Source organism: Ranitomeya imitator, chromosome 2 (assembly GCF_032444005.1).
Source record: "Ranitomeya imitator isolate aRanImi1 chromosome 2, aRanImi1.pri, whole genome shotgun sequence".
In the NCBI taxonomy this organism is placed as follows: domain Eukaryota; kingdom Metazoa; phylum Chordata; class Amphibia; order Anura; family Dendrobatidae; genus Ranitomeya; species Ranitomeya imitator.
Genome location: NC_091283.1, coordinates 146,472,344 through 146,588,078, shown reverse-complemented (window position 1 = coordinate 146,588,078; position 115,735 = coordinate 146,472,344). Strand labels below are relative to the sequence as shown.

The following is a 115,735-nucleotide window of genomic DNA, read 5'->3' as shown; positions in this document are numbered from 1 at the left end:
GGTTGGGGCGGCCAGGTACTCGGAAGATATTACCAAGGACAGTGGAATTCGGAAGAGAGCAACAATTCTTCAAACCACAGAGAGCTACAGGCGGTTTGGAAGGTTCTGTGGGCAGCCCGGTCCCTATTAAAGAATAAGCATCTGAAGATCTTATCGGACAACACGACGGCGGTAGCTTTTCTTCGCCATCAAGAGGGCCCGAGACATCCGAAACTGCAACGTCTGTCGGATCAGATCTTCGAATGGGCAGAAAGTTCGGTACTTTCAATTTCAGCAGTCCACTTAGAAGGCTCAAAGAACCAGGTTGCGGATTTTCTGAGCAGAGAAAAACTATCACCCATAGAGTGGGAACTAAACAGCGGGATCTTCAATACCCTGTGTCAGCGTTGGGGAACCCCGTCCGTGGATCTTTTCGCGACAAGAAGAAATACAAAGATAAAGACCTTCTCCCTAAATCCTCAAGAGAATCCAGCAGGGGTAGATGCCCTTTCTCAATCGTGGAGCTCGGGTCTGCTATACGCCTTTCCTCCTCTGGCATTAGTACCAAGGGTACTCAGGAAGATCTGCGAGGACAGAGCTCGGGTGATCCTGGTGGTCCCTTTCTGGGCCGGAAGGAGCTGGTTCCCCCTACTAAAGAAGCTGGCAGTGGACAGTCCTTACCATCTTCCAGTCAGGGGGGACTTACTTTCTCAGGGTCCGATCCTCCATCAGAACCCAGGAAAGTTGCAGTTAACAGCTTGGAGCGGCAGATCCTAAGGTCAAGAGGCCTTTCAGAAGGAGTGATTTCGATTCTACAAGCAAGTAGGAAACCGGTGACTTCAACAATATATCTCAGAACCTGGAGAAAATTCTGCAGTTTTTGTGGAGACACAACAATCGATGTTGATCACCCTAACATACCCAGAATTCTTGATTTCCTACAGCAGGGATTTAAGAACGGGCTCAAACCAAGTACTTTGAGGGTTCAAATTGCAGCCCTCAGTGTATTTTATGACTCTTCCCTGGCCTCCCACCCTTGGATCGCTCGGTTCTCTGGAGCGGTCTCGAGGCTGAAACCTCCAATCAGGAAGTCTGTGCCTCCCTGGGACCTTAATTTAGTCCTTAATGTTTTATGCAAAGAGCCCTTTGATATAAACAGGGATATAAATATCGCTAATCTTTCCCTAAAAGCAGTTTTTTTAGTAGCCATTACATCAGCCAAAAGATTAGGGGAACTTCAGGCCCTTTCCATCCAGAACCCTTATCTACAAATATTTGATGATAGGTTGGTTTTGAGGCTTGACCCAGGATTTCTTCCCAAGGTAGCCTCTGTATCAAATATTAACCAAGAGGTCGTTCTTCCATCTTTTTGCCAATCTCCTAAAAATCAAAAAGAAGCCTTTTTCCATAACTTAGATGTTAGGGAGACGGTGCTGAAATACTTGGACATGACTAGGGCCTGGAGACAGGATAGTAATCTCTTTGTCCTGCATGGGGGTCCTAATAAGGGAAAGAAGGCATCAAAATCCACTATTGCCAGGTGGATTAGATCCACTATTACCACGGCCTATCAGTTACAGGGAAAAGATCCTCCAGATAGCCTTAAAGCTCATTCATCCAGGGCTATGGCCACGTCTTGGGCCGAAAAAGGTGGGGCCTCAGTAGATCAGATTTGTAATGCAGCATCCTGGTCTAACATTAGCACTTTTTCAAAACACTACAAATTAGACGTAGTTTCTTCTCAGTTAGCCTTTGGCAGGAAAGTGCTTCAAGCGGTAGTCCCACCCTAGAACTAGGAAGTTTCCTTTGGTACTTCTCCATGGTGCTGTCAGGTGGTGACCTGGAAAACGGTAATTAATCTTACCGATAATTGTATTTCCAGGAATCCATCCTGACAGCACGGATAGTTCCCTCCCTATGGCAAATGTGTTGTACTTATGTGAAGTAACATTTGTATTAATCTTGTTATGTTCAAAATAAATTTTCTGTTTGCATCCATCCAGATGTGTTACTTTGGAAAAGCACTGAAGGGTGGAAGGGGGAGGGTCCTTTTAAACTCTCGTGTTTCCTGTCCCACTGTGTATAAGAAGGACGTCCTCCATGGTGCTGTCAGGATGGATTCCTGGAAATACAATTATTACGGGGGGAGCGCCGCCGATCGCGGCCGGGTGTCAGCTGCTTATCGCAGCTGACATCCGGCACTATGTGCCAGGAGTGGTTACGGACCGCCCCCGGCACATTAACCCCCGGCACACCGCGATCAAAGATGATCGCGATGTGCCGGCGGTACAGGGAAGCACCGCGCAGGGAGGGGGCTCCCTGCGTGCTTCCCTGAGCCCCCCGCAGCAAGCGATGTGATCGCGTTGCTGCGAGGGTCTTATCTCCCTCCCTCCCTGCTCCAGGCCCGGATCCAAGATGGCCGCGGATCCGGGTCCTGCAGGGAGGGAGGTGGCTTCACAGAGCCTGCTCAGAGCAGGCACTGTGAAGGCTGCAGCGCTGCATGTCAGATCAGTGATCTGACAGAGTGCTGTGCAAACTGTCAGATCACTGATCTGTGATGTCCCCCCCTGGGACAAAGTAAAAAAGTTAAAAAAAAAATTTCCAAATGTGTAAAAAAAAAAAAAAAAAAAAAAAAAAAATATTATTCCCATAAATACATTTCTTCATCTAAATAAAAAAAAAACAATAAAAGTACACATATTTAGTATCGCCGCGTCCGTAACGACCCAACCTATAAAACTGTCCCACTAGTTAACCCCTTCAGTAAACACCGTAAGAAAAAAAAAAAAAAACGAGGCAAAAAACAACGCTTTATTATCATACTGCCGAACAAAAAGTGGAATAACACGCGATCAAAAAGACAGATATAACTAACCATGGTACCGCTGAAAGCGTCATCTTGTCCCGCAAAAAACGAGCCGCCATACAGCATCATCAGCAAAAAAATAAAAAAGTTATAGTCCTCAGAATAAAGCGATGCAAAAATAATTATTTTTTCTGTAAAATAGTTTTTATCGTATAAAAGCGCCAAAACATAAAAAAATGATATAAATGAGGTGTCGCTGTAATCGTACTGACCCGAAGAATAAAACTGCTTTATCAATTTTACCAAACGCGGAACGGCATAAACGCCTTCCCCAAAAGAAATTCATGAATAGCTGGTTTTTGGTCATTCTTCCTCACAAAAAGTGGAATAAAAAGCGATCAAAAAATGTCACGTGCCCGAAAATGTTACCAATAAAAACGTCAACTCGTCCCGCAAAAAAACAAGACCTCACATGACTCTGTGGACCAAAATATGGAAAAATTATAGCTCTCAAAATGTGGTAACGCAAAAAATATTTTTTGCAATAAAAAGCGTCTTTCAGTGTGTGACAGCTGCCAATCATAAAAATCCGCTAAAAAACTCGCTATAAAAGTAAATCAAACCCCTCTTCATCACCCCCTTAGTTATGGAAAAATAAAAAAAATGTATTTATTTCCATTTTCCCATTAGGGCTAGGGTTAGGATTAGGGCTAGGGTTAGGGCTAGGGTTAGGGTTGGGGCTACAGTTAGGGTTGGGGCTAAAGTTAGGGTTAGGGTTTAGATTACATTTACAGTTGGGAATAGGGTTAGGGCTAGGGTTAGGGTTCAGATTACATTTACAGTTGGGAATAGGGTTGGGATTAGGGTTAGGGGTGTGTCAGGGTTAGAGGTGTGGTTAGGGTTACCGTTGGAATTAGGGTTAGGGGTGTGTTTGGATTAGGGTTTCAGTTATAATTGGGGGGTTTCCAAACACGACATGGCGTCCGATCTCAATTCCAGCCAATTCTGCGTTGAAAAAGTAAAACAGTGCTCCTTCCCTTCCGAGCTCTCCCGTGTGCCCAAACAGGGGTTTACCCCAACATATGGAGTATCAGCGTACTCAGGACAAATAGGACAACAACTTTTGTGGTCCAATTTCTCCTGTTACCCTTGGGAAAATACAAAACTGGGGGCTAAAAAATAATTTTTGTGGGAAAACAAAAATTTTTTTATTTTCACGGCTCTGCGTTATAAACTGTAGTGACACACTTGGGGGTTCAAAGTTCTCACAACACATCTAGATAAGTTCATTGAGAGGTCTAGTTTCCAATATGGGGTCACTTGTGGGGGGTTTCTACTGTTTAGGTACATTAGGGGCTCTGCAAACGCAATGTGACGCCTGCAGACCAATCCATCTAAGTCTGCATTCCAAATGATACTCCTTCCCTTCCGAGCCCTCCCATGCGCCCAAACGGTGGTTCCCCCCCACATATCGGGTATCGGCGTACTCAGGACAAATTGGACAACAACATTTAGGGTCCAATTTCTCCTGCTACCCTTGGAAAAATACAAAACTGGGGGCTAAAAAATAATTTTTGTGGGAAAAAACTTTTGTTTTATTTTTATGGCTCTGCATTATAAACTTCTGTGAAGCCCTTGGTGGGTCAAAGTGCTCACCACACATCCAGATAAGTTCCTTAGGGGGTCTACTTTCCAAAATGGTGTCACTTGTGGGGGGTTTCAATGTTTAGGCACATCAGTGGCTCTCCAAATGCAACATGGCGTCCCATCTCAATTCCTGTCAATTTTGGCATGAAAAGTCAAACGGTGCTCCTTCCCTTCCGAGCTCTACCATGTGCCCAAACAGTGGTTTACCCCCACATATGGGGTATCGGCGTACTCAGGACAAATTGCACAACAACTTTTGAGGTCCAATTTCTCCTCTTACCCTTAGAAAAATAAAAAATTGGGGGCAAAAATATAATTTTTGTGAAAAAATATGATTTTTTATTTTTACGGTTCTGCATTATAAACTTCTGTGAAGCACTTGGTGGGTCAAAGTGCTCACCACACCTCTAGATAAGTTCCTTAGGGGGTCTACTTTCCAAAAAGGTGTCACTTGTGGGGGGTTTCAATGTTTAGGCACATCAGTGGCTCTCCAAACGCAACATGGCGTCCCATCTCAATTCCTGTCAATTTTGCATTGAAAAGTCAAACGGCGCTCCTTCCCTTCCGAGCTCTCCCATACCCCATATGTGACAGTAAACCACTGTTTGGGCGCATCAGCGTACTCAGGACAAATTGGACAACAACTTTTGGGGTCCATTTTCTCCTGTTACCCCTGGTAAAATAAAACAAATTGGAGCTGAAGTAAATTTTTTGTGAAAAAAAGTTAAATGTTCATTTTTATTTAAACATTCCAAAAATTCCTATTAAACACCTGAAGGGTTAATAAACTTCTTGAATGTGGTTTTGAGCACCTTGAGGGGTGCAGTTTTTAGAATGGTGTCACACTTGGGTATTTTCTATCATTTAGACCCCTCAAAATGACTTCAAATGAGATGTGGTCCCTAAAAAAGAAATGGTGTTGTAAAAATGAGAAATTGCTGGTCAACTTTTAACCCTTATAACTCCCTAACAAAAAAAAAAATTTGGTTCCAAAATTATGCTGATGTAAAGTAGACATGTGGGAAATGTTACTTATTAAGTATTTTGTGTGACATATCTCTGTGATTTAATTGCATAAAAATTCAAAGTTTGAAAATTGCGAAATTTTCATAATTTTTGCCAAATTTCCATTTTTTTCACAAATAAACGCAGGTACTATCAAATAAATTTTACCACTATCATGAAGTACAATATGTCACGAGAAAACAGTGTCAGAATCACCAGGATCCGTTGAAGCGTTCCAGAGTTATAACCTCATAAAGGGACAGTGGTCAGAATTGTAAAAATTGGCCTGGTCATTGACGTACAAACCACCCTTGGGGGTAAAGGGGTTAAATTTATGGCAGCATTTTTTGGTATTAGACAATCAGCATGGAACATCTCAAATTGGAAATCATTGCCACCTGAAGGGTTTTCTTTTTGCTAAATTGAGTAATATTTAGAACTGTACATAATTCCCTCCACCTTGACTAAAGTCCCAGTTCCAGCTGCCAAAAACAGCCCCAAAGCATAATGCTGCCTCCAACATGCTTTACTGTGGATATGGCTGTCTTTTGGTGACGGGTAGTGTTGACCTTGCACCAAACATACCTTTTCTCTTCGCCACGACAGCACCCACTGAGAGGGGATCCGCCCCTAGGAACAGGAAACCCTACGGGGAGATAAAAGGGGTGGTCCCCCTCGCTCCCACAGTTTGGTTTCCTGTTCCTACGGGCGATGCCCAGCCTGGATGCCGCTTGCGCAGTTTACCTTTCAGGACGGCAAGGGCTCCAGAGCTGGAAGCAGCGTCGGGGGTCCTGGCTCAGTTTCCCCCCTCTGCTGGCAGATGCCGTGAGGCCAGGACGGGCTCACGAGGATCCATCCGGGTCGTCTGCGGGGAGCAAGCGCTGCGGTATGGAGCGTCTCGCCGTCCTCGGCGGACGCTCAGGCAGCGTGGAGCCCCAGTGTGTTCCCCCGGAAGTGCAGGTGAGCTTCCGGGGTGATGGAGGAGGGAGACGGCATCTGCGCTGATGCCAGTGGCAGCGCAGGCGCATAGAGTATGGCCGCGACCCGGAGGTGGTTAGCACTTCCGGGTTCAGCAGGAAGAAGATGGCGGCCCCCATGTGAAAAGGATGCCGGCGCTGACACTCCGGCGTCCGATGTGGATTCTGCACAGGACCCTGCGATGTCTTCCGTGGAAGTCACCGCAACCACTCCACACAGCCATGCCAGCAGCATTCGCTCTAAACAGAGCGGATCTTCTAGGAAGAGCAAGTCGGATCGAGCTATTCCTCTGCTTGCGCCTCAGTCTCCTCCTCATCAGCCGGTACCTTGACAGACAGCTTCACTGGGTGAGTGTGCATCTACCCCACTAAGCTGATTATTGTTCCCTCTCCCTCTATACACCCTAGGCAAAAAGAACTGAAAAAACGAAACACAAACAGTGTGCGTTATGTCTCCAGCCCCTTCCGGATAGTCACACTAAGAGAATTTGTAAACCATGCATTGATACTACCTTACGGGAGGAAGCCTCAGTTAAATCAGAAGACATTAGAGTCATGATTAGGGAAGAATTACGAGCCCTGCATAGTTCTGACAAGGAGCCACGTACTAAGGAAAAAAGGGGATACGTTTCCCCTATATCTGACCAGTCTTCTGATATAGAGAATGCAGACTCTGATAATTCCCAGGAATATGTTTCCTCAGACGAGGATCAAGATACATGCTTTCCCACCGATAGTATTGACAACCTTGTGAAATCTTTGTAACACCTTGGGCATCGAGGATTCTAAGGTCCCTAGAACACAGCAAGACATAATGTTTGCTGGTCTATCCGAAAGGAAAAGACCCTCCTTTCCGGTAATAGCAGCAGTGAAAAATTTAGTCAAAAAAGAGTGGGAAAGCCAGGGGCAAAGGGGATTACCACCATCTTCAAAAAGGCGTTATCCCTTCAATGATGAAGAGTTTTCTACATGGTCAAAAGCCCCGAAGGTAGACGCGGCAGTGGCGTCCACATTGAAAAAATCCTTGCTGCCTGTGGAGGATTTGGGCTCATTACAAGATCCACTGGACCGTAAAGCCGACTCTCTTTTAAAAAGAGCCTGGGAGTCTTCTACGGGGGCTTTTAGACCGGCTATATCGGCTACATGCACCGCTAGGTCCATGCTAGTCTGGCTAAATGACTTGGAGGAAGGGCTGAAAGGTAGTCTCTTGAGAGAAAAATTGTTATCCTCTATAGGGTGCTATAGCTTTCCTGGCGGACTCATCTGCTGACTCCATACGCCTGGCAGCCAAGTCGGCAGGACTGACGAATGCAGCACGTAGGGCCCTGTGGCTTAAGGGCTGGAAGGGTGATCCCCAAACAAAATCCAAATTGTGTGGCCTCCCATGTCAGGGTGAGTACCTGTTTGGTACTAAACTGGACGAGATCCTAACCAAAGCGGGAGAGAGAAAAAAGGGCTTCCCTAATAATAATAATTACCTTCCATTCTATAGGAGAGCATTCCGAAAGCCCGCGTTTAATAAATGGAAGGATTTTAAGAACCAAGACCGCTGGGCCACAAGAGACACCAAACAAAGAGGTGCATTCTTTGGGAAGCGCCCTTTCAAAGTTGAAGACAAACCCCGTTAGAGCAGATCTACCTGTGGGAGGTAGATTGTCCTCCTTCTCAAATCAGTGGCGAGCAATAACGTCAAATGTTTGGGCAAATAGCCTCATCACCTCTGGCTTAAGATTAAAATTTTCCCGAGTCCCTCCGGACTCATTTCTATTGACTTCTTTAAAGTCTCAGTTGCAACAGGAGGCATTGGAGCAGGAAGTAATGAATCTTCTATCCAAGGGAGTTTTGGTGGAAGTTCCATTCCTTCAGGAGGGAAAGGGATTCTATTCGCCTTTATTTTTGATTCCAAAACAGGATGGATCATTCAGAACCATTATAAACCTTAAAAAGTTGAACATCTTCTTAGAAAATCAAACCTTTAAAATGGAGTCTATCCGGTCCACCATAAAACTCCTGTTTCCCCATTGCTTTATGACGGTACTTGACCTTAAAGATGCGTATTACCATCTACCAATCTTTATAGAACATCAACAATATCTCCGCGTGGCGATTGTATTGAATGGGTGTATACGGCACTTTCAGTATGCCACAATGCCCTTTGGACTATCAATAGCTCCAAGAGTGTTCACTAAATTAATGTCGGAGGTGATGTCATACCTAAGGTTAAAAGACACCCTCATAATTCCATACCTAGACAACCTTTTGGTAGTAGGAAATTCCCCTTCACAATGTCAGCAACGATTGTGTGATATGATTTCATCTCTACAGGGGTTAGGGTGGTTAATAAACTGGGAAAAATCTAGGCTATTCCCAACAACTCGGCAAATTTTTCTGGGGATTATATTAGATTCTATAAGCCAGAGATGTTTCCTCCCGGAAACTAAACAAATAACAGTTAGAAATAAGGTTCACTCTGTAATAGATAAACCTCTAATTTCTTTGAGAGAAGGCATGTCCCTTCTTGGCTCCTTCACATCTTGTATCCCAGCTGTTCCATGGGCTCATTTCCATGCAAGGCGTTTACAGTATGCAATTTTACATGAAGAGGTAAAATCACAAGGTCGTTTAGACGGTAAAATTTCCCTTTCTGGTGAGGTAATCCAATCTCTGAACTGGTGGCTAGAACCAAAACACTTGGTTAGTGGGGTCCCCTGGGTAGTTAAACCCTCAAACACAATATATATGGATGCCAGTCCTAGTGGTTGGGGAGCACATTTAGGAGACCACCTAGTCCAAGGACTATGGTCAGTTACGGAGTCAGACGACTATTCTAATATAAGAGAGCTAAAAGCTATCTATCATGCTCTGTGAATTCCTTCCGCAGCTACACGGAACACATACCAGAATTCTGTCAGACGACATGACATCAGTGGCTTATATCCATCATCAAGGAGGAACAAAATCAGGAACTCTCATGTCTATAGCCGAAGAACATCTTCTGTCCCTGTCAGCGCTACATGTCAGAGGAGTGGACAACTCAAAAGCAGACTTCCTCAGTCATCATACCCTCCACCAAGGGGAGTGGGTTCTAAATCATCGAATTTTCAAAATGATAACTGTGAAATGGGGTATACCCGATATAGATCTCTTCGCTACAAGAGACAACAGGCAGTTAAAAAGATTCGCTTCAGTGTTCCGGACCGACAATCCCGATATTCTCGATGCCCTTCAGGTTCCATGGACATTTCAGAAAGCATATGCTTTTCCTCCATTGATTCTTCTTCCAACAGTAATCAGGAAGATAAGGGAGGACAGAGCGAATATAATCCTGATTGCACCATTTTGGCCAAAGAGACCATGGTTTTCCCTGCTCAGAGCCATGTCCATCTCAGATCCATAGATTCTTCCAGAGGATCAGGATCTTCTCTTCCAGGGGCCCTTCAACCACCCTCATGTGAAGGGTCTACGGCTGACAGCCTGGAATTTGAGAGGCAGCTGTTAAAACTAAGAGGCTTCTCTGATAAAGCAATTAATACCTTATTGTATGCCGGATGGCATACACCCACGAGTACTAAGAGAACTAAGTAATGTAATAGATAAACCATTATTTCTTATTTTTAGTGACTCTATAGCGACAGGGTCTGTTCCGCAGGACTGGCGCATAGCAAATGTGGTGCCAATATTCAAAAAGGGTTCTAAAAGTGAACCTGGAAATTATAGGCCAGTAAGTCTAACCTCTATTGTTGGTAAAATATTTGAAGGGTTTCTGAGGGATGTTATTCTGGATTATCTCAATGAGAATAACTGTTTAACTCCATATCAGCATGGGTTTATGAGAAATCGCTCCTGTCAAACCAATCTAATCAGTTTTTATGAAGAGGTAAGCTATAGGCTGGACCACGGTGAGTCATTGGACGTGGTATATCTCGATTTTTCCAAAGCGTTTGATACCGTGCCGCACAAGAGGTTGGTACACAAAATGAGAATGCTTGGTCTGGGGGAACATGTGTGTAAATGGGTTAGTAACTGGCTTAGTGATAGAAAGCAGAGGGTGGTTATAAATGGTATAATAATAATAATAATAATTTTATTTATATAGCGCCAACATATTCCGCAGCGCTTTACAAATGATAGAGGGGACTTGTACAGACAATAGACATTACAGCATAACAGAAATACAGTTCAAAACAGATACCAGGAGGAGTGAGGGCCCTGCTCGCAAGCTTACAAACTATGGGGAAAAGGGGAGACACGAGAGGTGGATGGTAACAATTGCTTTAGTTATTCGGACCAGCTATAGTGTAAGGCTCAGGTGTTCATGTAAAGCTGCATGAACCAGTTACCTGCCTAAGTATGTAGCAGTACAGACACAGAGGGCTAATACTGCATAAAGTGTATGAGAACATGATGCGAGGAACCTTTTTTTTTTTTTTTTTTTTTTTTAATTATAAATAGGCCACACAGGGATCGTTAGGTTAATGCATTGAGACGGTAGGCCAGTCTGAACAAATGAGTTTTTAGGGCACGCTTAAAACTGTGGGGATTGGGGATTAATCGTATTAACCTAGGTAGTGCATTCCAAAGAATCGGCGCAGCACGTGTAAAGTCTTGGAGACGGGAGTATAGTCTCTAACTGGGTCGCTGTGACCAGTGGGGTACCGCAGGGGTCAGTATTGGGACCTGTTCTCTTCAACATATTCATTAATGATCTGGTAAAAGGTTTACACAGTAAAATATCGATATTTGCAGATGATACAAAACTATGTAAAGCAGTTAATACAAGAGAAGATAGTATTCTGCTACAGATGGATCTGGATAAGTTGGAAACTTGGGCTGAAAGGTGGCAGATGAGGTTTAACAATGATAAATGTAAGGTTATACACATGGGAAGAGGGAATCAATATCACCATTACACACTGAACGGGAAACCACTGGGTAAATCTGACAGGGAGAAGGACTTGGGGATCCTAGTTAATGATAAACTTACCTGGAGCAGCCAGTGCCAGGCAGCAGCTGCCAAGGCAAACAGGATCATGGGGTGCATTAAAAGAGGTCTGGATACACATGATGAGAGCATTATACTGCCTCTGTACAAATCCCTAGTTAGACCGCACATGGAGTACTGTGTCCAGTTTTGGGCACCGGTGCTCAGGAAGGATATAATGGAACTAGAGAGAGTACAAAGGAGGGCAACAAAATTAATAAAGGGGATGGGAGAACTACAATACCCAGATAGATTAGCGAAATTAGGATTATTTAGTCTAGAAAAAAGACGACTGAGGGGCGATCTAATAACCATGTATAAGTATATAAGGGGACAATACAAATATCTCGCTGAGGATCTGTTTATACCAAGGAAGGTGACGGGCACAAGGGGGCATTCTTTGCGTCTGGAGGAGAGAAGGTTTTTCCACCAACATAGAAGAGGATTCTTTACTGTTAGGGCAGTGAGAATCTGGAATTGCTTGCCTGAGGAGGTGGTGATGGCGAACTCAGTCGAGGGGTTCAAGAGAGGCCTGGATGTCTTCCTGGAGCAGAACAATATTGTATCATACAATTATTAGGTTCTGTAGAAGGACGTAGATCTGGGTATTTATTATGATGGAATATAGGCTGAACTGGATGGACAAATGTCTTTTTTCGGCCTTACTAACTATGTTACTATGTTACTATGTCAAGTAGGAAAAAATCCACTACATCCATATATGTGAGTGTAGAAGAAATGTATAAGTCTCTATCCATTGGCCTTGTCGAATGAAATTCCCGTCTCTATTATTCTAGAATTTCTTCAGAAAGGACGTGATTTAGGCCTTTCAGTTAGTACTCTAAAAGTACAAGTTTCTGCTCTAGGGGCCTTGTATAGTCACAATGTTGCGGGTGATAGGTGGATAGCCAGATGTATTTCAGCCTGCCAGAGATCAGAACCAGTTCAGATTCCCCAGATACCTCCTTGGGATATTAATTTAGTCCTGGAAGCCTTGACAGGTCACCCGTTTGAGCCTCTACACTCAGCTCACATTAAATATATTTCCCTCAAGACTGCTCTTGTCGCTTTGGTGTCGGCAAGAAGGGTAAGTGACATACAGGCACTATCAGTAGATCCTCCCTTTATGTCAATATTTCCAGATAGAATTGTCCTGAAAACAGACCCTTCCTACCTACCTAAAATGTGTACTAAATTTCATAGGTCTCAAGAAATCCTTCTTTCTATAATAACCCTACAAATCAGGAGGAGGAAAAGTACCATACTTTAGATGTGAGAAGGGCTATAATAGCTTATCTTGACAGGACTAGCGCCTGGAGGAAGAGCAGGGCTCTCTTTGTTTCCTTCCAGGGTCAAAGGAAAGGATCTGGTGTTACAAAAGGCACATTATCCCGATGGATTCGGGAGGCGACATACCTGGCCTATTCGTCTAAAGAGGAGAATCCACCTGAGGCTGTGAAGGCACATTCCACCTGGGCGATAGCATCATCCTGGGCTGAGCGAGCAGAGGTTCCTATAGAACTCATATGTAAGGCCGCAACCTGGTCTTCTCCTACTACCTTCTATAGTCACTATAGATTAGATCTATCTGCCTCCACTGACTTGTGTTTCGGTAGATCAGTTCTTAATACGATCCCCCCCAAATAACTATCTCTGAAAGTCTCTCAGTGGGTGCTGTCGTGGCGAAGAGAAAACACCGGATTACGTACCGGTAATGCTCTTTTATAGAGCCACAACAGCACCCCTTCACTTCCCTCCCATTTACATATATTAGTTTGCATATGAGCACTGTTAAGGGTAGTTGATTCTTGTAATTATACGTAATTAAGTTAAGATAAATGATGATCTAGAATTACCTACTAAAACTGGTGGGCGGTTCCTCGCAATCTCTGTAACCCAAACTGTGGGAGCGAGGGGGACCGCCCCTTTTATCTCTCCGTAGGGTTTCCTGTTCCTAGAGGCGGATCCCCTCTCAGTGGGTGCTGTCGTGGCTCTATAAAAGAGCATTACCGGTACGTAATCCGGTGTTTTGCAATTTTTATCAAAAAGTCACCCTTGGTCTCATTAGACCTTAACATGATTTGGCAAAATATAGCTGGGCTTGCATGCTTTTTCTTTGTAAGAAAAACATTCTTTCTTGCCACCATACTCCACAGGCCAGACTAATGAAGAATACAGGAGATTGTTGTTACATGCAGTATACAAACAGAACTTGCCAGAAATTCCAGCAACTCTTTCAATTTTACCATGGGCCTATTGGTAGCCTACCAGACCAATTTTCTGCTGGTAATGTCCATTTTGTGCCAAATTTAAGTCACATCTTAATGACACTCTCCACAGTTTTCCATGGTATATCTAATGCCTTGGAAATTATTTTTAGCCTTCTCACCATTAAAATAATAAAATAACTAGACAAGTTTGGTATGGGCAGAATTGTACTGATGAACAGAATCATATTTCCAGGTCATTTTTGACCACACAATGTACACTGCAAAAACAATTGCCCAAAAAACAATCTCAGAATTTGATTTTTTTTTTTTTTTTGCAATTTCACCACACTTGTAATTTTTCTTCCCATTTTTCAGCACACTATGCAGGAAAATGAATAGTGTCATTCAAAAGTGCAACTCGTCCCACAAAAATACCGTAAGTCCTCCTACAGTTATATGAACTGAATAGAAAAAAAAAGTTACACTCTTGGGAAAAAAAAGTCCATATGGAAGGGGTTAAAAGTGGAAAAAAGTTCTAAAATGATTAATCTTAGAATGATTTTTTTACATAACCACCTGGAATTTTAAGAGGGTGTTGCGGAGTTTTATATCTATTGTAATATGCTGCTCTCAAAAGCAGTTGGGTAGTGTGGAGGGCAAAGAAAGTACGTTGCCCCCCCCCCAAATCGGGAACCATTACCACTCCCAGAGTCCCTCCTACCTGTCTTACATTGAAACCCTTATTCCCAAAACACATCTACGGTAATTTGAGGAATATACTGATACAATTTGACTTCCTAATTTTTTTCTGCTTTTTTGCTCAAATAAACACAAAGTGTTAAAAATATAATGTTATATGTTCATTTTTAATTAACTTTACTATTTAATCTTCTTTGGTAACAATTTTATTACACTGGCCATATATGTAGAAATAACCCTAACCCTAAGCAAACCCCAGTCCTGAGCCTAAGCCTCGCCATAAGACTAGCTAGGATTAGGAAATGTGTAAGGACGCTAAATCAGCTCTCAGTAATGAATGATTCAGTACGGTCTTCATTCATTAGCTACTAATCTTCTGTCCTCTCCGTCTCTCCTTGTGCAGAGTGCAGCAGTCAAGATGAGTTTACTGGAAGCTGCTGCACTCTGCAGAGGTAGCAACCAAACTCCTCTCACCTGCTGCACTCTGCATAAGCACTCACTGCAACACTCCAGAAAGAAGCATTGACACTTATTTGAAGGGGGGGAGGCATGGTGGGGAGGGGTACATTTTGAACCCCCATAGACGTTAGTTATGCCCTTTTTCCAAATATTTTATTTTATGATATTTATTGAATAGCGTCTTATTGAATTTTACGAACAATTCTTTTCTGCTGCGTTTTCAACTACAAGCCATTGTTATTGGCCGGACAAGGGGGAAGTATGCCTTCATACACGGACAGCGAGGTAGGTCTGCATGGCTCATAGATGTTACTGGGTTTTGTTTCAGAAGTACATGATTGGCATCCATTGTCCTCACCTTCCAAAGCCAACAAGTGATTCATCCTAAGGAAAAATAAAATAATAATGGCAAGTCACATAGTCATCAACCGAAATACTTTGATATTCTGTAAACGTTTTAAAGGGGTCAGCGTTTTATTGAAATTTAAAGTTAGTTTATATTTAATTGGAGCAGCAAAGAAAATCTATAACAATATATGGCATTGCATTTTTTTTCTCCTCCCTAAGAAAATTCATATTTTATGAAATTAAATAAGTTGTTCATTTTAATTAAAAATAACAATTTTTACCATATTACCATAATTAAAAAATTTTTAACAGTTAAAATCAGGTTTTTCTGCGTATTTGCTGCATTTTTTTGCTATGTTTTTATTGTCTATTGTGCATGCTGATAAAGTTTAATGCCCCCCCCAAAAAAAACCCATGATGTAACTTTCTTAAGGTTTTTGGACGAAAACACAGCAAAACCTGATACCTGCTTTTTTTCTGTGTTATTGCACTTACTCATTGCTTTCTATGGGTGAAAGAAGTGACATGCTGCAGTTTTCAATTCGGCCAGAAAAAATCAAGGTGTGTGCATGAGATTTTTGATTTTTTTGCTTGTACTGTAAAACGCAGCTTAAAATTTGCATTAACCCCTTTCTGACATTAGATGTACTATCCCGTCGAGGTGGGGTGGGCCCCTATGACCACCGACGGGATAGTACGTCATATGCGATCGGCAGTGCTCACGGGGGAGCGCCGCCGATTGCGGCCGGGTGTCAGCTGTTTATCACAGCTGACATCCGGCACTATGTGCCAGGAGCGGTCACGGACCGCCCCCAGCACATTAACCCCTGGCACACCGCGATCAAAGATGATCGCGATGTGCCGGCGGTATAGGGAAGCTTCCCGCAGGGAGGGGGCTCCCTGCGGGCTTCCCTGAGCCCCCCGCAGCAACGCGATGTGATCGCGTTGCTGCGAGGGTCTTACCTCCCTCCCTGCCTGCTCCAGCCCCGGATCCAAGATGGCCGCGGATCCGGGTCCTGCAGGGAGGGAGGTGGCTTCACAGAGCCTGCTCAGAGCAGGCACTGTGAAGCCTGCAGCACTGTAAGTCAGATCAGTGATCTGACAGAGTGCTATGCAAACTGTCAGATCATTGATCTGTGATGTCCCCCCCTGGGACAAAATAAAAAAGTAAAAAAAAAAAAATTCCAAATGTGTAAAAAAAAAAATAAAAAAAAATATTCCTAAATAATGAAAAAATATATATATATTATTCCCATAAATACATTTCTTCATCTAAATAAAAAATAAAAAAACAATAAAAGTACACACATTTAGTATCGCCGCGTCCGTAACAGCCCAACCCATAAAACTGGCCCACTAGTTAACCCCTTCAGTAAACACCGTAAGAAAAAAAAAAAAAAAACGAGGCAAAAAACAACGCTTTATTATCATACCGCCGAACAAAAAGTGGAATAACACGCGATCAAAAAGACAGATATAAATAACCATGGTACCGCTGAAAACGTCATCTTGTCCCGCAAAAAACGAGCCGCCATACAGCATCATCAGCAAAAAAATAAAAAAGTTATAGTCCTGAGAATAAAACGATGCAAAAATAATTATTTTTTCTGTAAAATAGTTTTTATTGTATAAAAGCGCCAAAACATAAAAAAATGATATAAATGAGGTGACGCTGTAATCGTACTGACCCGAAGAATAAAACTGCTTTATCAATTTTACCAAACGCGGAACGGTATAAACGCCTCCCCCAAAAGAAATTCATGAATAGCTGGTTTTTGGTTATTCTTCCTCACAAAAATCGGAATAAAAAGCGATAAAAAAAGTCACATGCCCGAAAATGTTACCAATAAAAACGTCAACTCGTCCCGCAAAAAACAAGACCTGACATGACTCTGTGGACCAAAATATGGAAAAATTATAGCTCTCAAAATGTGGTAACGCAAAAAATATTTTTTGCAATAAAAAGCGTCTTTCAGTGTGTGACGGCTGCCAATCATAAAAATCCGCTAAAAAACCCACTATAAAAGTAAATCAAACACCCCTTCATCACCCCCTTAGTTAGGGAAAAATTAAAAAAATGTATTTATTTCCATTTTCCCATTAGGGTTAGGGATAGGGTTGGGGCTACAGTTAGGGTTGGGGCTAAAGTTAAGGGTTTAGATTACATTTACAGTTGGGAATAGGGTTGGGATTAGGGTTAGGGGTGTGTCAGGGTTAGAGGTGTGGTTAGGGTTACTGTTGGAATTAGGGTTAGGGGTGTGTTTGGATTAGGGTTTCAGTTATAATTGGGGGGTTTCCACTGTTTAGGCACATCAGGGGCTCTCCAAACACGACATGGCGTCCGATCTCAATTCCAGCCAATTCTGCGTTGAAAAAGTAAAACAGTGCTCCTTCCCTTCCGAGCTCTCCCGTGTGCCCAAACAGGGGTTTACCCCAACATATGGGGTGTCAGCGTACTCAGGACAAATAGGACAACAACTTTTGGGGTCCAATTTCTCCTGTTACCTTTGGGAAAATACAAAACTGGGGGCTAAAAAATAATTTTTGTGGGAAAACAAAGGATTTTTTATTTTCATGGCTCTGCGTTATAAACTGTAGTGAAACACTTGGGGGTTCAAAGTTCTCACAACACATCTAGATGAGTTCCCTGGGGGGTCTAGTTTCCAATATGTGGTCACTTGTGGGGGGTTTCTACTGTTTAGGTACATTAGGGGCTCTGCAAACGCAATGTGACACCTGCAGACTATTCCATCTAAGTCTGCATTCCAAATGGTGCTCCTTCCCTTCCGAGCCCTCCCATGCGCCCAAACAGTGGTTCCCCCCTCATATGGGGTATCAGCGTACTCAGGACAAATTGGACAACAAATTTTGGGGTCCAATTTCTCCTGTTATCCTCGGGAAAATACAAAACTGGGGGCTAAAAAAATAATTTTTGTGGGAAAAAATTTTTGTTTTATTTTTACGGCTGTGCATTATAAACTTCTGTGAAGCCCTTGGTGGGTCAAAGCGCTCAAAACACATCTAGATAAGTTCCTTAGGGGGTCTACTTTCCAAAATGGTGTCACTTGTGGGGGGTTTCAATGTTTAGGCACATCAGTGGCTCTCTAAGCGCAACATGGCGTCCCATCTCAATTCCTGTCAATTTTGCATTGAAAAGTCAAACGGCGCTCCTTCCCTTCCGAGCTCTCCCATGCGCCCAAACAGTGGTTTACTCCCACATATGGGGTATCGGCGTACTCAGGACAAATTGTACAACAACTTTTGGGGTCCAATTTCTTCTCTTACCCTTGGGAAAATAAAAAATTGGGGGCAAAAAGATAATTTTTGTGAAAAAATATGATTTTTTATTTTCACGGTTCTGCATTATAAACTTCTGTGAAGCACTTGGTGGGTCAAAGTGCTCACCACACATCTAGATAAGTTCCTTAGGGGGTCTACTTTCCAAAATGGTGTCACTTGTGGGGGGTTTCAATGTTTAGGCACATCAGGGGCTCTCCAAACGCAACATGGTGTCCCATCTCGATTCCAGTCAATTTTGCATTGAAAAGTTAAATGGCACTCCTTCGCTTCCGAGCTCTGTCATGCGCCCAAACAGTGGTTTACCCCCACACATGGGGTATCAGTGTACTCAGGACAAATTTTACAACAACTTTTGGGGTCCATTTTCTCCTGTTACCCTTGGTAAAATAAAACAAATTGGAGCTGAAGTAAATTTTTTGTGAAAAAGAGTTAAATGTTCATTTTTATTTAAACATTCCAAAAATTCCTGTGAAGCACCAGAAGGGTTAATAAACTTCTTGAATATGGTTTTGAGCACCATGAGGGGTGCAGTTTTTAGAATGGTGTCACACTTGGGTATTTTCTATCATGTAGACCCCTCAAAATGACTTCAAATGAGATGTGGTCCTAAAAAAAAATGGTGTTGTAAAAATGAGAAATTGCTGGTCAACTTTTAACCCTTATAACTCCCTAACAAAAAAAATTTTGGTTCCAAAATTGTGCTGATGTAAAGTAGACATGTGGGAAATGTTACTTATTAAGTATTTTGTGTGACATATCTCTGTGATTTAATTGCATAAAAATTCAAAGTTGGAAAATTGCAAAATTTTCATAATTTTCGCCAAATTTCCGTTTTTTTCACAAATAAACGCAGGTACTATCAAAGAATTTTTACCACTATCATGAAGTACAATATGTCACGAGAAAACAGTGTCAGAATCACTGGGATCCGTTGAAGCGTTCCAGAGTTATAACCTCATAAAGGGACAGTGGTCAGAATTGTAAAAATTGGCCCGGTCATTAATGTGCAAACCACCCTTGGGGGTAAAGGGGTTAAAACAAAAAGCAGCAAAAAACGCAATGTGTGAACATAGCTTTATGCAGTCAGTATTTGCCTGTTACAGCAATGAAAAAGTGTTCAGAGGGCTGCTGTTTAACTCCTTAAATGCCGCTGTCACTTTTTGTCGAGTTGCCATGTGAGTCAAAGGGGTCTGCTGAAGCAATGAATGACTGTCATGTTGTAACTTCTGGGAAGCAAAAGCACAGTTCTATTGCATTATAGAGAACAAGCAAACATACAGGTTCAAATCCCCTATTGAGTAAAAAAAAAATAAGTGGAGAAACAAGTGTTTAAAAAACATAAAATTACAAAATAAAAATTCAAATAAACCCCATTAAAATAAAGAAATACAAAAAAATACTTTCAATTCCACCATTGCCATGAAAATTCAATTTAACAAATAAAATCATTTACAGCAAACAAAATAACATAAAAAAAGTCTTAAGAATGCAGTAAAAAGACATAAGCACACCATATGCAACCCAAAATAAAACAGGTCTCCACACAAAAAGAGACCCTCAAATGGCTCCATTGGTGAAAAAAAAAAATAAAAAAGGGGATTCAGAAAATGGCCATACAAGTAAAGTTTACATAGGAGATATATATATATATATATATATATATATATATATATATATATATATATATATATATATATATATATATATATATATATATATATATATATATATATATTCGATATAAAAAAAACCCCACTTTACTTCTTTCCTTTTGGTATTGCCATAGTAATGCTAACCCGATGAATCATTTTGCATTTTTACTCCAATAATGCTGTAACGAAGAATAAAAACCAAACATTGGTGGAATTGGATTTATTTACCGTAGTTTTTGTTGCTTCTTTCAACGCACTTGGAAGATTTTTAGATTTTTTACTGTTTATCAGCACATTGTGTGGTTAAAAAAAAAAACACAAAGCAAGAGCTAATGTGACGCTGTGAACATGAAAATGAACGTTTTTACTTTTGTAAAAATGGGAGGATACAATTGAAAATGCAAATTAAAACTTGTGTAGCATTCAGATGGGGTGAACAATGGGAGTTGTTGTAACACACAACTGAGATTTATCCAAACAAGGTATTGTTGCATCATATTTAGAAGATACTAACATTTACGATTTATGATCCTTCTGAAATGAAGATAAAAGGTAAGTCACAGAACATAGCTTAGGTTTGTGTTACTGGTCCTTTACTATTCTGGTTACAGAAACTAGAGCTGAGCGTCTCCATCCGCAGAGGATCGAACGTGAGTTGGTTTTTCTGAATTCCACAGATCCACACAAATTCAGACAAACAACCTCTGGGTTTGATTTTTGAAAATTGACAAAAACAAAATGCCATCTCCTACGTGCGGCATACTCCGTAAATAAGCTAATGGTGTTATGAGCCTCCCATAATGCCTGACGGGAATCCAATCACATGATGTAGAAAATCTAATCAGGGAAGCATGCAGGCAGGATAAAATAAATAATGGCCGGCCAAAGAACGCCACTTTATACTCCTACTGTGTAGGGATAGGAGCTCAGAGCACACAGGATATGGATAGAAAAAGGGCGAATGCGATTGTGATGTACTATAGTGTTCATGTACCACATTGAAAATGAGAGTGCTAGTCTCAGTCTGTGAATGGAAATCCAAGATTCCTGTTGTAGGGTCACATCATCACCACTCAGTGTTTCACCATGAATTTATAAATCTGTCATGTACTGAAGCAACAGGACTTTAATTTCGGCTTTTTTGTTTGTTTTTCACACATTGACAAGGAGGGGTAGGATCAATCCACTCATTGTAGATTTTACAGATAAATTAAAATTCTGAATTCAAGGCTTGTTTTTTTTTTTTTTTTAAGAGAAATCTCCCTAATCCTGACACATATGCAAAAGTGTTTACCTGCTACAGTATACATATTGTTTTAACCCCTTAGTGACTGAGGACATTTTAACATTAAAATCTCCTATCCCAATATGTAGTAGGTGTAGTAATAATAATAATAATAATAAAAATAATAATAGCAAATACCTCCAATTAGAAATGTAGTATAGTTTTTCTGATTCGCCATGTATTTTTCCTCGTGCAGACATTGCAGGATCTTGGGTATCATGAGGCACAGGAGGAAAAATACATAGCAAATCAGAAAAACTATACTACATTTCTAATTGGAGGTTATTATTATTATTATTATTACTACACCTATTACGTATTGGGCTAGGATCTTGGAGATGTGAATAACCCTTTAAAGGGAATCTGTCATCCTAAAAATCATATATGAGCTAAAGGTACCTTCACACTCTGCAACTTTACAACGAGAACGACAACGATCCGTGACGTTTCAGCGTCCTGGATAGCGATCTCGTGTTTGACACGCAGCAGCGATCAGGATCCCGCTGTGCCATCGCTAGTCGGAGCTAGAAGGCCAGAACTTTATTTGGTTGTCAGTTCGGCGTGTATCGTCATGTTTGACAGCAAAAGCAACGATGCCAGCAATGTTTTTACATGGAGCTAACAACCAGCGAGAACGATAAGTGAGTCGCCGTTACGTCACTGGATCGCTCCTGCATCGTTCTGCTGTTGCTGTGTTTGACGTCTCTACAGCGACCTAAACAGCGACGCTGCAGCGATCGGCTCGTTGTCTATATCGCTGCAGCGTCGCTGAGTGTGACGGTACCTTAAGGCCACCGGCATCAGGGGCTTATCTACAGCATTCTGTAATGCTGTAGATAAGGCCCCGATGTATCCTGAAAGATAAAAAGAGGTTAGATTATACTCACCCAGGGCGGTCCCGCTGCGGTCCGGGTCCGATGGGTGTCGTGGTGGGTGTCTGCACCTCCTAGCTTCATAGGATGATGTCCTCTTCTTTCTGCCGTGGCTCCAGCGCAGGCGTACTTTGCCCTGTTGAGGGCAGAGCAAAGTACTGCAGTGCGCAGGCGCCGGGCCTCTCTGACCTTTCCCAATGCCTGTGCACTGCAGTACTTTGCTCTGCCCTCAACAGGGCAAAGTACGCCTGCGCTGGAGCACGGCAGGAAGAAAAGAAGAGGACGTGATCGTATGAAGATGGGAGGCCCCGGACCGCGACGCCCATCGGACCCGGACCGCAGCGGGTGAGTATAATATAACCTGTTTTTCTTACCTTTCAGGTTACATCGGGGGCTTATCTACAGCATTCCAGAATGCTGTAGATAAGCCACTGATGCTGGTGGCCTTAGCTCATATACGATTTTTTTGGGTGACAGATTCCCTTTTAATGACCAGGCCAAACTTTTAAAATCTGACAAGTGTCATTTCATGGGGTAATAACTCTGAAATGCTTCAAGATATCCCAGTGATTTGGAGAATGTTTCTTCGTGAAAGACTGTACACTACAATAGTAAATTTAGGTCACTATGTTTTGCATTTATTTGTGAAAATATTGGAATTTTTGAGAAAATGTTGAAAATATTGCATTTTTCAAAATGTCAATCTTTATATTCTTAAACCAGTTAATCATGCTGCACAAAATAATTAATAAATAGCATTTCCCATATGTCTACTTTACGTCTGCATCATTTTTCAAATTTCATTTTATTTTATGATGATGTTAGACGGGTAAAAAGTTTAGCAACAATTTCCTATTTTTCCAAGAAATTTGCAAAGCCTGTTTATTTAAAGACTTATTCAGATTTAAATGCATTTGAGGGGCCTATATATTGGAAACTCCCACAAGTGACCCCATTTTAAATACCGTACCCCTCAAATAATTAAAAACTGCTGTCACTGCATTTTTTTAACCCTTCAGGTGCAACACAGGAATTAATGCAAAGTTGAATGAAAAAAATGTTGCTTTAGCTTGAAATTTTTTCACTTTTGTAAGAGGTAACATGAAAAATAGACCACAAAGTTTGTTGCCCTCTTTCTTTTGAGCATGTTGATACCCTACATGTAGTCATAAAGTTCTGTTTCAACAAACGGCAGGGATCGGATGGGAAGGAGCGCTACTTGGCCTTTAGAATGCAGATTCCGTTTGAATAGATTCTGGGTTATGACATGTGGTACATAATATTAAAGACCCATGTCAGAGACAAGTATATCCACTATTCAATTATAAGACATGAGAAAGTGGGCAAGCAAACATATGCACCCTATCTGGCTCAATAGAAGCTACCTCAGTATGCAGCAGTATAAGGAGTAAATACGGTAATACAAATTACCAGCAGCAGAAAAGATGGTTGCCACACACCGACTACAGCGTCCCTCCTTACCCCAACACATGTTTCACATCCAGCTTCTTCCGGGGGTCATAACCCAGCGTCCCCCCTAGTTAGGGTGCTCTTGCACTTTATTGTGTTGTACATTTATTATATTTTAACTTTATTCTGGATCTCTTCGTTCGGCAACTTGTATGTAAGTTTGAGTATGTTGATTATGTGATGTGAAGTGCCAGTCACATTTGGACATTTTTGAGTTCATAGTCTTTCTCATGCAGATACCCTGAGCCCCAATCCCATGGATTTCTGGGTCAACAAATTGGATCAGTGAGAACAACTGGTTCAGTTTGCTTTGGGAGTAATGTCCTGTCCAGCTTTCATTGTCATGTCAGAGAGAGTATTCAGTGCAGCTGGTGGATTTGTCACACCAAAGTGGACCAAGTTATCTTCCATAAGTGGGAAAACCTAACATATTCTCAAAATGAATCTGTTATGGATCTGTGCAGACTTTGATGCACCAACGGCCTATGCAATGTTTAAATTGGCCCTGCTATTTGTCTGCCTGCATGACTGTTGATTGTTGTTTACACTGTTCTGCTAACTCCAGTACCAGTAGACCACATTAGGCCGGTTTCACACGTCAGTGGCTCCGGTACGTGAGGTGACAGTTTCCTCACGTACCGGAGACACTGACTCATGTAGACACATTGAAATCAATGTGTCTCTGGACATGTCAGCGTATTTTCACGGACCGTGTGTCCGTGTCCAAAACACGGAGACATGTCCGTGTTCATGGGAGTGCACGGATTACACGGACCTATTAAAGTCAATGGGTCCGTGTAAAACACGTACCACACACGGACGCTGTCCGTGTGCAGTCCGTGTGCCGTGCAGGAGACAGCGCTACAGTAAGCGCTGTCCCCCCCACGTGGTGCTGAAGCCGCCATTCATATCTTCTTTGCAGCAGCGTTTGCTGAGAAGATATGATAAATCCTTTTTTTTTTTTTGTTTCTCATGTTTAAAATAAAGATCCCTGTCCCCACTCCCCTCCCACCCCCTGTGCGCCCGCCCGCTGTTATTAAAATACCCGGCTCCCTCGCAGTGTCCTGTCCTCGCCGCACCTTCTCCTGTATGAGCGGTCACGTGGGGCCGCCCATTACAGTTATGAATATGCGGCTCATACAGGAGAAGGTGCGGCGAGGACAGGACACTGCAAGGGAGCCGGGTGAGTATTTTAATAACAGCGGGGTGGGCGCACAAGGGGTGGGAGGGGGGCTGGGACAGGGATCTTTATTTTAAAAACGAGAAACAAACAAAAAAAAAGGATTTATCATATCTTCTCAGCAAACGCTGCTGCAGAGAAGATATGAATGGCAGCTTCAGCACCAGATGCAGGGGACAGCACTTATCTCTAACACTGTCTCCTGCATGCTCCGTGTGGTACCCAGTGGGCACACGGACGGCACACGTGTGCCGCACTGATGTGCCACATAAACGCACCGACACATGGACACGGATAATTCCGGTACCGATTTTTCCGGTACCGGAATTATCTGGACGTGTGAGACTGGCCTTATGGTGGGCATCGATTTTTTGTTTGTCATGTCAGCTATACTATAATACTGCTGTTTCCGAAACTCCGAAGTACAGAATAGAAAAAAACAAAATAAAAACTTTATTAAAAAATGTATAAAAATACTCATTGGTGACATCCAAAAGCGACTAAAAAGCGGATTGGAGTATCGGATATCACCTCCTATCACCTCCTGAGAGTCTTGGGATCACCTTGGTACCATTATTTAGCTTTTGGACACTTACAAAGACCACTTTGCCTCCTGATCTGTGGCCCACAGTGGAGGGGGTGAGGCGGAGGGATACCTCACAAGAATATCTCATCCGGTGAAGCAAAAGACTCAGAATTTTTGCAAGTCCGGATCAAATTTGGAGCCCAATAGCCACAGGTATTCTTTACCTGTCTTTATTGAGGAAGCACAACACTTACATTTGGAGTTACATCCCCAGAGCTGCCATCAGCGTCGCAGAGGCGGAAGGATACCCGCTCACTACATAGTGGCATGGAGGACTAAAAAGTAGTGCAGCACTATACGGATTCCAAGAGGAAATCGGCAAGAATCCCTCTGATTAATCCCACAGCCCCAGGAGGTTGCCTTTCGTCCCTCTAGTGAGGATACGAGGAAGAAGGTGCACACTGTGCTGCATAGAACAACAACTGCTATAGAAGAGGAGAGGCGGAAGGATACACCCGGTCACCACAGGAGAACAGGTGGACTGAAAGTGTGCCGATTACTTGGCACACCAAGGTACAGCAGTTTTCTTCCCCTACCCCTGGGGGTCTATTTCGCACTGTTTCTGGGGAGGCACAGGCAAGAGATCGCTGCAATATCATAATAACAAGATCGCAGCAGCCGGCGGAGGGATCTCAATATTGGAGCCGCACAACACTATATAGTTCCGGGACTAAGGACAAATTGTGAGCCTCCTAAGGGGCACAGGGGGATCGGTACGGTGCGCATAGGGTGGAGGGACTTAAGTAATATCCCCCCCTGGTTTTAAACCCCCCTAAATAAATAAATAAGACACAAAATAGTCCCTGCTGCAGCCCAGAATTAGTGAGACACTTGAATAATCATTAAAGGTCTCTGCTGCCATCTTGTGGCGAAATCTGGAATAACACAAGACTCCTATTACTTCCATTACCTTTGGATTTTAGGATCCAGCTCACGGGGCTTGGCTCACGGCCCCCTTGAATATAGGGAACTCGGCCCGGGGTGGGCTTGCTAATGGGGTGCTAGGCTCTATGGAGTGACCACCCCACCCCCCATATCCCACCACTACCTTGGACACACAGTGCTTACTATAGACATCTATGGGAAAAACCAGAAAGATCCCTGAACAGAATACAAAATCGGTTGGGGAAATTACCTCTGAAGACATGAAACGTTATCTAAATTCAACTCCCCAGACTAGGAATACAAGGTCTGCAATGACTTCTACTACTAACCGTGATAACTCCCCGTCCGGGGATTCAGTGTGCACACGTAGCTCGTCGGCTGACGGCTTCGATGAGGACACCGCAGATTCGGAGGAAATGAGCATCGCAGAATTGAGCAAGTACATCAAAGCCCTACTTACCAAAAAAGACCTTGAAGGATTCGCCTGCAGGCTTGAAAATACATATAAGAAAGAAATCCACAACTTGCAGAAAGAATTTACCACACGAATAGAGGACGTGGAAAAAACACACGAGAATATCTTTCGAGAACTGCAGGCCCATAGGGACCTCTTAATAGATCATACTCTCAAACTAGAAGATATCTCATCTGGAATGGAGGACCTCGAAAACCGCAATAGACGGAATAACATTCGTATACGAGGCCTCCCAGAATCTGTCGGTTTTTCTGATTTGGACCGTACAGTACAAAATATCTTCTTAGACCTGCTGGACGATAAGGATGGTGGCTGTATCGAGTTCGATAGGATCCATCGCGCTTTGGGTCCTAAACCTACTTCCGATTCTCGACCACGTGATGTTATATGTAGAATCCACTACTATAGAATCAAAGAAGCCATAATGACGGCTGCCAGGAAAAAAGAAGTCATCAGATTTGAGGACCACCCAATCTTAATCCTTTCTGATCTATCTAGACGTACTTTATTACTGCGCAGAGCTCTAAAACCATTACTGGCCGAACTTAAGAGAAGAGACATCCCATATAGATGGGGGTTCCCGTTCCAATTAACGGCCTCTAAGGGGAGGCAAGTCGGCTTCTTTTCGAAGGCTTTGTGACTTAACTACTTTCCTGGGCACCTTCGAACTTCCTATGGTAAATCTTCCTGAGTGGCCCGTGAGCCCAACACTCCCTGAAGCTCCACCAAAATGGCTCAAGGTTCAACAAACCAAAAAACGAGACAACAAGCGGGTTCCATCTGACCCGCCTTGAGAACTTAGCATCCTGGTTTGGTGGTATAGAAAGGCGAGCTTGGCCTACTGATGGAGTGGGTTTCGTTTGAGGGCTTTTATAGTCTGGTTTTTCTCTTTTTTGTATTTTCGTTATGTCGGTTATGATAGTCTGGCATTTATTGCCTAGTTTTATTATGTTTGCACTTTATTCTCATGTTCTCAGTGTTTTAGGTGCAGGTGTTGCAGATTGTGAGAAGTCATAGGCCCGTAGCGGGGGCTTTCCCTCCAGACCCTTCCCTTCCCCCTCTCCTAGGTATCCCTTTCCCTTCCCTTCTTCCACCTCTCCTCCCTCCCCCCCCCCCCCCCTCACCACCCCTTTTCCCTACCTCTCCTACCCTCTCTTCCTATCCCTCCCCTCTTTCTCCTTACCTTTCTGGAGGATTCGCCTGTACAGGCAGGCCTATGCTTACATTTTCCATGATTCATATTCAGACTTGACTTCACACTTGGGTTTCTGCACTGACAATTAATTGCCTTGTTACTTTATATGACATATTTAATTTGATGTTTTGACATGTGTCCAACGGATATTTCTTATGTTTTCGTGGGTGGGTGGGTGGGTGGGGGGGTCATGGTTCCTCCTTGGGCTTCCTTCCCTTTGGTTGGGTTCTCAGGTAGTATACTACCAAAACTTGTCTTACTGTAGTTAGAGCTACAAGGCTCTGGCTTTGTAGCAATTATAGATATGTTTTGTTTTTTCTTTGTTTCTCTTCTTTTTTTCTCTACTCCCTTTCCTTTTCTTCCCCTTTCTAAATACTTCCTCTCCATGCGGGTGCTCCTTCCGGGCGGATCAATAAAAATTTGCTGCACAGTGGCGCATTCAGATTATGGGTAAATTAAAGTTTTGCTCCTTTAATGTAAAGGGGCTAAATATTCCTGAAAAAAGGAGACAGGTCCTATACACAAGTCATAAACAGCAGGTTTCGGTCCTGATGCTCCAGGAGACGCATTTTAAAACTGGGGCTGTCCCCCCCTGTGTTTCAAAATATTACCCCAAATGGTACCACAGTTCCAATCCGCATGCCAAATCTAAGGGGGTCTCGATAGCTTTTCATAAAAACTTTGTGCCGGAAGTGCTGAGTTCCTCTATAGACCCAGATGGTAGATACGTGTTTTTAAAAATTTCCTGTGATACACGTCAATTGGTCTTGGCTAATGTCTATTTTCCGAATCAAGGTCAGCAGAGCTTCAGTGCGGAGTGTGGGAGGCGCCTCGGGGAATTCGCTGGCTCCTCTCCTGTGATACTGGGGGGCGATTTCAACATTCCCATGAATCCGGCGGTAGACGTCTCTTCGGGTAAGACTTCATACTCGCTTTCTTCTATTGCTCGGATTAGGAAACAAATGCGAGACATGAGACTAGTTGACATTTGGAGGGTACTTCACCCGGGTACAAAGGACTACAGCTTTTTCTCACAAGTGCATAACACTTACAGCAGAATTGACTACTTTTTTATCTCACACAACCTGCTGGACCTCCCAGTGGAGGCAGAGGTGGGTTCGATATTGTGGTCGGACCATGCCCCGATATTTCTTTCAATTCTGTTCCATTCTAATACAAAATCGGGCTTCTCGTGGCGCCTGAATGAGAACTTGCTCCAGGATGCCCAATGCAAAACCGATGTGGAAAAGACGATATCCAATTTTGTAGCGGACCATGTGGGGGACACCACATCTTCTCCTATGAAATGGGAGGCCCTGAAAAGCGTGATACGGGGAGTTCTTATTTCACATGGCGCGCGCTTGAAGAGGGAGAGGGTCGCAGAAATAATTAAACTCTCAGACCAAATTCATAAATTAGAAACGCAACACAAAAGAGATCTCAATGAGGTTACTTTCGCACACTTGTCCACAATCAGGCAAAAGTTGCTCACCTTACTGGACCAAAAGTCACGCTACCTCAGGGAAAGGCTCCGAAATCGCTTTTACCATCATGGAAACAAAAGCGGCAAGATCTTGGCTAGATACATTAACCCACGAGGCCCAAATACATTTATTCCCTTCATTAAAAATGGGAAAGGGGAAAAGTTATATAGTACCAGAGACATCACCTCGAGCTTCAGTGATTACTACAAAGACTTATACAACATAGATGGCCACTACAAAGATCTATCCACATCCGCTCTCCATAACAAAATTAATACGTATTTACAGCAAAACAATATACCCCTTCTACCGGAGGACGAGATTCTGGGCCTAGAGGGGGAGTTTACACTGGAGGAGGTTTTGGAGACTATCAAAGGCCTGAAACAAGGGAAAAGTCCAGGTCCAGACGGGTACTCAGCCGGTTTTTATAAATCATTCTCCTCATTATTGAGCCCGATTTTTCTTGAAGTGTGTAATTCGGTCTCCTCGGGTGGTTCCTTTCCCCCTCAGGCTTTGGCCGCTCATATCACGGTCATACCAAAACCAGATAAAGACCCCTCGTTATGTAATAACTATCGTCCAAGATCTCTTATAAATTTAGACATTAAAATCTACGCGAAGATGATTGCAAATAGATTGAGCCCTCTCCTTCCAAACGTGATAAACCAAGACCAGGTTGGTTTTGTCCCAGGTAGGGAGGCGCGTGATAACACCATTAGGACCATCTCTTTGATAGACAGGGCGGGACGGGAGGGGGGTGATCCCATGTGTATCCTGTCGATCGATGCTGAGAAGGCCTTCGACAGGGTACACTGGGAGTTTTTGTTCCGGGCCCTGGCGGGGATTGGCCTGGGAGAAAATATGATGCATAGAATAAAGGCCTTATATACCTCCCCTAACGCCCAGGTGAAGGTGAATGGCACCCTTTCAGACACGTTCGAGATACGGAATGGTACGAGGCAGGGGTGCCCGCTCTCCCCTCTCCTATATATCCTGTCAATGGAATATCTGGCCACCGCCATACGCAATAACCCCTCCATAAGAGGAGTTAAATTAAGATCAGAGGAACACAAGTTGGCGCTTTTTGCCGATGATATCCTCTTATATGTTACCTCCCCCATAACTAGCATACCCAATATCATTTTAGAATTTTCGAAATTCGGTCACCTAAGCAATTTTAAAATTAATTCCCACAAATCCATGGCCTTAAACATATCCCTACCACCACCTGAGGTAAGTGGGCTGCGAGCCTCTTTCCCGTTTGGTTGGCGCTTCGATTCACTTCCATATCTGGGGATCAGAATAACAGCCAAAACATCTGGTTTGTACGATGCAAACTTTAAAAAGGCGTTGCAAAAAGCGGAGCTGGACTTAGAGAAGTGGCATAAACTTCAACTGTCTTGGTTTGGTAGAGTTAATGTAATTAAAATGGACTTATTGCCTCGCCTTTTATATTATTTCCAGACAATCCCGTTATATCTTCCCGTGTCCTTCTTCTCGCGACTCAAGAAAGCGGTCATCCGATTGGTCTGGTCTCATGCTAGATCAAGAATATCACATTTTGTATTAAGCAGGTCCAAGAGGAGGGGGGGAATTGGCCTACCAGACTTCCTAGTATATAGTCGTGCCTCATTAGGTACTTGCATTTTAGACTTATACCACAGCAGTAACAACAAGAAATCGGTGGGCCTGGAGGGTGATCTCGTTGGCGGGGATCCTCAGACGATACTATGGAACACGGGAGGGGGGGGTTGAGGTCGAACCTTCCATTCATGACTAGGAACATGCTTCTACTTGTACGACCGAGTGGCAGAAATACTATAACCTCTACAGTCCCGGGTCCACTAACCCCAATTTACGACAATCCTCACTTCCCCGCAGGTCTCCGTAGGGAAAATTTCGTGAGTAAAAACAGAGCCTCAAGACCCATTATATTTGACTTCATAAATCAGACAGGTATTAAGTCCCTACACGAAATATACCAGGGGGGGGGGAACCTCCTGAGGGCTCTTGGTTCTTTTACGAACAGCTAAAGAGCTTCATAGGCACATCATTTAAACTTAATAAGTCCATGGGGGTGTTAACCCCTTTCGAGAAAATTTGTCTCGCTGAGGAGCCCCCGTCTCGTAAAGTGTCCCTCCTATATAATCTTTTCCAGGAGAGCCAGACCCCAACACATGACTTCCCAACGTTTTTCTCAAGATGGGAGAGTGACTTGGGGATTTCATTGTCCCAGGAGGAAAGAGATAAGATTTTTCTGTTCACCTTTAGGACTTCGCTGTCGGCTGTGTCACAGGAGAGGAGTTACAAGGTTCTGTCGAGGTGGTATAGATGTCCCTGCCAGGTTCATGCTATGTTCCCGGTGATCCCGGATATTTGTTGGAGATGCACATCAGAAAAAGGGACTTATGTCCATATCTGGTGGGAATGTCCACCCATAAAGAAATTCTGGATGTTAGTTTTTGATCTCCATAACAAATTATCCTTTCGCAAAATACAACCCACAGTGGAACTAGCCCTCTTGTCTCTGTGTGACATGTCGATATCTGGTTTTTAGAGGAGTCTTCTCAGACATTTTCTCACGGCTGCCAGGAATTTGATTCCTAGATTCTGGAAGCAAGATCGTTACCCCTCAGGCTCCGATTTTGTTGCGGAGCTTAACAACATTTACAGAATGGAACAATTGATAAGTGAATCCATGGGGGATTCGACGAAATTTTTTAACACTTGGGCTTCATGGATTGTATTCAGGGAGACCCCAGAGTTGGACGTATGGTTGTCCAGGTCCTAATTCATATCTGGAGCCGATATGGGATCGTTCACGTAATGGTTGTTGCCCCTGTCCTCTGGCCTGCCGTCGTGGCTTAAAGCCAATATTGGTGACTCAATGATCTTCTCTCCACTACATGAGGCCTGGGGTCAGCCCGGAAGGAGTGCCGCATTCCTCATACCTAGTGTACCCTCTTACCTTCGCCCGCTTTCCTTTCCCCTCCCTCCCTCCCCCTCCTTTCCTCCACCCCCCCCCCCTTTTTTTTTCTCTTTCTCTTTCTTTCTTTTTCTTTTCTTTCTTTCCTTCTCTTTCCGTTTCTTTAATTCTTTCTACTTCTGCTTACTTCTTATATCTAACGACATTCTATACTAATATAAATGATTAAATATAGCTAGTAATGCTTGATTGCCTTTGATGCTGTTTATATGTTTCAACTATGAAAAATATCATTGTTAACTTGAAAGTGTTATCGTTGGCAGGGTTGTACCCCGTTGAGTTTAACAATTGTCTCACCACTGTACCATTGTTTGTATTGTTTATTTGCTTCAATAAACCTGATTTATACAAAAATACTCATTGGTGTCCTCATGTATCATAAATCACAATAATATATAGAGGGATATTATGAGCAAAAATTGGTATAAACACTCCTGCGTAGGCCTCAGGGCTAAAAGATATGACATTACAAAAATTGTAACAAAACAGCCACAAACTCAGTGTAAATATAATTGTAGAAGGCTGTGTGTAAATGCCTAAATACACTGCTCAAAAAAAATAAAGGGAACACTTAAACAACAGAATATAACTCCAAGTAAATTAAACTTCTGTGAAATCAAACTGTCCACTTAGAAAGCAACACTGTTTGACAATCAATTTCACATGCTGTTGTGCAAATGGAATAGACAACAGATGGTAATTATTGGCAATTATCATGACACACTCAATAAAGGAGTGGTTCTGCAGGTAGGGACCACAGACCACATCTCAGTACCAATGCTTACTGGCTGATGTTTTGTTCACTTTTGAATGTTGGTTGTGCTTTCACACTCGTGGAAGCATGAGACGGATTCTACAACCCACACAAGTGGCTCAGGTAGTGCAGCTCATCCAATATGGCACATCAATGCGAGCTGTGGCAAGAAGGTTTGCTGGGTCTGTCAGCGTAGTGTCCAGAGGCTGGAGGCGCTACGAGGAGACAGGCCAGTACACCAGGAGATGTGGATGGTGCTGTAGGAGGGCAACAACCCAGCAGCAGGACCGCTCCCTCCATCTTTGTGCAAGGAGGAACAGGAGTAGCACTGCCAGAGCCCTGCAAAATGACCTCCAGCAGGCCACAAATGTGCATGTCTGCACAAATGTTTAGAAACCGACTCCATAGGGATGGTCTGAAGGACCGATGTCCACAGATGGGGGCTGTGCTCACAGCCCAACACCATGCAGGACGCTTGGCATTTGCCACAGAACACCAGGATTGGCAAATTCACCACTGACACCCTGTGTTCTTCACAGATGAAAGGTTCACGCTGAGCACATGTGACAGACGTGACAGAGTCTGGAGACGCCGTGGAGAGCGATCTGCTGCCTGCAACATCCTTTAGCATGACCGGTTTGGCAGTGGGTCAGTAATGGTGTGAGGTGGCAATTCTTTGGAGGGCTGCACAGCCCTCCATGTTCTCACCAGAGGTAGCCTGACTGCCCTTAGGTACCGAGATGAGATCCTCAGACCCCTTGTGAGACCATATGCTGGTGCGGTTGGCCCTGGGTTCCTCCTAATGCAGGACAATGCCAGACCTCATGTGGCTGGAGTGTGTCAGCAGTTCCTGCAAGATGAAGGCATTGAAGCTATGGTCCGGCCTGCCCGTTCCCCAAATCCGATTGAGCACATCTGGGACACCATGTCTCGCTCCATCCACCAATGTCACGTTGCACCACAGACTGTCCAGGAGTTGGCGGATGCTTTAGTCCAGGTCTGGGAGGAGATCCCTCAGGAAACCATCCACCGCCTCATCAAGAGCATGCCCAGGCATTGTACAGTAGGGAGGACATACATGCACGTGAAGGCCACACACAATATTGAGCATCTTTTCCTTGTCATGAGGCATTTCCACTGAAGTTGGATCAGCCTGTAATTTGATTTTCCACTTTGATTTTGAGTATTATTCCAAATCCAGACATCCATGGGATATTCATTTTGATTTACATTGATAATTGTTATGTTTTTTTGTTCTGAACACATTCCACTATGCAATGAATAAAAATTTTCAACTGGAATATTTCATTCAGAGGTATCTAGGATGTGGGATTTTAGTCTTCCCTTTATTTTTTGACCAGTGCATATCCCAAAAGATTCTCTACCTGGTCGTGGAGATTGCACCCCTGCTGAACTTTGACTATCCTTACATGCCTTAATAATATCCCTATATACGTAAAAAAAAAATTAACATATCACTCCTCCAATAGAGTGTTAGATTTATAAATAATATCTTAGAAATACTAAACTCTTCTGATAGGGTATTAGATATACAAAGACATATTAATATGTGGCACCCCTAGGGGTATTTGCCACAAAAATAGTTACTGACAGTAAATACAAATACTAAAATAGCAAGACTGCACTACCACCTCCGGCCAGAAGGGGGAGCTCCAGAGACTCCCCTTGATCCATTCTGGTCTGAGAGAAGAAATGGCAGTTGGGCTAAGGAGCTGAAAGTGAGAGGTCATACAGCTGAATTTCTAACAGCCATATGACGGTTTCCAGGCCTAAATCACCGGCCTGAGGAGAAGAGGGACAGAGAAAAGGGACATTGTGAGAACCGGGTAGCATTAATCACTACCCAGAACAGGCGCAAAGACGGATACCGGATCCGTGGCTGTATTCATTATATATAATACAGCAACCGGAAAAACGTGAGGTGATATCAGCTTCACTAGGGCCGGACACAGCAACAGACACAGAGTTCAGCGGTACTCCCGGAGGGGGTAAGCTGATAAAAGGACTCGGGTTGCCCGTCGGACCAGGACCCGGAGGGGACAGATTGGGCCGGCAGCCAGTTCACATACAGCAGCAGGGCCACATAGAAATTGCGTACAATAAGAGGTGAAGACCCCGGCAGGGTCAAAGTAACTCAGAGTTCCCATACAGACTCCGGTGACAGGACTGGTTGTAAATCCCTTTATGTTAAAGTAAACTGGTTAAACGTTTCAGTGCCTCAGTCTTTCATTTGGACAATAGCCAATATCCAGGATCGGGATCATCGCCGCTGGGAGAACCTGCTGCTGATCAAGTAAGTGCCTGCTCCCTCACGATACCCCTTACACTGTGCATTGCCTGAGGCTACAGCACCGGGTCAAGCCACCCGTGACATCCCCCTTAAGAGACAGACCCCATTGGTCCGGTGCTGGGTATCCCGGTCTCCTGGGCGTCACAAATAAAATACATCTCATTCCTCTGATAGGGAATCTAAGCGGTCTCTATAGGATTCTATAAAACCCTTAATGACCAGTGGTCCCATTGGTCATATATACAGTGGGAAAAATAAGTATTTGATGCACTGCCGATTTTGCTAGTTTTCCCATCTACAAAGAATGGAGTGGTCTGTAATTTTTATTGTAGGTACACTTCAACTGTGAGGGTCAGAATCTAAAAATAAAAATCAGAAAATCACATTGCATGCTTTCTACACAATTAAATTGCATTTAATTGCATGAAATAAGTATTTGATCACCTACCAACTAGCACGTTAGTTTTTCTTTAAGAAACCCACCTACTCTGCACTCATTACTTGTTGTAATTGCACTTATTTGAACTCGTTACCTGTATAAAAGACAGCTGTTCACACACTCAATCACACTCCAACCTCTCTACCATGGCAAAGACCAAAGAGGTGTCTAAGGACACTAGGGACAAAATTGAAAACCTGCACAAGGCTGGGATTGGCTACAGCAGGCGAGCAGCTTGGTGAGAAGGTGACAACTGTTGGCACAATTTTTAGAAAATGGAAGAAACACAAGATGACTTTCAATCTTCCTCAGTCTGGGGCTCCATGCAAGATCTCGTCTTGTTGGGTAAGGATGATTTTGAGAAAGATCAGAATCAGCCCAGAAATACATGGCAAGACCTGGTCAATGACCTGAAGAGAACTGGGACCACAGTCTCACAAATTACCCTTAGTAACACTCTATGCCGTCATGGATTAAAATCCTGCAGGGCACGCAAGCACATTCCCAGGCCCATTTGAAGTTCACCAATGATGATTTGTAAGATCCAGAGGAGGCATTGGAGATGGTCATGTGGTCAGATGAGACCATTATACAGTAGAACATTTTGGTATCAACTCCACTCGCCATGTTTGGAAGCAGAAGAAGGATGAGTACAACCTCAAGAACACAGTCCCAACCATGAAGCATAGTGGGGGAAACATTGTAGTTTGGGGGTTATTGTCTGCAAAGGGGACAGGAGGACTGCACCATATTGAAGGGAGGATGGACAGGGTCATGTATAACAAGATTATGGTCAGCAACCTCCTCTCAGTAAGAGCATTGAAAATGTATCATGGCTGGGTCTTCCAGCATGACAATGACCAAAAACATACAGCCAGGGAAACTAAGGAGTTGCTCCGTAGGAAGCATTTCAAGGTTCTGGAGTGGCCTAGCCAGTCTTCAATACTGAACCCAACAGAAAATCTTTGGAGGAGCTGAAACTCAATGTTTCCCAGCAACAGCCCCGAAACCTGAATGATCTTGAGAAAATCTCTATGGAGGAGTGGGACGAAATCTTTGCTTCAGTCTGTACAAACTTGGTCAAGAACTACAGGAAACGTCTGCAAGCAAGGTTTCTGTACCAAACATTAAGTTCTGTTTTTCTATTGTATCAAATATTTATTTCATGCAACGAAGTTCAAATTAATTATGTGAGAATCACACAATGTGATTTTCTAGATTTTTTTCAAGATTTCGCCTCTCACAGTTGAAGTGTACCTACGATAAAAATTACAGACCTCTCCATACTTGGTAGGTGGGAAAACTTGCAAAAGTGGCATGTATCAAAAACTTATTTTCCCCACTGCATTCATCCATAATAGTAGGATAATGATCATCAATCCATTTTTTCAGCATGTTTCCCCTCAAAGTATATGAGGTTTATCAGGAGAAATAAGTATCAACCAGAGCTGCAAAAAGAACCCAAAACAGTCCATTCTGTGGAGGCATGACATCCATGGCATGTCATGCCCAACCCTAAACTGACAAGCATCTTCTTGTCTTCCCAATCCTAACTACTGTGCTTCTACCACAGCAACTGCACTGCCATGCCAGTCACACATTACCTGGTTGCCCTATGTATTTCACAGTGCTAGACAGCACTACTGATGCTGGGAAACATATTCTCTTGCTTTTGTACCTTCAAGAAACAGCTTTGAAAATTGGGATTTTTTTTTGCGACAATAACTCATAATTTTTCATATTCAAATCAGTGCTCCTGTTTTGACACCAGAAAGGATGGGATAATTTTTGGACAGTTTGAGAAAACTCCTTTGTAATTGCATAATCATTATGTGATTAGATAATAAGTTGTGAATCCCTAAAGAAAGATTTGTTTTTCACTTCTAACTGAGAGGTTATTTCTTCTTCACATTTAATTTAAAACTGTACAATCAACCTGTTATGTCTCCCTAATTAAAGTGTTAATTTTTGGTTGGCTTTTAAAAAATGCATTCATCGTTTAGCAAAGTGCCGTGCTCTTTATACTCCCAAACAGAGATAATTGTTGCACCCAACCATGTGGAAATGCCAAGGCTTCTTCCCTTTGCACCATCTGTCTATAACCAACAGTAATGCATGTATCTCTCCCACAAATGAAATAGATATACAATGCAAGTAGTCTAAAAAGTCTAATATTGCAGGGTGTTGTTAAATATTCTGTTGATTACTTCTGGTTGCCATCCTTTTCCCTTAGCCAGATAGGTTGAAGTAATTTAGACATTTAAAAAGCTGTTTGCATTATCGAGCTCAAAACGTGTTGAATTGACACCAAGTGGAACTAACAGTGTTCTACACGTTCATAACCCTTTTTAATTATGCAATTAATTAATTTATTTGCCACATTACAAATTTTCTGGGAAACTTTGGTGAATTGGAATTTCGAAGGATCGGCTCATCTCTAATAGAAACCTCTTTTGTTAGAAGTTGAACTTACGTGGGTACTTCATAGATGTAGTCTAAAACAAGAAAAACAGATGATTAATATCTGGACAAATGCAACAGAATTATGGACCATAATTGCTCAATGGTGTCAGTGCAAACTTATGTCAACATCAACCTTTAAAAACGTGATAAGCTTGTGTTGCACTTTACCATAATGTTCTAATAGTTTTCACAACATATAATTAAACTTTGGAATCATTTAAATGGGGAGGTCTGGATTTGAGAGTCAGTTTCTCTTAGAATCTTTTTATTGGAAATCCCTTCAATGATATTGAGTTCACAAGAAATCCTACTAAATCCCTCAGCATTTCACAGTATTTTTTTTTATCTTGAATAATCCGCTCTGAAAATTTACAGTACATTGTAAAAAAAATTATATTTAATATTCCATTTATAACAAACGTCAATTTACCTTTCTTTTTCTTCTTTTTGATGATGAGGGCAATTACTAGAGTAATGACGCTCAGAACACATAATATAAGGATTACAAGTAAGTACATTGGTATCCCAAGACCTGTAGAAAGAGAAGATGTGAGATGAAAATGCTAGTGGGAAATACAAAATATTCCATTTTTTTACCTCGTTATGTGTCTATGTTCCATTTACGTTTTAATCTTGGGAACTATTTTTAGGATGTTAGAAAACAAATATTTTAGATTTTCCACACTCCATGCTATGCAATTCCTTAAAATATTTCCTTAATTTCCTAGTATTACCAATGATGTGGCCAGTAAAACCAGAGTTTGATAACAAAGCTAAGCTTTGCTGCAGTTCAACGGTAGTTGAATAAATCTTTATGCTGTAAGTTTCTTCTAGACTATGCTGTATCGGAAAAATTGAGCTCCCACCCCTGTACAAATTCTGCAGCTTTTTATATTAATCTATATTTATATTAATTTATATTAAATAAATGTAAATTATAGTCTCAATTCCTTGCTCTAAACATGAACCCTCAAGATATAAAAACATAACTATATTGTTATAAAATAATACAATCATAGTTACTGTAGACCACTAGCAATATTAGGTATAAACTTCTTATACACTTTACCTACCATACATCCTTTGTACATGTACCGTGTAAGTCAGTAGCGGGTATATGGCGTGGGCTCACGGGGTATTACAGCCAGGACCTGCCTCTAACAACCGCGGGTGGTGTAGTATTAACAGCACACCGGCATGGAGCGTATCTACTGGCGTGCCCATGACTTGATCGGGGCTCTGATAGGTTGCTATGACAGCAGAGCGTCTGTTGAAGACCTCCTTGCTTGTCATTACAGAGCACCCTTGAAACCTTGCCTGTGCCCCGGCTTCCCAGGAGACGGTGATTTTTACATAAAAGTTCAAATCACCCTCCTTTAAAAATAAAGATAATAAAAAGAAAAAAATACACATTCAAAAAAGTTCGACCTATCAAAATCTAAAAATACCTGACCTTTTTTGTAAACAACATAAAACAGAACAAAAATACAAAAACGTCAACATTACATTTTTTTTTAGTCTCCGCAATACTACAGAAAATGCTGTAGCAAGCAACTAAAATGTCATATCTACAACAAAATGGTATAAATAAAAATGGTGGCTCGCCCCACAAAAAATAAGCTCTCACATGGCCCCATTAACTGAAAAATGAAAACGTTACAGGTTTCGAAAAATGACAACTTAATAATAATAATAATAATAATAAAAAAAATTCAATGGATATAACAGAAATGCTATCACTAGCCCAAAAATTACTCTATTAAAAAGGTAGTTCAGTGTTAGTGCCTGTTTACTACAGTTCTTCGCAAAGCAGTTGTGCCACCTTTCTAGAAGTTATTTCACTGCTGACAGGTTTTATAAAGAATGGGAAGATTTTATATATTTTATATTGTACAGTAAAATATATATACGTTACTTTCTGGTATTTTTTTTTTACAGCCTATAAATATAAACCAGTTTTCCCGTTGACAAGCAGTTTTCCAAAACATCTAGTTGTAGTTTATATACTTTTCACATTTTATAATTACCTTTCTTTTGAGCAATTGCTGCATTTGTGTAGAGTATTCCCACAGAATATAAGGTAATCCGCGTTGTGTCTTCATGAAGTTTTCCAACAGTTGTAAGTTTAGTTGTCTGCACTGGGCTGACTGTTTCAACACGTGAGATTCCTTCAACAGAACAGAATTAGTATTTGATTTCAATTAACACTTAAAAATCCATCCTTTGAAAATGTCATATTGTGTATAAATGTCTGACTCTTCAGTAGAGATGAATAGATCTTTTGAAATTTGAATTTGCTGACATTTACGTATTGAATTTCCCCCCAAAATCGATACGTAAACAAATTAATTGTCTTGTATCTCAGTACAAGAAAGCTTGGAAAATGCACGTTGGGGAGAGGAGAAGGAGAACCTTTCGGACCATAAGAGTTTAAACTTTACAGGTGAGAGAGGAACTCGCTGACCAGAAGAGCTTACACTTTGCAGACGAAAGAGACTTGCCCAGTGACTCTGGAGATGGAAAACGACTCTACCGTACAAACTGTGCTGTGCTGGGAATCGGTGATATTAGATGGCCCAGGTACTGACCACCGCTGATATTCTGTAAGATGTCCTAGCTGGAGAGCATTATTGGGAGGCCGAGCAGCAACGCAAAATGACTTTAGCCCACGCTATGATATTTCAGCAATGTGGGAAATGGTGCCAGGATATACAAGTATGTGTTTCAGCTGTCAAACAGCCACAAGACACCACGGGGCCTCAAACATATTTTTCAAGCACGCCGAAGACACTCGTTTAGCATCTGAGCATGCTCGGACAACACCTTATCCCAGCACACTCACTCATCACTAGCAGCCACTAAACAATGTTTGGAGCTACAGTTTCCCACTCTCTATATTGGCTACATCCAGCCACTGAATGGTGGGGCGCCATGTGTCAGACCAAGAAAGATCTCATATTGATTGCCTTTTCTACAATGGGTAATCTGTATGCAAATCCTAGACAATCCCTTTAGGACTGGGCAATGTTTTTTTCTCTGGCCATTTTCAGTTTCAGTAAAGGTACCTTTACACTAAACGATTTACCAACGATCATGACCAGCGATACGACCTGGCCGTGATCGTTGGTAAGTCGTTGTGTGGTCGCAGGGGAGCTGTCACACAGACAGCTCTCTCCAGCGACCAAAGATCTGGGGAACAACTTCGGCATCGTTGAAACTGTCTTCAACTATAAGTCCCCCTGCAGCACCCGGGTAACCAGGGTAAACATCGGGTTTACCCTGGTTACAAGTGAACATATCGCTGGATCGGCGTCACACACGCTGATCCAGCGATGACAGCGGGTGATCAGCGACCAAAAAATGGTCCTGATCATTCCCCAACGACAAACGATCTCCCAGCAGGGGCCTGATCGTTGGTCGCTGTCACACATAACGAGATCGTTAGCGGGATCGTTGCTACGTCACCAAAAGCGTGACGTTGCAACGATATCATTAACGATATCGTTATGTGTGACGGTACCTTAACTCCTTCAACCCTCGTCCTTTTCTCGTTTTTGTTTTTTCCACCTCTTCTGCCAAGAGCCATATCTCTTTATTTTCCCATAGACATAACCATATTTGTATTTTTTTTTTTTTCAGGTCAATTTGTGGTTTTCATTAACACCATTCATTTCACTATATAATGTACTGAAAACATGGGAAAAAAGTTCTAATGAAATTACAAAATAAAAAAAAAAACACACTTTGGGGGGTTTGTTTTTACGCTGTTCATTTTATAGTAAAAATAATGTACCAGCTTCATTCTCCAGGTCAGTATGATTATGGTGATGGCAAACATGAAGAATTTTTTTTCCTATTACATGGTGAAAAAAAATTAAAACGTTTGAAAAAAAAATAGTTTGCTTTCCCAAGTCTCGCAAACCTTTTATTTTTACTTGTATGTAGTGGTGTGAGCTTTTCAGTGTACTTTTTGTTAAGGAGGTGTGATCAATGGAAAATAAAATGCATTTTTCTTCTGTAAAAAATTTTTTTCTGTGCAACGTTTGCCAGTCGAGTAAATTAATTTTTTATTTTGACATTTATGAAAGTGATGATGCCATATATACATCATACTGTGTGTAGGGGTCTTTGGCATAATACCGTTTGGGAGCTGTGGTGGCCGTCATAATACTTTGGGGGCCAATGGAGATCATAATGTGATGGTCATCATTCTGTTTTTTGAGAGCTTTTAATGTGTATCATTATTCTATGTGTGGTATCATACTGTTAGGGGGCTGTGGGGGCTCATACTGTGTGTGGATCTGGCAATGCCTTTTATGGCTGACTCTCTACCTCTTCTAGCCAGGAAGACTGCACTGAAGATGTAGGACTATCAGTGCATTTTCTGGATTGTAAAGGTTAGCGGCTTGCAGACTAGCCAGCCTGTAATATACCCAATGCTTGACCATAGTTATTATAAGTATACAGGTAGCTTTGCAGGTAAGATGAGCGAAAAGAGTAAACAGTTTTGTGACAGACTTCCTTTAAGAAATTACTATGAACTATGTTTGAAGACAAAAATATAGTGGTGGCACTATTCGAAATTACTAGTATGTTTCTGAATAAGTAGAGAAAACACCAGGTGAATCATGGTGGTACAAGGGTGATCCAGTGAGGGACCATGAAAACAGTGAGACTTCCTAGAATGGTGAGTGAGTAGACAGACCTGGTGGTTGTACCCAGTTCTGTGAACCTTCCAACCTACTTATCAGTGCATGGAATGTCAGAGCTGTCAATGCAGGAAGAGGAAGGTGGATATTGATGCAGAACAAGTATTTTGGAAAGCGGTAATGTACTGCTTGGCAAGACCAATGGTGCACACAAGACATTTGCTGCAGAAGAGAGTAGGTGAGAAACAGTTTAACACTAAGTGATAGATAAAACATTTTATCACTTACTTGTTGTGACTTTAGGTAAAATGGTAGCATCATTTTTCCTAGTAAAAATGGTGTTTGGCATTGCTAAAATGATAAGAGATGAACACAGATGATCACATATGTAATACTGTTTCTAGTGCTAAAAGATACACACAGGGACTGCTATTTTTAGGCTGGGGGTCCCATATCCATAGCCAGTTACCAGCCTGAGAATACTAGCCCCAAGCTGTCAGATTTAGCTTGGCTGGTTGTCAAATAAGAGGGGGACCCCAAGCCATTTTTTAAAAAACTATTTATTTAAATAATTAAAAAATACACCGTAGGGGCTTCTCTGCTCTTGATAACCAGCCTTGCTGAGGGTTGCAGCCCGCCGCTGTCAGTTTTGTCTGACTGGTTATCAATAACACAGGAGAACCCCACATAATTTTTTCTTGTGGGTCTCCCATTTTAATAATCAATATAGGTACCGTATATACTCGAGTATAAGCCGACCAGAGTATAAGCCGACCCCCCTGATTTTGCCACAAAAAACTGGGAAAAGTTATTGACTTGAGTATAAGCCTATGGTAGGAAATGCAGCAGCTACCGGTGAATTTCAAAAATAAAAATAGATGCTCCATACCGTTCATTATTGCCCCATAAGATTCTCCATATAAAGCTGTGCCACATATAATGCTCCATACATTTCATTATGGCCCCATAGATGCTCCATATAAAACTGTGCCATATAGAATGCTCCATATATTTAATTATTGCCCCACAGATGCTCCACATAAAACTGTGCCATATATAATGCTCCATACTGTTCATTATGGCACATAGATGCTCTATATAAAGCTGTGCCATATAGAATGCTCCATACCGTTGATTATTGCCCCATAGATGCTCCATATAAAGCTGTGCCATATTGAATGCTCTGCACCATTCATTATGGCCCCATAGATGCTCCATATAAAGCTGTGCCATATAGAATGCTCTGCACCGTTCATTATGGCCCCATAGATGCTCCATATAAAGCTGTGCCATATATAATGCTCCATACCATTGATTATTGCCCCATAGATGCTCCATATAAAGCTATGCCATATAGAATGCTCTGCACCGTTCATTATGGCCCCATAGATGCTCCATATAAAACTGTGCCATATAGAATGCTCTGCACCGTTCATTATGGCCCCATAGATGCTCCATATAAAGCTGTGCCATATAGAATGCTCTGCACCGTTCATTATGGCCCCATAGATGCTCCATATAAAACTGTGCCATATAGAATGCTCTGCACCGTTCATTATGGCCCCATAGATGCTCCATATAAAACTGTGCCATATAGAATGCTCTGCACCGTTCATTATGGCCCCATAGATGCTCCATATAAAGCTGTGCCATATAAAATGCTCTGCACCGTTCATTATGGCCCCATAGATGCTCCATATAAAGCTGTGCCCCATATAGAATGCTCTGCACCGTTCATTATGGCCCCATAGATGCTCCATATAAAGCTGTGCAATATATAATGCTGCTGCTGCAATAAAAAAAAAGACATACTCACCTCTCTTGCTGCCCGCAGCTCCTTAACGTCCCGTCTCTCCACACTGACTGCAAGAGGACGGGAAGACGGAGCGACGCCCGGCGGGTGGAACGTGGACAGGTAAATATGTAATACTCACCTGCTCCCGGCGTCCCTGGCTCCTTATCCCGGACAGATGGTCTTCGGGTGCCGCAGCCTCTTCCTCTGTCAGCGGTCACCATTACCGCTCATTAGAGGAATGAATATGCGGCTCCACCCCTATGGGAGTGGAGTCCATATTCATAACTTTAATGAGCGGTACCACGTGACCGCTGAACAGGGGAAGCGCTGCGGCACCCGAAGACCATGGGACAGGCAGGGACAGCGCCAGGAGCGCCGGAAGCAGGTGAGTATGCGACAGACTTCTCTCCCCCTCACCCGCCGACCCTGCCACCGACCGTTACTCGAGTATAAGCCGAGAGGGGCACTTTCAGCCCAAAAATTTGGGCTGAAAATCTCGGCTTATACTCGAATATATACGTTAAGTATCCAGCTGTGAGCTGATATTAATAGCCTGAGAACCTTTATGAATATTGCCTCTTTCCCAGAATATTAACATCAGCCACCAACCGCCGGCTTTCCCTTGGCTGATTATAAAAATTACGGGGAACCCTCACACTTTTTTTTTCAACTACTTTTTTCATTGTCAACAACAACAGTAAGGTCACCTGAGTTCATAGCAGCTGTTTCTCTTGCTTTGCAAATGCAAGTGCCGGACTGATGAATGTCCGCAAGTCAGGCACTCCGGCATTCAACAGTCTGGCACTAGAGCTACCATGACATATAGTGAAAATGAGAATAAGTTACACATGTGACTTCTGTATTTCCTTTACGGTTCACAAACACTTGTTACTTTGCTTTGGCATAACACATACAATCCATATAAGATACATTTACCGTAAGTTTGTGGGTGTAATGTGGAAAATGTGGAAAGGTTCACAGCGTTTGAATGCTTTTTCAAGGCACTGTATACAACGTAACAATGAAATAAACCAGATAAGTACTCACTGGTCTTACGTTCTTGATGTGTTGTTGTCACTATATTTTCTTTAGGTTTTTCAGTTATTGGTTGCACTATAAAAAAAATAAAATAAGCAAAAGTTATTAATTGGTGGTATGCTCGTGCTCCGGGGCGGTCTGTGGGGAGGGTCTTCATGTGGTGCTCTGACTAGGTATTTATCAGTATGGCTTCTGACAGGTCACTAATCCCTCAGTGACCTGCCCCCTAGTTTTCATAATGAATAGCTGTACATACTGAAGAAAATAAAAAAAACCTTCTGCAGGCAGGTGCCGGCTGTGGCTCCTACGCGGCAGTATAATCGCATCTTTTCTGTCGTGATAATAACTGCACTTGATGTTATTCAGATAGTGCAAAAAATATATACATTTCAAAATGGCGCCTGCTGTGCCTGCACAGTTGCAGGTTTTGGTGTATATAGAGGTGATCCGATAACTGCTATTACGTGGGTGCCGGTGACGCCATCTTGCTGGGGAAGAAAAAATATTTTCCTCCTCCAAGATGGCGCCGCCCACACAGCCCCAGGCCCAGAGTGAGCGGCGAACACTATGGCCCTACTATGTCCACCGCCCATGCCATGGTTGGATTTAGTATACACTTTAGACACAAGTATAAAGTTTAATTCACTTGTTAACTTTACCAAACTATTTCAACTGCAAAAGAACATGACATGAACCAGAAATGCTTAGCATTGGCAGGGTTCATTTGATGGGCAAAAAGGTTAATGCAGTGACAGCCTTCATGTAATACAGTATGTCTTTTTGTGATTTCACCTTTTGTAACCTTTTTTATGCACTAAAGTTAATTTTGTATATTAAATCAAAAAATGTAATAAGTTTGAATGTCATTGCTCTAATGTGTCCACAATCTCAAGGAGAGAAAATAGTTTGGTTGTCTTACCTTGTTGCCAGCGTGCAAGTATTGAACCATTAATTGAGAAAGCTGGGCGTACATGTGTGTACGCCCAGTGCAGCTGTCTTTCTCACCTGGTAAAACTGGGAGTGGTGCCAGTGTAAAGTGTGGGGTGGAATTGTGAACTGTCTGCGGGTTGTGCTTAGCTCTTTGTCAGCCTTTTGTGATATGCCAGTATACAAGTGAGTGGGAAGCGGAGACCCCTTTTTCAGTAGCATCTGAGGCATGTGACAAAGTTCATAATAGGTCAATTAGAAAAAGACTGAAAAATTATTATCGTATTTTGCGCATTATAACATTCATGAGACTTTAAGACACACCCCAAATTTCGGGGTGGAAAATAGGTTTTAAAAAAATAAATAAAATGGTGATGCGTCTTATAATCCGTTTTAATGGTAGCTTACCTGGGGGGAATACCGCAGTACAGCAGGGTCACAGGAGGCAGGGTCCCTGCTTCAGGAGGCCGGTGGCAGCATGAGCGGGGTGATACTGCAGTGCCTGGGTGTTCAATAGATGTCGGTGCTGGCGAGCAGAGTCCCCTTTCCCATTCGGTTCCCTGAGGTGGGCTTTGGGAAAAAGGCAGCACATGCAGATTGATATCTTGGAAAACAATATTGCATCTGCTGTGATCTCAATCCATCTCGTTTGTCTCTGGCGCCCATTTTCCCAAAGCCCATTGCAGGGAACTGAATGTGAAAGTGGACTCCGCTCACCGGCACCGACATGTTGCACTCTTGCCACCTCCTGAAGTAGCGATCCTGCCTCCTGTGACCCTGCACCATCACTGCCGACCCCTCCCGATAAGATCACTCCGGATTTTAAGACGCACTCCCATTTTCCTTCCAAATTTGGATGAAAAAAGTGTGTCTTATAAATCAAAAAATTTGGTAATAATAATAATAATAATTTTATTTCTATAGCGCCAATATATTCCGCAGCACTTTACATTTTAGAGGGGACTTGTACAGACAATAGACATTAAGCATAACAATAAACGCATAGATCAACAGATCATAAGAGGAATGAGGGCCCTGCTCGCAAGCTTACAATCTATGAGGAAATAGGGGAGACACAAAAGGTGGATGGTAGCAATTGCTTTCGTTGTTCGGACCAGCCATAGTGTAAGAATCGGGTATTCATGTAAAGCTGCATGAACTGGTTATCAGCCAGGATACGTAAAAGTACAGACACAGATGGCTATTAAATGCATAAGGCGTACGAGAGCATGATGCAAGGAACCTGGTTATGGTAAAAATTTTGAATGAGCAACACAGGCATAGTTAGATTAACATGTTGAGGCATTAGGCCAGTCTGATGAAGTGCGTTTTTAGTACACGCTTAAAACTGAGGGTATTGGGGATTAGTCAAATTAACCTGGGTAGTGCATTCCAAAAAATTGGTGCAGCACGTGAAAAGTCTTGGGGACGGGAGTGGCAGGTTCTGATTATTGAGGATGTTAACCTCAGATCATTGTGAAGAGGTAGAAGGTTTGTGGATGTAATCCGTGCTGCCGATTAAAATGCAGGACCACATGTGGTTCTATTCCTGAGGAAGAAGTCACTTCAAAACGCGTTGAAATAAAAACCACTTCCCTTCATTTGGATATCTTTGGTCCTGCATTTGAATCGGCAGCACGGATTACATCCACAAACCTTCTACCTCTTCACATCTGATACGGTCGCCCACGGACCCGTGGATCTGCTGCAGCTGATATTCTCAAAGAGATCTATACGTCATTACATTAGATCTATCAGGATAGTGCAATTACAGTAGATCGCTTATTTAGTCCATTGGATAAGACCCTAAGTGGGCTGATTTTTTCTACAGTTACGTTCTTAACCTCAGATCATTAGCACAACGGAGGGCATGGGTAGGGTGGTAAACTGAGATGAGGGATGAGATGTAGGGTGGTGTGTTATGGACCTGGTGGTTAAGAGCACCCGGAATGACCTGATGGTTAAACTCACACAGGACAAGCTCTGGGAAGTGGGAGCTCTGCTGACCGCAGCCCCTAATCCTATCACACAACTAGAAATACTAGCCCTAGAGACAGAAAATAAAGTCTACCTTGCCTCAGAGAAATTCCCCAAAGGAAAAGGCAGCCCCCCACATATATTGACTGTGAGTTAAGATGAAAGTCACAAACACAGAAATGAAACAGGTTTCAGCAAAGGGAGGCCAGACTTACTAAACAGACTGAGGATAGGAAAGGTATCTTTGCAATCAGCACAAAAAACTACAAAAAGACCATGCAGAGTGTGCAAAAAGACCTCCGCACCGACTCATGGTGCGGAGGTGCCACTCTGCATCCCAGAGCTTCCAGCTAGCGAGACAAAATCATGATAGCAAGCTGGACAAGGAAACAATGAACAAATAATTAACTAGCAGGGACTTAGCTTCTGCTGGAGTAGACAGGTAACCAGAAAGATCCAGGAGCGAACTGAACCAGTACAAGAACATTGACAGCTGGCATGGAGTAACGATCTGAGTGGAGTTAAATAGAGCAGCCAGCCAAAGACTAAACTACGTCACCTGTGGAAGGAACCTCAGAAGCAGCAGCTCCACTCACAGCCACCAGAGGGAGTCCATGGACAAAACTCGCCGAAGTACCATTCATGACCACAGGAGGGAGTTCAATAACAGAATTCACAACAGTACCCCCCCCTTGAGGAGGGGTCACCAAACCCTCACCAGAGCCCCCAGGCCGATCAGGATGAGACAAATGAAAGGCACGAACTTGATCGGCAGCATGAACATCAGAGGCAAAAACCCAGGAATTATCTTCCTGACCATAACCCTTCCACTTGACCAGGTACTGGAGTTTCCGTCTCGAAATACGAGAATCCAAAATCTTCTCCACCACATACTCCAACTCCCCCTCGACCAACACCGGGGCAGGAGGATCAACGGGGGGAACCATAGGTGCCACGTATCTCCGCAATAACGACCTATGGAACACATTATGGATGGCAAAAGAAGCTGGAAGGGCCAAACGAAATGACCCAGGATTGAGAACTTCAGAAATCTTATACGGACCAATGAAACGAGGCTTAAACTTAGGAGAGGAAACCTTCATAGGAACATAACGAGACGACAACCAAACTAAATCCCCAACACGAAGTCGGGGACCAACACAGCGCCGGCGGTTAGCGAAACGTTGAGCCTTCTCCTGGGACAATGTCAAATTGTCCACCACATGAGTCCAAATCTGCTGCAACCTGTCCACCACAGTATCCACACCAGGACAGTCCGAAGGCTCAACCTGCCCTGAAAAGAAACGAGGATGGAAACCAGAATTACAGAAAAAAGGCGAAACCAAAGTAGCCGAGCTGGCCCGATTATTAAGGGCGAACTCAGCCAAAGGCAAGAAGGACACCCAATCATCCTGATCAGCAGAAACAAAGCATCTCAGATATGTTTCCAAAGTCTGATTAGTTCGTTCAGTTTGGCCATTTGTCTGAGGATGGAAAGCCGAAGAAAAAGACAAATCAATGCCCATCTTAGCACAAAAGGACTGCCAAAACCTCGAAACAAAGTGAGAACCTCTGTCCGAGACGACGTTCTCCGGAATGCCATGCAAATGAACCACATGCTGGAAAAACAATGGCACCAAATCAGAGGAGGAAGGCAATTTAGACAAGGGTACCAAATGGACCATCTTAGAGAAGCGATCACAAACCACCCAAATGACCGACATCCTTTGAGAGACAGGGAGATCTGAAATAAAATCCATGGAAATATGCGTCCAGGGCCTCTTCGGGACCGGCAAGGGCAAAAGCAACCCACTGGCACGAGAACAGCAGGGCTTAGCTCGAGCACAAGTCCCACAGGACTGCACAAAAGAACGCACATCCCGTGACAAAGAAGGCCACCAAAAGGATCTAGCCACCAAATCTCTGGTACCAAAGATTCCAGGATGACCAGCCAACACCGAACAATGAACCTCAGAGATAACTCTACTAGTCCATCTATCAGGGACAAACCGTTTCTCCGCTGGACAACGGTCAGGTCTATCAGCCTGAAACTTCTGCAGCACCCGCCGCAAATCAGGGGAGATGGCAGACAAAATTACCCCCTCTTTGAGAATACCCGCCGGCTCAGGAACACCCGGAGAGTCAGGCACAAAACTCCTTGACAGGGCATCAGCCTTCACATTCTTAGAGCCCGGAAGGTACGAAACCACAAAATCAAAACGGGAGAAAAATAGCGACCATCGAGCCTGTCTAGGATTCAACCGTTTAGCAGACTCGAGATAAGTCAAATTCTTGTGATCCGTCAAGACCACCACGCGATGCTTGGCTCCTTCAAGCCAATGTCGCCACTCCTTGAATGCCCACTTCATGGCCAACAACTCTCGATTGCCAACATCATAATTGCGCTCAGCAGGCGAGAATTTTCTAGAAAAGAAGGCACATGGTTTCATCACCGAGCCATCAGAACTTCTTTGTGACAAAACCGCCCCTGCTCCAATCTCAGAAGCATCAACCTCGACCTGAAACGGGAGCGAAACATCTGGCTGGCACAACACAGGGGCAGAAGAAAAACGACGCTTCAACTCCTGAAAAGCCTCTACAGCCGCAGAGGACCAATTGACCACATCAGCACCTTTCTTGGTCAAATCAGTCAACGGTTTAGCAACACTAGAAAAATTAGCGATGAAGCGACGGTAAAATTTAGCAAAGCCCAGGAACTTCTGCAGGCTCTTCACAGATGTCGGCTGAGTCCAATCATAAATGGCCTGAACTTTAACAGGGTCCATCTCGATAGTAGAAGGGGAAAAAATGAAACCCAAAATTGAAACCTTCTGAACTCCAAAGAGACATTTAGACCCCTTCACAAACAAGGAATTCGCACGAAGAACCTGGAACACCATTCTGACCTGCTTCACATGAGACTCCCAATCATCCGAAAAGACCAAAATATCATCCAAATATACAATCATGAATCTATCCAGGTACTCTCGGAAGATGTCATGCATAAAGGACTGAAACACAGATGGAGCATTAGAAAGCCCGAATGGCATAACCAGGAACTCAAAATGGCCCTCGGGCGTATTAAATGCTGTTTTCCATTCATCGCCCTGTTTAATTCGCACAAGATTATACGCCCCTCGAAGATCTATCTTGGTGAACCAACTAGCCCCCTTAATCCGAGCAAACAAATCAGACAGCAACGGCAAAGGGTACTGAAATTTGACTGTGATCTTATTAAGAAGGCGGTAATCAATACAAGGTCTCAAAGAACCATCCTTCTTGGCCACAAAAAAGATCCCTGCTCCCAACGGTGATGACGACGGGCGAATATGACCTTTCTCCAAGGATTCCTTTATATAACTCCTCATAGCGGCGTGCTCTGGCACAGATAAATTAAACAGTCGGCCCTTAGGAAACTTACTACCAGGAATCAAATTAATAGCACAATCGCAATCCCTATGAGGAGGTAGGGCACTGGATTTGGGCTCATCAAATACATCCCGGTAGTCTGACAAAAACTCAGGGACTTCAGAAGGAGTGGAAGGCGAAATTGACAGCAATGGAACATCACCATGTACCCCCTGACAACCCCAGCCGGACACAGACATAGATTTCCAATCCAATACTGGATTATGGACCTGTAGCCATGGCAACCCCAAAACGACCACATCATGCAGATTATGCAACACCAAAAAGCGAATATCCTCCTGATGTGCAGGAGCCATGCACATGGTCAATTGAGTCCAGTACTGAGGCTTATTCTTGGCCAAAGGCGTAGCATCAATTCCTCTCAATGGAATAGGATACTGCAAGGGCTCCAAGAAAAAACCACAGCGCCTGGCAAACTCCAAGTCCATCAAATTCAGGGCAGCGCCTGAATCCACAAATGCCATAACAGAATAGGACGACAAAGAGCAAATCAGAGTAACGGACAAAAGAAATTTTGACTGTACCGTACCAATGGTGGCAGACCTAGCGAACCGCTTAGTGCGCTTAGGACAATCGGAGATCGCATGAGTGGAATCACCACAGTAAAAACACAGTCCATTCCGACGTCTGTGTTCTTGCCGTTCAGCTCTGGTCAAAGTCCTATCACATTGCATAGGCTCAGGCCTATGCTCAGAGAATACCGCCAAATGGTGCACAGCTTTGCGCTCACGCAAGCGCCGATCGATCTGAATGGCCAAGGACATAGACTCATTCAGACCAGCAGGCGTGGGAAATCCCACCATGACATCCTTAAGGGCTTCAGAAAGACCCATTCTGAAAATTGCCGCCAGGGCACACTCATTCCACTTAGTAAGCACAGACCACTTTCTAAACTTCTGACAATACACCTCCGCTTCATCCTGACCCTGACTCAAAGCCAGCAAGATTTTCTCTGCCTGATCCACTGAATTAGGTTCATCATAAAGCAATCCAAGCGCCAGAAAAAACGCATCTACATCACGCAATGCAGGATCTCCTGGCGCAAGGGAAAATGCCCAGTCTTGCGTGTCACCACGCAACAAAGAAATAATGATTTTTACTTGTTGAACGGGGTCACCAGAGGAGCGGGGTTTCAAAGCTAGAAACAGTTTACAATTATTTTTGAAATTCAGGAACTTAGATCTATCCCCAGAAAACAAATCAGGAATTGAAATTCTAGGCTCTAACATCGGATTCTGAACCACAAAATCTTGTACTGATATGGACCTGGTGGTTAGGAGCACCCGGAACGACCTGATGGTTAAACTCACACAGGAAAAGCTCTGGGAAGTGGGAGCTCTGCTGACCACAACCCCTAATCCTATCACAAAACTAGAAATAGCCGTGGAGCGTACCTAACTAGGCCTAGATGCCTCTTCACAGCCTAAGAGCTAACTAGCCCTAGAGACAGAAAATAAAGCCTACCTTGCCTCAAAGGAAAAGGCAGCCCCCCACATATATTGACTGTGAGTTAAGATGAAAGTCACAAACACAGAAATGAAACAGGTTTCAGCAAAGGGAGGCCAGACTTACTAAACAGACTGATGATAGGAAAGGTATCTTTGCAATCAGCACAAAAAACTACAAAAAGACCACGCAGAGTGTGCAAAAAGACCTCCGCACCGACTCACGGTGCGGAGGTGCCACTCTGCATCCCAGAGCTTCCAGCTAGCGAGACAAAATCATGATAGCAAGCTGGATAAGGAAACAATGAACAAATAATTAACTAGCAGGGACTTAGCTTCTGCTGGAGTAGACAGGTAGCCAGAAAGATCCAGGAGCGAACTGAACCAGTACAAGAACATTGACAGCTGGCATGGAGTAACGATCTGAGTGGAGTTAAATAGAGCAGCCAGCCAAAGACTAAACTACGTCACCTGTGGAAGGAACCTCAGAAGCAGCAGCTCCACTCACAGTCACCAGAGGGAGTCCATGGACAGAACTCGCCGAAGTACCATTCATGACCACAGGAGGGAGTTCGATAACAGAATTCACAACAGTGGTGCTGAGCTGTGGAGTGCTTTGTGGGTGAGGTAATAAGTTTACACTGAATACTGGAGTGGATGGGTAACCAGTGTAATGACTGGCACAAGGAAGAGGCATCGGTGTAATGGTTGGTGAGGAATATGATCCTGGCTGCAGTATTCAAGACAGATTGGCGAGGGGAGAGTTTGGTAAGAGGGAGACCGATTAGTAGAGAATTACAATAGTCCAGATGAGAATGAATAAGAGAAACAGTAAGAGTTTTTGCAGAGTCGAAAGTAAGAAAGGGTCAAATTCTAGAAAGGTTTTTGTGGTGCAGATGACAAGAGTGATCGGATGTGGGGGGTGAATGAAAGCTCTGAATCAAGTATGACCCCAAGACAGCAGGCATGCTGCTGGAGAGTAATGGTGGAATCACACACGGAAATGGCAATGTCGGGCAAAGGTATTTTAGTAGAGGGAGAGAACACGAGGAGTTCAGTTTTTGACAGGTTCAATTTCAGATAGAGGGAGGACGTGATGTTGGAGACAGTGGTAAGACAATCACTGGTGTTTTCTAAAAAGGCAGGCGTGATGTCAGGAGATGAGGTGTATAATTGGGTGTCATCAGCATAGAGATAGTACTGGAAACAAAATCTACTGATTGTTTGTCCAATAGGGGCAGTATACAAAGAGAAGAGGAGGGGGCCTAGGACTGATCCTTGAGGAAACCCAACAGTAAGGGGAAGATGAGAGGAGGAGGAGCCAGCAAAAGATACAGTGAAGGAGCGATCAGAGAGGTAGGAGGAGAACCAGGAGAGAATGGTGTCCTTGAGGCCAATGGAGTGGATCATAATGAGGAGGAGCTGGTGATCCACAGTGTCGAATGCTGCAGAGAGATCTAGAAGAAATAGCATGGAATAATGACCATTAGATTTAGCTGTTAGTAGATTGTTATAGACTTTAGTGACGGATAGCTGATAAGACTGGAGTGGATCAGGTGTTCGAGGAGTTTAGAGATGAAGGGAAGATTAGTGAAAGGTCAATAGTTAGCAGCACAGTTTTGGTCAAGGGATGGTTTTTTACATAATGGATGTATGATGGCATGCTTAAATGAGGAGGGAAAGATCCCAGAAGAGAGAGCGAGGTTGAATATTTTTGTTAGGTGAGTGGTAACAGCAGGGGAAATGGAATGGAGGAGATGTGAGGGAATAGGGTCACTGGCGCAAGTAGTAGGGCGAGAAGATGCAAGGAGCCTGATCACTTCTTCTGTGACTGGTTCAAAATCAGAGCGTGAGCTAAATAAAAAAATAAAGTAGGGAAGGGAGGACAGTGCATGGTATGAAGGTATTGGGAGAAAATTTCCAGTCTGATATGGTCATTTTTTTCTATGGTAGGTACTTCTTTGGAAGGTTTAACTCTACTTTCTAAAAAGAATATAGTAGCATGAATAAAGTTTGAAAAGCTGCAGTGAGCAAACCACAAGATTTTTGGAACCAAGTCCTACATTCACCATTTTTGGCAGACACCAAATAGCACATCAGCACAGACACCTAATACCAACTCTCAAGCAAAGTGGTGGAGAAGTGATCATTCGGGCTTATTTTGCAGCCACAGGACTTTGCAAACATTGAGTTAATGTGTACTAAAGTATTCTAAAATTTATTGTGGGGCCATCTATGCAAAGGTTAAAACATAGCCCGAAACTGGGTCATGCAACAGGACAGTTGATCCCAAGAACACAAGCAAATTTACATCAGAATGTGATAAAAAGAAAACAATTACGTTTAATACCTCAACCCAACTGCAATGTTGTAGTGGGTCCCTAAGGAAGCCAAGCATAGACTAACATCCACAGAGAGCAATGACCTTGAGCAGCGTTGTTAAGAAGTGTGGTCAAACTTCCTCCAGAATGGTGTAAGAGAATGATGAATTCATGGCTTTTTTTGTATGAATTTAAAGGGAACCTGTCAGCAGGATTTTGCTAAGTAACCTACAGACACTGTCAGGTTGGCACTTGTTAGACTGATTAAATTGATACCTGGGGTGAAGAAATCCGTCTTGTGGTTCTTGAGTAATCAGTGTTAGAAGTTTTCAGTTAATTATATCCCCATCGATAAGAATTTTGAGGCTGTGCTTAGTTTTTCTCATGACTTTCTAGAAAGCCAATAGCACCCACTTGACAATTTTCTTCTCTCTTATAGACTTCAATGGAGTGAAAGAACTTATTTACACATTATACTTTTGCCGCATTTTCCAACATTTTTTCTATGGGTTTTTGCTGTGAAAAATGCAGCCTTTTACTATATAAGCAAAGTGAATGAGATTTCAAATTTGCAGGATGTCATTTCTTTCAGCAGTTTTGCAGCATTTTTCACCTTTTCAAATCAGTGGGAAAAAAATTCCTTTAAAAAACCACGTGAAAAGAGGCAAACAAGCAAAAGTGCATTTATTTTATGGAGCTTTGTTACTGCCAAGAGGCATGTTTTCAATGTAGAAATGTCCTCTGCGAATACTTAAGGAGTTGTCTACTATTAGAACAACCCTTTTTTGAACAAAATGTTTGGTCTTGATAAAATTAAAAAGCCTATACCCGCCTCCTGTTCCCACGGTGTCGGTACTCGCTCTCCTGTGGTTGTTGTGACACATGAACCAGCAACCAATCTGCGCTGGCTTCACTGTCCCCGCCTATACATGGATTGCACATGAAGAGGAAGTCCGGGCTGCAGCTGATCTCTGGCTTACTCTTCATGTTCTATACGTACATAGGTGGGACAGTGATGCCAGCGCTGATTGGACGAGGGGGTCACGTGTCACATCAACCGCACGAGAGGCCCTGGGAAACCGAGTGCCGACACCGCAGGAGCACGCCGGCACGGGAGGTGAGTTCAAGTTTTTTATTTTATCAGGGCCAAACATTTTGATCAGGAAGGGGTTGTCCTAGTTGTAGACAGCTTGAGCATACATACACTAAGGATATGTGCACATGTTACATTTTGTATGCATTAAAAAATGCAATAAACAAAGCAGCAAAATATATACGTATTTTATGCAACGTTTTTCCTGCTTGCCTGCAGCAAATACTTAGCGTGTGAATTTACCCTTGCAAATGTGCCTACTTCTCTGCTAGAATGGCAACTCTCATTGTTAGATTAGTAAGCCAAAGGTCAGGACAACACAGATCAGACACAAATCAGGTCGTTCTGGAAAATTTGATAAAAATGCTATAAAAGTATATGCCCCTAGATACCATTTAGGTTACGTTTTATAATATACACCTTGCTGTCTTCATGTCTAACCAACCTAAATTGAATTAGCTTGGTGTTACCAATAGTAGATGCAGTAGTGATTAGCTACTTTTACTAGTTTACAGGAAAATTTCACTTTGAGAATTTGCTAAGATTTTTTGTTATATAATGTAAAAGCTTACCTCTAAGTATTTTCAGAATAGTGATATTTTCCTTAGAGATTAAAGTCCCATCAGGTTTCTTCCAGGTGACTTTGCACTTGATATGACCTTTGTCATCTAGGCTTAGTTTCTTGATAGTCAGGGAAACATCCCCTGGAGCTCTGGATATTGCCACTCTTTCTCTGAACTTAGTAAGTGGCACATCATCTTGTGATTTAATGCGAATAATTATTACTTCAGAGTCTAAAGACCATTCAATCCTTTCCACTTCATCTTCTGAGGGAGTGTAAGTACAGGGAAGGTTCACTGAGCGACCACGTACTCCTGTCACAGTGTCCTTCATATTTAAGGTAAGGTCAGATGAAGCTGTTTGGAGACAAAATGATGAATTGCTTTTAATAAAAATTAAAGACAATTCACAGAAAAATTAATTTACGTCTCATCTGTAGTGTGATGGGCCTATATTGTTGCACACAGAACATTGTTTTTCATCTCAGCTCTTGGACCAATGTTATTCAATGGGGCAGTGGTGATGCACAATTTTTTTCACTGACAGAATCTGTCAGCGAAAAAAAATCACAGCATGCTGCAGTTTCACTTTGAAATCGGAAGACACTCATCCCTTTAAGGCTTTGGGTGCATGGAAAACATCAGGCTTCACTTGGGTGTCATCTGACTCCCACAATGGAGAAGATGGAGAAATTTAATTTTCCATCTTCTCCTCACAGTGTGCTACATCTTGAAAAATTGGAGTATACTATGGTGATATCACAATTCCTCTGCTCAGTAAATGATTGCTATGCTGTTCTATGGAAACTGTCTTGCTGGGCTTTCGGTGCCTTGATTGACAGCTTTGCTGTCCAATCTGTGACTGGGACGTGCAGGACTTTCTACAGGTGTTCAGTGTTCTGGTGATTGCCCAGCTACTTAACTGAGCTGTCTGCCCCTGATCCCTGCCAGATGTAGTTTGTGCTTCCTGATGAGTGTTAGCCTGATTCTGTTGCTCTGAGTTCTGATCTTCTGCTGCCCGACTCTTTGGATCATGTTCTGACTATCCCTATGTCTTGTCCTTCAGCTTTTGATCTGCTATCTCTCGTTATTGACCCTGAACTGTGACCTGACTTAAGCCTTTGTCTTTTCCCTTGATTATCTACATACTCTCTTGGTATTGACCTGGAACGTCGTACTCTTCTGCCTCACGGCCTGTCCGTGGGTAGTGACTAGCGTCACAGATGACACTCGGATCAGAGTTTAATCAGATTGACATTAGCACAATAGACCCGATTGTCTAGGAAGAGAGAGTCTACGGTTGTGTGACTACGGCCCAACCGACAGTTAGATCTGTTTGTAACTAGCCACAGTCTCACCCCTGTGTAGCAGTATCCCTGGTCGGGTCAGTAAAATGTCATCATTCTCATATCATATTCTTATTCAAAAACATTGCGGGAAATAATAACTGTAGAGCTATGCTGAAGGAGAAAACCTGTCTATGGGTGTTGTTATATAGGCAGAACGGGCCAGGTCGGGTAATTATAATATCTGGCACCATAATATGAAATAACAAACATTCAAGGAACTTTATATATACACTTAGGAAGATAGAAGTTAATGTTAAAAGACGCATGCGGTGTTGTTATTAGTGTTTGGCTATGGTCAGACGGCCATAGATTCTGTCATCCGAGAGAATGGGACTGATTATGCTAATGACACTCCGATCACACTCTGATTAGAGTGTCAGCTTAGTGTGATCCGATTCTCACAGATAAGAGAACTGTGAGGAGAAGACTGAGAAGAAGATTTCTCCATATTCTCCATTCTGGGAGTCCACAGAAATCGGACCGATGCCATCCGAATGCAGTCCGATGTTTTCCACACATCCATAGACTTGAATGGGTGAGTGTCTTCCGATTTCAGAGTGAAATCGCAGCATGGTGGTATTTTTTTTCATGAATAGATTCTGTCAGTCAAAAAAACTGTGCATCAGCACTGCCCCATCAAATAACATTGGTTCGATTGCTATCCGATAAAAAATCGTATAGCACTGGTCCGATGTATACGGTAACTGCAGTGTGACTGAGCCCTACAGAGGTAAATTCTGCTGACAAATTCCGTTTAAGGGCATTGTCAACTCAGCTTTATCATTGCACACATATACCTACTTAATGATTTTAGTATTGCAGTATCTAGGTTAAGTAATCAAATAATTGCAGGTTCACGTTTCCTATTGGGATTAAATAACTTAAGTAAATTACGTAAAAAAAAAGATTAAATCATACCAGTTTTCCCATTTAAAAAAATAAAGAAATAAAAAAACATATTTTGGTATCACCACATTCGTGAAAGTCCAATGTATTTCAATCTATAAAATTATTTTAAGCATACGTTAAACAGCAAACAAAAAAACGTTGAAATATCTTTTCTCCGTAGCTGCACTTCCCATAAAAATGCAATAAAAAGCTAAAAAATCATATATATATGCCAAAATGACATCAATGAAAATATAAGCTCAGCATGCAAAAATAAATCCTCATAGAGCCCTTTTGATGTAAAAAATAACGTTATGGGTCTCAGAAAATGGTAAATCTAACCAACATTTTTTAACAAAACTCAGATTTGTTTTTACTAGTAAATTAGAAAAAACCTTATAAGTTTGACATAATTGTATTTATACTGACCTGAAAGGTCATTTTTACCGCATAATTAATGCCGTTAAAACAAAACCCGAAAATCAAAGGTAAAATTGCATTTTTTCACAATTTTTACAAATGTAATTTTTTGCCATTTTTCAGTACATTACATTTTAAAGTGAATAAAGTCATTTAAAATTACAACTTACAACAAGAACTTATATGGCTCTGTTGATGGGAAAATTAAAAGGGAAGTGACTTTTGGAAGAAGGGAAGTAAAAAATAAAAACATAAAAATAGAAAGTTTCCCTGTAATGAAGGGGCATAAATAAGCATTTTGTGAGTCTTGGGATTGGGGGGAACTTTAAAGAGATCTATACAGCAATTCTGACATGGTTTTTCAGACTCCCTTTACCCAGATCTCAATTCCATTGTCCTTAAAAAGAATTCTCAAGGTCAATTTATTGCCGAATGGTGCATCATCTCCAGACTTATATTCCGTTACCTCTGTAAAGATTGACTTTACTCTGGAGATAAAAACCTTAGCTCTTTGCAGTGCTCAATGAAAATGGTCTTACAGTGATGCTTGACAGTTTGTGAACCCTTGAATATTTCATTTTTCTGCATAATTTCTACCTAAAACATCAGATGCTCACGCAAGTCCTAAAACTAGATAACAAATGAGTCAAAAATATTATTATTATTTATTTTTAGAGCACCATTGGTTCTGTGGCGCTGTGCATGAGAAGAGGTTGCATAAAAACAAACAAATATAAATTACAGAGAACAATCTACAATGACAGACTAGGCTTAAAGTGGGCTTTGTGGGCTTAAAGTATACAGGATAATGAGGAAAGAGACAGTAGGTTGGGGGATTGCGACAGTTCCGGTGGTGGTGAGGTAGCAGTGGGGTCAGTGCAGGCTGTAAGCTGTGTGTGAAGAGATGGGTTTTCAAATTCCATCAGAAAGCTGCGAATGTGGCTGCTAATTGGACGTGTTGGGGCACAGAATTCCTTAGCATAGGGGATACTAGGGAGAAGTCATGGAGGCGATTGGGTGAGGAGCTTAAAAGATGAAGTCGATCTTTAGAGAACCAGAGGTTACATGTTGAAAGATATCGGGAGATTAGTTTGGATATACGGAGAAGATAGATTATGGATGGCTTTGTAGGTCAATGCTAGTAGTGTGAACTGGACACGTTGGGGAATTGAGAGCCAAACAAGGGTTTTGCAGAGGGGAGAAGTAGAGGAGAATCAAGGAGAAAGGTGGATCAGTTGGATATCAGAGTTAAGGACAGACTGGAGAGGTGCAGGAGTGTTAGCTGGGAGGGCACAGAGGAGGATATTGCAGTAGTAGAGGCAGGAGATGAAGACACGCACCAACATTTTAGTTGATTCAAGAATGAGAAAATTAAGGATTCTGGAAATATCTTTGAGCTGGAGGTGGCCGGAGGTGGCAAGAGCTTGAATGTGCGCTTTGAAGGACAGGCCAGAGTTGAGGGTACTTCTGCCAGGCCACAAGCTTTAGTCTCACACTACAGGTCACAGACAATTTTATTCACCATCGACCTTCTTTTATCGTCTACAGTCTCACGGGAGATATTCTCATGCTCTCCTCAGCTCACACGATCCATTCCACAGAAAGCAAGAAGGAGTGAGATAGTGCCAAAGACGCAACCAAAATGAGCAGAATCTGTGCTATGTGATACCTTAACCCTTCCTGAAATTGGAGGTACTGGTTTGCCAAGGTGTTACTGCAAATGACCATACTAATATGTCCAGGTGATTGTGTGATCACAGGAGCTGGGCTCGGCACAATCAATGTAGGAGCTCTGCATAATTGTCAGCTGAGCTCCTTCACCAAAAGTGAGGATCTGTGCGAGCTTAATCCTGACTAATTAAGATAAGTGAAAGCAGTCAGAGGGGAGCACAGAGGAATCGAGCCAGGGAAGGGGAGATAAAAGGGAGTTGTTGAGCACCACCGCAGCTCCAGCTGAATACCTCCAAAGGAGGATAAGAGCATGTGTCAAACAGAAATCAGTCCCAGGAGCGCTGAAGGAAACTCAGACAACATATGTAGTTTACCACAACGCGTTTCGACGGTAAACACTGTCTTCTCCCACCTGAAGAAGACGGTGTTTACCGTCAAAACGCGTTGTGGTAAACTACATATGTTGTCTGAGTTTCCTTCAGCGCTCCTGGGACTGATTTCTGTTTGACACACATAATCCTGACTAATTAACCTACTAGATGCCATGGTCGATAGCGATCATGGCAACTAAATGGTTTTGAGAGTGATGGGGTTCTGTCTTTCACTCATTAGAACCCCTACACGCATGACTACACGAACTCGGGGGAATGATGGTTGTCATCAGGGCCGGCTCCAGGTTTTCATTGGCCCTGGGTGAAAGAGTCCCAGTGGGCCCCTTTAACACATACCACAATTCATAATGCACCGATACGGCAGAGAAATAAAGATATAGTACTATGCCAAAGATTCACTTACTTCTTACATTACATGAGTGATATCTATTGTACATTCTACATTAGCTCAGAAACCGGACAGTATAGTCCTCTATACAGAATAATGAGCCCCATATATTGCTCCAAACAGAATAATGAGCCCCATATATTGCCCCATACAGTATAATGGCCCCATATAGTGCTCCATACAGTATAATGGGCACCACAGAGTGCTCCATACAGAATGAGCTGCATATATTGCTCTATACGGAATTGACCCCATATAATGTTCCATACAGTATAGTGAGCCACATATAATTCTCCATACAGTATATGATGGGCCCCATCTATTGCTCCATATATAATGGGCCTCACATAATGCTCCATACAGTATATGATCGGCCCCATAGAGTATACTGAGTCCATATATTGCTCCATACAGAATGGGCCCCGTATGATGCTCCATACAGAATGGGCCCATATAATACTCCTTACAGAATGGGTCCCATATAATGCTCCAAAAATAATTGGCCCCATAAGATGCTCCATGTATAATGGGCCCCATATAATGCTCCATATATAATTGGCTATATAAAATGCTGCATATATAATTAGTCCCATAAGATGCTTCATATATTGTTGGCCCCATATACTGCTCCATATGTAATTGGCCCCACCTACTGCTTCATATTGAATTGGCCCCATAAGATGCTCCATATTAAATTGACCCCATATAATGCTCCCTATAGAATTGGCTTCTTAAGATGCTCCATATATTATTGGCCCCATAAGATGCTCCACATATTATTGGCCCCATAAGATGCTCCATATAGAATTAGTCCCATATAATGCTCCATATATGGGCCCCTTCTGATAGTCCCCATATATTGCTCCAAATATTAAAAAAAAAATGAAATACTCACCTCTTGTTGCTTGACACTTTTCTGCTCTGGACTTCTCAGCGTCGGCGTCTTCCTGCTCTCTGTGCTGTGACTGCTCAGACAGACGGCGCACACTGGTTACATCATCGTGCCCTCTGACCTGAACGTCACAGTCAGAGGATGGAAGACGCTGCAGCGCTGGAACCGGGAGAAGTGAGTATCGCAAGTGTCGGGGCCCGGAGCAGGCGGGGGGTCCACTGGCGGGGGCCGGCACTATAGCGCGCCAGTGTCCCCGATGGCAAGTGGGCCCCTGCCTGCTCAGGGCCCCACCACTTGCCTGGGTGCGCCGGGTGCTGACGCTGGCCCTGGTTGTCATACGAATCGAAGGTAAAACCATAATCTCAAGGTCTGCTAGGTATTGTGGCCTATTAGTTCCTGAATAACACTGTCTTTAGTATTGCAGTGCATGAGATCAGTAATCAGATTATTCAGTGTTCAAGTTGCACAGAGAAACTAATTTAAAAAAATTGTGAAAATTCCAAAAAACTGAAGAAATTATAGAAAAATGTTTTGGCACTAACACAGATTTTATGTGAAAGCAAAAGTAACAAAAAAGTACACATATATAGTCATGGCTGAAATTGTTGACACTCTTGTAATTGTTACAGAAAATGAAGTATTTCTCCCAGAAATTGTTGCAGTTACACATATCTTGTTATACACGTTTATTTTCTTTGCGTGTATTTGAACAACACACAAAAAAAGAGAAATAAAGGCAAATTGGACAGAATTTCACACAAAAACCCCAAAAAGGTATGACAAAATTATTGGCACCTTTCCAAAATTGTGGATAAACAGCTTTGTTTCAAGCATGTGATGCTCGTACAAACTCACCTGTGGCAAGTAACAGATGTGGACAATATGAAAATAACTCCTGAAACCAGATAAAAAGGGAAGAAGTTGACTCAACCTTTGCATTGTGTATCTGTGTGTGTCACACTAAACAAAGAGAAAATTGGGGTTTTGCTCTAATTGTATTGATTCAAGGAAAGAAGTTGTCAAATAAATTTTACTGCAGAATGAATGGCATAAAAAATACACCCACACAATTCTTGAACAGCTGTGTGGATTTGTCCATTTTGCCAAAAATTGCAATAATGCTAGGTTCACATTGACCCTGAGCTCTACACTGAGCTCTTACATCAGGGTTTCTGTTTGAATATCTGAAGAATGTGATTCAGATTAAACCCCCAATGGAACCTTTCACTATAATGAAGCAGATGGAGACAATTAAAACTCCTTTTTGCCTCTTTCCCTGTGGTTTAAGCTTTTAAGGTGTATACAAAAGCGCACTTAACCACTCTTTAGTGCACCTCTAAAAAGATGGTCACCACTGGAACATTGGCAAGACAGAGTCCAAAGTGACTTCAACAACCTCATTACAGTGAATGGGTCTATTGAGGGATCCATCTGAATCAGGTACTTTGGAAATTTAGACACAAACCAGGACATAACTCAACCCCTGACTTGTGTTCAGTGTTCAGGATCAATGTGAACCAAGCCTTAAAGTTGATCGAGAATGTTATGTACTCCAGAATGGTACCAATAAAGACTTCTACTCAACCCAAAAACTGAGGCCTCACTCAGGTCTATCATCTGTCATTATAAATATAACAGCTTTCCGTGTTACTTTTAGTACAAAGGTTCCTAAAAAGTGATGTACCTCCCTCTAAAACAAAACCCAACGAAATTTGCGCTCTTGAATCCAAATGTCCCCATCCCTGCTAAGTCCCACAGTCTGCCTAACAGCAATTAGCATCAATGTGTGTTGTGGAGAGCCCACTTAACAGTAAAGGAGGACTCTCTAGAAGCACAAGCTAGTCACAGTGCGTGATATTGTATACTAAGGTTGCATATGTGCCATTTTCACTCTGCATGCTAAGTTCTGGAAAACAACTGTGAAGTCAAAATAGTCACTAGACCCATAGATGAACTTCGAGAGAGGTGTAACTTCCAAAATGGAGTCACCTGAGGGGAGGTTTTAGCTCACAAACTCTTTAAGGAAAATCTACGCTACGAAAGTCAAATAATTCTGCTTCCTTTCTGACTCTGCCATGTTTACAAATAGTACTGTACAACCCCACATAGGGTATAGTCTTATTCCAGAGTAATATAACACATTATGGGGGCGTTTAAACCTATTACTTCAGGTGAAATTCAAAAATCTAATGATAAAATACCATTTTAATGGTAAACAATTATGTTTTTATCTTCATGGCTCAATGATCTAAAATTTTATGAGATATCTAGTGTAAACATATTCACTATCCCTCTACATGAATTAATTAAAGAGTGTAGTTTGTAAGATTAGGTAACGTTTGGGTTTCTTCTGCGTTCCTGGCTCCTCAGGTGCTCTGCCAACCATTCCAACAAAATCTGGCATCCAAAACACCACTCCTTCCCTTCGGAGCTTTGCATTGTGCACCAACATTAGTTTCTGACTACAGTTGGAGCATTGACATACTCAGGTGGATTTGTATTACACATTATACATTCCATTTTCTCCTTTCTGCCTTATGTGTATAAGAAAAACAAATTGGGACTTAAGCAACATTTTAGTGGGATATGTGTAATTTTTCGGTTCCCAATATTCTAAAATTCTGCAATGCACCAATGGGTTCAAATTACTCCTTACACTACTAGAAAACTTTCTTGAAGAGTGTAGTTCAAAAACTTGCGTTACTTGTGGAGAAGCGAAGTCTCCCTAAGCTAGAAGATCGTTGGGTACAGCCGGGACCAGCTGCTTCGAAAGCATCACCAAACCAGGGATTCAAGCTTCAGGAGGCTAATTTGCATATTCCAGGTGCCTTCTGGGAGAAGCGAAGTCTCCCTAAGCTAGAAGATCGTTGGGTACAGCCGGGACCAGCTGCTTCGAAAGCATCACCAAACCAGGGATTCAAGCTTCAGGAGGCTAATTTGCATATTCCAGGTGCCTTCTGGGAGAAGCGAAGTCTCCCTAAGCTAGAAGATCGTTGGGTACAGCCGGGACCAGCTGCTTCGAAAGCATCACCAAACCAGGGATTCAAGCTTCAGGAGGCTAATTTGCATATTCCAGGTGCCTTCTGGGAGAAGCGAAGTCTCCCTAAGCTAGAAGATCGTTGGGTACAGCCGGGACCAGCTGCTTCGAAAGCATCACCAAACCAGGGATTCAAGCTTCAGGAGGCTAATTTGCATATTCCAGGTGCCTTCTGGGAGAAGCGAAGTCTCCCTAAGCTAGAAGATCGTTGGGTACAGCCGGGACCAGCTGCTTCGAAAGCATCACCAAACCAGGGATTCAAGCTTCAGGAGGCTAATTTGCATATTCCAGGTGCCTTCTGGGAGAAGCGAAGTCTCCCTAAGCTAGAAGATCGTTGGGTACAGCCGGGACCAGCTGCTTCGAAAGCATCACCAAACCGAATTTTTGCCTGTAGGACATTATTGCAAGAGAGCTTGGCTGAGTAGATTACACAAGAAGGAAAACACACAGCAAGTCAGCAGGATCTAGGAGCAACATGGCAGATGTGACAACCTACATGGTGAGCTGCAGCATGTGCTACATGTTCACAGATCGACCAGAAGAAGAATCCAATTTCACCTGTCAGAAGTGTAGACTAGTGGCCCTTTTAGAAGAAAAGGTGCGGGGTCTGGAAGAAAGAATAGCAACTTTGAAACTCATCAAAGAGAATGAAGACTTTCTAGACAGAACAGAAGCATCTCTACTGGTCACAGAAGGTGCAAAAAGTGTCAGAGAACCTCCAAAAGCAGATGAGTGGAAGCATGTGACCAAAAGAAGCAAGAAGACCATGGAGAAATCACCAACCACACAACTGAAGAACCGATATCAAATCTTTGTAGAGGATGAAGATGGCACACCTAAGAATGAAGCAATACCAGCAAGCAAAAAAGAAAAGGGCACACAGCAACAAGTGACAGCAAAAAGTACAGCCAAGAAGCAACGAAGAGTGGTGGTGGTGGGAGACTCACTACTGAGAGGCACAGAAGCAGCCATCTGCAGACCGGACATAACTGCAAGAGAAGTATGCTGCCTTCCAGGTGCGATGATCAAGGATGTGACCGATAGGATACCAAAGCTCTTCAGCTCCAAGGACGTCCACCCATTTCTTCTGATACATGTTGGCACCAATGACACGGCAAGGAAGGACCTACCGACAATCTGCAAGGACTTTGAAGAGTTGGGGAAGAAAGTAAAGGAACTGGATGCACAGGTAGTTTTTTCTTCTATCCTTCCAGTAGACGGGCATGGCACCAGGAGATGGAACAGGATCCTTGATGCAAACAACTGGCTAAGACGATGGTGCAGACAACAAGGATTTGGATTCCTGGACCACGGTGTGAATTACTGGTATGATGGACTCCTCGCCAGAGACGGACTACACCTCAACAAACCTGGGAAACACACATTCGCCAGAAGACTCGCTACACTCATCAGGAGGGCGTTAAACTAGAAGAAGAGGGGACGGGAAGAAAAACATTAGACGACCCAGGAAAACATACTCAGAAGGGAGGTAAGAACATTTCTAAAACAATCCACAGTGAGGAGATTGGAACAAAACAAAATCCTCTGAACTGCATGCTCGCAAACGCCAGAAGCCTGACAAACAAGATGGAAGAACTAGAAGCAGAAATATCTACAGGTAACTTTGACATAGTGGGAATAACCGAGACATGGTTAGATGAAAGCTATGACTGGGCAGTTAACTTACAGGGTTACAGTCTGTTTAGAAAGGATCGTAAAAATCGGAGAGGAGGAGGGGTTTGTCTCTATGTAAAGTCTTGTCTAAAGTCCACTTTAAGGGAGGATATTAGCGAAGGGAATGAGGATGTCGAGTCCATATGGGTTGAAATTCATGGAGGGAAAAATGGTAACAAAATTCTCATTGGGGTCTGTTACAAACCCCCAAATATAACAGAAAGCATGGAAAGTCTACTTCTAAAGCAGATAGATGAAGCTGCAACCCATAATGAGGTCCTGGTTATGGGGGACTTTAACTACCCGGATATTAACTGGGAAACAGAAACCTGTGAAACCCATAAAGGCAACAGGTTTCTGCTAATAACCAAGAAAAATTATCTTTCACAATTGGTGCAGAATCCAACCAGAGGAGCAGCACTTTTAGACCTAATACTATCTAATAGACCTGACAGAATAACAAATCTGCAGGTGGTTGGGCATTTAGGAAATAGCGACCACAATATTGTGCAGTTTCACCTGTCTTTCACTAGGGGGACTTGTCAGGGAGTCACAAAAACATTGAACTTTAGGAAGGCAAAGTTTGAACAGCTTAGAGATGCCCTTAATCTGGTAGACTGGGACAATATCCTCAGAAATGAGAATACAGATAATAAATGGGAAATGTTTAAGAACATCCTAAATAGGCAGTGTAAGCGGTTTATACCTTGTGGGAATAAAAGGACTAGAAATAGGAAAAACCCAATGTGGCTAAACAAAGAAGTAAGACAGGCAATTAACAGTAAAAAGAAAGCATTTGCACTACTAAAGCAGGATGGCACCATTGAAGCTCTAAAAAACTATAGGGAGAAAAATACTTTATCTAAAAAACTAATTAAAGCTGCCAAAAAGGAAACAGAGAAGCACATTGCTAAGGAGAGTAAAACTAATCCCAAACTGTTCTTCAACTATATCAATAGTAAAAGAATAAAAACTGAAAATGTAGGCCCCTTAAAAAATAGTGAGGAAAGAATGGTTGTAGATGACGAGGAAAAAGCTAACATATTAAACACCTTCTTCTCCACGGTATTCACGGTGGAAAATGAAATGCTAGGTGAAATCCCAAGAAACAATGAAAACCCTATATTAAGGGTCACCAATCTAACCCAAGAAGAGGTGCGAAACCGGCTAAATAAGATTAAAATAGATAAATCTCCGGGTCCGGATGGCATACACCCACGAGTACTAAGAGAACTAAGTAATGTAATAGATAAACCATTATTTCTTATTTTTAGTGACTCTATAGCGACAGGGTCTGTTCCGCAGGACTGGCGCATAGCAAATGTGGTGCCAATATTCAAAAAGGGCTCTAAAAGTGAACCTGGAAATTATAGGCCAGTAAGTCTAACCTCTATTGTTGGTAAAATATTTGAAGGGTTTCTGAGGGATGTTATTCTGGATTATCTCAATGAGAATAACTGTTTAACTCCATATCAGCATGGGTTTATGAGAAATCGCTCCTGTCAAACCAATCTAATCAGTTTTTATGAAGAGGTAAGCTATAGGCTGGACCACGGTGAGTCATTGGACGTGGTATATCTCGATTTTTCCAAAGCGTTTGATACCGTGCCGCACAAGAGGTTGGTACACAAAATGAGAATGCTTGGTCTGGGGGAAAATGTGTGTAAATGGGTTAGTAACTGGCTTAGTGATAGAAAGCAGAGGGTGGTTATAAATGGTATAGTCTCTAACTGGGTCGCTGTGACCAGTGGGGTACCACAGGGGTCAGTATTGGGACCTGTTCTCTTCAACATATTCATTAATGATCTGGTAGAAGGTTTACACAGTAAAATATCGATATTTGCAGATGATACAAAACTATGTAAAGCAGTTAATACAAGAGAAGATAGTATTCTGCTACAGATGGATCTGGATAAGTTGGAAACTTGGGCTGAAAGGTGGCAGATGAGGTTTAACAATGATAAATGTAAGGTTATACACATGGGAAGAGGGAATCAATATCACCATTACACACTGAACGGGAAACCACTGGGTAAATCTGACAGGGAGAAGGACTTGGGGATCCTAGTTAATGATAAACTTACCTGGAGCAGCCAGTGCCAGGCAGCAGCTGCCAAGGCAAACAGGATCATGGGGTGCATTAAAAGAGGTCTGGATACACATGATGAGAGCATTATACTGCCTCTGTACAAATCCCTAGTTAGACCGCACATGGAGTACTGTGTCCAGTTTTGGGCACCGGTGCTCAGGAAGGATATAATGGAACTAGAGAGAGTACAAAGGAGGGCAACAAAATTAATAAAGGGGATGGGAGAACTACAATACCCAGATAGATTAGCGAAATTAGGATTATTTAGTCTAGAAAAAAGACGACTGAGGGGCGATCTAATAACCATGTATAAGTATATAAGGGGACAATACAAATATCTCGCTGAGGATCTGTTTATACCAAGGAAGGTGACGGGCACAAGAGGGCATTCTTTGCGTCTGGAGGAGAGAAGATTTTTCCACCAACATAGAAGAGGATTCTTTACTGTTAGGGCAGTGAGAATCTGGAATTGCTTGCCTGAGGAGGTGGTGATGGCGAACTCAGTCGAGGGGTTCAAGAGAGGCCTGGATGTCTTCCTGGAGCAGAACAATATTGTATCATACAATTATTAGGTTCTGTAGAAGGACGTAGATCTGGGTATTTATTATAATGGAATATAGGCTGAACTGGATGGACAAATGTCTTTTTTCGGCCTTACTAACTATGTTACTATGTTACTATGAGAAGTCTCATAAGGCGCTCTACAATCTGATCCAGCCAAAATTTCACTCCAAAATACAATGAAGGCACCACCTCTTTCAAATGGCTATGGTGTCTGCTCAAATAGTAGTTTCTGACCACACATGGGTGAGATGTTTCCTGCAGATCTGCATACATTACAAATAGATAGCTTGCACCAGCTAAAGTAGGTGTGCCTTAAAAAAATCCAGAAGGTTAGACTGACCGTATAATTGCTTTTTAAAATTTCCCGCTTTGCACACACTTTTTTTGTCCAACTTTAAATATAATCAATTTATCACATGAAAAACTTTCAAAATGATAATACAAGCATTCTGATGGGGCTTGTCAACATAAATACAGCGGCCTCTTCCTGTCTTAGAGTCTATGTAATAATGTATGTAGATTGTACTGTGAAATCTGGTGACAAATCTGCGTTAATATGTTAAGAAATAGTATATTATTTTGCTTTATAATGCAGGATGCTTTATTAAAATAGTCTTCTTGACAACCTTTTGAAAAATGCATTTTACTTTATGCTGAAGTAATGGACTGCAACCCTCCAGTCCAAATTCAAAATTGGATTATGTATAGCAAACATTTAGCCAGCATACCTAGCTCACCATTTTTACATGCTAAACTGAAATGCTAAACATACATAACTGACATGCATAATGATATATACTTGATGAAGATTTTAATAAAATAATTTTTTATTTCTTTTATCTGTTATCTCAGTTGCATAGACATTAGCATGGAAAGTTTTATATTATAACTTCCCCTTTAACCACAGGGGTGATAGGAGAGAGTCTGCTTGTCTTTTTCTCCTGCATGACTTTGCCCAATTATAAGTAGTCGGTGACATGTAAAGAAATATTGAAAACCCCTTCAGAGAAGCTTAAGAGAGGCTTGCTCTGTATGATATGGTAAGACTGATGTTTCCAACCAGGTCACATAGATCTCACTGTTGACGCTAAAAGGGTAGGAGGACAGTAGTGATTAGCAAATGTACTTGGATAAGGTGTTATCCGAACATGCCCGGGTACTAACAGAGTGTCTTTGGTGTGCTCGAAAAATATGTTTGAGTCCCCGTGGTTGTATTACTCACTGCTGTTCAACAGCAGCAACACATGCAGGGATTGCCTAGCAAACAGGGGATCACTGCATGTGTTGCGGCTGTCAAACATGCAGCCGCGGGGACTCAAATATGTTATTCGAGCACGCCGAAGTCACTCAGTTTGCACCTGAGCATGTTCGGATAACACCATAACCGATAACATTCGCTCATCAAGGAATGATGCTTTAGTATCTGGGATAGATGCAGCTTTCCTTTGCCAGCGCTGTTGTGTCCTTATAGTAAGAATGAAATGGCAGTGCTGTGAGATGAGAGCTGTGTGCAGTGTGCCAGGAGCATGACACATACAGTGCCCTCCTTTTTTCCCAGGTACTGGGGCATTATGCAATTATAGTAGATGCCAGCCGTGACATCCAGGTGACCTTGTTAGACAGAGTCTTTTCATATAACACAGATAACTCCTGTAGTAAACTTTTCTGGGGACAATTTTTTTCCTGCAAGATGTTGCCTACTCATGATTGGACAATATCATAAAGGGGGAAAAGTAAATGCCCCAGAGAAGAAACTTTGCTAACGTTCCTTGGTTGAAAGGAGAATTGGCAGAAAAATAAGGAGAATTGGCATATAAATTTTACATCTCTGCAACGGTGATGAGAAATAAAAAATACATTTTGTTTAGCTCTTCATTGACTTAATCATATTGCGGCAAGTTTAGCCTGTGAAAATTGGTGAAAGGTCTTCTCTAAACATGTATCTGCTGACAATCATGAACAGAATGTTTCTGCTCACAATCATATGCTCTTTTCTTCCATTTTCATCTTTCCAATATGGCTGGTGCAGTATGTGTGGTTCTTCAGAAGGACGTAGATCTGGGGATTTATTGTGACGGAATATAGGCTGAACTGGATGGACAAATGACTTTTTTCAACCTTGCTAACTATGTTACTATGTGTGTTTTCTATGAGGAGCAGTGTTAAATTTCACATGCAAGGTCCCTTCATTCCCTTCTAATAAACCAGCACTCATGTTGTTGGTCCTATATACGTCCAGTCAGTGTCATCTCCTGCATGTTGAGGATTTTTTTTAGAATGGGCACCATCAAGAAGGCACACACTGTGAACAGTATTATTGCTTCATTTTTGAAGATAAAAAATGGGATGATGGACTTATGATCAGCTGCAGAAATGTTCATGAAAAGTCTTACTGGTTTAACTATACATATGCCATGTATGCTCTACTGTTTCAAATATACTGAGCACCATACAAGAACATCTACCCGACTCATAGTCCACTCCTAGTAACAGCCAAAATCAGGGGTTTACAGACACAATTCTGGCCGATCAACTTTCAGTCTCCGAAAGCTTTTCCAAAAAAGTAATCCTTCAATATACTACCACTTCTAATAATAATATTAATGTATTAAATATGTATTAAATATTTCATTAATATTTATTTTTATATTTTGTGAGAAAACAGGTTTTTTTTTTCAAACACCGGAACGGAAAATCTATAAAAATCTATAAAAATCAATCCTTAGAAAAAGAATTATGAAAAAATCCTTTGAAACAGAATTGAAAAATAATTCGCAAAATCTTAGCTGTCTGCTGGCAAATTTATAAAAATTATAACTCACCGTTGCCTTCCAGAGAACAAATGACAAACACAAAAAGCCACTTAAATTGCCCCATGATCCAGTTATCCGCTATTCTTCTTCTCAGAACGTCGCATGCTATAATGACGAGAAGGACGTGAAAAATTTCCTTTTCTGCTTTCTATATTATCCATTCAATGTTCTAGTGTTATAACTTCCTTCCCTTTTTCTCAGTTCATCTTAGATAGCAACGAAGAATATTTGTTAACTATTTCAAAATATGGGATATTTATGAAGGCATCCCTTTGTAGGTTACCACAGTTGGGAACTTTAGGTTTTATGCTACTTGTGACCTTTTGCAATAAATCTGAACATCACATAATTGTGTACAATTGTAAAACTCTACTTTTGTTTGAGTGGCTCAATTCCACCCTTATGTTATTTTATTAAATTCTAATCTGATGCAAGCCATAAATAATGCACCTTTTTACAGCATACGTACACTTCTTATACAGTGGGGCAAAAAAGTATTTAGTCAGTCAGCAATAGTGCAAGTTCCACCACTTAAAAAGATGAGAGGCGTCTGTAATTTACATCATAGGTAGACCTCAACTACGGGAGACAAACTGAGAAAAAAAAATCCAGAAAATCACATTGTCTGTTTTTTTTAACATTTTATTTGCATATTATGGTGGAAAATAAGTATTTGGTCAGAAACAAACAATCAAGATTTCTGGCTCTCACAGACCTGTAACTTCTTCTTTAAGAGTCTCCTCTTTCCTCCACTCATTACCTGTAGTAATGGCACCTGTTTAAACTTGTTATCAGTATAAAAAGACACCTATGCACACCCTCAAACAGTCTGACTCCAAACTCCACTATAGTGAAGACCAAAGAGCTGTCAAAGGACACCAGAAACAAAATTGTAGCCCTGCACCAGGCTGGGAAGACTGAATCTGCAATAGCCAACCAGCTTGGAGTGAAAAAATCAACAGTGGGAGCAATAATTAGAAAATGGAAGACATACAAGACCACTGATAATCTCCCTCGATCTGGGGCTCCATGCAAAATCCCACCCCGTGGGGTCAGAATGATCACAAGAACGGTGAGCAAAAATCCCAGAACCACGTGGGGGGACCTAGTGAATGAACTGCAGAGAGCTGGGACCAATGTAACAAGGCCTACCATAAGTAACACACTACGCCACCATGGACTCAGATCCTGCAGTGCCAGACGTGTCCCACTGCTTAAGCCAGTACATGTCCGGGCCCGTCTGAAGTTTGCTAGAGAGCATTTGGATGATCCAGAGGAGTTTTGGGAGAATGTCCTATGGTCTGATGAAACCAAACTGGAACTGTTTGGTAGAAACACAACTTGTCGTGTTTGGAGGAAAAAGAATACTGAGTTGCATCCATCAAACACCATACCTACTGTAAAGCATGGGGGTGGAAACATCATGCTTTGGGGCTGTTTCTCTGCAAAGGGGCCAGGACGACTGATCCGGGTACATGAAAGAATGAATGGGGCCATGTATCGTGAGATTTTGAGTGCAAACCTCCTTCCATCAGCAAGGGCATTGAAGATGAAACGTGGCTGGGTCTTTCAACATGACAATGATCCAAAGCACACTGCCAGGGCAACGAAGGAGTGGCTTCGTAAGAAGCATTTCAAGGTCCTGGAGTGGCCTAGCCAGTCTCCAGATCTCAACCCTATAGAAAACCTTTGGAGGGAGTTGAAAGTCCGTGTTGCCAAGCGAAAAGCCAAAAACATCACTGCTCTAGAGGAGATCTGCATGGAGGAATGGGCCAACATACCAACAACAGTGTGTGGCAACCTTGTGAAGACTTACAGAAAACGTTTGACCTCTGTCATTGCCAACAAAGGATATATTACAAAGTATTGAGATGAAATTTTGTTTCTGACCAAATACTTATTTTCCACCATAATATGCAAATAAAATGTTAAAAAAACAGACAATGTGATTTTCTGGATTTTTTTTTCTCAGTTTGTCTCCCATAGTTGAGGTCTACCTATGATGTAAATTACAGACGCCTCTCATCTTTTTAAGTGGTGGAACTTGCACTATTGCTGACTGACTAAATACTTTTTTGTCCAGTTTATAATTAATTTCTCTCTCCTCTGATATAGTCTAGCATATCAGACAAGAGAGAAATTGGGTCCCCCGAACCTCCCCCGATATGTCCGCCATTCCTGGGGACCCTCCTGCTCCGTCCCACAGCCCTCCGTGTCATCTTCCTGGAAAAAAATTGCAGGCGGGTGGACTGAATGAGCGATAACGATTATTTGCAAACTATGCTTCTTCCTTTATGTCTCCTCACATGATGCCCAAATAAAGTTGGCGTTTTTCCACCTATCAGTGGTGGGTGCTGCTTTCTTCTACTGCGAAAGTGCTGCTGTGACAGGTGGGTATACATTGTCTTTATTATCCATGGGAGCCTGAATTGATTCATCAGTGACACACCCTTTAAAAAAATAAGTATGTTCTGCTCAGTGTTATACATTAAAAGGAGAAGAAGATACATTTGGTTTTCGATGATTATATCATCTGTGGTCTCGGTTTCTGAGGAAATGTTTGGGTGTGAATTCACTGTTGCTTAAAGAATCTATTGGTGCACAGTTAACATCGCTTTTGCATCGCTGGCTAAAAGTTCAGCATGTGCTAATTATCTTATTACTCAAGAAGGTATTGCAGTTATAGGAAGAACAGCATAAAAGGTGAAAAATAGTTTTCTTTACTTTAAGATTGTATCAACATAATATCCCAAAGTCTAATAAAGTCATGAAATGAGTCACAAACAGCTGTGAATAGTAAGAAACTATTGCATGTCTAATGAAAAAATGGATCCATTAAAGAGGCATTCTCATAGTGCTTCTTTATTTAACTCTATATTCGGAAATGAACTGGCAAATAATTCTTCAGTTTAAAAAAATAATATTTAAGGAGTCATTTTGTTGAGTTAATAAGGCTGACACGACACAAGGAGATAGCAGCAAAAATTGTAGATTCTAAATTCATGTTACCCCTTTAAAAACTAGACCCAATGGAAAGCAGTTATGACAGATATTTTACCAAGAATTATTTCGTAAAGGGAACATGTCATGCCCTCAAACATTATTTACTTGCAGACACATACAGGGTTAATATGCAGGTAGACAGCGCTACAATCATGTAGTTGCTTGCTTTCAGTCATATGGTATTGGCTACCACCAGCACTCACTATATAGTGAGAGCGGCTGTGTTCACGCTCTGGTAATTTGATAGCCTGTCCAGCACACATATACACTGCACACATACATTCCACCCCTATAAACTGCATACATACATTCCACCCCTATAAACTGCATACATACATTCCACCCCTATAAACTGCATACATACATTCCACCCCTATAAACTGCATACATACGCTCCACCCCTATACACTGCACACATACGCTCCACCCCTATACACTGCACACATATGCTCCACCCATATACACTGCACACATGCACTGTACACATATACACTGCATACATATGCTCCACCCATATACACTGCACACATACACTCCAACCCTATAAATTACACACATTTGCTCCACCCATATACACTGCACACATACGCTGAACACATACCCTCCATCAATATACACTGTACACATACAATGCACACATACACTGCACATATACTGTATACACTGCACACATACGCTGCACATATATACACTGCACACATACGCTCCATCCGTATACACTGCACACATATGCTCCATCCGTATACACTGCACACATATGCCCCATCCATATACACTGCATACATACGCTCCACCCATATACATGGCACACATACACTGCACACATTTGCTCCATCCATATACACTGCACACAAACACTCCACCCATATACACTGCATACATATGCTCCACCCATATACATTTGTCACATTTACACTGCACATATACGCTCCACCCATATACACTGCATACATATGCTCCACCCCTATACACTGCACACATATGCTCCACCTATATACACTGCACACATACGCTCCACCCCTATACACTGCACACATGCACTGTACACATATACACTGCATACATATGCTCCACCCATATACACTGCACACATACATTCCACCCCTATAAACTGCATACATACATTCCACCCCTATAAACTGCATACATACATTCCACCCCTATAAACTGCATACATACATTCCACCCCTATAAACTGCATACATACATTCCACCCCTATAAACTGCATACATACATTCCACCCCTATAAACTGCATACATACATTCCACCCCTATAAACTGCATACATACATTCCACCCCTATAAACTGCATACATACATTCCACCCCTATAAACTGCATACATACGCTCCACCCCTATACACTGCATACATACGCTCCACCCATATACACTGCACACATATGCTCCACCCATATACACTGCACACATACGCTCCACCCCTATACACTGCACACATGCACTGTACACATATACACTGCATACATATGCTCCACCCATATACACTGCACACATACACTCCAACCCTATAAATTACACACATTTGCTCCACCCATATACACTGCACACATACGCTGAACACATACCCTCCATCAATATACACTGTACACATACAATGCACACATACACTGCACATATACTGTATACACTGCACACATACGCTGCACATATATACACTGCACACATACGCTCCATCCGTATACACTGCACACATATGCTCCATCCGTATACACTGCACACATATGCCCCATCCATATACACTGCATACATACGCTCCACCCATATACATGGCACACATACACTGCACACATTTGCTCCATCCATATACACTGCACACAAACACTCCACCCATATACACTGCATACATATGCTCCACCCATATACATTTGTCACATTTACACTGCACATATACGCTCCACCCATATACACTGCACACATACGCTCCACCCATATACACTGCACACATACGCTCCACCCATATACATTACATACATATGCTCCACCCATATACACTGGTCACATTTACACTGCACATATATGCTCCACCCATATACACTGCACACGTATGCTCCACCCATATACAGTACAGACCAAAAGTTTGGACACACCTTCTCATTTAAAGATTTTTCTGTATTTTCATGATTATGAAAATTGTACATTCACACTGAAGGCATCAAAACTATGAATTAACACATGTGGAATTATATACTTAACAAAAAAGTGTGAAACAACTGAAATTATGTCTTATATTCTAGGTTCTTCAAAGTAGCCATCTTTTGCTTTGATGACTGCTTTGCACACTCTTGGCATTCTCTAGATGAGCTTCAAGATTGATGAGCTTCACGGATTGTCTCGCGTAAGAGAATCAGAGCACAGGTGCTGAGAAGACGGAGAACTTAATTTCTCCACTGTCTAAGTCCACAGATGTCAGACTGCACTCGGATGACATCCCAGTGCAGTCCAATGTTTCACACGCACCAATAGATTTGTATGGGTGTGCATGATCTGAATTGCGGAGCCACGCACAGCACGCTGTGATTTTTTTTTTCTCATTCTGAATTGGCATGAGAAAAAATAGCAGATCTGCACTGCCCCTAGTATAACTCTGGGCCAAGTGCTACCTGATAAAATATCGGCTAGCACTCGGCAGTGTTATACGCTTGTGTGAGCGAACCTTAGGAGAACAATTTGTTTTAAAACATTTGGGCTTAAAGATACTAAACTTCCAAAGACGCCTAAATGGGAAGTCAATTATTACAGTCTCAGCATTCTGAAACATTACAAAACTATAACATACGCACTAGCATAAGGGAAAATTTGATGATTACAGTAAAGTATTTATAGATTTTATTAGTCATGAATGTTGGGAGAGAAGATCTGCAACAGGCAGCCCTTAATAAAAATAAGGAACTAGAGCTTGTGATTCCTCTTTATTAATACCTCATTGTTATTTTATCATAGTAATTGTCAGGAAACGCATGACTAAATATTGGTTTATCAAATCAATAAAGCAAACCATACCGATGAAGAACTATGATGGAAGGTAAGCAGCAAAAACACTAAGGTCTCATAAAGCAAAAATATTTATTTAACCCCTTTACCCCCAAGGGTGGTTTGCACGTCAATGACCAGGCCAATTTTTACAATTCTGACCACTGTCCCTTTATGAGGTTATAACTCCGAAACGCTTCAACGGATCCTGGTGATTCTGACATTGTTTTCTCGTGACATATTGTACTTCATGATAGTGGTAAAATTTCTTTGATAGTACCTGCGTTTATTTGTGAAAAAAACGGAAATTTGGCGAAAATTTCGCAATTTTCAAACTTTGAATTTTTATGCAATTAAATCACAGAGATATGTCACACAAAATATTTAATAAGTAACATTTCCCACATGTCTCCTTTACATCAGCATAATTTTGGAACCAATTTTTTTTTTTTGTTAGGGAGTTATAAGGGTTAAAAGTTGACCAGCAATTTCTCATTTTTACAACACCATTTTTTTTTTAGGGACCACGTCTCATTTGAAGTCATTTTGAGGGGTCTATATGATAGAAAATGCCCAAGTGTGACACCATTCTAAAAACTGCACCCCTCAAGGTGCTCGAAACCACATTCAAGAAGTTTATTAACCCTTCAGGTGTTTAATAGGAATTTTTGGAATGTTTAAATAAAAATGAACATTTAACTTTTTTACACAAAAAATTTACTTCAGCTCCAATTTGTTTTATTTTACCAAGGGTAACAGGAGAAAATGGACCCCAAAAGTTGTTGTCCAATTTGTCCTGAGTACGCTGATACCCCATATGTGGCAGTAAACCACTGTTTGGGCGCATGGGAGAGCTCGGAAGGGAAGGAGCGCCGTTTGACTTTTCAATGCAAAATTGACAGGAATTGAGATGGGACGCCATGTTGCGTTTGGAGAGCCACTGATGTGCCTAAACATTGAAACCCCCCACAAGTGACACCATTTTGGAAAGTAGACCCCCTAAGGAACTTATCTGGATGTGTGGTGAGCACTTTGACTCACCAAGTGCTTCACAGAAGTTTATAATGCAGAACCGTAAAAATAAAAAATCATATTTTTTCACAAAAATTATATTTTTGCCCCCAATTTTTTATTTTTCCAAGGGTAAGAGAAGAAATTGGACCTCAAAAGTTGTTGTCCAATTTGTCCTGAGTACGCTGATACCCCATATGTGGCAGTAAACCACTGTTTGGGCGCATGGGAGAGCTCGGAAGGGAAGGAGCGCCGTTTGACTTTTCAATGCAAAATTGACAGAAATTGAGATGGGACGCCATGTTGCGTTTGGAGAGCCACTGATGTGCCTAAACATTGAAACCCCCCACAAGTGACACCATTTTGGAAAGTAGACCCCCTAAGGAACTTATCTGGATGTGTGGTGAGCACTTTGACCCACCAAGGGCTCCACAGAAGTTTATAATGCAGAGCCATAAAAATAAAACAAAATTTTTTTCCCACAAAAATTATATTTTAGCCCCCAGTTTTGTATTTTCCCTAGGGTAACAGGAGAAATTGGACCCCAAAAGTTGTTGTCCAATTTGTCCTGAGTACGCTGATACCCCATATGTGGGGGGGAACCACCGTTTGGGCGCATGGGAGGGCTCGGAAGGGAAGGAGCGCCATTTGGAATGCAGACTTAGATGGAATGGTCTGCAGGCGTCACATTGCGTTTGCAGAGCCCCTAATGTACCTAAACAGTAGAAACCCCCCACAAGTGACACCATTTTGGAAAGTAGACCCCCTAAGGAACTCATCTTGATGTGTTGTGAGAGCTTTGAACACCCAAGTATTTCACTACAGTTTATAACGCAGAGCCGTGCAAATAAAAAATATTTTTTTTTCCACAAAAATTATATTTTAGCCCCCAGTTTTGTATTTTTCCAAGGTTAGCAGGAGAAATTGGACCCTAAATGTTGTTGTCCAATTTGTCCTGAGTACGCTGATACCCGATATGTGGGGGGGAACCACCGTTTGGGCGCATGGGAGGGCTCGGAAGGGAAGGAGCATCATTTGGAATGCAGACTTAGATGGATTGGTCTGCAGGCGTCACATTGCGTTTGCAGAGCCCCTAATATACCTAAACAGTAGAAACCCCCCACAAGTGACCCCATATTGGAAACTAGACCCCTCAATGAACTTATCTAGATGTGTTGTGAGAACTTTGAACCCCCAAGTATTTCACTACAGTTTATAACGCAGAGCCGTGAAAATAAAAAATCTTTTTGTTTTCCCACAAAAATTATTTTTTAGCCCTCAGTTTTGTATTTTCCCAAGGGTAACAGGAGAAATTGGTCCACAAAAGTTGTTGTCCAATTTGTCCTGAGTACGCTGATACCCCATATGTGAGGGTAAACCCCTGTTTGGGCACACAGGAGAGCTCGGAAGGGAAGGAGCACTGTTTTACTTTTTCAACGCAGAATTGGCTGGAATTGAGATCGGACGCCATGTCGTGTTTGGAGAGCCCCTGATGTGCCGAAACAGTGGAAACCCCCCAATTATAACTGAAACCCTAATCTAAACACACCCCTAACCCTAATTCCAACGGTAACCCTAACCACACCTCTAACCCTGACACACCCCTAACCCTAATCCCAACCCTATTCCCAACTGTAAATGTAATCTAAACCCTAACCCTAACTTTAGCCCCAACCCAAACTGTAGCCCCAACCCTAACCCTAGCCCTAACCCTAGCCCTAACCCTAGCCCTAACCCTAGCCTTAACCCTAGCCCTAACCCTAGCCCTAACCCTAACCATAGCCCTAACCCTAACCCTAACCCTAGCCCTAACCCTAGCCCTAACCCTAACCCTAGCCCTAGCCCTAACCCTAGCCCTAACCCTAGCCCTAACCCTAGCCCTAATGGGAAAATGGAAATAAATACATTTTTTTTTATTTTTCCCTAACTAAGGGGGTGATGAAGGGGGGTTTGATTTACTTTTATAGCGAGTTTTTTAGCGGATTTTTATGATTGGCAGCCGTCACACACTGAAAGACCCTTTTTATTGCAAAAAATATTTTTTGCAATACCACATTTTGAGAGCTATAATTTTTCCATATTTTGGTCCACAGAGTCATGTGAGGTCTTGTTTTTTGCGGGACGAGTTGACGTTTTTATTGAAAACATTTTCGGGCATGTGACATTTTTTGATCACTTTTTATTCCGATTTTTGTGAGGAAGAATGACCAAAAACCAGCTATTCATGAATTTCTATTGGGGGAGGCGTTTATACCGTTCCGCGTTTGGTAAAATTGATAAATCAATTTTATTCTTCGGGTCAGTACGATTACAGCGATACCTCATTTATATCATTTTTTTATGGTTTGGCGCTTTTATACGATAAAAACTATTTTACAGAAAAAATAATTATTTTTGCATCGCTTTATTCTCAGGACTATAACTTTTTTATTTTTTTGCTGATGATGCTGTATGGTGGCTCGTTTTTTGCGGGACAATATGACGCTTTCAGCGGTACCATGGTTATTTATATCTGTCCTTTTGATCGCGTGTTATTCCACTTTTTGTTCGGCGGTATGATAATAAAGCGTTGTTTTTTGCCTCGTTTTTTTTTTTTTTTCTTACGGTGTTTACTGAAGGGGTTAACTAGTGGGACAGTTTTATAGGTCGGGTCGTTACGGACGCGGCGATACTAAATATGTGTACTTTTATTGGTTTTTTTTTTTAATTTAGATGAAGAAATGTATTTATGGGAATAATATATATTTTTTTTTTTTATTATTATTTTGGAATATTTTTTTTAATTTTTTTTACACATTTGGAAATTTTTTTTTTTACTTTTTTACTTTGTCCCAGGGGGGACATCACAGATCAGTGATCTGACAGTGTGCACAGCACTCTGTCAGATCACTGATCTGACATGCAGCGCTGCAGCCTTCACAGTGCCTGCTCTGAGCAGGCTCTGTGAAGCCACCTCCCTCCCTGCAGGACCCGGATCCGCGGCCATCTTGGATCCGGGGCTGGAGGGAGCAGGGAGGGAGGTGAGACCCTCGCAGCAACGCGATCACATCGCGTTGCTCCGGGGGTCTCAGGGAAGCCCGCAGGGAGCCCCCTCCCTGCGCGGTGCTTGCCTGCACCGCCGGCACATCGCGATCATCTTTGATCGCGGTGTGCCAGGGGTTAATGTGCCGGGGGCGGTCCGTGACCGCTCCTGGCACATAGTGCCGGATGTCAGCTGCGATAAGCAGCTGACACCCGGCCGCGATCGGCCGCGCTCCCCCCGTGAGCGCGGCCGATCGGCTATGACGTACTATCCCGTCCAGGGTCAGATAAGCCCAGGGCACCTCAACGGGATAGTACGTCTAAGGTCACAGAGGGGTTAAACAAACATAATAGCAGTGCAATAATAAAATCACAATAGTGAATGTACAAAATCACATTGTAAAAATTATATAAATTTATTTGCATTTTGCAGTGAGAAATAAGTATTTGACCCCCTACCAACCAATAAGAGTTCTGGCTCCCACAGACCAGTTGGATGCTCCTACTCAACTCGTTACCTGCATTAAAGACCGCCGTCTTATATAGTCCCCAGTGTAATATTCACTGCACCCGCTGTCCATCACATGGGTGCTGAAGCTGCGCCGAGTTGGTTGACAGGGGAGCGGTGCATATTGCATGTGCCTGCAACCCCTCCCATCATGAATATGCCCCCACGGTCACTCTATATGCCCTCTGCTGGCAGGCACATGACTCCCCCCTGCACGCACATGGCCCCCCGGTCACTCTATATGCCCCCTGCTGACACGCACATGATAAAATAACAAACACTTAGCTCACCTTCTGATGATGGCTTCGTGCTCCCGGTGCCCCCGTGGCTCTTCCAGTGTTTGTGCTGACATCCGATCATGTGATCGGCACAGCACAGTGATGTCATCACTGTGTGCCCAGGTCACATGATCTGATGCCCGGGCAGAGGTGTATCTAGGTTTTCTGGCACCCGGGGCAAGAATTCAGTTTGGCGCCCCCCCCCCCCCCCTCAGCACATACGTGATTTGTACACTTAGTCACGCGCCAACGAGCTCCGCTCCCTAATTCTCCCAATGTTCAGTGAAATACTGAGAGAAGCAGGAAGAACACCTCATTGTCACATGACAGCAAATATGAAAATCACATATGAGTGAAGTGGCCATGTGATGATTGCTGGAACCTGAAAGCAGAGCTTAATCCTGACAGTTAGGATATTACACTTTGTTAGGACTGGCTACAGGGCTTCATTTTATAATTAAAGGGTGCGTCTAGGTTCGAGATGAAAGTCTGCAGTCATTCTATGTGACTGCAGGCTTCTGAATTCTCACAGCACAAGCACTGCACACTTTCAGGATTCTCCCTTGCCGGTGGCCAGAGTGGACGGTCATGCTAGCACAAGTATGTGATTTGGATACTTCTGGCCACATTCTAACTAGACGTGTCCGGCCTCAGTCAATTCATTTTCATTGAATGAGGCCACACATGTCTAGTCAGCACGTGACCGCATGTATGTAAATCACCAACATCAGAGAATTATGATAGCAGTGTGCACTGTGAGAATTCAGAAGTCTGCAGTCACATAGTATGACTGCAGACTCATCACAACCTTGGACATCCCCTTTAATGTTCCTAACATAAATAAAAATATGAGAATTAGTATCACAAAAAAAACACATTTACATCCAGGTACCTGATAGATGACGTTGTTTGTGGAGTCGCCTCTTTCTTTTCATCTTCATCTTGTCCAGATGCCATGATGACTCTTCTCATCCACCGGCAGAGCTCGTTTCTGCAGACTTCCATCTGCTGTCTTCTGCAGCACATCCCGACACAACACCCTTAAAGATAGCAGTGTTATTATAATGCTCCAGAATAAAAATATATGCCTTAGGCTGAGCCCCTGAGTAAATAATTGCCCCTCACTATATTCCCAGCACATAATATGACCCTCACTGTCCCTCTTATGGTACATGCCATCCACACTACCCTCTTTTCCATACTTCAGACTGCCTTCTCATACTGTGTCCCTCATAGAGAGCCCAGTCTCTCTACTGTGCCTACTTGGCATACTGTCCTACTTGGCATACTGTCTCCTCCTGGCTGTTACCCTCACAATACTTAGTATCTATTCTGTGTCCACTCACACTTTCATCCCCCCATACTGTCTGCACACATTTCTAATAGCCTCCTCATGTACATCCCCCCCTGCTAACATACCCCTTTGCTCTCCATATTTCCTCCTCACACATTCCCCTCACACATTCCCCCGACTCCCCATACTGTCCTCACACATCCCATCACCGTTGCTCCCAATACTGTGTCAGCACACATTTTTCCCTTCGCTACTGTGTCCACCCCCATATCCCCACTCACCCCCACAGAATATATCCACTCCCCTTCCGATAGAATAAATCCATCCCCTTCCACACAAAATAAATGCACCCTGCCCCACACATGCTAAATAAATGCCAGCCCCCCCACATACACACTGAATAAATCCCACACACTGAATAAATCCCCCCCAAACACTCTGAATAAATCTCCCCCACACACACTGAATAAATCTCCCCCACACTGAATAAATCCCCCACACACACTGAATAAATCTCCCCACACACACTGAATAAATCCCCCCCACACTGAATAAATCCCCACACACACTGACTAAATCCCCCCATACACTCTGACTAAATCCCCCCCCCCAAACAGAGAGGATAAATCCCCCCCACACACTGAATAAATCCCCCCCAACACAGAGGATAAATCCCCCCCACACACATTGAATGAATCCCCCCCACACACTTAATAAATCCCCCCCCAACACAGCGGATAAATCCCCCCCACACACATTGAATGAATCCCCCCACACACTTAATAAATCCCCCCCAACACAGCGGATAAATCCTCCCCACACACATTGAATGAATCCCCCCCACACACTGAATAAATCCCCCCCCAACACAGCGGATAAATCCCCCCCACGACACTGATTAAATCCTGACTCCCCCAAACACTGAATAAATATTCCCCATAAACCCACCCCACGCTGAATCTTCGGTGTCTTCAGCTCCACAACTACAGGAGCACTTACCACCAGGTCTCTTCTTTCTCCTGCGCGCCGGATAGTGACATCAGCAGCGTGATCACATGACTTGATCACGCTGCTGGCGTCGCTCTGACCCAGCGGTCAGAGCCTCAATTGTACTCGCAGCTGGTAGATGTGAGTACAATTGATCTCCGGGAGCCGGCGCGCTGCAGCTTCTCTGTGCCGGCTGTCAGCTTGACAGTCGGCACAGAGAACAGCTGACTCCCAGTGCGGGGGGCGGCAGAATGCAGCCGCCGGGGGAGACACTTTGGACCGCCGCATTAGGCGGCCCAACTGCGCCCCCCTGCCGGCTGCGCCCGGGGCACATGCCCCGGCTGCCCCCCCCCCCCCTAGATACGCCACTGTGCCCGGGAAACAGGAAGTGCAACCGAGGAGCTGGGAGCATGGAGCCGTCATCAGAAGGTGAGTTAAGTTTTTTGTTATTTTATCATGTGCGTGTCAGCAGGGGGCATATAGTGGCAATGTGGGCAATGTGCCAGTGCGCCAACACGGGGGGCCATGTGCCAGGATGAGGGACATATATATGATTTGTAAGATGGACACTGGCATTATAAGACAGACCCCCATTTAACATAAAATCATTTTTATCTCTTTTTCTTCACCAAATTTGGGTGTGCGTCTTATAATCAGGTGCGTCTTATAAAGCCAAAAATACGGTATTTCCTTCACTGTGTGTGGGGAAGATAAAGTGTCATGTGGAACAGTAGGTAAATAAGATACAGGATAGCTGTTTGGACAACTTTTAAAAAAGGTGAAATGTGTTGACATAAGGGAAGGTGATGCAAATCAAGACAGCTATATATTTAAAGATGTGAGAATACATGATAAAAACAGTGAATATTAGTATAAAAATATTTGTGTTATTTGTACCAATCAAATATATAATTGAGTTTAAAAAAATGATGTCTTCCAGGAGGGTCCACAGGATCCCAGTGGATCTTTGGGAGCAAGCAGAATGTAGGCGACAGGGGGCTCAGAGCTTGGATGGCCTCTAGCATACATTTAGGGATAATCCCTTCGGTAACAGCTTTCTCCAATATAGAGAGAAGTTCAGTGTGAAAGGTAGTAATGGGATTAAAGCCCTGAGCCCCCGGTTGCCTACATACTTGCTCCCGAAGATCCACAAGGATCCCGTGGACCCTTCTGGAAGGTCAATATTAGCAGGTAACGTTGGTCTGTGTGAAATTATATGTGATACTATTGACTATTCTCTGAAACCATTGGTTGCCACATTGCCATCTTACATCAAAGACACCACGGCGGCATTACGTAGGTTGGACAATATGTTTTTATCAGGGAATATGATGATGGTTACTGCCGACGTTGAGTCGCTTTACATGTCAATTAGACATATGGATAGACTGGCAGCACTTTTTCTAAACTCCAGCAATATTGAATTTTGCTTCACTGAACTTCCTATCTTACTTGAATTTATACTTACGAACAATTGCTTCATGTTTAATAAGCAAATTTTGCTGCAATTACAAGGCACTGCTATGGGTGCCTCATGTGCACCCTCCTACGCCAATCTATTTTTAGGGCCGTGGAAGAGGGACATATTTGGCAGTGACCCGATACCTGGCATTGAGAATGTCCTCAATTGGATGCGTTATATTAATGACGTTTGGTTTCTGTGGGAGGGCTCTGTGACAGATCTGGATCTATTCATGACCAGACTGAGTGATAGCAACCAGAATATTAAATTAACGTAATGATTTCATTAGCTGACATATTTGATGGTATTTATTGTCGATGGTGAGTGATCTGGAAGTGTCTGTAATGATATATAACACTGCAGCTACTATGTAGTTATATATCATTACAAACACTTCTAGATCTCATTTAGGCTATGTTCACACATTGCGTTTTTGCAGCTTTTTTCATGCCAAGTTTAAGCTGCTTACAAAAAGCAGGATTTGCTTAGTTTTTGCTGCATTTTTGTCAGGGAACATTTGCCCCTTGTGCATGCTGATAAAGTTTAGAGCATAAAAAACCCTCTGATTCAACTTCATCAGGTTTTGGCACCAAAAATGCAGCAAAACCTGATACCTGAATTTTTTGCAGCGTTTTGCACTACCCATTGCTTTCAATGGGTGAAAAACGCTGAAAGAAGTGACATACAGAATTTTGCAGAAACTCAGCTCTTCGACAAAACCATCAGAAAAAAACACTAAGGTGTATACATGAGGTTTCTGAAATCTCATAGACTTTGATGGTACTGTAAAATGCAGTGAAAGTTAGCATAAAAAACTGCAAAAATGCAACGTGTGAACATAACCTTATTTAGCTTTCTCGCTTATATAGCACTTTACAGACATCATCATTGCTGTCCCCAATGGGGCACACAATCTAGATTACCTATCAGCATGCATTTGGAGTATGGGAGGAAACCGAAGAATCTGGAGGAAACTCACGCAAACACAGGGAGAACATACAAACTCTTCGCAGATGTTGTTCTTGATGGGATTTGAACCCATCTCACAGTGCTGTCGTCTCTAAACCTCCCTCCACACTGACTGCTGTGGGATGAGATCGGGAACAGTTTGTGTAGAAAAACAGTAGAGCTGAGTTATGTAACATTACAGTCTCTGCAGATATTGCAGAGGTTCTTTTCTCTACTGCATAACACTGCCTGCTTATGATTGGTCAACATCATACAGGGGAAGTAGTACACGCCCCCCAGAGACAAATCTCTGGTAACTCCTAGTTGTACTTAAATCAAACTCTGTGTGTGAACATATCCTTTAACTGGAATTTGCCCCAAATTTCATAGAAAAAAACCCTCTTCTAACAGTCACTGAATACTTTTCTACTGATTTCAAATGAGAAAACTCACCAATCGTGCAAAAGGTACTGTTTGTTTCCCATGTGGTGTTTCAGTGAAAAAAAAAAGGCAGCAACATGTCAATACTTCAAGAGATTTCCAAATCTGAGTACGGAATTAAAAAAAAAACAAAAAATATAAGTTTAAGGTTAACCAAAAAAATGCAGTTCTTCGAGGGACGGTATGGCAAAGAAAGCAGTATTCAAGAAGTTGATTTGTTTTTTGTAAATTTATTTTTAGTGAATTTTGGATTAATATACAAAAAGAAAAGGAAGGCGTAGAGGGGACAGATAAGCAGGTAGTTCATTAGAAAACGTAACAAAAACAATAGAAACTAGTCGAGTATTTTACCACTGACAACTTATGTCATGTAAGCAAAGAAGTAGTCTAAAACAAAATGGAGAAACTGACACGAGGGAAGATTCTATATTACAGTTGCGGAACACTACACTACTACGTGGGCTGCTATATACTACATGGGCTGCTATATACTACGTGGGCTCTGCTATATACTACGTGGACTGCTATATACTACATGGGCTCTGCTATATACTACGTGGGCTCTGCTATATACTACATGGGCTCTGCTATATACTACGTGGGCTCTGCTATTTACTACGTGGGCTGCTATATACTACATGGGCTGCTATATACTACATGGGCTGCTATATACTACGTGGGCTCTGCTATATACTACGTGGACTGCTATATACTACATGGGCTCTGCTATATACTACGTGGGCTCTGCTATATACTACGTGGGCTCTGCTATTTACTACGTGGGCTGCTATATACTACATGGGCTGCTATATACTACATGGGCTGCTATATACTATATGGGCTCTGCTGTATACTACATGGCTGCTATTTATTACGTGGGCTCTGCTATATACTACGTGGACTGCTATATACTACATGGTTGCTATTTACTACGTGGGCTGCTATATACTACATGGGCTCTGCTATATACTACGTGGGCTGCTATATACTACATGGGCTGCTATATACTACATGGGCTCTGCTATATACTACGTGGGCTGCTATATACTACATGGGCTGCTATATACTACATGGCTGCTATTTACTACGTGGGCTGCTATATACTACATGGGCTGCTATATACTACATGGGCTCTGCTATATACTACGTGGGCTCTGCTATTTACTACGTGGGCTGCTATATACTACGTGGGCTGCTATTTACTACGTGGGCTGCTATTTACTACATGGGCGCTGCTATTTGCTACATGGGCTCTGCTATATACTACGTGGGCTGCTATTTACTATGTGGGCTGTGTTATATACTGCGTGGACTGCTATATACTACGTGGGCTGCTATATACTACGTGGGCTGTGTTATACAGTGCCTACAAGTAGTATAAAACCCCCTGCAGATTTAGCAGGTTTAATAAGATGCAAATAAGTTAGAGCCTTCAAACTTCAAACAAGAGCAGGATTTATTAACAGATGCATAAATCTTATAAACCAAAAAGTTTTGTTGCTCAGTAAAATTTTTATAAATTTTAAACATAAAAGTGTGGGTCAATTATTATTCAACCCCTAGGTTTAATATTTTGTGGAATAACCTTTGTTTGCAATTACAGCTAATAATCGTCTTTTATAAGACCTGATCAGGCCGGCACAGGTCTCTGGAGTTATCTTGGCCCACTCCTCCATGCAGATCTTCTCCAAGTTATCTAGGTTCTTTGGGTGTCTCATGTGGTCTTTAATCTTGAGCTCCTTCCACAAGTATTCAATTGGGTTAAGGTCAGGAGACTGACTAGGCCACTGCAACACCTTGATTTTTTGCCTCTTGAACCAGGCCTTGGTTTTCTTGGCTGTGTGCTTTGGGTCTTTGTCTTGTTGGAAGATGAAATGACGACCCATCTTAAGATCCTTGATGGAGGAGCGGAGGTTCTTGGCCAAAATCTCCAGGTAGGCCGTACAAACCATCTTCCCATGGATGCGGACCAGATGGCCAGGCCCCTTGGCTGAGAAACAGCCCCACAGCATGATGCTGCCACCACCATGCTTGACTGTAGGGGTGGTATTCTTGGGGTCGTATGCAGTGCCATCCAGTCTCCAAACGTCACGTGTGTGGTTGGCACCAAAGATCTCGATCTTGGTCTCATCAGACCAGAGAACCTTGAACCAGTCAGTCTCAGAGTCCTCCAAGTGATCATGAACAAACTGTAGACGAGCCTTGACATGACGCTTTGAAAGTAAAGGTACCTTATGGGCTCGTCTGGAACGGAGACCATTGCGGTGGAGTACGTTACTTATGGTATTGACTGAAACCAATGTCCCCACTGCCATGAGATCTTCCCGGAGCTCCTTCCTTGTTGTCCTTGGGTTAGCCTTGACTCTTCGGACAAGCCTAGCCTCGGCACAGGAGGAAACTTTCAAAGGCTGTCCAGGCCGTGGAAGGCTAACAGTAGTTCCATAAGCCTTCCACTTCCGGATGATGCTCCCAACAGTGGAGACAGGTAGGCCCAACTCCTTGGAAAGGGTTTTGTACCCCTTACCAGCTTTGTGACCCTCCACGATCTTGTCTCTGATGGCCTTGGAATGCTCCTTTGTCTTTCCCATGTTGACCATGTATGAGTGCTGTTCACAAGTTTGGGGAGGGTCTTAAATAGTCAGAAAAGGCAGGAAAAAGATTAATCCAAACATGGGAAGCTCATTGTTCTTTGTGCCTGAACTACTTCTTAATACTTTAGGGGAACCAAACAGAATTCTGGTGGGTTGAGGGGTTGAATAATAAATGACCCTCTGAAAAGACTTTTCACAATTTAAAAAAAAAATAAACAAAGAAATAACAATCTTTTTTGCTGCAGTGCATTTCACACTTCCAGGCTGATCTACAGTCCAAATGTCACAATGCCAAGTTAATTCCAAATGTGTAAACCTGCTAAATCTGCAGCAGGTTGAATACTACTTGTAGGCACTGTATACTACGTGGGCTGCTATATACTACGTGGACTGTGCTGTATACTACAATGTGGGCTGTGCTGTATACTACTATGTGGGCAGTGCTGTATACTACTGTGTGGGCTGTGCTGTATACTACTGTGTGGGCTGTGCTGTATACTACTGTGTGGGCTGTGCTGTATACTACTGTTTGGGCTGTCCTATATACTACTATGTGGTCTGTGCTATATACTACTATGTGAGGACTGAAACAAGGCCAGGGGGCTGGATGGGTGCAATGTCCTGATTTCTGCCCCCATCCCCCCCATATGTTCCTCAGATTTCTCCACCACATGCAACTGCACCCGGGAAGGGAGGGGATGGAGGCAGGAATCAGGACATTATGGGGGCAGAAGAAATCTGGGGAGATTATAGGGGGCAGAAATCTGAGGGGGGGCGCCAAACTGATCTTTTGCCCCGGGTGCAGGAGGAGCTAGATACACCTCTGGCCAAAAGTGACAATATCCACCTCATTATAGGGAATGTTAAGTTGGGGTTTTCATCCAAATCACATATTTCAGAGATAAACCCGGTGTAATCACTCAGCGTATAGCACAAGATAAATGTGAGCCAGGTGAAGAATTGGTTTTCTTTTTATATGCAGTTCACTGTACAGTAAAAGTTATCAGGCGACTATTTCTCCGGTCAGTATGACTACAGCGATACCAGATTTATATTGTTTTTTTTTTTTTTTTTTTAGGTTTTGGTACTATTACACATTTTATTTTTAAATTACATGTTTTGAGAGCTATAATTTTTCCATTTTTGTCTGCTGACAGTCATGCGAAGACTTTTTTGCAGGATGATTTGATGTTTTCACTAAGACCATTCTGGGGTGTACAACTTTTTTGATCACTTTCAGGGATACAATTTCTATTCACTTGCAACTTTTTCAGTGCATTTTATTCCACTTTCTGTTTTTGCCACATTTTAGTTTTTTTTAGTCTTCACTATAGGGGGTTAAATAGTTGTCAGTTTTATAGATAACATTGTTCCAGACACAGCAATAACAAATATGTCTACTTTTGTTTATTTTTGGTTTTGCATAAATATGAATATTTATTGGTGTAATTTTTTGTTAGTGTTTTTTTTGTATAATGTTTACTATTTTATTCATAACTTTTCACTTGGTCCCTCTATGGGACCTTAAAAGGACTCTGTTCAAACCAAATACTGCTTCTCAGCTTCATAGCATGGCCAATCATTTATACACACCTACCCACCTGTCTGTTTTCCATCCTTTCTCCACCCTCCCTCTTTGATTGATAGCTCTGGCTTCATAGAGCCAGAGAAGGGTGGAGATAGATGGAAAACAAGGTGGGACTGTGTATATATATTATCGATCCCGCTGTGAAGCACCAAGCTGCAGGACTTGATTTGAACAGTCATTCTATGCTGGCGGAGTCCCTTTAATGTTTATCTGATTACTGGTCTGATGCACTGCAATGTATCAGAACAGCCAGATTACACAGGAAGACTGCCTGTTAGACCCGGCTTATGGCTGGTCTAACAATCCACCACCATACCTGGCAAACCAGGATGCCATTGTTTGACCTTAATGTGTCTTGACAACCATCAGCTCCCCTTGATTTGGGCTGCCAATGTAGTACGAGAGGGAGCACTCTCAAAACCTTCTAAATGCCTAAATCATGCCATCTGGAGGGTTAAACAGCAAGCAGCGGTGTTGTCATAGGCCCTGGCTGTTACCGCAGGAGATCGGCTATCAGCTAAGACAAACTCTACGTGGTGATTGTGCAAAGTAGTGTTGCTGTTTCAGCACCTCCGGCCAATCACAAGCTGTGATTGGTTGGTCAGATTAACTAACCATTCATATTGGTCGGAGGCAGGGACCACTATAATTGGTCCCCGCCTCGCTAATCGTGCCGCTCAGCTGTCTGTACATAGTAAGGTCACTGTGAATTTACGAACAATGACAGTTCAAGTTTATGACCGGTATATCCGTGATAATACGGGAAATGACACCTGTTTATGACAGATAGATCCGTCATTGGGTGTTAAGGGTTAATGGCATGTTTACACAGGCAGACCGCAATAAACAATGCACACTACACAGTCGAAAGTATTATCACAGACTTTGTGATGGGAAGTTTTATAGCATATCTGCACGTTCTCCATATTGATGTCTATGAATGCAACTAAACTGAAAATAGGCACCAACCGACAGAGCAGAAATGGATCAAGGATGACTAAAGAAAGGAGATTCTATGTAAACTGATTCTTTTATTGTTTCTCAACACGAGTTTGTGTAAATCTTTTTTATTGAAACAAATTGCATGAAAATATTCATTACAGATCAAATCATCGTCAGACAAATATGTGATTAAACAACTTTCGATGCAAGCACTTTTGAACAATAAAATGCATTATGGTTTGAAGTAACTTGAGTGTTAAAATTCTTTCTATCATTCTTACTGTGAGCACATGGAGTCGGTTAAGCTTTAAGAGCTGGAACAGCTATACTATAACATTATGTAATGACTTCAAAATAGCTTAAACTTTATTTATGTTTAAGAAGAGATAGAGAAGAAAAGAGAGGAGAGAAAGGGGGGAAAGAGGGGGGGAAGAAGGGGGGGGATTGGGTTCCTGTCTGCAATCAACCGTGCTCCATCCAAGATATCAAATCCGGAGTCTCTCTGAACATGATCCATGGAGACCATATGTTCAGCACTTTGTCTAGGGTTCCTGTGTCCTGCCCGATCAACTGCTCCATTCTGTATATGTGGTTCAATTCTAAAACAAGATCAGAGCGTGATGGAGATTTGGATTGTTTCCAATACCGAGGTATTAGATTGCGTGCGGCTGTGAGGAAATGTCTAAGAAGACCTTCCTTAAACCTGGCAATGGAGAGATCGCACATCGATAACAAGGCCAACTCCATAGTCGGCTGCATCCTATAAAAGGATAATTTGTTGTGTAGATCAAATACATCCTTCCAGAATTTATGAATGGGAGGACAAGACCACCATATATGTGAGTATGATCCCTTTTCTGTCCAACACCTCCAGCAAACATCTGGAGTGGATGGGAACATATTGTGGATACTGTCCGGGCATCTATACCATCGGGACAGTAGCTTATAACTTCTCTCTTGGTGGTCAGCACACAGCGAAGATCTGAAGGTATGAAGGAGACACTTGGATCTATCCTCTACTGAAAGGGTTTTGTTTAGATCATTCTCCCATTTCGCAAAGAATGCAGGAGAGCCAAACGCGGATACCTGATGGTCCTGGAACATCCTATATAAGAATGATACTGAACGTGTAGGAGGGCCCGCACCCAGGCATGCCGACTCAAAGGAAGTGAGGGGTCTAAATATGTTGGTCTGCTTAGAAATCACATTAATGAAACTTTTAATTTGTTCGTATGGAAACCATGATCCAGGAGGTGGATCTGATTCAGCAAAGAGGGACCGTAGGGGTTTTATTGCGGATTGGGTTACAGTGCCTACAAGTAGTATTCAACCCCCTGCAGATTTAGAAGGTTTACACATTTGGAATTAACTTGGCATTGTGACATTTGGACTGTAGATCAGCCTGGAAGTGTGAAATGCTCTGCAGCAAAAAAGAATGTTATTTCTTTGTTTAAATTGTGAAAAGTCTTTTCAGAGGGTCATTTATTATTCAACCCCTCAACCCACCAGAATTCTGTTTGGTTCCCCTAAAGTATTAAGAAGTAGTTCAGGCACAAAGAATGAGCTTCATATGTTTGGATTAATTATCTCTTTTTCCAGCCTTTTCTGACTATTTAAGACCCTCCCCAAACTTGTGAACAGCACTCATACATGGTCAACATGGGAAAGACAAAGGAGCATTTCAAGGCCATCAGAGACAAGATCGTGGAGGGTCACAAGGCTGGCAAGGGGTACAAAACCCTTTCCAAGGAGTTGGGCCTACCTGTCTCCACTGTTGGGAGCATCATCCGGAAGTGGAAGGCTTATGGAACTACTGTTAGCCTTCCACGGCCTGGACAGCCTTTGAAAGTTTCCTCCTGTGCCGAGGCTAGGCTTGTCCGAAGAGTCAAGGCTAACCCAAGGACAACAAGAAAGGAGCTCCGGGAAGATCTTATGGCAGTGGGGACATTGGTTTCAGTCAATACCATAAGTAACGTACTCCACCTCAATGGTCTCCGTTCCAGACGAGCCCGTAAGGTACCTTTACTTTCAAAGCGTCATGTCAAGGCTCGTCTACAGTTTGCTCATGATCACTTGGAGGACTCTGAGACTGACTGGTTCAAGGTTCTCTGGTCTGATGAGACCAAGATCGAGATCTTTGGTGCCAACCACACACGTGACGTTTGGAGACTGGATGGCACTGCATACGACCCCAAGAATACCATCCCTACAGTCAAGCATGGTGGTGGCAGCATCATGCTGTGGGGCTGTTTCTCAGCCAAGGGGCCTGGCCATCTGGTCCGCATCCATGGGAAGATGGACAGCACGGCCTACCTGGAGATTTTGGCCAAGAACCTCCGCTCCTCCATCAAGGATCTTAAGATGGGTCGTCATTTCATCTTCCAACAAGACAATGACCCAAAGCACACAGCCAAGAAAACCAAGGCCTGATTCAAGAGGCAAAAAATCAAGGTGTTGCAGTGGCCTAGTCAGTCTCCTGACCTTAACCCAATTGAAAACTTGTGGAAGGAGCTCAAGATTAAAGTCCACATAAGACAACCAAAGAACCTAGATAACTTGGAGAAGATCTGCATGGAGGAGTGGGCCAAGATAACTCCAGAGACCTGTGCCAGCCTGATCAGGTCTTATAAAAGACGATTATTAGCTGTAATTGCAAACAAAGGTTATTCCACAAAATATTAAACCTAGGGGTTGAATAATAATTGACCCACACTTTTATGTTTAAAATTTATAAAAATTTAACTGAGCAACAAAACTTTTTGGTTTGTAAGATTTATGCATCCGTTAATAAATCCTGCTCTTGTTTGAAGGCTCTAACTTATTTGCATCTTATTAAACCTGCTAAATCTGCAGGGGGTTGAATACTACTTGTAGGCACTGTATATAATCATAGATTATTGGGTGACTGTCCTTATGTTTATGCAAAAAGGTTTTATCCCGTCCAGCCGGAAAATCTAGGTTATCGATAACCGGGGTCATGGGGCCAGGTATCGAGGAAATGTTGAGTTTTTGGCTACCGTTTTTGATGAAGAGCACTAGATTTCTTGTGAGGAGGGGGAAGTTCCTCTCTCAGTTCCTGTGTGTTTTTCTTTTGCCAAATGTTGGTGATAGGATTGGCCGCCGAGAGTTTAAATTCCAAGTTCACCCATTTTTTGTTACATGCGTGATGAAAAAGGTCCATAACGCATGTTCCCAGGGATGCATAGTTGTAAAGTTGGAAGTTTGGAAGGCCTAGTCCTCCAGTCTGTTTAGACCTGCTTAAGAGCTGGTATGATATACGTGAGCACTTGCCAGACCAGATATATCGTGTGATCATAGCCTTGAGCCTGGAGAAAAAGGAGGGCGGGAGGGCCATAGGGATAGTCTGGAAAAAGTAGAGAAGACGTGGCAGCAAATCCATTTTGATGGAATTAATTCTGCCCAGCCAGGATAAATGAAGTTTATTCCACCTTTCCAGATCTATCTCTGCTCTGCGAAGGGTCGGTCTGTAATTGGCTTCATATAACTGTGTTGTTTTTGAGGTTAGTGTAATGCGCAGGTATCTAAGGGAATCTGTTCGCCATCTGAACGGGAAAGAGGAGTGCAACTGGGAGACTAAGGAGGGCAAGAGTGAGACATTTAGAACTTCTGATTTATGTGAGTTTATCTTGAAATTGCTCAAAAGCCCGAAGCTCTGAGATGATGTTGGGAATGGTGGTTATAGGAGAGGTGATGTACATGAGCACATCGTCAGCAAACAGGGCCAGTTTGTGTTCTTCTGACTGGATCTCTATACCCTTTATGTATGGGTTGTTGCGGATCGCGGTGGCTAAATGCTCCATGGTTAAAACATATAGTAAGGGTGAGAGGGGACACCCCTGCCTAGTGCCATTGCGAATTTGTAGAGTTTGACCGAGACCCGTTCACTTTGATCTGTGCCGAGGGAGCCTCATAGAGCGCCATGATACTCCTCAGCATCTTTTTTAACCCAATGGCCTCCAGAGCTCCATGCATGAATTCCCATCCCACCCTATCGAATGCCTTCTCGGCATTTATTGAAAGTATACACATGGAATCACCACCCCTGTTATCCCTATCAATCAGAGAGATGGATCTTATGGTATTATCCCTCGCCTCCCTTCCTAGAATGAAACCGACCTGGTCCTGGTTGATCAGATGGGGTAGAAGACTATTTAATCTTTTGGCTATCATTTTAGCATAATTTTTTACATCTATATTAATAAGTGAGATGGGACGGTAACTGCTGCACAGCGCAAGATCTTTCTCCGGCTTAGGAATGACTGTTATATGCGCAGCTAGAGCCTGTGGTGGAAAGGACCCCCCCGAGGCCACGTAGTTACAAGAGGTCAAGGGCGGAGTACACAGCAGATCGGAAAACTGTTTATAAAAGCTAGCTGTGAAGCCATCAGGTCCAGGACTTTTACCTGGCTTCAGATCCCCAACCACAGAGATCTCCTCTAGTGAAAAATTGTCCTCCAAGTCCGCCAGGCACTCCTCCGAAATAGTAGGCAGCCGATTTGACTGGATATACGATTTAATTTTATCTTGAAATGAGTGTGGGGGGAGATCGTTATAATGACCCTTTAAGTTATATAGAGAGAGCTATAGTAGTCGTGGAAGCTAGAGAGTATGTCCTGCGTACTGTAAACTTTTTTGCCTCTGACATTTTTAATGTATGGGATGAATGTTTGGGGACCTCGGGGATGTAGGGCCCTTGCCAAAAGTTTGCCACTTTTGTTACCTTTTTTTTTTTTCTCTCAAGCATCGGGATTTCTGATCTAGGATAGTGAGTAGTTTTTGTCTGGCCGTGGACAGATTTGATAAAGTGAGCGGGGAGAGATCCTGTTTATGTTTTGCAAGTTGTGTATCTTCAAGTTTGTGTATCTGGGAGGAGAGTTCTGCGATTTTTGCAATGCGCTCTCTTTTAAGACGAGCACCATGCGATATGAATACGCCTCTCAGGATACATTTTAGAGTCTCCCATTTGATCGAGGGGGACGTGGGGTCGTTAATATGGTCCGCCATAAAACCTTCAATGGAACGCTTCACTTCCGAAACACAGGTCGGATCCTGTAGAAGATTCTCATTTAATCTCCACGAGAACCTGGATCTCACAGATGGATCCAGTTGCACCATGAGGTAGATAGGTGCGTGGTCAGACCGCAGGATCGACCCGTCAGCCTCCACCCCGCTATCCAGCAGGGAGTGCGAGACAAAGAAATAGTCCATTCTTCTATATGTGGAATATATTGGGGAATAAAAGCTATAGTCTTTCACGCCCGGGTGCAACGCCCTCCACACATCCATCAACCGCAAATCACTCAGCTGACTCTTCACTTTATTGATAGAGGATGCGGGATATGAGGACTTACCTGATGACACATCAAGTAGAGGATTCATTGGGAGATTGAAGTCACCTCCGAGGATTATCGGCGAGCCTCCTGCAAATTTTTCTAGAAGCTTTTTGCACGTGGAGCCGAATTTGTGCTGACCCTGATTAGGGAAATAAACATTTGCCAATATGAGTTCACGAGATCTCCAAGCCAATTTCAAGAAGATAAATCTCCCTTCTGTATCAACTACCGAATCGAGGATCTCTGGGAGGAAGGACTTGTGAAAACCAATAGACACCCCTTTAGATTTTGAGTGAGGGTTTGTGCTGTGGAACCATTTGGGGTAGTGATACGATGTACAATTAGGAGTCACTCCTGTCTTAAAATGAGTCTCCTGCAGCATTAATATTGAGACACGTTGCTTGTGGCTAGAGTACAGTACCTGTCTTTTTTTCTGGTATGTTAAGCACTTTAGCATTAAAAGAGCAAAATTTAATTTTAGCCATGATCAAGGTGTTGAGTGAACAGCTGATTGTGAGAACAGTGAAACCAGGCCCATGGAGGATCGATGTGTGTTGTTTGGACTGGGAGTGGGATAAGGGATTGGGAGAAGAGAACCATGGAAAAGAGGAGAGAGGAGCCTATATAGTATAGGCCAAGAAAGGAGAATGAGAGTGTAGAGGTTGAGCACCTAGATGAGGAAATCTTGGTGCGGTGGCGTACCTAAATGCCACCACTCGCACCAATTTGGGTGAGGTAGAGGCTCGGTCTCCCCGGCCTAAAGGGCAAACCAACAGTTGTGTAACATTGTATAGAAGCAAACTTCAAATATTTAGTAACTATACCCATTTAGGTTAGACTGGAACTCTAACTAGGAAATATAAATGTTAAAGAAGGAAATTAGATTAATAAAGCTCCAATATTATGTCAAACATCTATGGTAGACAAATAAGTTTAACTTATGTGGAGACAGTTTATATAACAAAACTCGGTTAATTCCTGTCACATATCGAGCTCAGAAGTAGAGCGACTCAGTGAGGTACAGAAGATCGGGTTAGGTCACCATAAGAGCAAATGGAGTATTGGTAAAAGGCTCTCAGGTCTGGTCAGAGGGTGAGTCGTTTCTTGTGTTGCTTAGAGCGCTGGACACTTGACCATCTCGGTGGTATATCTGGAAGCTGAGGAGAACTTGGCCAGTCAGGTAGGGCAGTCATCGGCAGCTCAAAAGTACCTAGGAAGTTGGCCAGGTCCCCCAGGTTGCGGAAGGTGGTTGTTTTCCCACCTTTGAAGGCAATCAATTGAAATGGAAAGCCCCATTTGTAAGGGATATCTTTTCCCTGGAGGAGGGACAATAATGGACGTAGAGCTCTTCTCAACTGCAGGGTCTGCCTGGACAAGTCTGATAGTATTAGGATCTGTGTTCCACAGAAATGAATTGTGCCCTTCTGCCTGGCCGCTAACATTATAGATTCCTTAGTTTTATAATAGTGCACTCTGCAGATGACGTCTCTGGGTCTTGAGTCTGATTGTGGTTTCGGGCCAAGGGACCTATGGATCCGGTCAAATTCTATGGAGCCCGACCCCGCTTCATTTAAGATTTCGAGAAATAGCTTCTGCACTGTGGGGTCTAGTTCAGCTGGGCTTATGTACTCCGGTAAACCACGTATCCTGATATTATTACGATTTTCTAGATCCTCCATTCCGGTCGCTAATTCCTCTAGTCTCAAAGTATGACTTGTTATGACCTCCCTGTGGGTTTGTAGTTCTTGCAATACGAGTTCCTGGGTTTTCTCTACCTCTTCCACTCATTGTAAATTCTGATTTTAGGGCATGGAGCTCCTTTTTAGGCCAGTTTCACACGTCAGTGGCTCCGGTACGTGAGGTGAGTTTCCTCACGTACCGGAGACACTGACTTATGTAGACACATTGAAATCAATGTGTCTCTGCACATGTCAGCATGTTTTCACGGACCGTGTGTTCGTGTGCAAAACACGGAGACATGTCAGTGTTCGTGGGAGCGCACTGATTACACGGACCCATTAACGTCAATAGGTCCGTGTAAAACACGTACCACACACGGACGCTGTCCGTGTGCAGTCCGTGTGCCGTGCAGGAGACAGCGCTACAGTAAGCGCTGTCCCCCCCCACGTGGTGCTGAAGCCGCCATTCATATCTTCTCTCCAGCAGCATTCGCTTGGGAGAAGATATGAAAAATCCTTTTTATTTGTTTTTCGTGTTTAAAATAAAGATCCCTGTCCCCACCCCCTCCAACCCCCTGTGCGCCCGCCCGCTGTTAATAAAATACTCACCCGGCTCCCTTGCAGCGTCCTCTCCTGGCCGCACCTTTTCCTGTATGAGCGGTCACGTGGGGCCGCCGATTACAGTGATGAATATGCGGCTCCACCTCCCATAGGGGTGGAGCCGCATATTCATGACTGTAATGGGCGGCCCCACGTGACCACTCATACAGGCTAAGGTGCGGCAAGGACAGGACGCTGCGAGGGAGCCGGGTGAGTATTTTATTAACAGCGGGCAGGCGCACAGGGGGTGGGGACAGGGATCTTTATTTTAAATACGAAAAGCCAAAAAAAAAAAAAAGGATTTTTCATATCTTCTCTCAAGCGAACGCTGCTGGAGAGAAGATATGAATGGCGGCTTCAGCACCAGATGCAGGGGACAGCGCTTATCTCTAGCGCTGTCTCCTGAGCGCTCCGTGTGGTACCCAGTCGGCACACGGGCGCCGCACGTGTGTCACACGGATGGCCTACGTGAGCTCACGGACACGGATAACTCCGGTACCGATTTTTTCGGTACCGGAATTATCTGGACATGTGGGACAGGCCTTATAGGAATTTTCTATTCTACAGGCAAATTTCTCCAAGTCTATTTTGGTGGGAAGGGTTCTTATTAATTTGCTAAGGTCCTGCACGTTCACGTCATCAGGAAGATCGTTCCTGTCATCGCCTTCCTCTGATGCCCTTTCAGGTGAATTGTGTGGGGTCAATGAGGCTTGTGAGGACAAATGATCCTCAGAGACCTTAATGGAGGACTGGGATCTGGTATTTCTGTGCTGCTTGTTAGTGGTTAAGAAGCGATCCATATCTGAGGAGTGGGCTGTAGAGTCCAGGGGTGCCTCTAAGCGTTTTTTGGGTTTGCCCATGAACATTAGTGATTTTTATAAGCTAATGGATGGCCGTGAGGGGTACACAGGAGATCCGAGGAGCTACATGACGTATCCCGCTCCCAACTCAGCAAAAACCTCTCCCCAGGAAGACTTCCCCTTTATTTAGGTTTCGGGATTTAAACCGGGGCTCTGCCGGTGCAAGACAGTCTCTCCAGACCGACGCTGCGCCCAGAGGTAGTGTGACGTCACTGTGGAGGAGCTGTTCCCGCTCCTGCTTATAATGGCGACGTTTGGCACCAAAATGAAGGTCCAGAGGGGGTTGGGAGGACAAGAACTACCGCCGCTCCAGCTTCCCGCAGGCCTCCGCTCTTCACCTGCGCCTGGCAGGGCTGGCACGGAGGTGAGTGCGAGGGGACGATAGGGACTGGCAGTGCAGGAGTCTTCCCTAAGTGTGTGGTCTGGGACGCCGCGGCCTCTGCGCGATGCTGGCTGCTGGGGTGAGGGCGGTCTCCCCCTGCGCCACCGATGTTCCCCGACTCACCGGACCTGCTGCTATGTGCCGCAATCCCCCTCCTTGCCTCGTGGTTCTGTATCCGCCCCGGGGCTCTGTTGTTTGCCGCTCCTTCACTGCAGGGGCTCCACAGGGGATCAGCAATGGCGCCGTCTGACTGTGGTGCTGCGTGCTCCTGCCGGCGTCCTCACCGTGGAATGACTCTCTCGGAGCAGGGTTCAGGCGGTGTCGATTCGGAGGCTCCCTGAGCTCAAAGTTGAAGGATTCCCAGGGGTTTGGACGCAATTTTGGGGTCCCCAGGTAGGAAAATCTGGGGAGCTCGTGTCGCCCACGTCTGCACCGTTCAAGCTCCATTTCTCAGCACGAGTTTGTATCATTCTGTGCCTTGCATACCGACCCATTGAGAAAAGGTTTACGTGGAAGAGGTGGGACATGGGGTCCTTTTTCACCACTACAGACTAAGCATTGGACTCTCCTTTCTTTGGTTCCTTTCGTTTACTTCTGCCGCTCCTCTTTTTAATTTTGGATGCATTTACAGAATTTTGGTGTCCTGAGCCCAGGATGACCAGGTTTGCAAGCAGATGCTTCTATGGATTCATTTTCCATCTGAGTGGCAGTCACACCACTCACACAGTAAGTTTGTTTTCCGTGGCTCCGGTGTCTTGTCAGAAGTACTCCGGTTTAGCTCCATTTTTGTGCGTTTTCATTCCATATTCATGTCTGTCAGTTATGGAAACATCTGAATAACCTCACTGTGTTTTGCTTGGAGATCAAGGGTTTTCTGATTGGCAGGGCTGTGGAGTCGGAGTCGTGGAGTTGGAGTTAGTTTTGGTTGGAGTCAGAAGAAATGTACCGACTCCGACTCCAGCTTTAAAAAAAAAAATGTATTAATATTTCATAATTGAACTTTCATATGATTTTTATAAATGTTACTCAAATATATATGTTCTATCAAACTATGAACAACAGTGATAAGCAGATAAGAACACAGCCAGTACATTTCAGCAGAATTTTTCATGTGCACTAAAAGAAATTGAGAAATTTGACCGTTTTATCAAAAATAACAGAGCAACAAGCGATTCCTCTGTATCCTGACATTGTCAGAGATGTTGCCCGAGTGGTTACTGCTTTGCCACCAACCCAAGTTAGTGTAGAGAGGTTGTTCTCTGCTCTCAAAATAATTAGATCAGATTTGAGGGCATCCATGAAGGAGGATCTGACAGAGGCAATACTTTTTCTGAGGACAAATTTATAGATTTCTTCTTATTAACTGCATAACAGTGTTTATTACATATTTACTTACAAAAGTTTATAAAAGTTATTTGCTATATTCTAATTGTATTCTAATAAATATAGTTTTTGCTCTAAGTGGTCTGATTACTTATATGATGGTGAGAAACTGAATAAGCACGATGTTAATATTTGACAACAGTAAATTTATTTTTACGAATTGGCCATTTATGAAGGAGTCTGAGTCTGAGACCCGGAGTCGGAACCTGATAAAATCCAGGAGTCGGAGTCGCAACTGTGGCTTATCGACTCCACAGCCCTGCTGATTGGACCATAACCAAATCAGACATTTATGGTATAGTGAATCCACTAGATTTCAATGTATTCACATATTGAACGGTGGAGATGGAATGCCTGAAAATAAATGAAAACTTCACGGACCCAAGACTGACTCTTGAAGATGCTTATTCAGAGAAGCTGTTCATATCACAAATCAATTCATAAAAAATCAGCACAAGATTGTCTGTAATTAGTGACAGTAATAATTGCATTGCATTTATTTTTGCATCTTAATATATGTGCTGCTGAATATTAAAGCTTTGCTTTTAAATAAAAAGAAACGCTATAAAACCTGGCATACAACAAGGCAACAGCGGTTTATTCGATCCATTGCTGCAACTTTTTCTAACCCCTTCCTGACAGTGCCCCATTTTTCAAGCCTCCCGTGTTACCTTATGGGGTAATAATTCTAGAATGCGTCTTCAGATTCCAGTGAGATTTTTTTATGACACTTTGTACTTCATACTGGTGGTAAACTTAAGTCGACAATAATTGCGTTTATTTATGAAAGTATCAGAGCTTTAGTAAAAAATGAACAAAGTTCAAACTTTGAATTTTTATGCCCTTATAGAAGACAGTCATAACATAGAAAATTATTACCATAGTAAGTAACATTTCCCATATATTTACTTTAAACATCCTTGTATTTTAGGTCTAGGAGTGCTCAGATGGGAAGGAGCGCTTTTTGACAAGTAGTGCGCAATTTTTGCTGGAAAAGGTTGAGAACACCATATTGCACTTGCAGAGCCCCAGAAGAATCCAAATAGCACAAACCCCCTACAAGTGATCCCGATTGTGGAAACTACACATTTATGGAATTAATCTATGGGTGTAGTGAGCATTCTGGACCCAAATGGGCTTCACAAAAGTTTATATTCCTGAAATGTGACAATGAAAAAAATATATATTTTCCCCCACTAAAATGGTGCTTTAGATCCATATATTTGATTCTCAGAAAGGGTAATAGGAGAAAATGGATCCCACAATTTGCTAAATCAAAAACTACTGTATGGACACATGGCACGGCTCGGAAGTTAAAAACCGATATTTGGCTTTTACATGGCAAATTTGACCAGGACAGTTTGTTGGCACCACTTGCAAAGCACCCAAGGTGCTAGAACAGTGTTCCCCAACTCCGGTCCTCAAGAGCCACCAACAGGTCATGTTTTCAGGATTTCCTTAGTATTGCCCAGGTGATGGAATTATTGCCTGTGTGGGTGATGCAATTATCACCTGTGCAATACTAAGAAAATACTGAAAACATGACCGGTTGGTGGCTCTTGAGGACCCAAGTTGGGGAACACTGTGCTAGAACAATAGAAAATTCCTAAAGTGACCGCATTTCAAAAACTAAACCTCTGAAGAAATTTAGGGTTAAGGGGAGAATACGGAACCCACAGGTGTTTCACAATTTTGTGGGACATGAAACAAATAAAAAAGTATGCTTTCTACACTAAGATGAGCTTTAGCCACAACGATTTCATTTTCACAAGGATGAAGAGGCAATTTGTATATTTAATTTCCCAGAGAAGAATGAATGGAATATAAGTCTCCTCATTCTGACATACCAGGCCTGACTTGTCAATCTCCACAAGGAGAAACCTTACCCCTTAGATCCCACTAAGAGGCTTTTCATGCAGCCAAATCAGATCTCATACTTTGTGTTTCGGAGCATTACCCCTCATCAGTGCAGGGTCTAGTGATGTGACGTTCATGAACGAGCCTACCGAGAGCCGGCTCTTCACTGTGAACGATATGAGCCGGCACCTATCAGTGAGCCGCTTGTTATCTAGTGGCTCTCTGCTCTCCTCCCTTCCCTGTGCTGCTGACATCAGCCTGGTGGTGGAGGGGGAGGAGAGGAGCCAGGAGAGACTGTGTGCTGGAGGGGGAGAGAGGAAAGCTGCTGCTGAAAGTACTGTAGGAGAGGAGTCGGCAGCAGCAGCGCACAGTGTTATCTCATTCACCCGGCCAATACAGAAGCAGGATGTAAATGAAGGCAGAACATGTGACCACAGAGCAGCCAGTCACAGCTCAAGTTTCACTTGTCCTCATGCACTGTCTTCTTACATCTTTATTGGCATCCTGCCCTGTGTTCAGTGTGTTATAGTGACGGTCGGTACCTGACTGTCTGGAGGAGAGAGTTAGAGACAGGCAGGCAGAGATGTGTGCTGTTACAAGAATCCCAGCCATATTACAGTGAAAGCAGATAGAGAATCCTGAAGTCTCTGCAGTGCACAGCTTTGTGTTGTAAGGTGTGTGGCTTCTGACAAATTCCATCAGTAAAAAGTGACTGATCATAACACTACTGTGCAAAACACATGATCAAAGATGAGTGACAAACGGCAGAAGAGAAGCAGCATTTGGGCTCACTTTGATGACATTGGAAACAGTAAGGCTCAATGCAGACTCTGTAAGCACACACTATCTTTTCGAGCAGGGTCTACCACAAACCTTCATAGGCATATCAGAACTGCACACCCTACAGTGCCTATTGAAGATAGCACGCAGGTATCTGCTCCAGACCATGTGACGGTGACCCCCAGTACATCATCTACTGGTACTGCTGCTGCAGCGTCTACAGCCACCCCTCAGGCATCAGTTACACCAAAAACTAGTACCCAAACCTCTATGCACCAATTTATGCCAAATAAAGCCCTTACCCCAGCAAAGAAAATTTCAATTGACGAAGAATTGGCCAAAATGATTGCGAAGGATTTCCAACCATTCTCAATTGTGGAGGATAAGGGGTTTAGAAGCTATACCCAAGCTCTCAATCCTATGTATGTTATTCCATGCAGAAGGACACTCTCCCAAACAATTATACCAAGATTGTATGACATAGAACGTGCCTCATTGCAAGAAAAGGTTAGCATGGCTTCATCAGTTTGCCTGACAACAGACTGTTGGACATCGAGAGCGACCACTTCCTTCATGTCTGTCACATGTCACTTCATTGAAAATTATAAAATGGTTTCATGCCTTCTGGATTGTTTTGAATTTACAGAGAGGCACCCTTCAGATAACTTGGCAGCTGAATTGTTCAGAGTTGTAAAAGAATGGCATATAGAATGTAAAGTGGTTTGCTGTGTGAGCGATAATGCTGCCAATATCACCAAAGCTATTAAAAGCTTAAAGTGGACACACTATCCATGTCTTGCACACACCATTAACTTGATAGTAAAAGATGCCCTGAAGATGGTGAAACCCACTGTGGACAAAGTGAAAATGTTGGTCGAATTTTTCCATAAGAGCACAACAGCTACAGAGAAGCTAAAATCTATTCAACATCAGATGTGTATGCCTCAGCTGAGGCCCATACAGGAATGCCCAACAAGGTGGAATTCTACATTCTATATGCTGAAACGGATTATAGAGACCAAGGACGCAATCATCTCTACACTGGCCCTTATCAATGCATCTGTTGACACTCTGAGCCAAGACAAATGGGAGGTTGTGAGAGAGATATGCGTTATCCTGGAGCCCTTTGAACAGGTCACTGTGGAGATCAGTGCTGAGAGGTACAGTAGACAATTACTACACTATTTGTATAGTTGAAAAAAGACAGGTCCATCAAGTATAAGCTTTTAAAGAGAATTTGTCAGCTTGTTTGAGTCCTATAAGCTATGTTTATGTGCTCAAAGGAGCTAATGGGCTGATTCTGATATGCCATATACCATATTAAAACAATTTTCTAAGTAGATTTTCTCTTTTTTTCAGCTATGGAACAGCATCCAAAATGCTGCTCTTGTGCAAGGGTCTGCAGAAGTGACAGCTGACCGAGAAAGAGAAGGAGCACTAACTACAGAACAAGGGAGACAGTTGGTGTCGGCCCTCATTGCAACTATTGATAGAAAGTTCCATAACATGGAATATAATATTGTATTCTCAGAAACAACATTACTAGATCCAAGATTCAAAAAGCTAGCCTTTAGCGATACCAGAGCTGCTGAAGAGGCAATTAAGAGAATAACAGCAGCAGCAAGATGCAGTCAAGAGACTCCAGATAGCCAGCCGATGCCATCATTGGGAGGCCAAGATGATGAAGCACAAGCGGCAGCAAAGGCACCTGAGCCACAGCCACAGTCATCTGCTGTTTGGAGGCTCTTTGAAAAAAAAAAAGACAACAGAAAGCACTGCAAGAAGAAATCCCTCAGCAGATGCAATAATGGAAGTACGAAGTTATCTTGAGGAGCCGCTGATCCAAAGAACTTTAGATCCATTGAGCTGGTGGAAGAGCAGGGCTTTATTCTACCCACGACTTATCAAGGTGATGGAAGGAAGACTGTGCATCGTAGCAACATCAGTCCCTTCAGAGAGAATTTTCTCCAAAACAGGGCAGATAATCACAGAGAGAAGAAACCGGATCAGCCCGTCCAAACTGAGGCACTTAGTGTTTCTTAATGCCAATTTGTCCTAATGACCTTCTAAAAATGTTTCACTGTTAAGTTATACTGCTGTTTTGCACATTTTTTGCATTTGTTTGATGTTCTTATAATGAAAAATAATATAAACAATGTTAATCTGTTAACTAGAAGGTTTTGTGTCATTATTTTGGTGAGATTACTGAAGAGCCGATTCAAGAGCCGAAAGAGCCGGCTCTTCTTGCTGAGCCGAGCCGAGCCGAAAGAGCCGATTCCCACAAAAAACCTTGAAGTCCCATCACTAGCAGGGTCTGCAAATTGAGACAGTGGCTTGGCTTCTGACCTAAGTCATATGGCAAAAGGGTAGTTATTGACTGTTAGGATTGCTACTTCCAATAAGTGGTGTTAGAGTTCTAGTTCTCTTCCTCTCTGAAGAGCCAATTTGCATATTTACTTTCCCAGAGGAGCATGCATGGTTTATAAGTCTCCTCACTCTGACATGCCAGGTCTGGCTTGTCACTCTCCACAAGGAGAAATCTTACCCATTGGTTAAAACAAAAAGAAAAAAAAAAAAACGCATGCTTTAAATTATTACTAGTGATGAGCGAACATGCTCAGGTAAGGTGATAGAAACGAAGGACTGGCACTTAGCTTTTGGGGCACAGAGTTTCCTGGCGTAGTTTGTGGGCACCATCTGCAGAGCCCCTAAGGTGCCAAAACTGCAGAAATTCCCAGAAATTGACTCCAGTCTGCAAACTACACTAAACTAAATCATCTATAAGTGTTGATTAGTTTGACCCTGCTGGCGATTTGCGTAAATTTGCTCAGTGTGAAAATTGGAAATATAGCAGAGAAAATTACCGCACACTCAATACTGGTATAGTGCTGAAAAAGGTATATGCCAATTTTATTCAGAAAAATAATACAAAAAATGGTAGTAGCCACATTAGTAGAAGTAGACAATGAACCCGATGTTTCGACCCTCCTGGGTCTTATTCATGGGGTTACTGGAAAGGCAAAGAAACCGTATAAATAACAGTGTCATACATACAAAGAAAACGGCATAACTGCACACATATTCTATGTACAAAAATAACCATCCAAAGGGAAAAGGAGGGGGGAGAGAAAAGGGATATGTACACAGCAAATCACAAAATAAAACTGTCATATAAAAAGGAACGGCGAAACCACAATGCCATATGGAAAGAAGATCATGGTTATTAGACCATAGAAGGTTTACCTCAAGTCCTTTGATATAAATGCATATAGGTGGCAGTAGTGTGGGAAGAGCAAGTGATCCCTTTTGTTTAGGGCATAACCTATCGCAGTGACAAGATTACAATGTTATAATACACACTGGAACTAAGTGTACAACTAAAACTACATAGAAAGAAAATAAGTACCAGACACGGGTGTTCTTGATGGTATAGTTTGTGAGACAGAACTGGTGATATAGGGTCATAACCGGCGTAGTAATATGGAATGGAGAATGACACGGTGTTCACATGAGTGGATGCGACCAGGATATAGAAAGGCCTAGGTACCATATATGGTGTTGAGATGGTGTGGTGAGGGTTCCTACTAAGTCTGCCCACTAAGTCCAATATGATAATGGAGACGAGGAAGCCTGTGCTAGTATACAAATAAACAAGATATATATACCTGTTGGTGAAACCAGTAGGGGCTGCTGTCCCAGGTAGGAAAAAACTTAGTACAGGAGGGGCCGTAATATGTCCAATGGGCCTGTGGGTTTAGGTATAAGAGAGTGAGTGCCCAGAGATCACTTATAAGTAACAGGCCGGCAAAGAAGGGGGGAAAAAATAGAACAGGTAATAAAAACATATAGTGACAATGGCACCATTGACCATCAGACAGCCACATTTATCTCCAACCCTCACCCTACCACCCCGGTTTTTTATATATTACCTAAAATCCATAAGTCCCTAACAAATCCTCCCGGCCGTCCCATAGTGGCATCCACCGACTCGATATTATCACCATTATCAGTCTTCTTAGAAAAAATCCTGACACCACTGATAAAGAATAATAAGTCTTTTATACTTGACACCGGCCACTTCCTCAGAGTGCTTAAACAACATGGTAATGTACCCCCTGACAGCCTCCTAGTGACTATGGACGTTAATAGCCTTTATACTTCTATCACCCATGAGAAAGGCATTGCAGCATCCAAACTGCTTCTGGAGAATTCGGGTAAATCCACTACCTATGTACGGCTTTGCATAGACCTGTTAAGACTAGTCCTTTATGAGAATTATTTCCTCTACGAGGATACCTACTACGTGCAGTGCCAGGGGACCGCGATGGGCTCCAATGTCGCACCGGCGTATGCTAATGCATACATGAACTCATTTGAGGAGAGTTTCGTTTATACGGATATCAGATATGAGGAACACATCAACTGTTACCTACGCTATATAGATGACATTTTCTTCATCTGGAAGGGTTCAACTGACGCATTACAGGCATTTCACCAGACTCTCATCTATCTATCCAGAGCTCCAGTTCACTATGCACTTCGACCCAACCCAAATCTCCTTCTTGGACACTCTTGTCCGGAAGGATGACCAGGGTCTTCTGTCCACTGACCTGTTCTGCAAACCTACGGACTGCAACAGTCTTCTACATTATTCCAGCAGCCACCCAAAAGCTACACGCAATAGCCTTCCCCCCTTCGTAGTTCACCAGAGTAGCTAGAATAGTCTCAGATCCGGATATACTTCCTACACGCTTAGAAGATATGTCCCAAAAATTCAGAGAGAGGAGGTACCCACAAGGTCTACTTGACCGAAAGAAAACACGAGCCCTACAACCACCACCTGTGTCGCCTAGCAACACCAATGAAAACAGGGTCCCATTTGTCCACACGTTTCACCCGTTTATGCCCAAGGTTGAGAGAGTGATCAATAAACATTGGCCCCTCCTAAGGAAACCCTACCCTAACATTACGAGCTTTTCTGCACCACCTCTCATGTGTAACAGGAGGGCCCCCAACATCAGGGACAAATTGGTCCGGGCCGACATAGGTAGTCTACGCCCCACTACAACTCAGACTACACTGACCCCACACCGCTCAGGGACATTTCCATGCCTTAACTGCGCCTCCTGCTCAAATGTGATCAAGTCGGACAGTGTAACACATCCTAGGACAGGTAAAACCTACCCGATTCGTGGCTACTATACGTGCAATTCAAACTTTGTTGTCTACGTTATAAAGTGCCCGTGCGGCCTCCTGTATGTAGGTGAGACAACCCAGCATGTGAAAGATCGTATAGCGAGCCACAAATCTACCATTTGTTGCAGTAAAACATGGCTACCAATCCCCGAACATTTCATCAAATGCAGACACACGGTGGCGCAACTTAAATACCAGGTCATTGAATAGGTCCCTAGGCCCAGAAGAGGAGGTAACCATATTAGACAACTCAAAATGCGTGAGACTTATTGGATCCACAAGTTAGAGACCCTTAGCCCCAAGGGTCTCAACAGGGACATCGATTGGTTACTGTAATGCTTTACTAATCTTCTAAATTCTTTACTTTCCAGACATGTTGAGTCTACTTCTCATTAGGTGAGTCTTCCGGCCTTATAACTATTTTCATTTTTTATTTGTTTATATTTTTTTTATTATTTTTATTATAATTTTTCTATATTTTTTTACTATATTTTTTATTTTATTTTTCCATTTTTTCATCTTTTATTTTTTTCATTCATTTTTTTTAATTTTTTTTTTTCACCATTTTTTTCATTTTTACATATTTTCATTTTTTCCAGCTCTCTCTTCATATTTCATTATTTTACATTTTTTTTTTCTTCATTTCCATTATTTTTATTCCTCTCATCTTTCCTTTTTTTTCCTTCTTTCATGTCTTTCATTATGTTCATCTTTACATCTTGATATAGCGCTTTCCAATCATGTTGGATTATTTTTGACCCATTTCTCCTGCTGTCTTACCAGTTCCTATACTCCCACAGTCCTCCGACACTGATTTCCATACACCCTCCTTTTTTATTTAACAGGAGCGCTACTACATTACCCACTAGGCTGGCACCTACTGACCGCACCTGTGAGGGTTAACATCCTCCCCCCTGTGTCCCATTCAGCGCTACTAACAGCGCTGGTTTACTCCCACTCTTGGGCAGGATCTTGCCCACACTAGCGTTAGGAGCCGATTGCGCATGCGCGGATCTGTACCGCGTCACTTCCGGTCCGGGACTTCCGGTCCGGCGCTATTTTAGGGCTATATTTCTTCCCTCTCTCACTCTTCAAGCCTCCCACCAGGACAGTGCAGCAAGGCGCGGGATGCGCCGCTGACCGTACACAGGACCCCCTACAGGTATAGTTGCGGCGTTACTTTTCCCCCTTCTTTGCCGGCCTGTTACTTATAAGTGATCTCTGGGCACTCACTCTCTTATACCTAAACCCACAGGCCCATTGGACATATTACGGCCCCTCCTGTACTAAGTTTTTTCCTACCTGGGACAGCAGCCCCTACTGGTTTCACCGACAGGTATATATATATCTTGTTTATTTGTATACTAGCACAGGCTTCCTCGTCTCCATTATCATATTGGACTTAGTGGGCAGACTTAGTAGGAACCCTCACCACACCATCTCAACACCATATATGGTACCTAGGCCTTTCTATATCCTGGTCGCATCCACTCATGTGAACACCGTGTCATTCTCCATTCCATATTACTACGCCGGTTATGACCCTATATCACCAGTTCTGTCTCACAAACTATACCATCAAGAACACCTGTGTCTGGTACTTATTTTCTTTCTATGTAGTTTTAGTTGTACGCTTAGTTCCAGTGTGTATTATAACATTGTAATCTTGTCACTGCGATAGGTTATGCCCTAAACAAAAGGGATCGCTTGCTCTTCCCACACTACTGCCACCTATATGCATTTATATCAAAGGACTTGAGGTAAACCTTCTATGGTCTAATAACCATGATCTTCTTTCCATATGGCATTGTGGTTTCGCCGTTCCTTTTTATATGACCGTTTTATTTTGTGATTTGCTGTGTACATATCCCTTTTCTCTCCCCCCTCCTTTTCCCTTTGGTTGGTTATTTTTGTACATATATTCTATGTGTGCAGTTATGCCGTTTTCTTTGTATGTATGACACTGTTATTTATACGGTTTCTTTGCCTTTCCAGTAACCCCATGAATAAGACCCGGGAGGGTCGAAACGTCGGGTTCATTGTCTACTTCTACTAATGTGGCTACTACCATTTTTTGTATTATTTTTCTGAATAAAATTGGCATATACCTTTTTCAGCACTATACCAGTATTGAGTGTGCGGTAATTTTCTCTGCTATTGATTGGACCACATGGTCAGTTTACCAGCACCTTATTTGTCCCTGACCTGAGTGCACACCATTTTTCCTATCTAAAATTGGAAATATGACATTGTAGTGCCCAATATGTAGCATCCAGCTGGTGCTTCTGCAGATACACGACACTTTTTAAAGAAGTTGCCTGTGACAATCTCAATATAAAATTGGTGGGATCAGAAGCCCACCTCCAAGATCAGATGGAAATTGCTGTGGCTGTGGCCTGAACTGCGCGATGTATGGGCAGCCAATGACGATTGCTGCACTACAGTCACTTCAATGGTAGACAATTCACAATACTCGGCTGCTAAGCAGGGTTCGGAGCTGCGGTGTTCGGCCTGTAAATTGCTCAGGTCAGCTGATCGATGGGTGTTTGGGGTGTCAGACCCCCACCAATCTCACATTGATGACCTATTCACTGGAGAGCAATGTCTTCTATGTGGACATGAACTGTGGTTTGCACACAGTGTGGGCTCACAAGCGGGGCCACATGGCTCTGGTAGTGTGGATCTTACTGGATTGGTTTTGGGAGCCCAGTCACAGTTCCAG

At 42.8% G+C, this 115,735-nt stretch overlaps 1 protein-coding gene across 2 annotated transcripts; it reads right to left on the bottom strand.

Moving 5' to 3' along the window:
- Positions 1-13,939: 13,939 nt before the first annotated feature.
- VSIG4 (V-set and immunoglobulin domain containing 4) lies at positions 13,940-74,001 on the bottom strand. 2 transcript variants are annotated; one of them, XM_069755512.1, is made up of 8 exons: positions 73,869-74,001; positions 57,695-58,039; positions 45,940-46,005; positions 43,386-43,448; positions 40,476-40,616; positions 38,879-38,980; positions 38,459-38,480; positions 13,940-15,147 (listed from the first exon to the last, which is right to left on the bottom strand). In XM_069755512.1, the coding sequence occupies exons 1-8, from the start codon at positions 73,921-73,923 to the stop codon at positions 14,988-14,990; spliced, it is 954 nt and encodes a 317-aa protein (XP_069611613.1). In that variant the 5' UTR covers positions 73,924-74,001; the 3' UTR covers positions 13,940-14,987. The 2 variants fall into 2 exon arrangements, with proteins under 2 accessions (XP_069611613.1, XP_069611614.1); XM_069755513.1 differs by lacking the exon at positions 43,386-43,448 and having other exon boundaries at positions 14,849-15,147.
- Between the last annotated feature and the right edge of the window lie 41,734 nt (positions 74,002-115,735).

Bases quoted from the DNA above. Each gene is read 5' to 3' on its own strand.
- VSIG4 (XM_069755512.1), bottom strand. From the start codon at position 73,923: ATGGGGCAATTTAAGTGGCTTTTTGTGTTTGTCATTTGTTCTCTGGAA. The intron at 46,006-57,694 runs GTAAGCTTTTAC...TTTTTTTTATAG, and splicing joins TATTCTGAAAATACTTAGAG to TGCAACCAATAACTGAAAAA. The intron at 15,148-38,458 runs GTAAGTTCAACT...ATTTTTCCTTAG, and splicing joins TACATCTATGAAGTACCCAC to GATGAATCACTTGTTGGCTT.